Consider the following 144,179-nt stretch of genomic DNA (forward strand, 5'->3'; position numbering starts at 1 on the left):
GTCTTCTTCCAAAAGCGCTCAAAGTATTAAAATACAGAAGGGTATCAAAAATGCAATAAGGAGTTTTCACTCTACGATGCATGGACAGATTCAATAACATAGAAAATGTATTGTCATAAATGCCCTTCATGACAATGAAGTCTTTGTCGATGGTTGGTAAATAGACCTGGGGGGCGTTTCATCAATATTTTCGTCCGACAAGTCATCAGATCTGACAACTTTCCTGGATTCTGATTGGTTGAGAAGCACTGTTACTATAGTAATTGTCGGATAAAACAGGACTTTCATGAAACGCTCCCCAGTTCGTACTTACTTCATGGGCAATTTTGGTCAAATGACCTTTCATTTCTTTCATCATGATAGGCAGATTTCAAAGCAGGATATTACGTAAGCTTGCCTCACATAGCAGGATGAAATTGAATAGACCAGCTGACTAGAATAGCACACCAATGAACACGTAATGAAGGTATTTGTTGCATTCCTACTTTGAATGCATGTCCTAGCATGTTGCACAATGTACTTGACAAACTGTGAAATACCAGTCGTTCGTAGAAGCATTGTTGTTTTTTGTGGATGTGGATGTAAATGAAAACGACAATTCAAAAGAATATATGAATAATCAAAGTTGGTTCTTATCTCATTATTAGATTTTAAAGCACCATGTCACTTTAGTTCAAATGACCTTCTGATCATGCGTAGAATCTTTTGATCATGCGTAGAATCTTTTGATCATGCGTAGAATCTTTTGATCATGCGCAGAAAGGAACTACGAACTGGCTTATTGAAACAGCAGTTTTGCCATGTTTGTCAGCTCCGAAACTTGGTAGGAAACTGTCATTCCAGATCACCAACATTTCGACAAAGACCTCCCAGCTGTTCGTCATTTTCAATACATTTTCTGTGTTCTTGAATCTGTTGTGCATCATGGAGCAAAAACTCGCAATCATGTTATTCAGGGCCCACTGAAAGACCAGCTAGTAGCCAAAGCAGCTACTCTCAGTACCCTCGGTAAAATATCAGACTTATCTATTATTCATAACATTATTTGCAATAAATTCTAAATACAAAACACAAGCCAAACTTACATACATCCAATCACATATTGAATTATTTATACTAAAAACTTGAATAAAATATTCTAATGCTATGTGCAAATAAATTCTAACAATAAGTGAGCAGGGTTGTATGGTTTAAACAACTAATATTTCAGTACTTTAAACACCATATCAATCTGCACGTTGATATTAAGAATAAAACGTCCAATTAAAACAATCAAAATAAACTTTACTTACATTTTTTTAGAATTAGCATTATCAATAATTATATAACTGGAAATAACAATTTTCGTGACAAGGTGATGAATATACATCTTTAAGTTGGTGCATCAACATGAAGCCTTGAGACAAGGCTACAGGGTAAATGGGCTAGGTCCACACATATCAGCCAAATAACCGAGTATTATGGATTACCTTGAACATTTGTGTGAAGCCACAAAAGCGATTTCAAGTTCCGTGTTGACCAGTGTTATTATTGAATTGGGCTAGATCCGCACACAAGAACCAATTTGCTGAGTGTTATGGGTGTCTTGGTAAAACCGTGTACATTTGTGGCAAGTCACATTAGGTGTCTTGTTAACACCTTATACATTGTAAGTGACATTGGGTGATTTTAAATAAGGTGTTGTCCTTCAGGTGTTGGTGTAAGACTGCTTTTTACATCAGCACAGCACTTAAACCAAAGCTGGTATTGAGCAATCAATCTGATATGGTTCCTTTTCGTAAACTCATATTAGTTGTGATTTTGAATTTGGTGTTGACCTTTAGGTGTTGGTGTAAGGCTGCTTTTTATATCAACACAGCACTTACACCAAATCTGGTCTTGGGATGAATTTCACTAGGTAATGAGCAATCAATCAGATTTGGTTCCATTTCATAAAACTCGTATTAGGTGTATCAGCTGGTGGAGGGAATCTGGATTATGCTCCCAAGTCCCAACACCAAAACCAGCACTGAACTCAGATCAGGTGTCAGAGCTAGAGAAGGGAATCTGAATTGTGCTTCAACACCAAAACCAGCACTGAACTCAGATCAGGTGTCGGAGCGAGGGAGGGGAATCTGAATTGTGCTTCAACACCAAAACCAGCACAGAACTCTGATCAGGTGTTGGAGCCTAAAAATTGAATCTTAACTGTATTTCCTACACCAAAACAAGCACTGAACTCAAAACAGGTGCTGGAGCTAGGGAAAGAAAGCTGAATTGTACTTTTAACACGAGCACAAACACCAACACCAAACCTGAATCTAAAACTCACCCATAGTCTTGTCAGCAGCTTTCATGTCAATGCACTACTAAAGCTTTAAAACAACAAAGATGAAATCTAAAAACTCTGAATAACTTAATCATTACTTCCAATAGTTTACAGAATATTGCAAAGGTTAAGAATACAAGAGCATACCCTGTATATTTGCACTCAACACAACCAAGAATAGCACATAAAACATTTCAGAAGAGCATTAAAAAACAATTATAAACCTAAATATATTAAACATGACATATAAAGATAAAGTTTGTACAACTTAAATAGTATAATACATCTTATTTGAAATACTTTTCTGACTTTCACACCTACATTTTATACACTTACTTTGGAAAATTTATATATATTCAATAAACCATGTATCTTGCTTTGGTTCTAATCTGATAAAAGGAGAAGCCCCCCCTTCCTCCCCCGAAAAACAGATATAGATCTACTCAACATTTTTCTATTCGTAAAGACAGGATAATATCACATTGTACAAATGATAAAAGACTTACAGAGATATACTAATAATTGATATGTTGAGTATTACACAGGAATTATTTTGACAGTTGAAAATTGAAGACTATCCATATCTAACATGCAAACAATAATTAAAATTCAACTTTTAAATACTGAACACCTTAAAACTGAACAAATGCTTAGACATTTAAAGTTTGGCAGACCTACAGGTACCAAACACATAACTGATTTTCACAACTCTGATACTGTTTCATCCTATCTCATAAAAAGACAATTATTTACAGAATATGAATACACAAATATTTGAATAACATTAAAATTTGTATAAAAAAAACCCTGCAACAACTTTTGTTCTAATCTCAATCTTGCATAACTCCTGCAAAAATAATGTTTTGCGATCATGTTGGCTGCAATTAATTTGAAGATGCCCTTGTGGTACATATCTCTATGTATTTGGTATTAACTTTGGCACTTTGTTACACTTCAATATCATCTGAGAGATAGCAGTACAAAGTTTCATTTTCACAAGCAGTTCACTGCTTTTGACACATTTACTCTTAAATTATAATACACATATCACATGTAAGTAAACCCATGGTAGAAATTAGTTGACGGTTAATTCCCTATATTCAACCATGCATTGACTGGCATAGTTACAGCAAAAAACATTGGCATCAAACAATAAAAAAAAAAGTGGGCTGTAAACATCTTCCATCTTGAGATTTTTAAATATTTTGAGGACAACTCAGAAAAAATTCCTTTTATGGGGCATTGCAAGAAACTTGTGATCAATTGCAGGTCTATTTTCGTTCCCGAAATCAAGCATATGCCATGCAATTTGCAAATTTGTGATTAATTGCTAATCTGCTCCATGAAACAAGGAGTGTAATCTGATTTGCTAAAGTTCAAAAGTGATCAATTAACTGTAAAATTGCAACAGAATATTTGCAATCGATAGAAAATAAAATGAGTGGCAACAATCTTCTGCCGATAGATTTGAGGAAACTGTTCAGACACTATGAGGTTGCAATCATTGTCATAATATATCCCCCAATTATAAATAAATTGAAAACAATAGAAGAAACACAAAATGGCTTTGATGTTCAAGTGGCATTCCCTTTCCATTTTGGAATGAAAGTGAAATATAACAAAGTGTAGCTTCCAGGGACCATTTCATGAAAGTTGTAAGCACTAACAAGTTGTCATTATTTAATCATTACCATAGTAATGGTCAGATATCTGTGCTTCTCAGCCAAACAAACCCAAGTAAAATTGTCGGATGACAGGTGTTGATAAAATGCCTTTCCTGATTTGTCTCCTAATTTAATGAACTGCTGAATGATAAATAAAGAGTTAAATTGGTAATCTACTACTACATGCAGTAACTCTCTGATTAATAAATAAATAAATAACCGAGAATGAAAAGTTCAGCCTCTCTTATCAGCCCCTAAAGTTTATAATGAATAAATAAATAATTTTCTTTAATTTTATAACCAGGTGGGTGTTTCATAAAGCTGTCCTTAAAGCTACGCATGACTGGAACATGTTCTTAGTTCATAAATCAATGACATAGAAATATCATACAGCACAAGAAAGGTTCACCAGTCGTGCGTAAAGTCATTTGTATCTTACAAACAGCTTTATGAAACACCCACCAGGTCATGGCATAATGATTAAAAAACAATGAATCGTGATAGATCTCAATGCAAGCAAACACAAGATGCTGTAATAAGAGCATGTTAAGTCCGCTGCTCTATTCACTTTTCTTTCTTCTAAGATCGAAAAGATCACAACCTTTATACAAAAAATATTGTTAGACGGGTCAATATACGACCAAAAATACCCTTTATACCCGGAACAAACTGCAACAAATGATTTTCAGCGTTATTACTACATGTATTTGTCCTCAGGAATAACATACTAAAAATCTACCAAAATCTGCATCAGGGAAAGTGGTATTTTCAAGATGGCATCCAAGATGGCCGCCATTCACTTAAAATGGGTACAACTTATTATCCACCCTAGAATCAAATTTTGGTTCATATTCCATGGTCTAGGGGGTAAAAAATTGTTGATACAGGCTAGAGTGAATATGAACCAAAATAGGATTCTAGGGTGGGTAATGAGTGAGTTGTATCCATTTTCTGAGAATGGTGGCCATCTTGGATGCCATCTTGAAAATAACTACTTTCCGTACGCCGACTTTGGTGGACTATTAGTAGGTTATTCCCGAGGTCAAATACTACCAGAAACCCATCTATGTACTCGAGGGCCCTGCCCTAAAGAGAGTAGAAATTGATTTGAATCACAACTAATTCTAAGATTCCTATCTCTTAACTACACAATATTAGATCAGTCACGGTTTGAGTTTGATTTGAATATATTGCAACTCTTGGTAAGACATGCCCTATCTTACAAAGAGTTACGATTGATCCGATCAATCGTAACTCTATGTAAATCCATCAGTGTCATCATTTTTTCAACAGGAAATTTGCAAAATATCCTTTGTAAACAATGGAGATCACACCAAATTGTAAAGAAATCAATGAATTTATGGATACACATTCATATCTAGAATTTTTTTTTAACAAACATGCAATTTATATGTTGACTTTGCTAGCTTTTCATAGTTGCGTTTGATTGGATCAATCGCAACTCTTGGTAAGACAAAGCTCAGGTATTTAGCCATCTTTTTACCCTGTGCTAGATGAGCTGGGTCCCGTAACACAAGGGTTAGTAACTGATCATGAAAAGATATTCTGCGATGATTGCTTAGTTTTGTGTTACGGGTCCATGGGCTCCGTAACACAAAGATTAGCGATCAATCGCTATAAAATGAACTGACCAATCAATATCAATGTTACACACGCATTTGGTTTAAAATACTAACCAGGGACCAATCAGTGCGGTTCTTTCATATTTACGATTCATCGCAAACCTTTGTGTTACTGAGTCCAGGTGAAGTTTCAAAGTATATGACTCCTCTCAGGAACCGACAACTTTCTTTCCCCCTGGGCCATGTTTATACTGCTTCTTGAATAATGATTCTAGTTGAATGTAGGAAAACCGCTTTGAAAGCGGGAGCTGCGTATCAGCCCCCTTGACTCTGTGGGATGAGCTGGTAGACTCTGAAGGTCCTGTTCTGGAAGACCATCTTGAAGAACCTGACGACGTCCTGGGCCCCGCTCTGGACGGCGTCACAGAAGCGCCTGGTCTGGACCACCTTCAGGTCTGGTTCCAGGGCTGGGTTGGCCTCGCTGTAGAGCTGCACAAAGATGTGAGGGTGGATAAGGCTGGGACTATTGGGGTGTTGCAAGAATCTTGCGATCAATTGCAAGTCTATTTTTGGTCTCTAAATCAATCATATGTCTTGCAGTTAATTGCAAATTAGTGATTGATTGCTTATCTGCTCCTTGAAACAAGAACTTTAATCTGATTTGCTATAGCTAACGTTGATCTGTCAGTTGTAAAATTGCGACAGAATATTTGCAATTGATTGCAAATATTTTCTTGCAACACCCCCACGAGGACTAGTAGGCAGATTGTACTTGCATCAATACTTCAAATGCTTTTGCAGGCAAGGATAAAAATCTTGACTAAAAAACACTACTGATTATGAAACTTCATTTATTATCATTATTATTATCATTTATTTGGCCATAAAAAAAATGGAAAAATTGTACAATGCAATTACAAAAATAAAATTTGAAAGTGGGTAATTGAATATGGATAAAGTAGAAATGAAAGAAAAGAAGAGTATGGAAACTATGTTCTTTATAGCTGATTCTCTTCCTTCTTATTTCAATTTCTTTTTGCTTTATTTCATTCTTTCCCTTCCCCCTTTTTTGAAAATAATATACGCCTCTAAGAAACCTAAATTTGTAGATTATGTTTATGAATGTCCTTTCAACTAGTTCATAATATTTCCACACAAAACACGGGTAATGAGGTGAGAGTAACAGAAATTTGACTTCTTTTGATAATCTACATGTATCATATTGTGTCCTTTTTTTGTACTTGACTGAAGTAATTCAGGACATGGGAGTGGTTCATGAAACATTTTTTTTCAGTTGTTTTCACTGACAAATATTCCCTTAGCCAATCAAATGCAAAGATTTCAGTAGCTTATAACAATTCTTCAACTCACATGTCCATTCATGATATCCAGTATATCAGGAAGCCTGCATCCGACTTCTGAAGATCTTGCATAGCAGATACTGTCTTCAAGGATGATGTAATCTGTCCCCGTTGCTCTGTGGATGTTGTACACATCTTTGGCACTCCGTCTGGCGTAATACTGATACAGCTATCAAGGAAACGTACAAGTGATAACAATTATAAACTGAGTACAAATCAATCGCAATTCAGACAAGAGTGGCTCAAGAAAGTGTCTCTGTGGTTGTTATACACATCTTTGGCACTCCGTCTGGCGTAATACTGATACAGCTATCAAGGAAACGTACAAGTGATAACAATTATAAACTGAGTACAAATCAATCGCAATTCAGACAAGAGTGGCTCATGAAAGTGTCTCTGTGGATGTTGTACACGTCTCTGGCACTTCGTCTGGCATAATACTGAAACAGCTGTCAGCTTAAACTAAGAAATATAGTAAAAATCATCTTGTGAACCTGGCAGAATATGTATATGACATTTTTATAAATACTTATCCTCCATGAGTGTTCATGAACATGTACCCCCCAAAAAATCATATCTTATTTCATTGAAATGCATGAAAATTTATTTCAATTTTTCAATTTTGTAACATTTTAATAGGTTGATCGCCTCCTGCCCCATGTATCTTTTACCTAATGTACACCTATTCCTAAGATTATAGTGCTGGTCAATATTCTATTTCAGTGTTAGTTGATTATCGCCAGCACAATATCACTGATAACAGAATACATGAAATTCATTATACGTTCGTTATGAGCTGCAAGTCCGTGAGAGCAGAGAACAGAAAATGAAAGCGAGGCTTTCATTTGTGCTTGTCCGTGAAAAACGGGCATTTGGAAACCAACTTACAAAGTTCTGAGTTTGTTTACAGGATTACATAGCAACATTTTTGGTTGATAAATAGTGATTAACTTTTCATGATCGACAATATTTCGGTCATATTGTGTTACCGCGATATATCAACATAATCATAAAACTATTATTGAATTTTCAATATTCAATTCAATTTAATTATTTTATTGTCATGTTCAATGATTAAAACACAAAAGTTGTCCTCAGACTCTAATTAACAAAAGATATCCAATAATTTCTACAATATCAAAATACTGCCCAGTGCTAAGGAAACCTACCTCTAATGTTTTATCTCTAAGTTGTTTGTCCTCATAATGTGGGTGATTTGTCAGTCTTCTTCCTGTACACAATTTAACTCCTGCTAGAAGCTGCATGCTACCGCTGAATACAGCCGTCTTGGGTGTCTGCTGACTGTAAACAACAACAGAAGTTCTTTAAAATTATATAGTCACTTAAGGCGACCGCACACCTTACGATTGGTCTGCGACCCAATTTCAGAATAAAATGTGGTAGAATTTGATGGTAATATTGAGACTTGGAATATCTTACTGTGTAATGTTGTAAATAATTGTACGAATACCTGTCTTCAAATCTGTGACTATGCTATCATCCTTCTTAGAATAAAAGCGAATTTACTATCTAGTCGTAATGACGTCATAGCAGTCGTATGATTTGAAACTAATTTGGCCTTTACTCCAAAATAAAAACTTGCAATCTTTCAAAATGGTTACATTAGTATTCTTTCAATTACTTTTAACCTCAAATAAAATGATATGTTCCATTCACATTCCAAGAAAATGAGCAAAATGCGATTTGTTCCAAAATCGGATCGTGAACAGTCGTAAGGTGTGTGCTGGCCTTTATAATATATACAATGGAGCTAATAAGTTAGTGAACCCTACCAAAAAATGAACATATCTCAAGTGTTCAAGCTCTGCCATGTTTTTGATATTTAATTGTGAAGTCCAGTCATAAAGTATTACATTCAATACAGTTTGTTTTACTACTCTCGCTGAACATTGTAGAGTTGTTGTTTCAATTCAACACTGAGCATGAAGAAGTGCATTTTCTGATGGACTCACCAACGTTTTAGCACCGCTGTATGTTATTAATGATATTGTTTTGGCCCTGAGCATGAGCTACAACTTTAAAGGGTTTAAACCATTTAGGCACAAGAGATTTAATATCACCTAAGTTCGCGCGCGTTCGGAATGCTCTATTGTCTTGCTAATCCCCATAACGAACGCATTCGTAGTGCCCCCTACATACACCTGAACGCAAGGATTACTGTAAACAAAGAAGTCAATAGAAAGCGCTGAAGTACTCCGTTCACGATACCCACGAACGCAAGGATTACTAATAACAAAGGAGTCAATAGAAAGCGCTTAAGTACTCCGTTCAGAACGGAGAATGGTTCTGCTCAGCTAGAAACAGATACAGCCGGGTCCAGGGGGATTTTCCCAAGTGATTAATGTGACGAAAAAAAGCAGTTTGCCGGTGTATGGATTTGGGATTCATTGCAGATCGTTGGTGATCATTTTGAGAAATATCCTGAGTCAAAACTTCCCGCATTTTAATTCTGACGGACGTATTTCTTCATTTTTATTAAAAGGTGATCAATTACAGATGTTTTGAGTTCATGATAAGAAATTTCCCGTGTGTGAAGGGATGTCCAAACGTTGCGCTTTTTAATTTTTACGGACGATATATATATACATTTTTGTAATTTATATTGAAAGTCAATAAATTAGACATTCGTTACAAATCGTCTAACAATAATTTTAAAACATTTCTCGAGTCAGAAGGGATGTTCAAACATTGCGCTTTTTAATTTTGACGAACGTATTTCATTTAATTAAAAGTTAATCGTCAGAGAACTTAACGATGTCTGCGTTATCTCTTCGACATCGGATCAAGCGTGGAAGTCGTCCGCTAGTAATATCCTTTACATTTTTCTTCCTTAAGTCATCCTTTATTTCATACCACGACATCGTTTACATGATTGTTAAATATGTTCTGACGTCAGAAAACTAACGGTGTCGGCTAAATCTCTACGAAATCAGACAAGGCGAGGAGGTCGTCCGCTAGTTTATCCTTGACATTTTTCTTCCCGTGGGTATCATTTATTTCATACTCTGACATCGTTTTCGTGATCATAAAATAGGTTCTGACGTCAGACAAAACGATGTCGGCGCTATCTCTCCGACATTAGATGAGGCACGGAGGTCGTCCGCTCGTTTATCCTTGATATTTTTCTTCCCGTGGGTATCATTTATTTCATACTTTGACACGTTTACGTAATCATAAAATAGGTTCTAACGTCAGACAACTTAATGATGTAGGCGCTATCTCTACGACATCGGATCAGGCACGGAGGTAGTCCGCTAGTTTATCCTTGACATTTTTCTTCCCGTGGGTATCCTTTATTTCATACCCTGACATCGTTTACGTGATCATAAAATAGGTTTTGACGTCAGAGAATTTCACGATGTTGGCGCTATCTCTACGACATCGGATCAGGCGCGGAGGTCGTCCGCTATTTCATCCTTTTCATTTTTTTCTGTGGTCATCATTTATTTCATACTCTGACAATATTTACATGATCGTTATGACGTCAGATAACTTAACGATATTAGCGCTCTCTCTACGACATCGGATAAGACGCGGAGGTCGTCCGCTACTTTATCCATGATATTTTTCTTCCCGTGGTAATCATTTATTTCACACCCTAACATCGTTTACGTGATCATAAAATAGGTTTTGACGTCAGACAACTTAATGATGTAGGCGCTATCTCTACGACATCGGATCAGGCACGGAGGTCGTCCGCTAGTTTATCCTTGACATTTTTCTTCCCGTGGGTATCCTTTATTTCATACCCTGACATCGTTTACGTGATCATAAAATAGGTTTTGACGTCAGAGAATTTCACGATGTTGGCGCTATCTCTACGACATCGGATCAGGCGCGGAGGTCGTCCGCTATTTCATCCTTTTCATTTTTTTTCTGTGGTCATCATTTATTTCATACTGTGACAATATTTACATGATCGTTATGACGTCAGATAACTTAACAATATTAGCGCTCTCTCTACGACATCGGATCAGACGCGGAGGTCGTCCGCTAGTTTATCCTTGATATTTTTCTTCCCGTGGGTATCCTTTATTTCATACCCTGACATCGTTTACGTGATCATAAAATAGTTTTCACGTCAGAGAACTTCACGATGTTGGCGCTACGACATCGGATCAGGCGCGGAGGTCGTCCGCTATTTTATCCTTTTCATTTTTTTTTCTGTGGTCATCATTTATTTCATACTCTGACATTATTTACATGATCGTTATGACGTCAGAGAACTTAACGATATTAGCGCTGTCTCTACGACATCGGATCAGGCGCGTAAGTCGTCCGCTACTTTATCCTTGATATTTTTCTTCCCGTGGTAATCATTTATTTCACACCCTGACATCGTGTACGTGATCATAAAATAGGTTCTGACGTCAGAGAGCTTGACGATTTCGGGGAGGGGGGGGGGGGGGGGTTGAGGCCGATATTCTACACTTAAGTTTTAAAACTTTTAATCGAGAAGCATCAAGAAGAAGAGATATGTGTATATTGTGGGAGGATAGATAGTAAATCACACAATTATGTCAAAATTATAATTTCCTCATTTCATTATTCAGAATTACGCTCTGCACAGACAATCATCTTTGAATTTAATATCCTATACTGTTAAACCTTCATTTTTCATGCCGTGTCGGATCGAGAAAAAGCGAGACTCATATTTGGATGGAAGATGACTATGATTTCCCAATGCAAATTACATGTCGTTAAAATATCCTCCGATGTCGGAGTAAGAATTTATCAAAACAGCAATGTCGAATTTTAGGGTTTTGGGGGGAAATGGTTTCATTCAACAACGATCATGGTTATGAAAATCCCAAGAAAAAAACATTGGTCACAATGATATGCCTATGTATAAATGAGTGATCATTATCTCCTACTCCCTCGCTTTTCTCTGTATACTTGTTATTAGTGGGATTTATCCTGCTCAAATATATTCGACCCCCCCCCCCTTCTACCCACTGGATTAGAAGTTCTGTTAAAACCCAAACAATTATGACCCGAATCCGCGTCAAAGGAGATTCATATGTTCGCTCACAATAACATACACTTTGATTTCATTTATACCTTAAGAATCACTACAAATCCCCGGCCGCGGCACCTATGTTCGTGAGCAAGGCATTTAATCCGCAGTGTTCTTTTATCCTGCATTCAAATAAATGAAAAAGCTATACACATTGTTGGTAACTAGATTTGGGTACTTAATTGTTAAAGGGGGAGGTCGCCTTTAGCAGTATGATATTGTTCTCCTGATCTAATGTCGGAGAGATAGCGCCGACATCGTTTTGTCTGACGTCAGAACCTATTTTATAATCACGTAAACGATGTCAGAGTATGAAATAAATGATACCCACGGGAATAAAAATATCAACGAAAAACTAGCGGACGACCTCCGCGCCTGATCTAATGTCGGAGAGAGCGCCGACATCGTTAAGTTGTCTGACGTCAGAACCTATTTTATGATCACGTAAACGATGTCAGGGTATGAAATAAATGGTACCCACGGGAAGAAAAATATCAAGAATAAACTAGCGGACGACCTCCGAGCCTGATCTAATGTCGGAGAGATAGCGTTGACATCGTTAAGTTGTCTGACGTCAGAACCTATTTTATGATCACGTAAACGATGTCAGAGTATGAAATAAATGATACCCACGGGAATAAAAATATCAACGAAAAACTAGCGGACGACCTCCGCGCCTGATCTAATATCGGAGAGAGCGCCGACATCGTTTTGTCTGACGTCAGAACCTATTTTATGATCACGTAAACGATGTCAGGGTATGAAATAAATGGTACCCACGGGAAGAAAAATATCAAGAATAAACTAGCGGACGACCTCCGAGCCTGATCTAATGTCGGAGAGATAGCGCCGACATCGTTTTGTCTGACGTCAGAACCTATTTTATAATCACGTAAACGATGTCAGAGTATGAAATAAATGATACCCACGGGAAGAAAAATATCAAGGAAAAACTAGCGAACGACCTCCGCGCCTGATCTAATGGCGGAGAGATAGCGCCGACATCGTTAAGTTGTCTGACGCCAGAACCTATTTTATGATCATGTAAACGATGTCAGGGTATGAAATAAATGGTACCCACGGGAAGAAAAATATCAAGAATAAACTAGCGGACGACCTCCGAGCCTGATCTAATGTCGGAGAGATAGCGCCGACATCGTTTTGTCTGACGTCAGAACCTATTTTATAATCACGTAAACGATGTCAGAGTATGAAATAAATGATACCCACGGGAATAAAAATATCAACGAAAAACTAGCGGACGACCTCCGCGCCTGATCTAATGTCGGAGAGAGCGCCGACATCGTTAAGTTGTCTGACGTCAGAACCTATTTTATGATCACGTAAACGATGTAAGGGTATGAAATAAATGGTACCCCCGGGAAGAAAAATATCAAGAATAAACTAGCGGACGACCTCCGAGCCTGATCTAATGTCGGAGAGATAGCGTTGACATCGTTAAGTTGTCTGACGTCAGAACCTATTTTATGATCACGTAAACGATGTCAGAGTATGAAATAAATGATACCCACGGGAAGAAAAATATCAAGGAAAAACTAGCGAACGACCTCCGCGCCTGATCTAATGGCGGAGAGATAGCGCCGACATCGTTAAGTTGTCTGACGCCAGAACCTATTTTATGATCATGTAAACGATGTCAGGGTATGAAATAAATGATACCCACGGGAAGAAAAATATCAAGAATAAACTAGCGGACGACCTCCGAGCCTGATCTAATGGCGGAGAGATAGCGCCGACATCGTTAAGTTGTGTGACGTCCGAACCTATTTTATGATCACGTAAACGATGACAGGGTATGAAATAAATGATACCCATGGGAAGAAAAATGTCAAGGATGAACTAGCGGCCGACTTTCTCGTCGGACCTGGTGTCGCAGAGATAGCGCCGACATCGTTAAGTTGTCTGACTATCAACTTTTAATAAAATGAAATACGTTCGTCAAAATTAAAAAGCGCAAAGTTTGGACATCCCTTCTAACTCGAGAAATGTCTTAAAATCATTGTTAGACGATTTGTAAGGAATGTATGATTTATTGACTTTAAATATAAATGAAAAAAATACAGTCCGTCAAAATAAAAAAGCGCAAAGTTTGGACACTCCTTTATACACGGGAAATGTCTTAAAATTCTCGACAAACGATCTGTACTGAATGTCAAAATTGTTATAAATGAACAAATACGCCCGTCGAAATTAAAAAGGGGAAGGTTGATAATAAACTTTCAATATGAATGAATAAATACAAGGATGCGTGTTTATTCGTCCAACTTAAGAAGTGCTCAAAGTTTGATCATCCCTTTTTATTCGGGAAATGCTCAGCGTTGTAGTAAGAAATCTCTATCAAGGCTTGAATTAATCACCACGTTCGCATGTATTCATTCATTAATAATCCGACCGTTCGCTTTGCCGTTCAGTGACACCCCCTTTTGTGCGAGAAGACAATGAAAATCAATACTCTTCTCGGCTCACTCCTTCAGTAGAATTCTGAACGTGAGTGAACTTGAACGAACGGGGTCTATTGTCTACTTTTTTAATCCCCGTTCAGAGCGCATTCCGAACGCGCGCGAACTTAGGTGATATTAAATCTCTTGTGCCTTAAAGCTGTACGTAAGAGCGACTTTAAGAATGACTGGTGATCCTCTCTTTAAATGGTATACAACATTGGCGATGGTTTAGCACGTAAGAAAGGTTCACCAGTCTTTTTTAATTCGCTCTAAACTTACAAACAGCTTTATGAAACGGCCCCCTGGGTAGAGAATGGCAATGTAGATAAACGCCATGGCAAAGGAGCACCATTGAAAAAGTGGTACATGTAAACTCCAGCTAGAGCCGGGGTCATAATACTTGCACTTTGTATCTTCGAGCGAAAAGCGTGATATAAATCCAGCTTTTATCATTATAATTCTTGCTTCATTTCCAATATCTGTTTACATTTCATAATTCTCTTTAGTTTGACTTTAAATAATACAAACCTAATCCAGTTCATAAGCTCTACTGTATCTGGATCATAGAATTCCCTGAGATTGTTCAGTTCAGCAGACATCTCTGGATAACACTGAATATTAAAAAAAATAATGAGAGTTATAAAAATAAAGAAAAAAAATAAGGACAATAACAAATGCCTAAAACATCAGAATAAATCTTACAACTTTTTCAAATTTGTATAGCGCATGTATCCACCTTGCTACATGTAGGTGCTCAAGGCGCTCCTATATTACCCCGGCAAAGCTAATCTACCAATTCCGGTGCTCAAAGCTTTTTAAGAAATTACTCCCTGCTGGTACCCATTTTTTCCACATTGATTGAGTGCAGCACACTGTGGATAAATTTCTTTCTGAAGAAAAACACACCATGGCTAAGATTCGAACCCATGACCCTCTGATTGAAAAGCGAGAGTCAGAACCACTAGACCACTACGCACCCACAACCTTTCATCCAGGGACAAAAATAAGAAAAGTCAAGTTGCTATATTTAAAACCAAACTAATGTTGCATCAAAAATGATCTCATGACAAAGTCTTGAAAAACCAAGGCTGTCACTGTACCATTATATTGTACATGTAGATCTATTATTACTGGGAAAAAGACCCTACACCATGGCAGGAAAGCCATGCTTATTTTGCTTATTTCTCTGCATTTACACATTCTTTACCAAGAAACATTTAATGAAAGCCGCAGATAATAATACCGATGATATAGGCCTATATTCTGAGTCAGGTTTAATTCAAACTCAGGGGACCGTTTCATCAACATTTTTGTCCGACAAGTTGCCAGGTCTGACATCTTTCCTTGATGTGCATGATAAAAAACTTCCATTTGAGAACACTATACCCCAGTTCCCCTTCTCATCAATTCTCTTCTCCAGCCGTAACTGCCTCAAGAAAGCAATTTAAGTATCAAAACACCTGTTTCTTGACGTTGGTCCGAAGATAAAACAACAGCCCGGCATATACAGTCACAGCAGGGGGCCACACACGATGGGATGCATGCGCAGCGCTGAGTGCGGTCCCTGTAAGCATGCCGTCATTTTTATTCGCTTACTTTCCTTATTCCGAGGTCGATTTTCTTCGTTCGAAATTGAAAATGGACTAACATTGGGTTACTGAATACAATATGCCTTTGAAAACATGATTAAATATGGAATACAATAATTTCATTCCGAAGGTCCTACTACAGGCAGAGAAGTCTTACGTAATAGCGCAGCTGTTGTTTATCTTTTCGTCCTTTGCTCAACGCTCATATACTGGCCTGTGGGGGTGAAATTGAGACAGCGGGGATTACCCCTGGATTACTTGGCCAAGCGCGGTTGATAAGGGCTTGGAAATGATTTTTAGGAGATCCAAATGGAAAATGGGGTACAACACCGCAGTTCGCAATCCAAACTGCGGTATTGTTTCAAAGGGAAGTTTGACGTAATGGGATTGGTTGAGAAGCACTGTTCCTATGTTAACCGTCAGATAAAATGGGACTTGTCGGATAAAACGTGAACACTCCCCTGGTCTAAAGTTGTGGTTTAACTATGGATAGCCAATTGTGACAAATTTCTAACAGTACAGGTTCGTAGTATCAGCTTTATATTTGACTCTTAAATTATTCTTTAACTGTCTGGGAAGGATAGATACGGTATTTAATTGTTTATCATTAAAGAATTAGGAAAGAGCACAGTAAACATAAAAAATATCCTTACGTGAACAAATTTTGACGTGTTTGGCTTCCTATAATTTCACCAGAGTCAGACCAACCTCAGAATACGGGCAGTAAGGCCTGGTCTCACCGCCCGAGTGTTGTTGAAGTGGTCGTGGAGTGGAGAGAAAAAAAATCATCACCACTCGCTACCGTTCACCATTTTCGATTTCGATTGTTATTATTTTGTTTTCGATTTTTTCCCCAATTTTGTGAACGAAATTCGACCCTCTCTCCCTACCACTCCACGACCGCTCCAACAACGCTCGGGCGGTGTGACCAGGCCTTTAGTGTATTCTTGTGCACATACATGTATCAGCCCTGTTAGGTAATTCAGGCCCTTGTGTTACACTGGCTAAGCTTGGGGTAAATAACTGCTTATCAATTCTGTTTAAGAACCAGAAATTTGACATGTCCAAAGGACACAGATGCCCCCGCTTATCGCAATCAGAAATTCATTCAATATGATTGAACTTAATCGTGCAGAAACCAATACGCAAATATATCTATATAACATGAACAAATTTAGACCTTTGACCTAAAGACTCATCCTTTCTATAATCATCTCTGATAGAAGATATGAGTCACGCCATTTGATGTGACCTGACTGTACTTTGGTGTCATCTACCCAGACACCAAACAATTTGAATATCTGGTGAATATTTCCAAAGTTATCATGCAGAAACCAACTCGCATATATAATGAACTTTGACCATAGACCTTGATGAGGGGCAATGCTTAATGCCCCCTCCGGACTTTGTCTACAGGGGCATTAAATCTTAATATACTTGGAGCTTACCACATAGAAGGCCACTGCAATGATAGCTACTCCAACCCCATGACGTACACATTGAATCTGGAGGAGAAAAAAGAGGCATTGTTAGATAACGCTTTATACATTTTTGTATGCTTTCCAAATTCAGAAAGTGTAATGATTAATTTAAGTTAAATGGCTTTCATTCCAGAGAAGCTCAACCTATTGCATATAAATGTTATGATTTGTTTCAATTCCTGATCCTACTGTACATGTAAATTGCATTATCTCTCATTAAAAAAGAAAACAGTAAATGGAAATTCTGTATCCTATTGGGTAACTGATACCTGTTCAAATTAAAAGAGCAAAAAACATCTCACCGTTGTTTCTGACTTGCATCCCACCTTCCCTAGCAACCATCTCCATAGCGATGCATTGCCGATACCAAACGCCGCCAGGACGCACATCTGCGGGGTCCAGACGAACTTCATCCGGACCACCAACAAGGCCATGAGACCAAAGGGGATCGTCTGGAGGGTGTGGTAGGCTAGGTCCGGTCTGCATAGGATTGTACTATCGGATGGAGGATCGGGAGAAGGGGAGGAGGAGGTGGCAGGTTGGTGGATGTCATCATCTTTCTTGCCAGCAGATATCCTGGATTCAAGGCTTTAATAAAACAGAAAGTACTATTAAGAAAATTTTTCTGATAATAGTAATATATTATGAAGAACTGACAAGAAATGGAAGGAAAGAAGAATGGGGAAAAACTGTGGCTGGATGTAAATATTATTGAAATATAATAATAATAATAATAATAATAATAGCGGCATATTTACCCAGGGTAGCCACTTCAGTTCCGAAAACTGTTCTCCCAGCGGGCCCTGCTATTATTACCCCGGCTTTAGCACGGCTACCTTGATATTTGACCAATCTTCAATACCAGTTGAAAGTGATGGGATGATGACATAAAATAATCATTTTGAAACAAGAAATATGAATATGAAATTGCTATAGTAAGGGGGGGGGACTGGGAGGTGGCAGGATGAGAAATATTTCAAAATAAAGGAGGAAGTGTAGAAAATCAAATTAGAAAGTTCAAGAGAAATAACTGGAAGAGTAGAATTATGTGGATGAGATGAAGATGAAAAGAAAGAAGAGGAGAGAAAGAAAAAGAAGAGGGAGGGAAGGAAGAGGAAGAAGGGAGAAGACAGGGAGGAGAAGAAGAAGGAGGAGAAGAAGAAGAAGAAGGAAGAGGAGAAGAAGGAGAAGGAAGAGGAGGAAGAGAAGAAGAAGGAGGAGGAGGAAGAGAAGAAGAAGGAGGAGGAAGAGAAGAAGAAGGATGAGAAGAAGAGGAAGAACAATAAGAGAGGGAGAAGAAGAAGAAGAGGAAGGAGAAGGATGAAGAGGAGAAGAAGGAGAAGGAGGAGAAGAAGAAGGAGAAGAAGTAGAAAAACAAGGAGAATAAGAGAGAAGAGAGTTATATGAGGTAAAGATACTGGAGGGTGTGTAAATGAAGAGAGAAAATGATGGAGATGTGTTACATTTAAGCATTCCATGACAGCTCTACTTATTCATATAATCAGCTGGTGTCTCAATATATATGTAAATGATAGCAATAATCAGCTGATAGGAAGGTATATATTCTTGTAGCATCCATAGCAATAAGGATGACTACATCATTAGTCATCATGTTATCAGCTTAGAAATTCTCTCGATAGTTTCAAGTCATGCACTTGTGCGAATGCAGTCGGAAAAAGGGCAGATTTGTTCTTGAGATAAAGGGTTTTAACAACAATACTTGTGATACATTTGAAGTGTCCCCTATGAGATTGAATACTGGTTATAAAAAAGGAATATAGTACATAGCAAACAATCTTTAAATATACAGTCTGGAAAGTAATCATTAGACCATGTAGCACATGGGCGCTTAATAGGAAAGTGATCTAAAAATTGGTTCCCAAACTGTATTCAACCCTTGACTTTTTTTTTCAAATATGAATACTATATTCTGTACATAATTAAGTTGTATGCATTTCGTATTTGTGATACTCTGTGTAAAGAAAAAAAGAAAAAGAACAGCTATAACAAGAAGAAACATATCTGTTCGTCAGGATACTGTATGTCTGTATGCATCACCAAATCTATACGGAATGCACTGTATCACAATGCAGACTTATATTTTACATCACTTAAAATAGATACCATTCCCTCTTGATAAAGGACATGATAGATTATGACAAGCTTTCACAAGTTTCTACGGTTTAAGCATATTTTTAAGCAAATACACACAATACCTAACTACAACTGACCAGCATTAATTCATCTTTACTCTTAGAAACTTCAAGTATCTCCAACCTTCTACACCATAATTATATATAATTTTCAGATTAGCAGCACAAAAATACACAAAGAATATTGCTGCTGGAATTTTACTTCAAAGTTATCCCAAGGTCAGGTGAGACACTTTCAATAGCTTTCATTATATCCCTCAGGGTGATAGTCTTCCCTAAGTCCCTCCCTCAAGGCAATAGTTTTGACTATTTCCCTATGACAAGACATCATTACATAGTGATTGGTCTGTTTGACAAGTCTGGTCATCTAATATTGTGTGAATTAATCAATACTAAATGCAGGCCTTGATGACTAATCATTCACACAGGCTATTCAACTCTCTTCTCCCCTCTGTATCACCCTACCATCTTCTGTCAGTCTCAGAGTTAGGCCTGTTTTAGACATTATGTTTTTCTTTTTTTTTTCTTTTTATTCTGAAATCTCAAAATTTATTCTTATTATGTTTTTTTTTAAATTGTCATCCTGCCAATTGTTAATATTCTGATTCTTGATGATTTCTCATAAAACATAAAATATAATTATATCAAACTGTTTCCCTATAATCATTACAGATATACTGTTTTACCTACTTTTTCGGCAATACAGATAACAGAAAAAATCATGAAATTCATGAATACGGCATTCATAGAATTTCACTGAAAATAAAAATTTTCAGGCAAAAATTTGTATGAAAATAGCAAAAAAAAGTCTAATCAAAATCCAATGATGATAACTAGATGTACAGATTTGACAAGAGTGCATGATCTGTAATACAGTATATATGATACCAATTCCTTCTTTATTATTATCATTTACTAAAAATTAGCGTATTCTAGGTACTCAAGACCATCTTGATTGCTTTACTCGCTAGCTTGCATACTTTGTTAATTCATATTTCATCTACCCCCCCCCCCCCCCCCGATCTGATGAAAGGGGTATTAGTTACAGGTTCATTGACCATAGAACTGAAAAAATATAATGTATCTTGTGTACCGAAGCAAAGCAAATGTCTCTCGGTCATTGAGCGATACCCATTAACTTCATGCTGTCTCCTATCGTGGCAGCAATTTACTGCCCTTGATGATGCAGCATTAATGGGTGTGTTTACACTGTACATGTAGATCATGGCAAAACCCATTGTTTTGAAAGACGTTTCATGGAAGCACAGTTGCTTCGGTTCCATGACATTTACTCCGGGGACAATTGCTCTGCTCTAAATGAAAAAAAAACACCCTGGGTTTAACACTATAATAATAATAATAATAATAATAGCGGCATATTTACCCAGGGTAGCCACTTCAGTTCCGAAAACTGTTCTCCCAGCGGGCCCTGCTATTATTACCCCGGCTTTAGCACGGCTACCTTGATCGGGCGCTCGAGCATTCGAGGAATTTCTTCCTACCGGGTACCCATTCACCTCACCTCACCTGATATACCATATCATAAACCTGACCCTAAACCTACTTGTAACAAAAGACCTATTGCAACCCCAAACCTTACTCTACATCTCAAGACGATATCAAGCCCGGAGGAATTGTCGCAAGAGCAAATGTCTTGTCACCAGTTGCTTCTTGCAGATGCAAAAGAAATATGTACCTTGCTCAATCAAGATTATCATTAGAGAGCTACATTATGAATAATTACGATAGTCTTTTCCATCACTACATACAGTACTACATTTTTTCTATCTTTTCTACAACTTATTTTTGCAGTTTTATTTTTGTAAAAAAAATGTGTGTAGTCCCATACCTTCTTATGAGTATGGTTCAGATTCTTTTATGAAAACATCTTGGGCCAAAATTTTGTTTGGTATTTAGGAGACTCTATGAATTTTAACTAATACATAGACCTCAACTGTAGAGCATTTATAGATTAAATTTTGGGAGATGTCTGATAATTCATAAGATTGCACAAAAAGAAAATTTCTACAACGTAAAGAAGCTACAGAACACGTTTCAATGACAAACTTAAATAACCAGTGTAAATATAAGATCTCACTCCAATTGAACAAATTGGGAGCTGTAAAGTTGAAGCCAACAATTATTACACTCTGAGGTGAGTACCTATGCTGTCCAAAAAACAATTTACCATTTACCAAGAATTATAAAAAACACATAAAATGTTCTTCCACTTAAAAACGCCATAACCATACCTCACATCATTAATTCACGCTTTAAACCTTTGACTGAACACACCCTGTTTGAGTGGTTACCGATGCATTAAGGTGATGTACATGTAAGTCACCATCCATTGCAATAACATTAAAGATAAATTCCAGTTTTGGTAACGATCTCAAAATGACTTTTCACAGAATCTAATATAACAACCACCCAAGTGTCCGTTTATATGAATAAAAAATATTTGCCAAAGGATTCTGGGAGAAATTGTGTAATTGCTGAGAAATAAGCAAAATAAGCACGGATTCGGTCACTTCCGTCGGGTCTTTATTCCAGCAATAATAATACACTGTCCCACGTGTGTCTATCTGTGTTGGTGATCTTCATTGTGATCATTTTTCAGCGTAGATTTCAAGATTTCACAAAGTTCGGTTTATGTAATTGTACCAGATCTACATGTAGATCCTCGATGATACACTGTATATTGACAATTAAGCCTGGTTTTACAGGCTTTCTCGTGAAATCAGTGTTTACTGCAACTACTGGCATTTCTCTTTAAGAACGCATTCACAGAATAGGCATCCTGAATCAACCGAACTTTCAATTATAAAGGCGAGTGGAAGTTGACAAATACTAGTACTGTACATTTGGAATATGACTGTTCAAGTAATCTTACTTCATGCTTGTGAAAAGATTGTTTGCTTCCCCCAATAAAACAAACATAAGAAAATAAATCATAAAGTATGAATCAAAATGCATATTTCAGGTGGAATTATCTTTGAAAAAAAAGAAGTAATATTCTTGCCAAATATATTCCAATAGTTATTATTATTTTCAAACATCGCTTCATAGAAATAAATAATTTATGTCAAATCTATGATTTCATATTACATTTTCTATCATGATATGTCACCAGTGAACAAAAAAGTGTAATCGGAAATGTTTGTGTTGAGAAGTAACTAGAACAAATATGATTTTTTTCTTTCTCAAGTTTTTATTTTAAATTTGTCTGAAATAATGAAGATTTTCGGGGAAAATGACACCTCAATATTTTTCAGCTCCTGGTGACAAAGCAATGTAATGAAGGAGCATGACAAACTAATTTGTTTGATATCAAATTCGTCATAATAGCACAAATATTTTATAAGATACAGTAAATTCTATATTTGGCAAGTGTTAGCATTTCTTTGAATATCCTGGGTGTATGTAAACTTCTAGCCTCAAGTGTATATGACTTTGAACATTTCTAGAAAGTTCTAATATATCCTCTTTTTAGTTTAATGTTCTGACTCTGTTCCTGGTCATTCAAAATATACAATAACTGACATTTGGGGTGAATTTATTTTTAATGCATTAGACCAATTTCATGCATATTACATTAAGTTTGCCTTTGGAAGGTGATGCCAGAAAACTGAAAGAGCCTCCTAGTCTACATTAACACATTGAATTATTCATGCATTGATCTTCTCATTAACTTTGCATGGGGTGCTTGCTCCAAAGTGTGTGTACGCTGATAAGAAAGTGTATTGGAAAAACCAAAGATGTTTATACATTAAATGCTATTGTCCCCCTCCTCCTTTTCCTTATTCTTCATCTTCTCCTCCTTCTTCTCCTCCCTCTCCTCCTCCTCTTTCTTCTTCTTTTCATCCTCCTCCGCCCCCTCCTTCTTCTTCTCCTCCTTCTTCTTTTCTTCTTTTCTTTTTTCTTCTTCTCCTCCTCCTCCTCCTTCTTCTCCTCCTTCTCCTTCTTCTTCAACTTCTTCTTCTCTCCTCCTTTTTTCTTCTTCTTCTTTGCTCGAAGTGGGGTGGACTTGTGTTTTATAGACCTACATGTACACTCCTTCTATACTGCTTCATCATATATGTTGCTTTGGTTAAATGCGTTCTTTTCAGGTTTCTTTTGTTTTTGTAATGGAATTTATTTAAACGACCCCCCCCCAAAAAAACAATAAACACACATCAAGACTTACTTCCAGTTCTGTATAACCGCCAGGACGAGAACGGAGAGCAGGCCAAAGACTACAGCCATGTAGAGTGGAAAGAGGAGGGTTGACGTCATGTTTCTGATGACTTGGATCGGCAAGAAGGCAAAGGCACTATGACACTTGTAGAGCAAAACATCAAAATCTCTGTTGGGTGAAGAGGAAGAAGAAGAGAGTGCAGATTAGCAAGAGATGGGATATAAGTATCTATACTTATCCTACAATGTCTACTTAGCTTGGTGTATGCAAGGAAATGGAAGTCTGAAGGTGCACCATTTGTACCATCGCACAGGTACAGAGCTGCCAAACTCTTGGAATGAGAAACTGTTTTCTGTGATCCTTCACTGCAGTTTTCACCCTAAAACTCTATTTTTACATACTGACCCCCACATGATCTTTGAAATTTGCCTAGATACCTGAAATTATATTCATTAAAAAAGTTTTATGAAATTTAGAAATAAAAAGACATTATTTATCAATCAAGTATTATGATTATGAAGAAAGCCTGTAAAGCCATAATTTGGTTGTTAAAAGTAAAATTTACAGCAAAAATGGTTGGTAGGTTTGTACTTCACATCCACAGAGGTATGTACACTGCCACGCCTTGCATACTGCTAGACACTACAGATAATATTATACATGCTTGAATCATCACTAGCTAGTTATGCTGTTCAGGGATTTTACTTATTCCTTTCACTAGTTCCTTCTTTACTTTTATGGATTTATGTAGGACAAATTTTGATATTAATTCAAAATCACGAGTATGAACGAACCTTGCACTGGCAAGTCCAAATTTGGCAGTGATGAACTTAAAAATATGCTGATCTGCATCTAGTCCAATTAAGATCTGAAAAAGAAGAAATAATTTGTATTATTATTATCTCCCATGAATTAATTGTATTTGAGCAATTTTTACTACCGTTGTTTCACCTCCGACAACACCCCTCTTAATTTTCCTCCATATTTATTTCGCTTCATGAACTGGTCAAGCCATGGTAATTTGAGAACACTACAGATTTTCATATATGTGAACTAGGCAAAAGACAAACTGATTCGGGAAAGGAAGGCGAAAAGTATACATGCAAGTGGTCAATCATATATGTATTTCATAAAATTGCCAATTTGTAAAATTTCACTTAACTATAATGGATGACAAAGCTTACCAAATAAGCTTACATCGCAATAATTCTAAAAAGTTTTAATGACTATTTAACATCTAGAGCTGAGTTGTATATGAATTTGCATAATCATACAAATTTGCAAATAAAAAGTATGATGTTCCACTATGTTTCATGAAGAATGGAATAAATTGTCACAGATATATTTGTAGTTATCCTTCCCTGATGTTGAAGTCTTATTAATTTTGCATACTGGTTTATAATAGTAATTTGTGAATTTGTCTCAATTTGAGAAAAGTTCTTCTAAGTAATATCCCAGGCCCACGCTTTGAAAATTTTCTCAATTTTGATTCCCTTTAAACTTAGAATATTTCCCTCAATATGTTTTTTTTTTTAATATGGTGTTTATCTGGTGAACTTCTCCTTTAACCCTATCTAGGCCGGGGGGGGGGGGCCTCGGAGGCCCCCCCCTCAACAAATCGCGCGATATTTTCGCCGAGCAAAATTTTTGGACCGTGCCGCTCGCTGACTTTTTACTTTCAAGTCTTGCGAAACTTTTGAGACCAATTTTGCGTCAACCGGGTACGTGGTTCCGAAATTACGCAACATTATGTAAGTGCATGTCAGACCGAAAATTGCTCAAAAACGTGATTTTGTGTACAAAGTCAATGCAAATTGTGTTTCCAACCAAAATTCATAAATGTATGATTATTTTTAGTTTTGCTAGTCTATATGTATTAATTTTATGCTTTTTATGATCACAGAAGAGTCCCCAACAAATTTCATTGAAAAAACAATGAAAAACAAAAGGTCCAAAAAACAAAGAAATACATAAGAAATTGCAAAAAACAATATAACACATAAGAAAATGATTTGATATCACAATTTTTTTCATGTAAACTTGCTAAGGACACCACAAAGAGTTTCTATACCAAAAATTAGTACATTTGGAGCTTTATTTAGGGAGTTAGAGGAAAAAGTATGATTTTGCATACTAATTACGCATAAATTAGCATAATCACTTAATAGCGATTTGCATGAAATAAATTTCTATACAATCTTGTAGATTAGGCCCCAGGCAACCCGCGTGCCAATTTTCGGCGCGATCGTGCGCTCGACGGCCGAGATCTTAGGGGGGGGGCCTGGGAGGCCCCCCCCGGCCATAGGAACTCCCAAAATACCCCGGCCTAGATAGGGTTAATGCATAAGCCCTTTTTCCAATTGCATGAGCTAAGAGCAATTGACTGGTAGCAACCCAGATTAATTTCCCTTGACAGTATGAAAGGCCCATAGGGAACAGTCTGTGGGTAAATGAACTTAGTAACTGGTGCTGGGTACAAGACCTGCGTTCTTACTTGTACTTGTCAAATAAGAAATCTGAATGTGCTTGCAGGAATTGCACTGATCGATATGAAATTGACTGGTAGCAAACCCAGATTAATTTCCCTTGACAGTATGAAAGGCCCATAGGGAACAGTCTGTGGGTAAATGAACTTGGTAACTGGTGCTGGGTACAAGACCTGCGTTCTTACTTGTACTTGTCAAATAAGAAATCTGAATGTGCTTGCAGGAATTGCACTGATCGATGATGAAATTGACTGGTAGCAAACCCAGATTAATTTCCCTTGATAGTATGAAAGTCCCAGAGGGAACATTCTGTGGGTAAATCAAATCGGTATTACTGGTGCTACATGTAGGTTTCTCATACAGGTTGGACAAGACCAGTGTTAAGAGCCTCTTTATGATATAGTAAAGTCCAATGCCCATGGAGACATTGGGTGAACTAAAAGCAATAGACTAGTAGCACATCCAGATTAAAGGGGAAGTTCACCCTGAAGAAATCTTTGTTGTAAAAATAGCAGAAAAAATAGTAAAAAATATTGGTGAAGGTTTGAGGGAAATCCGTTAAAGAGTAAAAAAGTTATTAGAGTTCAAAATTTTGGATTTGTGACGTCATAAACGAGCAGCTGCCCCATGTGTTATGTAATATAAAATGCATGAATTTGAAATTTTGTATGGTCCCTGATGACTTAATTTTGTTTTCTATTCATGATCGGGTGTGAAATGATGTGTCTATTGATACACATAAGGTACAGTAAAAAACATTATCAATTTTCTGAGAAAATGACATTTCATTGATTTTTTACCATTCGCTATGTAGGAATGCTGCTCGCATATGACGTCACAAATCAAATGATTGAAATTCTAATAACTTTTTAATTATTTGATGAATTTTTCTCAAACCTTCGGCAATATTTTTTATTATTTTTTCTGCTATTTTTACAATAAACTTTTTGTCAGGGTGAACTTCCCCTTTAATTTCCCTTGATAGTATAAGAGTTCCATACGAACTTTCTGTAAAAATGAAATTAGTAACTGGCGCTACATGTAGGTTCCTCATACAGGCTGGACAAGACCTGTGTTCACACTTTAAAAGCCATTTTCTAGCACAGTCCATTGCCCTTGCAGTAATATTGTGTGAGCTAAACGCAATTGACTGGTAGTGCTACCAAATTAATTTCCCTTGATAGTATGAAAGTCCCACAGGAACCTTCAGTGGGTAAATCACATTGGGATCCGATGCAAGGTACCCCACACACATGTAGGACTGGATGGGTAAGGATGTGTTCTAACTTTAACAGAAGAAAATCTTTAAAGCAAAATGAAAAGCTCTAGCAGACTGGCTTTGCCCTCATATTCCTGTTTCAGCTTCATCTTTTGTAAAAGTAATTTTTATTCCATCTAATGCTCTATTTCCCCTGACAACCATTGCATATTCCCAAAACAAAAATTAGGTTTGAAAAAAAAAGGAAAATGAACAATCTGGTCAATCAACTATACCCATGCACACCAGAGTAATATATATCTATTGCTCGTAAGTATTTGTTTCCCCTTATGACCTCATACCACACAAGTTTAATGATTGCCATGGGCAACGTTACTTCAAACCATGATTGATGCTTCTACTTGGCATCTTTTGGGGTTAAAAAGCACTTGTGGTAATTTATTATACTTCATGGTCTACTTATTTCACAATCAACATCTTATTATAATCAGATCTAATATCTTTATTATTCCCTGATTGAGTACATGTGCATTGTACCTTAAATCAATCAATTGAAGAGAACAATGATTACTCTATAAAGAAAATATCTGAAGCTTAAAAGGGGGTATTAGGCCAAAACTATTGCATATGCTTTTATCAAATGAACTACATATCAACTACACTGTCTTTTTTTATCTTATTTTATAAGCCAACCCAGTCCATAGACAAGTTTGATAATCTATTTGCCAATTGAATTGATACTTGCAACCTTTAAAAAGTCTGATTTTTGGCAGTCTTAAAGATAATATATTTGATAATGAGCACAACCCCTTTATTTCCTCATGAAGTTGTTTACACAAGGTGTCCAAGAAAGAACAGAACATTGAATTTTGAATAGGTTTCCTTCAAAGAGCTTGATTAAAGAACACTTGACCAAATTCAATGATCTTAGCACCATTCTCTTTAGGTGGTTTCAAACAGCCTTGATCATAAGAATCCTGGTTAAATTACAGAACTTTTTTAGGCTGAAAAATACCCATTAATCATTCTTGCATTCACACCGCCCTGAAACACACCATTCGAGATACATGTTAGTTCCTGAAGTTACAAACATGCGCAATGTCGTCCGATATGCAAGCGAGGTGCGAGATTCAAAATCACTAGCTCAGCAGCCACCCAACACGCTGGGCAAAAAATTCCCGTAAATTGCTTTCACATTGCCAAAATACCTGAGACCTTGGAAAAATACCCGCGAGAGTTCTTGTAATTTCGCCAAGTACCTACTATTTAGCGGGTATTTTCTTTTGGGGAAATTACACGTAGTTTGTTTTCACATTACCAAAATACCTGGAACTGACGAACTTTGAGGCAATCTGAAACCACCTACTGTTACAAGATGCTGTCATCAACAGCAAAAATATTTGTTTTAGTGCCATACCCAACAAGCACTAAATGCCTTTCTTTTGGTCCTCATATTTCATATTGAGTTTGACTTCCGATCATCTAATGATATTATGTTTATGTACATTATATTCTACATGTTTTTCTTTTACTGTTTATATGATATGGCTAAATAAATAAATCTTGAAAACAACAATCAAAATACAAACCAACTAGAATTTTAATTCGTCATGAGGACAAATTTGGTGATCTGTCTCTGATTTCATGATCACAAAGACAATCAGCATGTTTATTGAGATCAATATGATCATCATGATAAAAACTGAACTTCTCTTACGAAAAGAATATGTTGAATACTCTTGAAAAAGAGGGAAATGAGAAAGTTCTGTGAAAAAGTGTACCTAAATGCAAAGTTGACTATGAACATTTTACACCTGTTGAACGTGATTTGACTTCAGTATGATACACATTTCCATAGACTCTAATGCATGATATCTCCACAACATAGGGCTTACAACAGTATAAAATATAAAGTGGGTAATAAAATATTAAAGTACCTTAATTGTAAAGTTGAGTATGAACATTCCTGCAAATGTGAAGCTGAGTCTTCCCAGTAGTTTGACAAGTTGTCCTGAGATGCTCGTTACCACTGGTCTCCCATCCTATATGTAAACACGGGGATATTAAAACATGTATTGGATTTGGAATCAAAAGAGATCCACCAAATACAACATACAATGAAAGGGTGAGAAACAGGGTTCCCAGCTTTTCAAGAAAATAACAAAATGCCCTGATTTTTCCCTGATGAAGTTTAAAAGTTCCCTGATAATGACTTAAACCTATTCCCAATTTTCTCATGTTTTCTTAGTTGTTGCAGTGAATTACATGTATTTTCAGTATAAAAACAATAATGATAAACTAATTAGTACCACCATAACCAGTCATTCAATGAATGTTGTTTTGATATGCAACAAAATATGACAGAGTCTGACTGACTACCATGCTTTCGACTTTTGGGGCGATCAAAATTCCCTGATTTTTTCCTGATTAGAGGCTTTTCCCTGATATAAGGTATTTTAAAATCAAATTTTTCCCTGGGGTCATATTCTGGTGACAACTTGTTAAGGGGCCAAAATGTGTAAATAAAGTCTGTGAAAAACTTGTTTAGGGGCATGACGAAAAACTTCCATTTGAGATCACTATACCCTGGTTTCCCTTCTCCTCAATTCTCTTCTCCATATACAACAAACCCTAACATGCCCCAAGCAAGCAATTTAAGTTTCAAAACACCTGTTTCTTGACGTCGGTCCGAAGATAACGCAAGAGCCCGGCATATACAGTCACAGTAGGGGGCCACACACGACGGGATGCATGCGCAGCGCTGAGCTCGGTTTCTGCAAAACATGCTGCATTTTTATTCGCTTACTTTCCTTATTTCGAGGTCGATTTTCTTCGTTCGAAATTGAAAATGGACTAGTATTGGATGTCTGAATGTAATATGCCTTTGAAAACGTGATTAATATCGAATACAATAATTTAATTCCGAAGATCCTTCTACAGGCAGACAAGTCTTACGTAATAGCACAGCTGTTGTTTATTATTTCGTCCTCGGCTCAACGCTTGTTTGGCTGGCCCGTGGTGGTGAAATTGAGACAAGGGGATTACCTGGCCAAGATGGGTTTATCGGGGTTGGAAATGTTGTTTAAGAGTTTCCAAACGAAAAACGGGGTATCCGACCGCAGTTTGCAGTCTGAAGTGAGGTCGAGAATCAAACGGGAAATTTTCGTAATGGGTTATTTTGCACACAGAGAAAAACTAGTTTAGGGGGTGTTTGGAAATAATTTGGCCACTCATGTGTACAGCAATACATTTGACTCCCCCCCCCCGGGTGTAAACTAGCCTGTACTGGAACAAAATTCATCCCAAGTGCTACAAGCCAAGTACAGAGAACCTTGTAAGGTCTTATTAAAGAACTGCAAGGAACATTCACCTGTAACCTGAAGTCTAGGAGCGCTACAATCACAAAACTGAGTGCAAGAGAACCTAGTAACATCTTATTGAAGAACCGCAAGGAACACTCACCTGTAACCTGAAGTCTAGGAGCGCTACAATCACAAAACTGAGTGCAAGAGAACCTAGTAACATCTTATTGAAGAACTGCAAGATGAACACAGCTAGGATGGATCCAACACAGATACTGAAGATGTATTTGACCTATTAAAAACAAAGAGAAATCCAAAATGCCAGGCATGCAAAAAAACTAAGGGGTGTTGTAAGAAAATATTTGCAATCAATTGCAAATATTCCGTTGCAATTTTACAACTGATAGATCAACGTTAGCTGTAGCAAATCAGATTAAGCTTCTGGTTCCAAGGAGCAGATTAACAATCAATCACTAATTTGCAATTAACTGCAAAACATATGATTGATTTAGGGAAAAAAAATCTTAAAATTGATCGCAAGTTTCTTGCAACATCCCATAAGGATATCAATAAATAGATTTCTTTATTGTGTATTTCATATTACAATATTCAAACTGGCTGTTAGAGAGTTTCGGAAATGGTTACCACGCTTTAGCTCTTGAAGCCAGTATCAGCACAAGAGGATTCTGAGGATGAAAAATAATGCGACAAAGAACCTGTTGCATAAAAGTTACCATTACAGTAACTTCATCCCCCCCGATGGTAACTTGCATGGAATCCTTGATTCTGATTGGCTGTTGATCGTTGTTACCATGATAGTTACCAAAGGATGGCAAAGTTACCATTGATAGTAACTTTTGTGCACTGGGCCCTGGTCAAAGTGCCTTTTTTTTTAAATGTAATTCATTTTAGTTTGTAACTGCAAGACATGATGATTTCAACATCAATTTATTTATCTATCTGTCCATCCACCTATCTATCCATCCATCCATCCACCCATCCATCCATCTACATCCATCTACATCCATCTATCTATCCATCCATCCATCCATCCATCCATCCATCCATCCATCCATCTATCCTCTATCTATCTATTCCTCTATCTATCTATCTATCTATCTGTCTATCCTGTATCTATCTATCCCGTATCTATCGATCCATCCATCCATCCATTCATCCATCCATCCACCCATCCATCTACATCCATCCATCTATCCATCAATCCATCCATCACAAATTTCATCATAGGTATCTCACCTTCTTGATGGGAATTACACCCGTGATAGTACCTAGGTAGAGAGCCATGGCTTGTAGAAGGAGGATGAACTGAGCAAACTGCCATGTCAACACAAACAGGAACGTGGTAGCAGCCATCAAGGCAAGGCATATCCTCTGGATGACAGAAAGAAAAATAAGAAGATATCAATACTACTACTAAAAACAAAAATATGCAACATTCATATAGCACTTAAGCACTGCATACTTTTACCCCCAGTTTAGCTGATCAGAAATTCAAGCATTCAAGGAATTTCTTCCTCCCAGGTACCCATTTACAATACTACATCTGGGTGGAGAGTGACATATAGATATTCGGCTTGCCAAAGGACACAAGTTCTGTGGTGGGGCTCGAACCCAAGACCTTGTGGTTCAAAGTCTAGAGACTTATCCACTGAGCCACAACAAAACATGAATAGACAGGAAAAATAAGAACATGTAGATTCTGTATTAAGTATTAATAGATAAGAAATAAAGAGATTTTAAGAATTTATGATTGAAAAAAAATATAAAGAAGAAATGAAGAATTAATAGAAAAATAAGAAGATATTAAGTATTGACAGAAAAAAGAGAAATTATAAAGAATGCACATTAATAATTGTTGCCATGTACATATATATATATATACACAGCCTTTAATAAATGACTGCAGATCTATGCAATTGGTACGGCCATGACACTTAATGAGGATTGCTCAAGGCTTATGTTCACATTTAATCTTCTGTGACAGAACCCCCCTAAATCTGATGATCGTTACTTTTCTTTTCCAAGGAGTGAGCTCATCTGTTTAATGTGCTTTTGCAGGTCATTAGACATCCATTGAGTCATAGTTCTAAATGGGACGTGCAATAGGCTTTCACAGTAATTAGCTGTTATTACGACTTCAGGCAAATTTACAGATCTACATGTTTCAGATGTCTATCTCAGTTCTATTGAAGTAATGCCAGTGTTTTGTGCACAATACGGTAAGTTGCACAATGCTCATGCGTCTATATTGTCAAATCTAATCAAACATTGTGTATTTCCTGTTAAAGCTGGGATTAGAAACATGAGATTAAGCATCATAAAAATGTTGCAGATTTATTATCATTAATAACTTAAAAATAACTTGGGAGTCATATTGCAATTTTATCCCATAAGATCAGAACTATTGAATTTAATACTTTTTTCAATGTTTACATTGAATAATAACTTAGAAAAGATATTCTCCATGTTAGTTAGGCTTTGTTGATGTTTAAAACTTTGTTTTAATTTTCATCATCTCTTTGTCTATACATGATTTTGTTATTGAGGCTATTAAAAAGAGCATCGAAGCTCAGCCGCGACCTTTTTAGCCTTTGATTTATCGGTTTGGTTTATACTATACTAAAATTCTGAAGTACGTGAAAATGCTGTTTGAAATTTCAAGTATGTTGTTTAAGCCCATCACTCTAACAAGTTGTTTAAACTTTCAAACAATTGTTTTAAAAATTAAACGATAGTTGTTAGACTCGACAGGATTAAACAACACGCTTAAAATTTTATACAGTATTTTTACAGCAATATGCATACCCTGTTGAGTAAAAAATCATATATGTACATTCCATATGAAATGTATGATACAGGCTGACAAAACTGGCATTATCAAATTTCCTAATTTTTTCCCCTTAACCTACTTTCAAATCCTGCCCGACCACAACATGAAAGTGCCCGGTTAAATGACATTTTGGAACTATCATATGTGTTTGAGACATGTAGATTTGGATGATCTCTGAAAGTAATGCACTCTCTCCACACTGCGGTTCAGATTGTATAAATCCTGTAAACTGTGGTGTATGAGTGTGAGAGAGAGTATGTTTAAAAGCTTAAAGATAAATTCCAGTTCTGGTAACGATCTCAAAATGAATTTTTACAGAATCTAATATAATGACCACCCAAGTGTCTGTATGAATAAAAAATATGTGCCAAAGAATTCTGGAAGAAATTGTGTAATTGCTGAGAAATAAGCAAAATAAGCGCGGCTTTGGTCACTTCCGTCGGGTCTTTATTCCAGCAATGATAATACACTGTCCCACGTGTGCCTATCTGTGTTGGCGATCTTCAGTGTGAACGTATTTCAGCATAGATATTATTATTTCACAAACTTCAGTTTATGTAACTGTACCAGATCTAGATCCACGATGATATAGTCATACCTAACCTTGGTTTTACAGACTTTCTCACGAAATTAGTGTTTTACTGCAACTACTATCATTTAGCTTTAATCAGTGAGCATGGAAAAATGATTGAAACGATCAAATCACAAACATGAAAACATGTTCATGGCTTTGCATTCATTTTTTTAGATTGCAAGGGACCATGGATCTTCTGGGACATAGATGTATAATACATACATCATGTATTTCACAAACTGTGACATTATTCAGGTAAGAATTCATACACAAAGCAAATATTCACTGACTCCTGTTTTAAGCCCCTGCAATTCCTTGCATATGATTGGTCGATAGCCTATTAGTCGGTGTAACAAACTGTGACACTTCAGGGAGGAGTTTAACAAAGAAAATATTCAGTGATTTTTCACTGGCTATTGTTATAAGCTACTGAAATCCTTGCATCTGATTGGTCGAGAGCCAATTAGTCAGTGTAACAAATTGTGACAATATTCAGGTAAAAATTAATACACAAAAAAAATATTCAGTGAGTTTCACTGGCTATTGTTACCAGCTACTGAAAATCCTTGCATGTGATTGGTCGAGAGCCAATTAGTCAGTGAAAATCGACAAAACTCTCCATGAAATATTTCCCTGGCATGATTTATTACATCTGGAGAACGAAGCCGTTAATTAATGAAGCTTTTTGAAAAACACAATTCCTGCAGCACAGTCCCATTTCCTGAAGACGTCTAAAATAATAAGAGTAAAATTATGATTGTCCAATTTTTCATTGTCACATGCTTTGAAAATATTTTGTGATAAAGCGCATTGTTAATTTTATGTATAATCACTGTAGCTTTGACAGAACAAATTTAGGGAACCAAGTCTCTTGAAAAAGACCTAACCAATAATATATACATACATGTATGACTCATAATGTGATAGACCATTTGCAATAATATTATTGCCAATTTGATGTCATAATGATTGTGATTCATGCCTTCCTCATGATAATTCATATTCCTATCATCCTTCCCCCAACCAAAGACCAAGCTCCCGTTTCATAAAGACTTGCTGTAGTGACAAATGCAGAATTTCTATAACAAATTTACACTCAGCCAATCAGACAGGAGGAATTCGGTAGCTTTTAACTCTTATTGCAAGTTTGCTACTAGTTTTATGAAGTTTTATGAAACAGGTTCCTGCTTTGTATGATCTGTATGCTCTGTATGATGCTCTGTATAATACCAGTAAATTGCAAGAACTTGTTCAGGCCTCTTAATAACTAAGACTATTTTCTGCATTCATATCCACCTTGATGCTGAGAGTACACTCATGACATTGCAGAAGTACCAACTAAAATAGTGGGTATTTTCTCTTCGGAATATTACAAGTAATTGCGTTCACATGGACAAAAAGACCTGGGGGATGGTCACAAAAACTTAAAATGTGACTTGGCAACCCACACTCATACCCCTTTCATAATCCCAATTATGCGGCTAATAGCAGCATAATTTGGTCGTAAAACTGGAGGAGGACAAGAGTAATCCGCATTATTTTGATGCTGCTATTATCCGCATAATAGCAGCATTGGGACAAAATTTTGAGTTTATGAACGCATTTTCAAATAATGCAGATAATTGCCATGGTGCGGTCACAAGGTCACCCTTTCCCAACACAACCGCATCGGAGGGGGCGTGTCCAGTTGTCATGACGATTATCTGCCTTTTTCAGGACGAGCGCTCGTAAAAATAATGCGGCTTATTTTCGGAGTTTGTGAACGCAATTTTTATTGAATTATCCGCATTACTCTTAAGCGGCTAATTGGAGGATAGGTTTATGAAAAGGGTATCAGTATCTAACACGTAACAGGGAATAATTTTCCTGCTTTAGCATCGCAATTTGCTCCACATTTTTGGAAGACTGCTATGCATAAGGTCTTTTGTATAGCATATATTTACATAGGACTGTACATTACTTTACAGTTGAGAGCTTTTCTCTTTAATATGACCAATAATGCTATTCAAATTTGTAAAGCAAAATTATTCCCTGCGTAACCTCATTGATGGCTACAAAGAAGTGCACATCGTTTGAGCTTGGACTGACCAATGCGGTGATGTGAATTACCCCCCTGGGGCCCGTTGCATAAAACTTTTTACCTGAGAAAACTCTGGTAAAAACTGAAAATTAAGGTTAGTCTTATTTCCGCCATTGACTTTAACACAGGGCAAAAACTCCGGTAAAAACAACCCGAGCTTTCTCAGGTAAAAAGTTTTATGCAACGGGCCCCAGGTATCCTCTGATTGGGGTAACTGGGGTAAATTTCCTGATCAGTGAGTACAAGGGCCTAGGTCTTATAGAAAGTTTTGACAGATTCAACCAAGGTGGGGGGGGGGGCATGTATTGCTGTACACACACGTGGCCAAATTATTTCCCAATCACCCCCTAAACAAGTTTTTCTCTGTGTGCAAAATAATCCCCAAAACAAGTTTTTCGCGGGCTTTATTCACACATTTTCGCCCCTTAAACAAGTAGTCGCCAGAATATGACCCAAGGGAAAAAGCTTGGGGGAAAAACATACCCTAAACATGTTTGGCTAGTCTTAAAAAAAAGCTTTGGAAAAAAATACCCTAAACACTTTTGACCCTACAACTGACCATTGACCAGTCTTTTAAAACTACCCCTTTTCTTGAAAATCAGTGTTTTTGATACCCATAATGAGTGTACGTGCGGCCTGCATCCAAAACTGAAAAAACATCCCTTTAAACACATTTTTTTGGGTCATGCGTGTGTACAGCAATATATCTGACTGGCCTCCCTGAAATATCCAAATTTGCAGAGTTAAGAGAGGAATTTCAGATCACACTTTGATTTGAATATTGTAAATTTGTGTCAGAAGGGCCCAGGAATTCTCACTTTTTGAGTTTGTCTATAAGTGCACCTTATGTGTGTGATAGTGTGTGTTGAGGGGGTGGGGTGTTTCACAGAGACTTGCACCCCCAAGGTCTAAAGCTCTACCTCCCATGACTAAAATTGATTGATGAAGATGTTTTGATTGAGTCATCTGCCTGTCAAAACCACCTCAGTGTTTGAGCTCAATGGGCCATGTAACAGCCCGTTGATACACAGAACTGGAATTGAACTTTAAATCATTCATATGCATCTTATGGCCCAATTCACACTAGAAGAAAATATTGCGTGAAACTTATCGCATTGAAATGTTGTCGAATTTTCTCCAACCTACAAAAATATGTAATTATCCTGTTTGTATTGATTCATAGAAAAGAATCATACGTGTAGATCAATCATAAAAAAAACAACTACAAAACTATGATGAAAAGCAAACTATTATCATCAGCTTTCTGTAAAACTCCCTTGATAAAAAGAGCTGGATTTGAACTTTAAGAAATCATTCACGCAGCTCCTGACCCCATTCACATAAGAATATAATTTGTGTGAAACTTGTTGCAAAGAAATGTAATAGAATTTTCTGCATGCAACAAACGTATGATGTATAGGGACATAATATGGGCCTTCTGTATTCACTCCTTTGATAAACAGATCAAGGGCCCCGTTGCAGAAAGCAACTAAAAAAATGTTGCCCAACTTGATTTTCAGCCAGTGAGGTACCCGCATTCGGGACTTGCGCTTGATATTTTGACTTGCTTTTAAACGCAACTATTTCTCCAACAGGCCCCTGGCCCATTGCAGAAAGGTCACCATTATGGTAACTTCGACATTCAATGGCAACTACCATGGTAACATTGATCGACAGCTAATTAAAATCAAGGATTCCATGGAAGTATATTGCTGTAGTGGTAATTTTTCTAATTTTCCACGCGACCAAACAATCGCAAGAAAGCAGGTTGCCCTGCTTGCTAAATCTTCATGAGAAGTTTATAAGAAGGCCCTGAAATAGCTATCATGGGTTTTATTTTCTCTGAAGTATTAAGTAGCTCAAATAACCTTGGAAGTGTGTCCTTTCTAAGGTCAAGATAATGGTATCATATTCAGATTTGTTATTGATCTTGTTGAAACCAGAGTGAAGGTCTCTGGTTGAGTAGGTGGATCTATTTCACTTTCTACCTGAGAATAAAAACTTTCTGAAGAACAGGTCTAGGTAGCCTAAGGAAAGCTATGGGATTTAACTTCATGGGAACTATTAAATATATTTCAATAGTTTGAATATCCTTGAAAGAAATAATCCCTTTTAATGTCAAGACAATTGTGGATTATATCAATCTGTATAAGACTAGCTGTTGATGTTGTAAAATTGGGGTAAAGGTCTTTGGTTGAGCAAGTAGATCTATTTCACTTTACAGGCGAGTATCAAAACCTTTTCCATGAACAATAAGGTGTACTTTGCAAGCACAGACAATCCAGATCTTGATCTAAATCAAAAAATCATCTACGATGATATTGTGGCAAGTAACCTTTCTCATGAAATCATTGTTTGCTGCAATCGAAGAGACTACATGGACATCAAGCTTCAATGTCAGCATTTATAGCGAGGTCAGCACCGTGTAAAAATGACTACATTTGACCAAGAAATATCAGACATTAGTACTCCCTAATGCATGACACAGCCTTGAGCTGTAATTTGAAATGAAATTAGAGTACCTTGAGTCAAGTGTGAAATTGAAACATTCCTGATTTAATTTGAACAATGTGACTCTATTATACCCTTATCAATAAAAGTATACTGTAATAGAATATCGCATAAATCACTGATGAAATACACAGCTCTAGAAGGACTGTAACTCGAAAAAAATCTTCTCAAGAGTATCAAGAGGGTATAATAGCATACAAGAAGTATAAAAAGTAAGGGTACAATTTTGCAAATGGTTGCTAACAGGGAGAAAAAAGGCAGTCCTTTTTATAATAAAGTGACCCAATGAATTCTACAAAATGTACTGAAATTCATACTGTCGTGGTGTAGCGGTTCTGACTCTCGCCTTTCAATTAGAGGGTCGTGTGTTCGAATCTCATCCGGCACTAGCGTCCTTTGCCAAGCGTTGATCAGCATTTGTCACTCTCCACCCAGGTGTTAACTGGGTATCCGGTAGGATGTCAAAGTTATTGTATGTTTGAATCTGCCAGCGCCATTATGAGGCTGCAATGAATGCAAGGAATACTCCCTAGGGAGTGGAAATTGTTCACTTTCGTGCGGGATTGAAATGAATCCAATGACCCGGGTAATAATATGCTGGAAAGTGCTTTGAGCAATAAATGGGAAAAGCGCTGTACAAAACTAGCTATTATTAATATTATTATTAGGTTAAGATTAAATTTTACTCTTCATTCTATCATTTAATTACTTTCATATCCATGTTGGAGTCCAGTGGATAAGTCTCCAGATTTTGTGCTAAAAGGGACCAAGTTCAAATCCCTGCTACAGCACCAACATCCTTTGGCAAGCCATTTATCTACATTTGCCACACTTGACCCAGGTGATGTAAATAAGAACCTGGTATGAATTATTTCCTTGAAAGGCTACAATGGTCAAGCCAAAGTAACAATATAAAAAATTCTATACAAGAACTTGAACTTTGCTTTCAGAGACAACTAACCTGTCTGTGAATGACCGTCGGTCTCAGGTAGTAGGTAATAATTGTCATCTGCATGTACAGGAATGGCAAAGCAAAGCTTTCTCTTAGAGGTATGGTGTAGTCAATTCTGGTTGCATTTGCCCTAAAAAAAAAAAAGCAAAAATAGCACGAAAATGAGGAACAAAAAATATTGAGGTAGAGGATGAATATTTGTTGAGAGTACCGCTACCCATGAAAAAAGTACAGGGAACAAACAAAGTAGGAGAAGAAGGAAAAGGAAAACAAGGAGAAGAGAAAGATAGGGGAGAGAACCAATATTAGGCCGAGAGGCCACCAAACAACGACCCACTTTGGGAACAAAAGGCATTTTAAACATATTTTAATAGACAGACAAAATGACCTTTCAAGGTTTAGAAATCTGGAATACTTCTATCTACATTAAAAAACCTGCAACTCCTTACTTTGCAGCAATGGCTAAATTGGATAACAATTGTAGCCCAAATAGTACGATTGTTTGAGCATCATTATTACACTTAAATGAATCGCTTGAATATGAAGAGGAATGAAATAGCCATTTTCATTCATGTATTCATTTGAAGATTTAGAACTTTGGCCTCTAGTTTGTTCCAAGATTTGATCTTGCCATCAATTATTATAACATTTTATTGAAAATTTGGGTCATCGGCCAATGGCACGGTGTGCATTGGCCACAAAAAGTTTGAGACACCTTGATTTTACCACCTGTTGGAAACATATTTGTAATGACACTAGGTTAATTTGTGTTTTTATTTTGTTTTTTTATTTAAAAAATCCATTGTTTTGTTTTATTAGGTAGATTCACCTGTACAAGTAACACTCCATTTTACTTACAGACAATTTATACTTATTATCGTGAAAGTTATAGACCGATCTGAGGGTCTTACTTGTTAGCAATGAAGAACGTACACGCAAGCAGCCCGGAGAGCCACGAGTTACTAAGAAGCCATGACATGGCAAAGATGGTGGTAAAATAAACTCCATGGAGAGCAAATACAGACAATTTATACTTATTATCGTGAAAGTTATAGACCCATCTGAGGGTCTTACTCACTTGTTAGCAATGAAGAAAGTACACGCAAGCAGCCCAGAGAGCCATGAATTACTAAGAAGCCATGCCATGGCAAAGATGGTGGTAAAATAAACTCCATGGAGAGCAAATACAGACTTGATGTAAAAAAAGATGGGCAGATAATTACTCTGAAAGAGAGAGAGAGATAAGAAACAAATGAAAACAAAATATTTAATAATCTATCATTTGATTTCTTTGCTGATGCAATTTTCAAGGAAAATAGACTCAAGAAGTTGATACAAAAAACTGTGTTATTAATTTCAAATTTCTATCTAAAATTGGAGGATTAATCAATATTAGCCAGAGGATAACAACTCATACTTTCTGTAGCAAGAAGCAGATGAGCCATCAATCGCAAGACTTATGATAAAATTAGCAATTGAACTGAGCATTATCAGGGGCCCGTAACACAAAGGTTAGCAATGATCGTTGAAAATTTTTCTACGATTGATTGCATAGACTACAATGTACAATCAATCGTGAAAATCAAGCGTACGATCAATCGCCAACTTTTGTGTTAAAGGACCCTGAAGACATTTTTTCTTTCCCCTCCAATATCCCATAGTACAGGACTTACTAATTTTGTACAGGAACATAAGAATAATATTTATACTGAATTCAGTGAATACAAGCAGTTGAATATACATGTATACAATTGTTAAAGGACAAGTCCACCCCAACAAAAACTTACTTTGAAGAAAAAGAGAAAAATTCAACAAGCATAATATTGAAAATTTCATAAAAAACGGATGTAAAATAAGAAAGTTATGACATTTCAAAGTTTCACTTATTATTAACAAAATAGCTATATGAACGAGCCAGTTACATCCAAATTAGAGAGTCGATGATGTCACTCACTCACTATTTCTTTTGTTTTTTATTGTTTGAAATATGAAATATTTTTATTTTCTCGTCATTGTCATGTGAAATGAAGTTTCATTCCTCCCTGAACATGTGGGATTCCATTATTTTAACATTTTGTGCTTCAGGTAAGGAGGTCCTAATTGTCAAATTCGTAAAAATTGAAATATTGTATAATTCAAACAATAAAAAACAAAAGAAATAGTGAGTGAGTGACATCATCGACTCTCTCATTTGGATGTAACTGGCTCGTTCATATAACTATTTTGTTAAAAATAAGCGAAACTTTGAAATGTCATAACTTTCTTATTTTACATCTGATTTTGATGAAATTTTCAGCATTGTGCTTGTCTGATTTTTCTCTATTGATTCAAATCAACATTTTTCTGAGGTGGACTTGACCTTTAAAGGCTTCTAAAAGTACCAGTAAAGCATTAACGTAAAGAGAGATTCTACTGGGAAGATCTGTACCGTAATCACTGTTTATAATTTTCATAATTATCCCCTTCATTCTTTGATTTTTGTATTAACATTTAAAGAAGTGATAAAAATAGCCCCGTCACATCAGATTTTCTACATTCTATTAATAATTAAGAGAAAACTTTTGCATTGTGATTTTACTTCCTTGTTTAATATCAACAACAGTTTTAAATTTGAAAAGGTTGACATTTAATGGAATTTGAAAAAGTTTACCTACATGTAAATACTAGTTATTAAAACGCATTATTGTGGAGCGTTGTGGCCCAGTCGATTAGTCTTCTGTCTTTGAAACAGAGGGTCGTGGGTTCAAATCCCAGCCATGGCGTAATTTCCCTCAGCAAGAAATTTATCCACATTGTGCTGCACTCGACCCAGGTGAGGTGAATGGATACCCGGCAGGATTAATTCCTTGAATGCATGAGCGCTGAAAGGTAGCTCAAGCTAAAGCCGGGGTAATAGTAATAACAACGCGCTTCGGAATAGAATATTTCTAGATAGATAGCGCTATATAAATGCCTATTATTATTATTTATTCACTGGACTCACCTGAATAAATGGCAGTATTCTGTATACGAATGCAAGGAAAATCTCTTGATAAATATTAAATCTCTGTATTACATTGATGGTCCTCCAATTCTCTGTTGTATTATCATTTGTGAGTTCATAAAAACCTGAAAAGAGACAAGAAATGACCAAAATTTTCAAAATTACATCATCATATCATATATATATTAATGTAGAGATAAAAACATAAGCCACACTCAAACAAACACTAGGTGGTTTCAGACCGCCTCGAAGTTTGTCAGTTCCAGGTATTCTCTGATCGGGAAATTTACCCCGATCAGAAAATACCAGGTATTTTGGTAATGTGAAAGCAAACTACGCGTAATCTCCCCGAAAGCAAATACCCGCTAAATAGTAGGTACTTGGCGAAATTACGAGAACTTTCGCGGGGATTTTTCCAAGGTCGCAGGTATTTTGGCGATGTGAAAGCAAATTACGGGAACTTTTAGCCCAGCGTGTCGTTGGGCGTCGTTGGGCGCGGGAGCTGTGGGTGGCTGCTGGGCTAGTGATTTTGAATCTCGCGCCTTGCCTGCTCATCAGACCATACTATGCGCATGCTCGTAACTTCAGGAACTTATCCCAAAGGGTATGTTTCGGGGCGGTGTGAATGCAGGAATAATTAATGGGTATTTTTTAGCCGAAAACAGTTCCCGTAATTTAACAGGGATTCTTGTGATCGAGGCGGTTTGAAACCACCTACTCTAGGTAGTTGTAACCATCCCCCTCCCCAAAAAATGGCCACAAAAAGACAAATATTTAGAGGGATTAAAAAAGCACTTCAAATTGAATTGCCGGAGGATGGGGGGGGGGGTAATGACAGCTCATATTGATAGCTCCACTTTGGCTGATGAAAATTGGGAGTTCAATATTCAAAACCTTTCTCTCAAGAATGTCTGTTGAGCTAAAATCTTCAGGTTGAGCATACCTGGGCTGATGGAGAATCCACCATATATCCCATCTCAGGGTCATCTTACACAAAGCTTAATAATCAATTGCAAGCTTGATTTTTACAAACGATTATACATTGTAGTCAATGCATCAACCGTAAAAACTTGTCTTATGATCAATGCTAAAGAGCTTTGTGTTCCAGGGCCCAGCTCTGCAGCCATGACCTTTGGAAGAGACCCATATTTGATTCCTCGCCCGTCAAGTACAAATCAGATCTTCATATTTCTTTTTATTGATGATGACAACCGATTTCACACATGTGGAAAGAGTTCTCCGGTTTCATCAAAATTGTTCCTATAAAGGACACAAGATTCTGACCTTGTGAATAATCTTAGAAACTTTTTTTTCATGATTTTTCATGCTGGCTGAGAATCCACTCCCGAGATGTTAAAGCTGCTCTCCATTATATCGTTGTTCTGTATTGTCAAATATACTTTGTTTTTTGCAAATAATTTTAAAATAAAGATTTCCATTAATAACCACATTTACTTGTAGTACATCACCTCTTGGCGACACATTATTCATAACTCATTCTAGTTTTTAAGCTTTTGGGGCAGTAAGAGGAATTAAAACATATAATATCCAATTCAAAACTGAATGAAATCAGATCAATTTAAATAAGTTCACTGTGCTTTAAAAACAAAGTTAAGTTGAATCTATTGAAAATTAATGTGCTTTCCTAATTTATTGCATCACAAACATTCTGAACATTCATTCAAATTATTTATGATAAAAATTTGTTCATGAAAACAAGACAGTTTTTTTTTCATCACGTTCCACTTACTCAGAAATCATACAGCATATCTATCAGAGGAGAAATGCAAATAAGAGGAAATGTGGAGATAAAAAATTTATTCTACATCTATTAAAAATATTAATTTTTAATTGCCGGATGGGTGCGACAGGTCCGTCAGCATTCACTGTAGATAAAAGCACACAAAACAATAATGAAAAATTCTTTTTGTGTCAGACTGTTCTGACTGACCCCCCCCCCCCCCCCCCCCCGAAAAAAAACACACCAAAAAACGAACACCCCAATCCAACTGTCTGAGCTTGTAAAATCAAATTGCAGGCCTATATGATGGTACAATCATGCACAAACTTGGAAATGACAAAACTCTTACTGATTAACTATGGATCTAATGTGATTAATGTGCTTTTCATCATTGACCAATGTCACTTTTTATAAGTGCTAAAATGAAAATTTCAGAGTAAAAGAGAGAGAGAACATAAAACCAGCTACATATTAAAAATGCTGTTTAGTATTTAAGCTTGTTACTCTAACAACTAATATGTTTTTAACAATTTGTTTAAACAATTCTTTAAAAGTATAGACAACTTGTTAGAGTGATGGGCTTAAAACAATATGCTATTTTTGTTATTGCGTAATCAGGCAATAAAAAAAGAAAATCCAAACCCACAAGAATAATGACTTTTCAATTTTTGTCTACTACTAGTATAATGCCATTATTTCACTGTGCAGAGTTTCGTCACTGCTCCAACCGAAACAAAAAGATCATTGTTTTATAGTTCCGCCTCTTCGGCTTTAAAATCAATAGACACATTCCAATCACGTGGGTGAAAGACGTTGCTGAGTGAACGATCCACTCTAGAGGATTCACTAGATATCTTGTTTTATACTCTACAAGGAATACACATCACTCTCCAGCAAGAATTCACCAAGATGAAAGAGTTTCCAGCATTCCTTGCATGTAAAACCCTTCTACGATATTAAATTGACAAGAAGGTACCGGTATACCACGACACCATTCTCATCATGTACTTTCTAAAACTAGTTTACTGGAAGCCGATTCAGGAAACCAGTTTGGAAGATTGCTTTGCTAGCATTCTCATTAGATCACCAGAAATTGCTTTTCAAAGTCCACTTCACATAAAGCAGTCTTGTTGCTATGGCAACACTCTCAGTACGGTAGCATATTTCGCATGAAATTTAAAACAGCACCATAGACATCCTACACACAGTGCATGGAGTAGCGCGCTCAAAATGTGCGAAGATCACTTCCTGAAGAACGGTTGTGTCCTCACTTACGCTAAAACCAGTTTAACAAGGCAAATCGATCTTGAAAACTACATCGCGATGTGGTTTTCCAAACCGGTTTGGACGATCGCTTCCAAGACAGCTTCGACCTATCTCATTGCTAGTTTCCACTAATCTAGTTTTATGATGTAATGAGAATGGGATCTACATATTTCTCATCATTGTCTTTTTATATTGATGATACACTGTACATGCAAGTTTGTTTTCATAAAAGCAATAAAATTAGAGATAAATATAATACCCTTTTCATAAACCTATCCTCCAATTAGCCGCCTAAGAGTAATGCGGATAATTCAATACAAATTGCGTTCATAAACTCTGAAAATAAGCCGCATTATTTTTACGAGCGCCCGTCCTGAAAAAGACGGATAATCACCATGACAACTGGACACGCCCCCTCCGATGCGGTTGTGTTGGAAAAGGGTGACCTTGTGACCGCACCATGGCAATTATCTGCATTATTTGGAAATGCGTTCATAAACTCAAAATCTTATCCCGATGCCGCTATTATGCGGATAATAGCAGCATCAGAGTAATGCGGATAACTCTTGTCCTCCTCCAATTTTAGGACCAAATTATGCTGCTATTAGCCGCCTAATTCATTTTAATTGGGTTTATGAAAGGGGTATAAGTGAAGGTTTGATGAGAATCCATGAACGAATATTAGTTTTACAGGGATGTTTGCGTGTATAAAAACTGATATGTGTGATGTCACAGAGCAGCACCAACAGGTGTTGCATGATATATAATCCTCAAAATGGCATTTTCTAAACTAATTGAAAGTAATTTCAATTGTGTGGTGGATATATCATCTAAACATTGTTTCATGCTCCCTTCCATAAGTGAAATATTTTCATTGTGACTACTAGAGATAAACTACATGTAAAAAAAAAACAGATTGGAGCTCTTCAAATGTGTTATGTTCTATGGAAGCAGGAGACCGTCAAAAACACGGATATACGTCGTGTCGTAATTCAATTTACTACACGACGTAAATAATTACGTAGTGTAGTAATTCGAATTACTACACGACGTAAATAATTACGTAGTGTAGTAATTCGAATTACTACACGACGCAATTCCGAATTACTGCCCAACGATTTAATGTCATGACGTTAAATGAATTAGTGTCGCTACATCAAATAATTAAGGTCGTGTAGTAATTCGAATTACTACACGACGTAAATAATTACGTAGTGTAGTAATTCCAATTACTACACTACCTAAAGAATTACGTCGTGTAGCAAATAATTACTACACGACGTAATTCCGAATTACTGCTCAACGATTTAACGTCATGACGTTAAATCAACCAATGAGACCGTTCGTTATATGAGCGCAATGCGAAGAGCTGAGACTACAGAGTATTGTACAGGAACGTACCGGCAGGAAGTTAGTTGGATGTCCTGACTAATCTCTTGGTGCCGCCAGTGGATAGAGTAAAAAAAAACAAGGAGAGAGAGATTACATAATAGGAGAGAGAGAAGCGAAAGGGGGAGATTGGAAAGAAAAGAAGGGGGAACGGGAGAGAAAGAGAAGGGAAGTTAGTTGGATGTTCGATATTCAAACTGTGAAGTTGGTTTGATATTCAGGTTCGATATGCAAACGCCTGTGAAGCTGGACCATTTTTTTTTGGTGTGAAATCGCCATTTTGTTTCCGCTCAAGCGCGATCGCATCAATTGTATAGGTGTATACCCATCGTGTTCATGATTACAAAAAGTGCTTAGAACGTCCAGATATCATCCCCGGATATCAAAGCTCTTCGGCTCGTGAGATATCATTTTCATGGACCAATTAATTATGCAAACTGCTAGTCCTTAACAGGTCCCTTTTCAAGTCACTGATTAGAGACTACATTTAAAATAAAATTTAGCTTGCGCCCCACGCTCTGTTTTTTAAAAAAATGTGTGTCACCCTCCCCCTGGCCCCAAAATGTTACTTTGTCTCCTCCTAGGTTAAAAACCTTGGTGCCGTCACATGCCTCGGACCCGATCCGCATAGCACTGCCCCCCAAAAAAAGTTCTACAACCGAGAATAGGAAATGATAATAGGAAAGAAAGGAAAGAAAGATGAAAGATACGTCATTTTATGCATACCATGTCAAAATCAATCTCAAAGTTAAAGTTTTTTTCTCTCGCTGGCTCGAGACTTATTATTAAGCAAATTTTTGCTGCATGCGCCATTGTGTGCCCCCTCTTTTTGTTCTTATAACGCACTGAGCTTGGGGCTTCGCCCTATTGCTCGGGGCACAATCATAAAACATCCTGTTCATACAATGATATGACCCCTCCGTTCTCCCTTCTCTTTCTCTCCCGTTCCCCCTCCTTTTCTTTCCAATCTCCCCCTTTCGCTTCTCTCTCTCCTATTATATATTCTCTCTTTCCTTGTTTTTTTTTACTCTATCCACTGGCGGCACCAAGAGATTAGTCAGGACATCCAACTAACTTCCTGCCGGTACGTTCCTGTACAATACTCTGTAGTCTCAGCTCTTCGCATTGCGCTCATATAACAAACGGTCTCATTGGTTGATTTAACGTCATGACGTTAAATCGTTGAGCAGTAATTCGGAATTACGTCGTGTAGTAATTATTTGCTACACGACGTAATTCTTTAGGTAGTGTAGTAATTGGAATTACTACACTACGTAATTATTTACGTCGTGTAGTAATTCGAATTACTACACGACCTTAATTATTTGATGTAGCGACACTAATTCATTTAACGTCATGACATTAAATCGTTGGGCAGTAATTCGGAATTGCGTCGTGTAGTAATTCGAATTACTACACTACGTAATTATTTACGTCGTGTAGTAATTCGAATTACTACACTACGTAATTATTTACGTCGTGTAGTAAATTGAATTACGACACGACGTATATACGTGTTTTTGACGGTCTCCTGCTTCCATAATGTTCTGTATCCAATGACTGCCTTTCCTTCCCTTAAGGTATGTCTTCCTAACACATGATGATGGTTCATGAATGTTGAAATGAATTGATATTGGACCACTTCACACTTCATGCTGATTGCACCTGTTCATGATCACACTAACTGTGTGGGACGCACTCGTGGGTGGGCTACACAATGCACCAGGGTAAACAAATCGTTATTTTCAGTCTATATGCGGAAAAACATTCTACTGGATCGAATTCAAGTACGAACTGCTCAAAAATCACTTTCAACATTACTTTTAACATTTCTCACAAGTAAAAAAACAAAACTTTCAAAACGGATAAATTTCTAAAACAGTAAATCTTTTACACAGAAATCTGCATGAAAATTGTATTGCATCTGACCATTGACTTGCCCCACATTATGTGTCATGCAAAAATATGCCACCTGTTACCCCCCTCCCCCACCAACAAAAAAAGGTTCCAGAAGATACGATAAAAAAATTGCACATTGTCGTCTTAATGGAGAACAGAAATAGAAAAGGATTTTGTGGAAGAAAAGATTTTTTTTCTTTTCTAAAAAAATAGACCAAAGAAGTGATTCTGTCATCCTTGTGTGCATAACCATGAAGGACTGATGAAAAGATAGCATAGGCTACATTCTTTATCCGTTCAGGATAACTGCTCTTTACTGTCCTAATTAACCACCTGACCTCCCATGACCTTATCGTCTTAAGGTTATCCTTTCAAAATGATTCAAAGGAATTAAGAAAAAATCATGATATATGTACACTACATAGAATTATTATGAATAGAGAATCAAACAAGTTATATATTTGGATTTTATTCAGACAAACCTGTAAAAAATAAGAATCAAATACAGGCTGTCCAAACACTGATAAATGTCTGTGTACACAATAATTCTGATCATTTTTATCCTAAAGAAAACCACACAATCAAACCTTTAATAAACTAATCAAATAAAAGTAATAAAATACCTGTAATTACATGAATATACATACAGAACAAAGTTATGATAAGAGTGGAAGGTCTAACATGAAAATGTGTTCAACTTGTGCAGATTTATGATCTTTAAAAATCTTTTTGTCCCTTGAACACTTTATAGAGTAGATTTGGTGCTTATCATTCACATTTTTATTATTTTATCCCATTTCATTTATTGGTTTCAGCTTTATTGAACAGAGCAACCCCATCAGTAATTTGTGTTACATGTATATGAGGGGACCTTATGTTTTATTTTTGTTGGAAACATGAATGTATGTCTAATGCCCTTTTTTAAGTTACAACTGATAATCTACTCTGTAAAAATGCTGTTAAATATTTTAAGCATGTTGTTTAAGCCCATCACTCTACTGTTTAAACTTTTTAAACAAATGTTTAGACTTTTTAAACAACTGTTTAAACTTTTAAAACAAGTTGTTGTAAAGTTTAAACAATTACAAAACAGTTTAAACAACCTGTTGTTAGAGTGACAGGCTTAACAACGTGCTATTTTTTTTACTGTGATAGTTTTTTATCTATATTAAGATATATTTGAAAGTTGAGGGGGGACACCCACAAGTAAGTGCATATGAATGCAATGAGTAAAGTGGTATGACTCTGAACATAGAGCTATGTGCTCTGAACGTATTACCATCAGACAGACTCATGAGGGATTTCATTTCTTTCACTGATATGCTTTCATCTTCTGATTCCCACCAGTTGTGAAAATGTATACTCATAATTTCTGCTTCGATTTCAATCAAAACAATCTGGGGTATTCAGGACAGCTCTATCAGAATTCATGCTAGGTGGGTGTTTCATAAAGCTGTTCGTAAGTTACGAATGATTTTATGAACGACTTATTTTATGAACGACTTGTGGTTAATGATGTACCCACATATTCACTGGGTGTTGTTAAATTGGTTACACTTCGTAATTCCGAAGATTGGTAATTCCGAAGGTTCGTAATCCCGAAACACATAAATTGCCTATACCTCGATGTTCGTTAATCCGAAACGCAAAAGGGTTTGTGGATCTGAACATACATGGCGTTATTCCGAAGGTTCGATAATCCGAAAAAGAAATACGGTTCGATGTTCCGAAGGTTCGTTCGAAAGAAGGTTCATTGTTCCGAAGATTTGTTAGTCCAAAAACGAAATAAGGTTTGTTAATCATTTCGTTTTCGGATTAACGAACCGTCGGAATTACGAACCATCGGAAATACGAACCTTCGGAATAACAAAGCTTCGGAATTACGAATGTATGCGGTTAAATCAACTCCCTAAAAGTAGTCACCAGTCATTCCTAAAGTTTTTTGCAACTTTAACAAACAGCTTTGTGAAACACCCATCAGGTATAGGTTAATAGATGCGTTCAGACCTACTAAAAAATGAAATACCTGGTATGTTTTTCCAAGTGTGAAAGCAAACAAGTGTAATGTTCCAGAAAGAAAAGGTACTTGAAAAAAAGAAAAAAACTTCAGCAGGGATTATTTCCCAAGGTATCAGGTATTCTCGCAGTGAGAAGCAAATTATGAGATGAGCACTTTGGGTGTAAGTGCCATATGTGGCAGGGGTTACCAGCTTGGAGATATAGCAATTTTGAAGGTTCACATCTAATCTGCTACTATTAAAGACCATACTGTGTATGCTCAGAACTTCGAGAACTCACACTGAAAGATGTTCGTTGAAATGGTCGGGTGTGAATCATATGCATAAAGTAATGGTAACATACAGGCCGGGGCAAACATCCAGGCATTATTAATCTTGGGCCCTAACAACTGACTAGCCGATGAAAGCAATGCACTAGCAAACCGTACAGCAGCGCAGCGTTTTGACATGCCAATAATACATAATACACAAACATACATGTAGCATTCATACATTCAGTCTTCATGCTGAACGTCATGATAATCGAGTTTACTGATTTCATTATCTGGAAGTTTACAAATCTTTCTGAAATTTGCAGTGCTGTTTCTGACAATATTTCATTTCTTACAATTTGTTTTCATCACACTATTTAGGTCAGTGCTGTCTTTGTTAAGTGGAAGTGAAATCACTCGGCCCCCGCCTATAACTTTTATGGGTATTTTTGCAATGAGTCAGTCTGAAAGTACATACATGTAACCTGGTTGCACTAATTTTTTTTTTTTTGGGGGGGAGGGCTGGCTTATATAATTCCTTCAAAAATTAATAACCAATCTGGTAGTATTTAGAGCAGCACTCTGCTCAAAGATCACATTTCATTGGAGAACCCTATTTCACAAAATTTAAACCAGGCTCGTAAGAGTCGTATCTTATAACTATGATAAAAAAATGTTTGGATTATCCTGGAATGACATTGGCACATGTAACCAGGGCTAAAGCATATAATGATGATGATCACGTAGGCCTTCTGACTAGCCATCTCTTGAGACAGAGTATACAATGTTACTTGCCGAGATGATTTACTAGAGATATCACAAGTGCATGTATATCACATGATCGGATAAAAGCAATTGCTTGAATGATGAAATGAAGGATGTGATATATTCTGATAAATTGTCTTTAAAAGCATATGATGACGTTGCACCCACAGTTTTGTTGTTTACTTGGGTTTGGAAGTTCCAGGGTCCGTTTCATACAGACTTGATGATTAACAATTTATAATACTTTCACCGAATGTTCCATCTTATTTGGTAGTTTAGCTATGTAACTGTAACACTAAGTTAATCTGCCCTGCTTGTGTCAGTGATGTGACCATGTCCTGGGCTCTCTTTTGTTCTGTAAATGTATATGTATTGTCATTCTTACACTGTTCCTTTACTGCTTTTCGCACAATAAAGTGATGCAAAACCAAAAAGTACACAATTTCTGTAACAAATTTACCATCAGCCAATCAGAATGAAGGATTTCAGAAGCTTTTAACTATTACTATAAATTTATAACAAGTTTTATGAAATGGACCCAAAGCCTTTGCATTTTGGTAACACTTTGGACATAGACAATATAAACTGCCCTCTCCAAGTGAATTGGATGCTGTATTGTATCTTTCAAGGATAATACATGTATGTGATGTACATGTACATTCTGCCATTTCAATGCCTGACCAAGGAGTACCTACTCCTTGGCCTGACCAAGGTTTGAAAGATGCATGGCTGAGAAAAAAAACATCTGTTCTTGGAGAAATTGATTATAACACATCAATGGAGGTCTAATTTTCATTACTGCACATGATGTTACATGATACCATCATCACCAATTTCTTAAACCCAATAGATCAAAGAAAGATAGTCATACTCATTATGATTATTCGAAGAAAAAATGGCGACCTCTTTCTCTTCTGTGTTTCCCATCAGCTTGTAGTTATCCATTCAATTTCCTTTACTTCTTACTTTTTTAGAGTGATACTACTTTGAAAATCAGTTTGTTTTCAATGGACATAGTAGGGCATAACAACGTGGAATATGCATGTACGGTGTATATAGACACTCTGTACAGATCATTATTACCCTGGTAGCTACAATGTATGCATACTTTCCACTCCCTGGGGAGTATTCTATCCAGTTGCTGCGTATTGCAAGGCAAATACATGGGCTTGCATATGATCATTCATTCCCTGGGGAGTATTCCAGCCATTATGATTTGCTGTGTGGTACTGACAGTGCAGGGCAAAACATGACTTTCACATCCTCTACTCCCTGGGGAGTATTTAAGCCAGTCGTGTGCAATACTGACAATGTAAGCCAAACTACAATGATTTTTTTATATCCTACACTCCCTGGGGAGTATTCCAGCCATTTGCTGTGTGGAACTGGCAATGCATGGCAAAACACGACTTTCACATTCTCTACTCCCTGGGGAGTATTCATGCCAGTTGTGTGCAATACTGACAATGTAAGCCAAAATACAATGATTTTTTACATCCTACACTCCCTGGGGAGTATTCCAGCCATTTGCTGTTTGGAACTGGCAATGCAGGGCAAAACACGACTTTCACATCCTGTACTCCCTGGGGAGTATTCAAGCCAGTTGTGTGCAATACTGACAATGTAAGCCAAAATACAATGATTTTTTTACATCCTACACTCCCTGGGGAGTATTCCAGCCATTTGCTGTTTGGAACTGGCAATGCAGGGCAAAACACGACTTTCACATCCTGTACTCCCTGGGGAGTATTCAAGCCAGTTGTGTGCAATACTGACAATGTAAGCCAAAATACAATGATTTTTTACATCCTACACTCCCTGGGGAGTATTCCAGCCATTTGCTGTTTGGAACTGGCAATGCAGGGCAAAACACGACTTTCACATCCTCTACTCCCTGGGGAGTATTCAAGCCAGTTGTGTGCAATACTGACAATGTAAGCCAAAGTACAATGATTTTTTTTACATCCTACACTCCCTGGGGAGTATTCCAGCCAGTTACAATGACTTTCTTTTTACATCCTCAACTCCCTGGGGACTATTCCATACAGTTGATGTGTGAAGGGCACAATGCAGATCAAATACACGTACAATGACTTTCACATCGACCAAATAACCCTTCAACAACTAGGTGTTAATATCAAGGAATTCAAAGTAATGATTGGAGAGATATATTTACACCCTGATAATGACAGTCTGTATCTGCATTAGTCTCCAGATGCTTTCACATTGACTGTACACTGATAAAAATTAATACTTTCTGATTGGGTATTGTATTGGTAGACTTGCTTCGTCCATAGAAGCTCCATGGTTTGTTGTATCCTAGTTTGTATTCAAACAGCTTGTATGATTTTGATCTAATTTTGTCTTTTACAGAGTTAGACTGCAATGTAGAAATTGCTTTTAGACCAATTAGCCCATATTCTGAACTCAGGCTCCATTTGAACTCTACACATGTAGAGTCTGGACTAAAGTTGACCCAGATTTTTTTCAAATGAAAGAAGTTGACAAAAACTGGAGATGACGCGGCAAAACATTGCCCATATCATGCACGAGTACAAAACACCAATGTCTGACCGATCCTAAAGCTCCATTTTACGTTTATCTGTGCAAGTCTTTATGATATGACAAGCAAGTCCCCTATTGCACCAACAAGTTGAAATATATCTTAAGTTAAGATTAGGACTTGGGACCTTTCATATCTATCCATACCCCCCCACCATTTACGTTTATCTGTGCAAGGCTTCATGATATGACATGCAAGTCCCCTATTGCACAAACAAGTTGAAATATATCTCAAGTTAAGATTAGGACTTGGGACCTTTCATATCTATCCATCCCCCCCCGTAAAGAAAATAGTTGACCAACCTTCCTTCATTTTTTTCCCTCTATGCTCTATTACAGAAAACAAATGGACATTGGCTATCTCTTCTGCCTTTATTGTTTATAATGTCTTTGCTATTATACCCCTATTCATTTCATATTTTGCTACTTTGTCAAAATTTTACAATTGTCATTGTTGTTTTATTTTATTATGGAATCATGATTGATTTGATCTCGATTTATCTATATCATTTGTTTCTTTGAGATGTGGAAATAAATGAATTGAAATTTGAATATTTAAAGGCATAACGACACAACGTCCTTGCGATAAAAGGATATTTGATAACTGGCCGGTGTGAATCGAACTAATCTCGAATTTCAAGATGACCCGATGTTTATACTTAGACAATGACCCAGACAGAGTTAATTATCTGAACAGGTGTATTAATGACAGTACCCTTTGGATGAACTCAAATGATCTATCTCAGGCTGTTGTTTTGTTAGGATAGACCGCTGTCTTTTCTTAGTGTTATAGACGACCATACCTCCATGGACTATTAAGTCCATAACAGAGGTATATTCGTTTTTACCTGGGCCCTAAAGGCCACCGCACACCTTACGACTGCTCGTGATCCAATTTTGGAACAAATTGCATTTTGCTCATTTTCTGAAAAAGTGAATGGAACATATCATTTTGTTTGAGGTTCAAATAAATTGAAAGAATAGTAATAATCATTTTGAAAGATTACAAGCCTTTATTATAGAGAAAAGCCCAAATTAGTTTCAAAACGTAGCCAATCGTATGACTGCTATGACGTCATTACGACTGGATATTGAATTCGCTTTTATTCTAAGAAGGATGATAGCATCGTCACAGATTTGAACATAGGTATTTGTACAATGATTTAGAACATAACACAGTAAGATATTCCAAGTCTCAATATTACCATCACATTCTTCTACATTTTATTCTGAAATCGGGTCGCAGACCAATCGAAAGGTGTGCGGTCGCCTTAAGATTCAAAGAGTTGCAACATAATATTAATCACAGAATGTGATCAGTCAAATTTGTTAAGAATAGGAATTTAAGATCGATCGCAGTCTGAGTTTGACCTGAATCAATAGCAAGTATTTGAATGACGATAGCTTCTCACAACACTGGACACTTAATGTTAGACTTGTAGTGCATGAATGTCTTCAGAATGTAAAATGCATAACTCTATAAGATTATTTTTTCTATGTGAAAGGGGACCTGAACATCTAGAGAATGCTCATGTGTTGATAAGGTCAATTACATCTGATTTATCAGCCATGTACCATTTGTGATAACATCATACACTGACAAACAGCTAGTCATAATTCACATGGGTAAAGAGCAAAGGGGGGGTGGGGCACTCAAATTACATTTTGATGGGGGTGTGCCTCACGAAACCTTGAAATGGGGGTGTAAGGAACTGACTTTAAGGGTAAAACACGGCATGTTGGGAACTAAATATATACTGGGCGGTGTGTGAAAGACAGGGTCTACGGAATGGGATTGCAGTGCTGTAAAGTACGGCGCATGCTAGCGCTGTGCATGACTGCATGTACCATGTACGGCATGTGGGCGCACCAGCCGCGCAAAGAGCTGCTAGTGGACACTGTACTTATTGAAGCTGTGCGTGAAGTTCTGGCAAGCGGAGCTCGCTCTGGACAATTTTGGCAGGGCTGGGGAACTGAGATGTTTTTGTAACGGGGTCTTCTGAGCAGAGCAGGTGACTTCTGAACAGAACTTTTGTCATTCTGAGTATCTAGAGTACTGAAAATTAGGTCTGAAAAAGGGGGTCATCAAAGCGGCACATGCATCCCCGTACTGCCAATATATGGGAGTGCCTCCCCCCCCCTCCGGCAAAGACATACTAGTACATGTAATCATACATGGAGCAGCTCATATTCCCAGTCAAATAAACATATTCTAGTATTATCTGCTTCATAATAATCAACAGTCATATGTTATATAATCACTTCCATATGAAAGGGAAGGAAAACAATACTAAGAATGCTTTTGATAAAAGGTCATATTCTTTCTAATGGGCCATAAACTGCCATGTTATCAAAATGGCACTGTCAATTTTTTTTGTCATAAATAAATATGAATACTGTTTTATTAAACAAAAATATAAATATTGGTTATATTATATTTTTTCATGAATGTTCATGAAGTGTATGAAGGTGCACCCATGATCTTTTTCTTGTTTATTTTATTGACAAGAAGAATGATGTCAAGTGCTTCCAAAACAAATGTAGTATCACTTTTGCATGGACAAACTTAAAATAAAATATTAACATACCCTATAACAGGCCTACCTTGTGACATTGGTCTATTTAAAACTTAAAATCAAGTACAAACACGCCCCACAAAAAACCTACATTCTGGTAATATTAGTATACTGACAAACTTAAAATCAAGTATAAACACACCCTATAGACCTACATTGTGATAACATCAAATGTGCATTTAAAAAATTATTAAAATCAAGTATTATAAACACATCCTATTAACAGGCTCACCTTGTGACATCATTGGTGTGTTTACAAACTTAAAATAAAGTATAAACACATCCTATAACCTTTATTGTAAATTTACAAACTTAAAATCCAAGTATAAACACACCCAATAACAACCTCACCTTGGGATATCGTTGGTGCATTGATAAACTGCTTGTAATAGGAATAGTACAACCCGGACTCTGTTCGGAAGGAGATCTCTCGCTCAACCTCCTGTAGAAATGATTGAAAGAGACACAAGAATGTGAGATGATGGAGATACATGACATCATAGATTAACACATTACTTGGCAAGAGTACATATGTGTAATATTTATGTACAGTAAGTATGTGGAGATACATCCACACCTCCATGATATAACAGGCATTTTTTTTTTACTTTCAAGAGCTGCTTTTAAAGGAGGAGTGAACTGTGATTGGTCTCTCATGGACTGTGTTTATAAAGCATAAGTCTTTATGTTTTCAGATATTTACTAATATACTGCAGAGAATAAATTGACCTATCATGGTATTTGAATAGAGAAACTAAAATTTTTTGAGAGGAGAGGTAATCGTTTTTGCTACTTGGTAACATAATTATTGTGGTATAAATGTGTTGAGTAATTAATTAGCATGTTATCATTCAAGTTGGTCTATATTGCTAGACTACACTAGCATTATGGGTAGGCCCGTTTCGTGTACACGTGTACACGCACGGTCAAGTCAGTGCACGTGTACTAAATTCCATCACCGTGTACACGGTAGCATCTGCATAAACAAGCTCACAGCCTCACATTAAATCTTAGTTCTCAGACACTGCACATGTTTTAATTACTAATATGTCAACATATTTCAATTAATCCAGAGTGAGTTCACTTCCAAAATCGCCAATTTAATCCACATTCTTTCTGGAGACTCACGTTTTTGTACCACGAAATCGGCACGAAATGGGTCTGCTCCGGTCTCAAAAGCTCGAAAGCGTTGCTCAATCACACTCAGAGTCAATTTGAGAATCACCAATTGCGATAGCGATTATCGCTACAACTTACGTGTTATACGCTCGCACACAAGCCTACAAACAAACGCTCTTCAAATTGGCAACATAATAATGAAAATTAATCGATAACTTCAGTTACACTTATTCTGCAGCGATCTGTGCATGCATGTACGGTACAGTATACAAAATGCGCATCCACCGAGCGTCGGCGATAGCTAGGGCCCTGCACTGATTTTCTTTTGCATTCTTTATTAATTTAATGCGCTGCTAAGCCGAGTAAACTTTTAATTTGCACCAATTTTTGTGGATTGATACTTCAAACTTCTCAGGTATGCTTTAAAACCGTGACTTAGGCTATATAGACCCCTTTTTATGACATATTGAATTGATGAGGGTCCGTGTCGACATGAAAACAGAACTCGCTCTCACAGTATTTACAACGTGTACACGACCGAAAAACACGCCGTGTACACGTGCATCAAAAATGGACTTTCAAAACGGGCCTAATTATGGGTCTGGAAACTGGTCAGGTATGAGTAGTTCTGTGGAACCAGTGGACTCGAGATGGCACTACTGGTTCGTATCTGATTTAAACAATTCATTGGGCTAGCCAATTTTTTCTTCAACTAGCCTGTCAGGAAAGTTGAAAAAAGAAGTGAAATTTAATACAGTCCAGGCTCTGTTCGGGTTAGTCTACAACCACAGACTCATATTTGACACTTCAACCAATAAGCAGTTCCTGCAGACTGTTCGATTAAGGGTGTGTTTATGCTTCCATTGCGAGGACAGAATCAGCGATTTCAAACGTCGATTCAAAACGCCGATCGTAAACGTGGTTCTGGGAGTGCTGTTTATGTTTAACTTTTCAGAGCAAATCATGATATCCAGCTGGCTTCGCATCGTTAAGCGAGGTCAAATTTGGCGCGCCTTTTATCAAAATTTTTTTTTTCCGAATGTTGTTATTACGTGGAGATAACATGAGCAATACGACTCTATTTGCCCGCGGATTTTCATCTCACCGGAAGCATGTACCAAATGACGTCATTTAAACACGTTTACGATCGTGGTTCTGTTTATACTTCCCCAGAAAGCCTGATTCTGGTCAAATGACATTTACAAACGCACCTTTTTGTGAGTTTACGATCGGCGTTTTGAAACAGCGTTTAAATGAAAGTAAGCATGGACGCAACCGTGTTTTGGACTAATCACGTTTGGAAACGCTGATTCTGGCCTGAAAAGTGGAAGCATAAACACGGCCTATGTGCGGGGTCTACAATCAAAGGTTTGTGGCAAATATGGGTGTAAACACTCGGACGCAAACATTCCAGAAGTTAATTGCAAATATGGACTCAAACACTCCATTCTACATAGTGCAGTGACCATGAATTCATACATGTAGTGTCCTGCTGTGTCAATCTGGAAAAAGGATAATGGATACAAAAGTTGTTTACACTGTTTTTCTTATCACAACAGAGGATCAACAACTCCATCCATACATGTGGGTAAAGTCATAAAAATAGTTTGCAGATCTACATATCTCCATCAGGGGACACATTTTTACAAAACTTGTCGTAATCAAGATACAAGATTCAATTCAAGACTTTATTTTCATTTTATCCAAGTTGATGATTTCATTTTAAAGTAAACCCCTTGCCCTATTATGGGTAGGATTCAAGCCCCAGTCTACAGGTACACGTCCATGCTAACACCGATGAGCTTTCAATACAGCTCCTTGCTATTAAAAGACAAATCTACCCCCAACAAAAAGTTGATTTGAATAAAAAGAGAAAATCCAACAAGCAAAACACTGAAAATTTCATCACAATCAGATGTAAAATAAGAAAGTTATGATATTGTAAAGTTTCACAAAATAGTTATGAACATCCTGGTCGGTATGCAAATGAGGAGACTGATGTCGTCACCCACTATTTCTTATGTATTTTATAAAATGAAGTATTCTAATTTTCTCCTCATTGTCAAGTGAAACAACAATTAATTCCTCCCTGAACATGTGGAATTAGCATTGTTTGATACTATATTGTTCAGTCAAATTGGTCCTTATTGTAAAATTTGTAAATAATGAAATACTGTATAATTCAAACAATAAAAACAAAAGAAATAGAGAGTGACATCATTGAATCTCTCATTTGCATGTCACTGAGTTGTGCATACAACTGTTTGGGGAAAATAAACAAAACTTTTAAATGTCATAACTTTCTTATATATTTTACATCCAATTTTCACGAAATTTTCAGCATTATGCTTCTTTGATTTTTCTATATTCATTCAAATCAACATTTTTCTGGGGTGGACATGACCTTTAATAGTTTCACCTTGAAATCAATCTCATGTACCGGGTATCAAACACAGGTCCTTGCTAAAAAAAAGACAAAAAGCTACCTGTTCACCTATTAGTGTAGGCTATATAGGCCTAATAAAAACTCTATCGTTGGAAGTTTTCATCCCTTGCCCTATAGTCTCCGGGTACAGTATAACCATGAACAGGTGTCAACCCAAAGGTACATGCTCTGACACCTTACATCCTATCTGGGAAGTGACTCTCCAACAGTATTCTCTGGAGATATGTCCTTAATTAAGGTCACAGCAGTCGCTCCATTTTTTGCATGGCTACAGAAAGACATCCTTGAACATGAGCTGCACAGGTTTCACCCTAGCCCATGGCCTACTAATAAAAAAATTATCATTGATAGTTTTCACCTTGAAAGAAATCCCCTGCCCTAGTCTCCAGATACAGTAGAAAGCAATAACAGGTGCCACCCTGAAGGTTCAGGTAACACATCTCACATCCAATCTAGGAAGGGACTAATCTGTGTTGACACATTCATATGAGGATCACTTGCTGAAAGTGTATTCCCTGAAAATATGTCCTTACAGGAGGTCACAGCTTTTTCCATTCACCAGACCATGGACCTACAGGTCCATGACCAGACCAATGACTACATAGGAATACCCTAGCTTGAACATAAACTGTCTGTGGTGTAGGTTTTCCCCTAGCCAATGGCCTACTGATAAAGACTACATCATTGATAGTTCTCACCTTGAAAGAATCCTTCACCCTGGTCTCCAGATACAATACAAAGCAAAAACAGGTGTCACCCTGAAGGTTCAGGTAACACATCTCACATCCAATCTAGGAAGGGACTAATCTGTGTTGACACATTCCTATGAGGATCACTGTCAGACAGTATTCTCTGGAGATATGTCCTTAAATGAGGTCACAACAGTCACTGGGGTTTTCATGTAAAGGTATTACAGTTTAGATCTTCACTCTGTGTATTAAAGTGGTGGTCCAGGCTGAAAATATGTATATCTTAATACATAGAGTAGAATTCACTTAGCAATATGCCGAAAATTTCATCAAAATCGAATTACAAATAATAAAGTTATTGAAGTTTAAAGTTTAATATATTTTGTAAAAGCAGTCGTCATGAATATTCATTAGGTGGGCTGATGATGTCACATCTCCACTTTCTGTTTTCTTATGTCATTACATAAAATCATAATTTTTTCATTATTTCATACTTGTGTGAATAATATGTCTCCCTTATAATGAAATAAGTTGCAGCAATAAATATCTAATGCACTATTCAGTTGTCAATCCATTTTTTCTAGTTCTTGGAGGAAAAAATATGAATAAACCTCATTTCATATAATAAAGTACAAACAAAAAAGTGGAGATGTGACATCATCAGTCCACCTAATGAATATTCATGACAACTGATTTCACAAAATACTGCTAAACTTTAAAATTCAATAACTTTGTTATTTGTTATCCGATTTTGATGAAATTTTTGGCAGTTTGCTCAGTGAATTCTACTCTATTTATTAAGCTATACATACTTTCAGCCTGGACCACCTCTTTAAAGAGCAAACATAATTACAGGACAACATGTATTCCGCCGCCTATACATTACAGGGTGTCGTTTAACACCAATTTGAATTTTTAAAAATCTGAGCTGGAAGGTTTCACTTGGTACCTGGTCTGTGATATATTGTGAAAATGAACCCCTCAAAAAGAAACACGATCCTAATGTAAGAGTCCCAAGCAGAGAAATTAAGAGATGATTTTACATTCAGATATATCTTGAAAGAGTCTACACAATTTGATTATTTTTTCTTCTTCTTCTCAGGGTCCTTTTTTCTTGGACAAAATAAACAATTTCAGACACAACACACATCAAAATTCACAATTTTTAAAGCAATGTTGTTGAGTTCACCAATATTTCTCCAATTCTTTTTTAACCAAATTTTATAGTGGTTTGGTGTTCTTCCCAAATTCTGTGAAATTTGTTTGAATTGGTACCTTGGAGACTAGGGACCTTTATGTACATGTAGGGCATGATATTAAAGTTTGAAGGGACCTCACTGCCTGCTATGGTCTTCAGACATGTACATGTAGCTTACAAAAGGTCAACATACTTTGACACTGTTGATGCTCTAAGATCAGGGACACATATATGGAAAGAAAACCTTCTAATGTCAAACATGCCATGCTTGAAAATTGTTCAATCTTCAAGTACTTCGAGAAACATACATGTATGTACATCATAAACTGATTAATGAAAGAATTTGTATAAGGCCCCTTTAATAACAAAATGTACAGTGATTTGGTATTAAACATCACACATGATCACTAAAATGTTCAATTATAGTGTTTTTCAAGTGTACGCTTCAAACAATACTCACCTCAATATGTGTAAACCAGAGAGTGTTTTCATGAAGCATGTAAATGAACCAAGCGTAGGCGACGCCCACACCCAACCCAACGCATATCCCGCAGACCAATATCAGCCAATCATCCCATCCCCACGGTCTCTTCATCCTCCTCGTCCTTCCATTGCACGTTCTCCCGTTCCTCATCATTCTTCCATTCCTCTGGCCCATTGGATGACCATTGGCTTTTGCCGAATGTCCATTCTTCGCAATGGTCGACTGACCAGCACAGTTTGTTTGACCGATTCTATTTGAATGGGCAGAACTGTTCGGTTTCTGGAGTTTTCCATTGGTGTGTCCGTTGGCAAGAACATCACTTTCGGAGCAGTTTATATGGTACCTCCCGTTTGCAGTGGGCACTGAAGCTTTAACTGCACTTTCCATTTTTGTATTAGAAGTTGCAAAAGTTGCTCTAAGAATCCAAATTTGGTCTTCCACATTGATTAAATGATAAAATAGCATCCATAATCTTCAGTATTCCAATTATAAAAAAAGGTCTCTGGTGATCAATCTGCCATTTGATATGCATACAAAAAAGAAAAAAATATGAATAATCATACTTCAAGAAACACTTGCATACACTGCAAAAACGGTCGAGTTAAAAACAAAACCACCAGTGTTCACAAATGACCACAACAAGCACTTAACACCAGTGCTGAATTCATGGTGTTACATGTAGTTCACTACAAATAGTAGCCTATGACACATTTGATGTTGTTTTAACGCTATTCAGTGTTTAACATTATTTGGTGTTACATATTCAAACTATATAGTGTATTTTAACACCTGAGTATGTGGTCCTCCCAGAACACTGAATGGTGTTGTTTTTAACACTCTACAGTGTAATGCAGCTGATGAAACCAAGAAGATGCTACACCACAGTTGACAGTAATTACTAATAGTTAGTATCCTACTAAATGAATGCAGGAATATTAGCTGGGGCTTGTTGAAGTGAGGTACGATGAAATACACACAATATATATCCGTTCCGAACGCAAAGAGCATGCATTCCATCAGAATCGATGATAGGCTATTAGATCATCCATGTGGAAAAGAAGAGCAATAAAACATTCTATATGAAGACGTCAAACGCTGGTAGGAAACCTTGACACTACAAAAAGAAAAGACTCCATCAGAAATAAAAGCCGCTCTGATCTCGAGCGAGCGAGCGATTGTGTGTGGTGCATCACTCCGATTTCTGCATTGACCTACTAATAACAGGCATCTCGAAAGCAACCAGATCTTAATACCAAATCATCACAACCTTGAAGGTCTCAGTTACTTTTAAGCAGGGAGCTATTAGAGTCTTTTCATGATTTAAGTGAGAGAGAGAGAGTCAGCTCCACAAGAACCTATTCACAAGATGAATACGAAATCTTTACAAAATCACGGTGTTCAGAGGATATCTCATCATTGAATGCAGGAAAATAAATGACAATTTACAATCGTTGCAAGAAATTTTATAAAGAAAATTTTCTGAAGAAAACTCATTTCTGCAACAGTATGCACTGGCACAGCAACAAACAGGTCTGACTCACTTTTATGACCAATCAAAACTCTAAGGTGCTTTTATCTATTCTTCCTTGGAAGCCCTTGGTTCTGGCTGCCAAAATTTAGTGCTATGAACTCTGTATGTTGAAATTGCTTGTAGTCTGAAAGAAGGGCTAGTTATGATCAATGTTATGGACAGCCTACATCGTACATCTTCAGCCAAACATGGACGGGCCAAAGGTGGCAAGCACTCCATGACATTTGACAAATGATTAACTCTTGGGAGAGTAAAGTGATCCTGCTACATAGGTTCCAGGTGGGAGGTTTATAACTTGAAAGGAAATTCATAGGAATGAAACTAAAGACGTAAAGGATGGGGCAGGTATTCCCTCAAGGTGGATGTCTGAAAGTGTCGCCTCCTACGCTAAGAAGTTGAATACAAACTTTGTGTAATGAAGATATTAAAGCATGAGTACAGGCACCATCTGTACAGTCCTGATTTTAAAGCCCTTATTCAAAATTGGTCAAGTTAGAGAATACAGAAAGTACCCATAATCAGTTTCAATTCATAAATAGAAAAATGTCAAACTAAAGTTTTGGGGTCAACCAACTCAAACCGTGGCCCCTAAGCCAGAAATGATTTCTTCGCAAAACATTCACTTCTGGTGAAAATCAACAAATAATTCATGATTTGCTTGTTTTTTTAAAAAGAAATTCTTGATCACATAAAATTCAACTATTGGCAACCCTTTGCAGATGCTGGGCTTTCATAATAGTGGTATCTCGCTGAAAGTTGCAATCAAACACCACTCTATTTTTCGTTGCCCTTTAAAGTTTGTCCCTTGATATTTTTCCAGCATAGAAAAGTGCCATCAGACATGCAATAATGATGCATTTGGGCAATTCCACAAAATGATCAACCTTTTTGTAAGTCCGACCCCCATTTTTCTCAAGTCTTCCTTGACTTCATAATCAAGTCATGGTCATTTGAGAACATTACAGACTATCAAAAGAACGAGAAATCAGAGACAGCAAATTTCATGAAGGTCCCACATTTAGGGGGTCGGACACATATTTTATGGAATTGCCCATTTGTTTCTTTAATGTTCATTATAAAATTCCACACATTCAAACATACATATAAGAGTAACACGTTTTTTTTTGTCCAGTGTAAATGACTCAATCACACTTCAAGACCATACCGTGGCCTTGATCAGATAGTATAAGATACCTTAGGAGAGGGCGACGCCCACCTGATGCAGAAAGACTCAATGAAAGATAAGTTCAACCATCATCAATCCACAGTAATACTAGTATTCCATGCCATAACCCAAAGGACAAGTTCAAGGAGTCTCCCACAGAGCAGAAAAAGTTTTGAATTCCACCAAAGGAAAAGTAAAAATCAAAGCTATTGAAACATCTCATGAAGTCAAAATGATTATTATTAAAGAAAACTATAGATTTCTTCAGTTTTTTAATGTTCAATGTTTGCAGGGTAAGTGTAATTTGTAAAAACCAATGCATTGAATTCCCTTTCATAAAGACTTGTAATAATTACAAATTCAATATTTCTATTACCAAGTTGTGTCAGTCAGATTAAAAGATTTATTTTTAGTAGCCTTTAACTGTTTAATATTGAAATTTTGTTATGATATTAACAAGTTTTATGAAGGGGGGGGGGGCATTACTCTCAGTTGGGCTAAAAACATGAGAGGCAAACATATTCTGCCAAGCAAAAATAGAAAGGTCGTCAAAATTATGTCAAGGGGAAGGCACTCTGCCTCCCCCCCCCTTGGATGCGAATCCCAGTAATGGAAGGAAAAATCAGTGAGAACCTGCCAAAACTATTTCTTTATGAATCAGCATGTTCACTGTACGAGAATGTAAATTTAGTTGAGAAGTGTCACATGTATTGAGTACATGTATTCACCCAAATGACACATTTCATTTCTTGCTTTTGAGACTTTCTGATGGCAAGGAACAATAATGAACAATAAGTAAAACACATTGCTTGGAACTTTTCCTCATTTGCATTCTCACGACACAATTGATTTGAAAATAATGGTTTTACTCATTTCAATATATGCCCTCCATGTCACCCCCAATGAAGATACGATTTTCGACAAAAGGTTTCTATCAATTTGCCACAAGCATATTACCACACAGTTGGCAAAATGGTTTCAGTAACTACTATATTCTCATGCTTTCAGTAATTTGCCTGGAGCCCAATAATATTCGAGAATCAGTCACGCTAGCTGTGCAATTGTAGGTTTCACCTCAGGTTTTAAAGTTGCAATTGTAGTACGGATCTGTTGGATTTGTGGCCACATACCACACATAATCCACAGCTTTGTAATGAAATATAAAAGAAAACAATGAATTAGAATAAACCTTTTGGTCTGATTTTACAAGTCCCTGCATTTTAAATATAGGTATTGAGAAAATAAACTTTTTCATCTTTTTTTTTACAGGAGGGGGGAGTGAGGTGGTAGAAATGTTCAAATTTATCTATTTTCTTTACCAAGATTGAAGATAGATAAGATAATATACAGTATGTTATAGTAGATTTTCCATCATAATTCATTGGCTATAAGATAATCTTGCAATGTATGCTAAAGCTCCGCGGCATGTATACTACATGTACATGTACATAATAATAGGGAAGCACATGCAGCTATTCATCACACAGACTGCCAAATTTATACAGTTTTGAACAGAGGGTGATGTCACCTCCTTGAATATAACACTATTATATTGAATATTATACTGTACGACACCATTTTCATTACTGTCCTAAAACTAGTTTTTTAATAACGTGTAATGCAGGGAAAAAATTAATAATTTATTTTCCGGGGCTATTTTTGAGCTCACTAGCCCAAATATCCTAATTTGTGTTAAAGTTTACATTGGACCCTATATGAATTTCAGGGGCTCCATTTTAGTTTTCCAGGGCTCTTTAGGGCATTTCGGGGGCAAAATCGCCCCGAGCCCCCGTGTATTTTTTTCCCTGGTGTAATGAGAATGGTCGGAGTCGTCTTGGAAGCAATCTTCTAAACTGATTCAGAAAACTACATGTACCTTGCAAAGTAGTTTTGAAGATCGCTTTGCCTTGTTAAACTGGTTTTAGTCTTTAGTGAGGACACAACCATTTTTCTGGAAGCGATTTTTACACATTTCGAGTGCGCTACTCTACACACTGTGTGTGGAATGCCTATGCTGCAGTTTCAAATTTGGCGCAAAACATGTCATCCCACTGAGAGTGTCCACATAGGCACAAGACCGCTTTACGTGAAGTGATTTTGAAAACCATTTTTGGGTGATCAAATGGGAACGCTAGCAAAGCTATCTTCCAAACTGGTTTCCTGAACCAGTTTCCAGTACTAAACTAGTTTAAGAAAGTGTAATGAGAACAGGGTCTAAATGCATTTATTACAGCTCTAGTCACATGACATTTTAATCTATCACTGATTCGAGTCATTTATAACATATAAAAGGCATAATCGGTTTTTCAAAGCTGGATCCTCTCTTTAAAACAGACAAACTTTTAACAGGTTCATCAACAAGCTTTCATATTGCTATGATATACCCTTTTATACCACAAAGGCAATCATCAACAAAGTGCTCATTAGCTTGCTAAATGTTGTTCATCTGATTCAGATTAGAATTACAGATAAGGATTGTGACCAATAGCACCACATGGACCATGAAAATTAATTATGAATTATGAAAAATGGCTGATTGTAATTTGCTGAACATCAATCAAGTCACCTAAAATGTATTGTTATTCTGATCACGACAAGAATTCTGTCAGTATATTTCAATATAAAGTACACTATTGTATTTCTCTAAATTGCGAATGCTGTCTTGAAAATGAAATTATACTGAAGCTCATTGCATAGCACTGGGAATCAACTTTGAGGGGAGAGGATAGTTCAACTATCAGGGGAGTTATTTTGCTACACATGTACATAATAATTTACGAATCTGATTTTAATCCTCAAATTACTTATCGCTAGAAAAGTGGCATTGAACTACAGAGGGACCTAATTGTTGCATTCCATGATACCTGCTTTATTGCCCCTCAGCGTTTCTCTCAGAGCCCTTTCCCCTGCGTCTTTTATTTCTAATAACAAGAATGATAGATTGTGTTGTAACAATAAACCTCAAATTGTAAACTGTAACTGATTTTACTGGGGCAATAGTTTGACAGATAAATGATGATGGAGGCATTGAGCCATTTGTAAGCATAGGACAGATGGATGACACAAAAAGAAATACTTCCAACTATTACTGGATTGAGCAAATTCTTTTTAAGACTGCCTTTTCTATTAAATTCTGCTCACCAACAATAGGGAGTGCCTGAGTCAAATTTGTTTTCATACAATCTGTTTTAATATTAAAAAGTCATTTATGATTAAAGTATTATCAATGTATTGATTTGGAATTGAGGGGCCAGGTATTCAGGGCACAGGATAATAACCTATCATAATCAAACTATACAAGGCAGGATTCTGTTTCCACTTCAATACCAATGCAGCCCCCACACTTTTTTTAATAACCATGTACACAAAAAAATGAAAAATCACCTCTAAATTCTGATTTTAGGCATGTTTCAGCCAACATATTTTGAATTGTTTGGTTGCCTAGGCTGTCAAGAAGATAACATATTCTGACCCCACCCCCCAAAAAAACAAATGCTGGCCATTAGGTGCAATTCCAATTTCTTTGATAGGTCTTTATCTAGACAAGAATAAGTATTCTGAGCCTAAATGATACTTGTTTAAGCTGGACTATATACCTGTACTGTATTTGATAATACTGTTGCCAATGCCATGTAGGCTATGTACATACTGGTATGTCAACTAACTGTCAAACTGTAGTGCCTGAATAATATACAGTTCAGGTTAAATTTGGCTAGGGAGTCAATAATTCCTTATGACATCCTGTTTGATATTGAAGTATAAAATATGATTCATATGGGACATCCCTTCTAGCTTCTACAGGGGATGCACTATTAATGGATGAGGTGATGCCGTCAGGGAAGGGGAGGGGTGGTTCTGAAATCTACATGTAAGAAGGTCAAATAAATTTGAAGTTTACACTGCCTCAGTTTTGTCACAAGCTCTGCAAAATGCCACTCTGTTTGTACAAAGCACACAGTGTTTCTATGATTTGAAATATGAACATGTACAATATTTTGAAGTTTTGAAGAAGCAGCTATACATGTATATTCCAGGGCCCGTCTGACAAAGAGTTGCGATTGGCGCAATCAATCGCAACTAACTATGGACAACCAGCAAAGTCAACATATAAAATGCATGTTTGTTCAAAAATATTTCTAGATATGAATGTATATCCATAAATTCATTGATTTCTTGACAATATGGTGTGTTCTCCTTTGTTTACAAAGGACATTTTACAAAATCCTGCAAAAATTTTTTATGACACTGATGGATTTCCATAGAGTTACGATCGATCGGATCAATCATATAACTCTTTGTATTAGATGGGACCCTGAAACCTTACATCATCAGTGTAGGGTTCAAAGAAGCAGCACCTTTGCATGAATAAAAAGAGATATAAGAATGCCTACAATGAACAGCAAATTGATGTAGATCTACATACATGTAGGTCTATAAAATGATTGCAAAGCAACCATTCCTGCATTTAACTCTGCTTTTAGTATTTCCTTTAAATCTCAACCACCATTGTCTATAAATTATGCTTGGCTTTGATGAACTACATGTACATATGTAATTTTCAATAAGAAATATTTATTAGTCAAAGGAACAAACTGCATAAATTTTTGTATTCAATGCGACATACATGTAACACTGTACATATAGGCCCAGGTGTACATGTATGTGTACATGTATTTGACTATCTTCTCCAGTCTTTGAGGGGGTAATAATGGAAGATCAATTATAATAAACATAATAAAAGGGACAAGTTTCCATCACATCGACACCAACTGTCATCAACGAAGAGGCTGTGTTTACACTAAAGAGCTTTCCTCTCACACGAGATGTTTACACGATTCGTTCAATATTGACCCATGATGGGATCACGATGACACATTCGTGCTCAATGGTAGACTAAATTGTATCTTTTAAAAAGTGCAAGTGCAGGTATCCACACTCAGCACGATAAATATGTAGGCCTAGGCCTATGCTTAGCGTTAATGACAGCAAACGTTTTTCACACTGAAATATGGTATTAAAGGAATAATGTCTCAAATAAACATAGTATAGCCTACGGAGAGTCCCTCGGACTCAAGTGCAGGCCTGAATGATAGTAAATGAGGCTTTAATAGGAGGAAATTATAATTTGTAAACAAATTTTTTGTTAACCAGAATAGCCTGGTGCCCGGAAAGCAGTAGGTGGCAGGTTCGAACCCCACTGGTTCCAATTTTTTCTGACTTATGATTTTCATTAAAGATCGAGCATGCGATCTTAATACATAGGAGTAATGCAGAAAAATTTGTTTACAAAGGCCTGAATGAATTATTCACTTGCAACATTTGTAAATTACATCACTTTGGATCTTCCCTTTAATCCTGTGTAAATATTTTGCCACAACATTTAGACAAACAACACAATAAGGTCGATCCCCTATTCTTCTCTAGATCTCTGTTATTTATGATACTTGTCTCTGCAATTACAATGGAAGCATCCGAATATGACATTTGGGTGGGGTAAAAAACAATGAAAAGAATGTTGCAGTACCTAGAGGGTGTTTCCCAAACGGCTCCTTATATTAGGAGTGGGCTATAAATGGGTGATTTTGGGTTTTACTGTGGGAACAGTTTTTTTGTGTTCCTTTTACCTTATCTCAACATGAAATGACAATATTTTTTGTCTCGGGTCCGAGAAAAAAGTGTGCCGGGCCAAAATCCAAAATGGCCGCCAAAACCCCCCAAAATCACAGTTTTGGCCACAACTTCTTTATTTGGTGGTCTTTTTCTCTGGTTTTGGTGTCTATTCATATGTTTTAGGGGGCAGGCAATTTGTTTTTCCTATAATAAGCACTTTTAAACCATTATTTGTAGAGTTAAAAGGTAATTATACCTAAATTTTCCAATTTTTATAGCCTTTTTTCAGCCAAATATAGGTTTTATCGTCCTGGAGTTCTTGGATATTAGATGGTACGAGGTCAACAATAGCAAGCAGCTTCATAGAGCTATACTGCTTTTATTCCTCTACTATGGGTTTTACGGATATTTGTGAAATATACCTTATTAAATAAAAAAATGTTAATTATCCATAGGGGCAATACAGTATACAATGTACTGTTACTGACTTACTGTACACACTACACTGCATATTTCCATGCATTGACCACCATGACATATGACAAGGCCTGTATATAAACTATAGTGTCATAGAAATAAGCTCTTTAAGGTTTAAAATTAGATTGTGAATTGTGAATTTGATTGCTTGTCAGCTGATGTACATGATGAAACCAGCAACGTAAATTGCACATAAAATATCACATACATGTACATACATCACATATCTACATGTAGCCATATCTTCTTCATTTGGAGGCTTTTTTACCTGGTTGTGGTGTCTAACTGGCCTATGTTTATGGGGTCAGGTAACTATATAATCATGGTAACGTTGATCAACAGCCAATCAGAACCAAGGATTCCATGTAAGTTACCATTAAGTTAACATAATGGTAAATTTTTATGCAACGGGGCCCAGAATATCTACAGTGTAAATGCCATGATGTGGGGTTAATTAATACCTTTCTGTGCCCCCTGAATTAGCATATTTGACAAAACATGTCCTCAGTTTCTGAGACAAAACATATCTCCAATTTCTGAGGCATCTAATTCTAAATCTAAGAGCTCATTTCTACATGTATATCACTTTAGTTCATACATGCCTTGTCATGGTGGTCAATGCATTTATGCAGTGCAGTACATGTATGTACTGTATACTGTATAGCCCCTATGGATAATTAACATTTTTTTCAATTTAAGATATATTTCACAAATATCCATAAAACCCATAGTAGAGGAATAAAAGCGATATAGCTCTATGAAGCTGCTTGCTATTGTTGACCTCGTACCATCTAATATCCAAGAACCCCAGGACGATAAAACCTACTTTTTGGCTGAAAAAAGGCTATAAAAATTGAAAAATTTAGGTATAATTACCTTTTAACTCTACAAATAATGGTTTAAAAGTACTAATTATAGGAAAAACAAATTGCCTGCCCCCAAATACATATAAATAGACACCAAAACCAAAGAAAAAGACCACCAAATAAAGAAGTTGTGGCCAAAACTGTGATTTTGGGGGGTTTTGGCAGCCATTTTGGATTTTGGCCCGGCACACTTTTTTCTCGGACCCAAGACAAAAAATATTGTCATTTCATGTTGAGATACATTACAAGGAATAAAAAAAAACTGTTCCCATATTGAAATTACAAAAAAAGTATTTTTGACCCATGTATAGCCCACTCCTACTTATATGTAAGCCCAAAAGGGCATGATTTAGTGCAATTCACATTGTCCACTACATACAAGCTTTAAATACAATGTACCGGTACTCATGAAAGAGCTGGTGAGAAAGAAATGACAGACTTTTGAAAAAAAATACATGTATATGTATTTGCTCTAGGACTCCATTAGACACCCCCCCCCCCATTTACATTGGCAAATTATTCATAATGGCAGCATTTATATTTAAAAAATTCCAATATTGTCTTGTGTCTAGCCAGGGTGATACTGCGTTTGCTCCGGGCTTTATTTCGTCTAAGATATAAGGTTAGGGTTGCAATAGGGTTGTTGTATGTTGTTGTAGGTTTGGGGTTAGGTCTAGGATAGGGTATAAATCCAGGTTGAAGTTGGTCATTCCATTAATGTGTGGAATTGTTGTCGGAGCAAATGTCATGGAACCCTATACAGTGCGTCCCAGAAAAAACGAAACCGAGATTTAGCGATCATTTATCATTACTTAATCATAAATAAAATAGACAAATGACCTACCAATTTAAAGCTTAGAATCTCCTCTTTCATCTGATGTTACTTAGATTATTTCTCATTCACGCATGAGTGAGCAAAAACAATTTGAAAAAAGGATACCAAAAACTCATTTGGCGGGGGGTATCTGGGTTTAAAAAAGAAAACCACATTTCTGAAAAGTTCAATATCTCCTCTTTAATTTGATACCTAAATTACAGAAAATGGTCAAGAAATAAAAAAGTTCTGGTTATTTGAAATAAGGCTTGAATTTCAATAATTTCATAAAATGAAGAGGTTCTCCAGGCTGGCTTTCAAACTCTCTCGACACTCTGTTTTGTTGACGATCAGCCATGCATTAATTCTTTTGTTCACCATACGAAAGCTTCTGTGAGAAACCGGTGGAAACACGTTTATCTCATGAAATTATGGAAATACAAGCCTTATTTCAAATGACCAGAACTTTTTTATTTCTTGACCATTTTCTGTAATTTAGGCACCAAATTAAAGAGCAGATATTGAACTTTTCAGAAATGTGGTTTTCTTTCTGAAACCCAGATACCCCCCGCCAAATGAGTTTTTGGTATCCTTTTTTCAAATTGTTTTTGCTCACTCATGCGTGAATGAGAAATAATCTAAGTAACATCAGATGAAAGAGGAGATTGTAAGCTTTAAATTGGTAGGTCATTTGTCTATTCTATTTATGATTAAGTTATGAAAAATGATCGCTAAATCTCGGTTTCGTTTATTCTGGGACGCACTGTATAGCCAGTGTCACATACAGTATGTATCTTTCTTCTTCTTTTTTTTCTTTAGGGGGGGGGGGCAGGGGGTGGTGTTTTTTTTTTTAAGTCTGCAATCATGACAATGTGATGATTTTGGCAACATTTGGAAATGGGAATAAATCTTCTCTTACGTTTCTATGGCAAGCAATCATAAATGCCTCTGGCCTTTGAAAGTAAGAGCAGGCCTATAGCCCTATACTTTAATAATATGAGCATGGAGATATGAGTTTTGTTTTGTTACATACATGTGCATTTTTATTATATTGACCAAGTACCTCAATTTCACACATTTCAAAGCCAGAAAAGAAAACAATTCTAGGATGAATTGATTGCAAAGCCATCTAACTAGACCAAATTATGAATGAACACTGCAGAGAAGGCTTCAAGTATTATGTTTAATAGGGCTCATTACAAATGCATTGATACAACACATGTAGCATGAAGTGAACAAGAGACTGATCATCACAAGCCCAATTTCACACATTTCAAAGCCAGAAAAGAAAGCAATTCTAGGACGAATTGATTGCAAAGCCATCTAACTGGACAAAACCAAACTATGAGTGCAGAGAAGTACATGTATGGCTTCAAGTATTATGTTAGCACTCATTACAAATGCATTGATACAACACATGTAGCATGAATTGACCAAGAGGCTGATCATCACCAGCCCAATTTCACACATTTCAAAGCCAGAAAAGAAAACAATTCTAGGATGAATTGATTACAAATCCATCTAACTGGACAAAACCAATTTTTGAATGAACACTGCAGAGAAGTATGGCTTCAAGTATAATGTTAGTATTATTCTGTAATTGTATTTTGTACACATGTTTTTATTCAGCCTTTGGCTGTGAGGATGTCTGATCAACAATTATTGAATTGAATTGAAATACACTGATACAATACATGTAGCATGAGTTGACCAAGATGCTGATCATCACCGGCCCAAGTTTTCAATATTTTTTTAATCCCACTATATCTGATCTTGGAGTATCCCAATCTCAAGATTATTTTGCAGTCATTTAATTATTTCAATAAGATTTCCAATCTGGAGTTTATTTTGGATACGGTATTTTATTATTTTGTACTACTTTGAAAATCATGAGAGAAAACATTGGGCTTTGCCTCGGGATAAATTGTACCTGGTCGTATCGCATGAAGCAACATGTGTACAAAGTCCACACCATTTAAACAAAATTCTCCCACTTAAAAGGATAGTTTTTTGCTCTCTAAAATGCGAATTCTGTGATGTACTGTATTCTAAACACCACATTCTGGGGGGGGGGGGTGTGGAAAGAAGACAATATAAAATTGTAAATAGTGAAATCATAGTGAAAACACTTGGTAAACACTGCTAACAGGTTTGATGAGCACATTTTTTCACTCATGCACAATTTTGTTTTATTAGATTTTGCTTTGACTTCTTTTAAAACTGTGTTTTGTAATTCAATTTTCACCTGAAATAGTGTTTTTTCCTTGAAGTTCTGTGAATTGCATCCTCCCCCCCTTCCATTTTCTGTATCAAGGAAAACTGAGGAATCTCGATTTATCCAAATAGAGTGCATATCTGCCAGAATCTTGAGATTAAGCAAACCAGACTGGTGGAGAAAAGCCTAAAGAGACACCATTAACCCAAACTAATGAGGTGGAATCAATAAGGAGATTATTGACAAACAGATAATATCCTCTGGCCTCAAAAGGGTTATTATTACAATGCTTCAGGATTACTCTACTGTAATTGATACTCCTTTGAAAGCAACACCCTTCAGCACCTTCTCTTTGTAAAAAGGTGTTATGTGGTCAAGTGGATTAGTCACAGTGACAACTTTCAGCACCTTCTCTTTGTAATAAGGTGTTTGGGGGCCAAGTGAATTAGACACAGTGACAACTTTCAGCACATTCTCTTTGTAATAAAGGTGTTTTGTGGCCAAGTGGATTAGACAGAGTGACACCTTTCAGCACCTTCTCTTTATATTAAAGGTTTTTATGGCTAAGTGGATTAGTCACAGTAACACCTTTTCAACACCCATTTGTAGTAAAGGTGTATTGTAGTTAAATGGATTAGTCAGAGCAGCAAATTTCTTTGTAAAGAGGTGTTTAAATGTCCTTAAAAGGTGACTGAAGGTTATAAATATATACAGATGTAGGAAATAAAAGACATTGAAATTCAGCAATATCAGTCAAGCAAATTCACATGGGGAGCATTTCACTGACTAGTTTCTCTAAACCAATCATGAGATGCAATGACTTGATGTAGCTTGAAATAGCAATTTGTGAAATGCTCCCCCAGTATTGAAAGAGGGTATAAACTTTGAGACCAAAATAATTTTCTTTCAGCTACTGTAACAGCATCATATAAGCCTTTAAAAGTTATGGTCGGCCTACAGTTACACCAACAATACTGTATTGAAACCAACTGATGTTACATAGAAACATGTATGATTTTGGAAATGTTACAGATTTGGTCAAGGTTTGGTCTAAAATGAATTTTGCCAGTGTAACAGTGGCAGGAGTCTGCTCCTCTGATAATTGATATTTTCTGCTCTTTTCATAGCACATTGTTGTCTACTATGGCTGGATTTCCTTTTAAAGTTTATACCCCCTTTGTATGAATAAATCCTGCAATTACACACATACAGCCACAGACCTCTTCCTGGGCTTCACGACTGTATGCCATACATGTGCTAAAGAGGCTTACATTAAGTGGTAAACCACAGATACAATTGTGTAATTTCTATTGTGACGGCCAAAGAAGAGTGATGATTTGAGGAGTGACAGGGACGGTATACAAATAATAAACTGAAGGTCGCATCTTTTTATCAATCAAATCAACAGACAGAACTACATGTACTGATGTCACAAGCAGTGCTGCATCACGTCTATTTTAACCCATCGGTGACTGGTTTACAATGAGCCCATAGCATGGCTGTCTGTAGACCATAGACCACATATGTGGGTTTAGTCTTCATTGGGTTAAAGAGAAAATCACTCGCTTCTGAACTTTTATCCAATGAATGAATCAACTTGACCAAAGAATGGCAAATCAAATAGGCCAATAGATAAAGACTTTATTTTTGTGAATAAAGACTAAATTTATTGAAAATCACAACTTTTAATCCCTACACACTGAAAATTTCACCTTGAAATGTTTATCTATCCACTAGTACAGAACTAGCCGAGTATTGTGAGGTAAATTTTATGTGTTGCAAGATCAAAATGTGAGATTTTCAAATTCTCCTACCAACATACATGAAGGTGATTTTTTTGCGAACAAAAACTTCATTTGCCAATATTGTATAAAGACAAATGTCAGGGCTCAACATTAGCAGTGGCCCGGTGGCCCGGGGCAACCAAAAATGAGAGTCGGGCCACCAAAATTTGTAAAAGCCAACACTTGGTGGCCCGGTTGGGCTACCAAAGTTTTGATAAATTGTAATGTTTTCTATTGTTTTAGGGCCACCAAAAATATGAAATTGATGATTTTGGTAGATTGTTTGGGCCACCAAGAAAAAAAGTTAGTGTGGAGCCTTGCAAATGTATTCTCTGAATATTTTTTAGAAAAAGCAACAATATTCATGAGATATATGTAGGCTCATCATATGTCTGCATTGACAAATTTATCCAGAAAACAACACGCATGAAATAAAAATCCTTCAAATATCACCCCCCCCCAAAAAAAATGGAAAAGAAAAAATGACTCAGTGTGATAAATGAGCAAATCCTGCTGCAAACTCAAAGGAGAAAATATCCACTTCAAGGTAAACCAAATAATTCCAGCCAAGAAAGAGATTTTTAAAAATAGGTTGAAGCAAGATATATTCCAAGTTAATTCACAATCCAAAAAAGTGGTATGGTCGTCCAACACTCGCAGGTCATGACAGACGAAACAAAACACACTTGCCAAAGATGTTGATTAAATGTATGGTGCTAGCTATCATCGCTACAATACTTGTCATGAAGTATGAATAATAATCACTTCCTCTGTCAGTGTTGAGCAAAGTGACAAGCCCTGGACGTCACAGTAGTGTCGCTTTGACATGCCTGTTCAGTGTACTGTGCAATATACATGCAAGACACATTACTATCTCTGTGTGGGTTGCATGTGTCCCATATCAGCACACTTTTAGGCCACGCCCCCTTGTTTACACTTCAACACTCAATGTGTGTGGATTAGTCCACAGGGGACATCCCACTTTTCTGCAAAGGAATACAAAGGAGCCACGCCCCCTCTGCATTGTGATTGGCTGATTGGTTCTGAGTTGACAGTGACTCAGGCTCATCTTCCTGCCACTCAAGCTCCTGCTCTGATTTCAACGGCAGAATATTCACATATTGTACAGAACAATTTGGCTTTTTTTATTTGGAGTGGTCAGTTAGAATTGACCACAGGGCCTGAAAATCACCTGGGAATGATTACCCTGTAAACTTTACAATGCTTGAACTATGAACTCAGTTTCATAAATTTCTCAGGTAGAAATCAGATCAAGTTTAAATCTTGATACCTGCTGAAAACTTTCAGAATTCGGTTCTATTATCAAGCAATGTATCTTCAATGATGTAAAAACATGAACTTTTGACATTTAAAGGGGAAGTTTAGTTCACTACATGTAGTTGGAAGGAAAGCAGAATAGGGTACATGTAGGTCTACTACATGTATGGTTTGGCATTAAAGTTGATGAAAGATTTTTTTTTGCAGGAGTTTCGGCATTTTATTCACAAGTCAATAATAACATGATCTTACAATAACAAAGAGATAAAAGAACACAGTTTAAATGTGACAACTGAAGAGATGTTGACAAAGACTGATAATTATTTTGAAGCATGTGCAAATTCAGTAAAATACAGGGGCCAGCTATCTCCTATAATATAAAGTTTTTTATTTTGTAATATCACTTGCAAACAGCTCCCCCATTTTGATTAAAAGGCTATTTTTCTCAACAATAAAGAAAAAACACACCTGAAAATGATTTTACAACCTTTCTGTTTCTGTTTGTTTCTTTCCATATCATCAGATGCATTGGGTCAAAAATACACTGTTCTACATGTACCTGTAGGCCTATATGAAAAGTTATAATAGGAATTCATATCATACAGTATGAAAAAGGGGCAGCTGCTCGCCTAAATCGTCACAAAAATAAAAACTTTGAGAACCCATAACTCCAATAATTCTCCAAAGTTCATTGACCTTAAATGACCTTTGACCTTGGTCATGTGACTTAAAGCTAGCAAAGGATGATTTATCTTATGTCCAAGTATATGAATCAGATCCATACACTTTCAAAGTTATGATGGTAATTCAACAAAACTCAGGCAGAATATTTAGTAATACTTGATTACCTTTATGGCCAAGTTTCATGACTAGGTTCATACACTTTCAAAGTTATGACGAAATTTCAATAACTTAAATTTAAGTTAAAATTTTGATGTTGATTCCCCCAACATGGTCTAAGTTCATTGGCCCTAAATGACCTTTGACCATGGTCATGTGACCTGAAACTCAGGCAGGATATTCAGTAATACTTGATTAACCTTATGTACAAGTTTCATGAACTCGGTCCATATACTTTCTACGTTATGCTGTCATTTCAAAAACTTAACCTTCAGTTAAGATTTGATGTTGACCTCGCCGCCATAGGAAAAACGGCGCCTATAGTCTCACTCTGCTATGCTGGTGAGACAAAAACCAATGCACAATATCTCATCTATAATATCAATATTATCAACCAATTAAATTGAATGATTTCAGGATTATTAAAATATAGCGGGATGGAAAATAGAGATTTGTTTGTTTGGGTAAAGAAGTTCGTTAGCCTTCTTCCATTGTTTACATTCCTTAAAGGTGTTGATTTCGTTTGCTAGTTTTTCTGGGCCAGGCTAGCGATTGGAATGTGGAAGTGAAAGAGGGCAAATTGACTGGGTTGCTAGGCGTTCAGGGCTAATAGAAGTCCATTTGAACTTCAGTTATTTTACTACTTTGCTTATTCATGTTCTTCGGCTCGCTTGCATTCTTCAGTGATTAGAGAGAGAGAGAGAGCGAGAATGTGAACAGGTGTGGAAGCAAGGAGTGAATTCCTTGGTGGAAGTGAGCTGTGAGTGGGAGTGGCTGAAGTGACAAGAGTCGCAAAAGAGGATTAATTGACCGAGAGAGCAGTTGGGGGAGTGGTCAAGAGAGTTACGTAAGTAGGAAGAATAATGGAAAGCCGAAGAACTTGAATTTGGAATCGAAGTACACAATAATTAAGTTCCGTTTTATATACTTACATTATAGGCGGATTAATTTCGCGCATTATACCAAAAGTGATAGGGTCGATTTGGGGAAAGGTTGTTCTCGCCACGCGGTGTTTGACCCAGAAAGGGATAAAAAGGGAGTGATTAGTTGCCAAGGGGCAGTTTTTCGTTCCCGATTTGTTTTGCCGCCGTAGGCCATGTCGGTTTGATTTTTGTCTGTCGTCGGTCGTCCAGCCCAGAGATGCGACATTTATTATTATCCAGCATGTAATTTGACTTTGATTTAGAATAAAACCTGATACACAACTTAACTTCATCGAACTTGTCATTCTTTGACTCCCGTCTTTTTTTTGTACGTGGGCAGCGCAAGACGGTGGGCGGCCACCGGCCGTCTTGCAAAGCTGTGCCGCTACAAAATTGGTAGTACGGATGGGGTGGACCGTCATTTTCAGCATGTTCGGGGAACGTTTTAGTCCTTCAGTCTGGTTTTACGCATAAACACAATGTTTATCGGACATTGATATAAATTCAACAAGGAGAGCTTCACTTCATGTCACCGGTTCCGGCTTATTTTTTGTTCGAGGATGTGAATTGATATTATTTTAACTTTAACGTTGGAGAGAGAAATTCAGCTGCAGGGGTTGGATTAAGCCCCCACATCGCCCGGGTTTTCGACGTTGGGACCTTACATGTGCCGTTGAGCTCAGGAGAAAGAACCCTTCGTCCTGGGACTCACGCGTGGCTGCATTGTAGCGAGGAGTCGAGGGACCTGTGAAAACCACTGCAAATAGACCTGACGGGGTAGCATAGCTGGTTTCCACTAAAACCCTCCGGATTAGTTGGTACCGACGAAGTCTGGTGATTTCACATTACACTGCGGTGAGAGGAGTCGTTTAACTGCGCGAGAATCGTCTTGGAAGGGGCTGTAAAGGAACTCAGCAGGGCGATTGCTTTTCCTTTGGTCGTCTCATGAGGATGGATTGAGGTTAGGTACTGAAGGCCGCAGGCGCTAGTCCGGCTCGGGGAGTTGGACGCTATCGAGGAGCTCCGAGACATCGTTCTTCCAACCAACGCTTCGACACGGCCCTTCATCTTCGTCATCGACGTGGTGTGGTAGACCCTGTCTTCGATATCTTCGACGGTGGAAGCTGGCACTGTCGTTTGGAAGCCGATAGCCTTGGCGAGTGAAGCAGCAGGAGTCGCTGGTATGTAATGAAGCCCTTGTTAAGATTTTTCCAGAACAGTCATTCACATTTAATGTAGACTCTCATATTACAAACTATAAGATATGCTTGAAATGTATCTGAAAAGATATGAACTCGTTATCTTCTCAACATGACGATGTGTTAAGATATGTGTGTAGCTATGCAGTTTGTTATTATGTCTGTTTTGCATTAGTGTGCATTGGGATCTGAAGGAGATAGCACAAATAAATTCTGCAAATACACCACTAGATAGAATAATAATAGTAAAAATCTAAATTCTGTTAGTGTTCTTTGGCAACACATGAAAATACATCTTCAGAAAATCTATATAAAATTTGCAGTCTTTTGTGCTTACCTTTATGTCAGACCCCTAATGTTTATTGTGGTCTGGACTTACACATTTCACAATTTTAACTAAATGTCCGTTTTTCCTAGGTTCTGCGTCTGGTTCGATTGGTTACCTTTCTCTCCCAGAGTTATAGATAGTAAGACTATTTTATAAGTGTGTTATAACTGAAGGTTTATCGTAGTTGAGGTTGCATCTCCTTTCAGTAGTATTCACATATACATAGTAAAATTATGGCTGAAAAGTTAGTTGAAGATTTAGTAACCGGTTTAACCGGAGCATTACAAGGGTGTAGGTTTACCCCTAGTGGTTGAAGTACCAAACTTGAGAGATTTTCTGGACAAGGTGGCATTTCCCTTACCGAATGGTTAGAAGAGATAGATCTTTGTGAACAATATCAAATCTCTGAAACTCAAAAAGTGCGGCATAATCAGAGCAAATTTGGAAGGTGCAGCACGTAAAAAAGTTCTTGTACGGGGAAATAAGATACTAAAAGTATTATTGAACTATTTCAAAAACATTTTGGAAAGAAACAAACTGTGCAATCTTTGCAGCAAGCCTTTTATGAAATCCAATCGAAGTCTGGTGTTTCTGACCAGGAAAATTTGTTAGGGACCACTTTTTTAAATTTGTTTCCTTCCTTTTCGCCTGAACGACTCATTCAAATGCAGAAAATTGACCCAGAACTGAGATTTGTGTGGGAACGGTGGAGTGCGCACTGGAAACCGGGGGATGAATTTCCCGCACGTTTTTCAGAACCGGATAGTTTGAAACAATGGTTATATCAATGGTCTAATTTTACTGTTAAAGATGGAATATTAGGAAGGAAGGTTCTTGATCCTTTATTTGGTAATATATTTCAAATTTTACTCCCACAGTGTTTGCGTAAAGAGTATTTTAGTTGGATGTCATGATGAATGGGGACATCAAGGTAGAAATAAAACTCAACAATTAGCTAGGTCAAGAGTTTATTGGCCTGGCATGGCTCGTGATATAAAATTTTATGTTAAAAGATGTATTAAATGTGCTAAGGCAAAGGAGATGCAGCCTCGGGTAAGAACCCCAATGAGACATCTAATGGCATTTAGTCCATTGGAAATTATTGCTATTGATTTTGTTAAGTTAGATCCTGGTAAGGGAGGATTTGAGGATGTACTTGTTATTACAGATGTATATACGAAATTAGCTCAGGCAATCCCTTGTAGAAATCAACACGCCTCAACAGTAGCTAAAGCTCTACAAGAGCACTGGTTCACAAAGTATGGAATTCCAAATAGAATTCATAGTGATCAGGGACGTAATTTTGTGGGTCAGGTGATAAAAGAATTATGTAGGCTTTATGGTATACGTAAGACTCGTACAACACCATATCATCCTGAGGGTAATGCTCAGGCTGAAAGATTATTTGGCCTAATCAAATCGCTGGATCAGCGTGATAGACGTAGATGGCCTGAATTATTGCCTCATCTTGTCTACATGTACAATACCACCCCCACGAAACTACGAGGGTCAGCCCTTTTGCTCTTATGTTTGGTAGGAAAGAGCGTATTCCTTTATCATTTGTTGGGTGTGTCTGATGTAGAATGGGAACAAGACTTTGTTAAAGAACAAGCCGAGTTGGTTGAGAGGGCTCAAAAAGTTGCCAAAGAAAGAACTGACAAGGTAGCAGCCCGGAATAAGGCCCGAGCTGATGCAAATATCTCTGCAAGTCCCCTCCCCTGGGCATAGGATCTCTTGTTTACTTAAAGAAGTGTGCTTTTAGTAAAAGACACAAGTTGGAGAATGTTTATTTTGATGAATTATATGTTGTTGATTGGATAAATCTTACTGAGGATATTTATCGTATCCGACCTTAATGGAGGTAATCCAAAGATAGTGAATCGTAGGCTAGTAAGGAAAGTACCTTCTGAATCAGATGTGGTTGACCAAAATATGGAAGATTTTGGGTTATGAGAGAAGGAAAATCATTGCTAGCTACAAGGATTCTAGAAAAGATTTTGAGGATGAATATGTTTAAGTACCAGAAAGAGTAACTACAGAAACAGTAGGGGAGAGTACTGGTCTAACCAGAGTACGGATGGGGGCGTACAAGTGGGCGTACCAGAGGCGGAACAAGTGTCGTCCAGATGAGATCTTAAAGACAAAATAAAGGCATTCATTCTAATCCATACAACTTACCTAAGTCTGTATTGGAAAAATAAAGTAATAAGTAAACAATTAAAAATTTACCTTGGGTCTCTGGGCTGGACTCCGCCTTCAATTATTTATGACTGACAGTTTTATTATTTGGACATAGCTTTGTGAAACGATTAGTAGGGAGTGGGGTAAGGAGCATGTATTTGGAAATTGGTGGTAAATAACTAATATTGAGAAGTTTTGGAGAAGGGGACTCAACTTTGAAAGAATGCTACATAATACAAATACATAGGGATATGTTCTGGGTTTGGGAGCACCGTTCCCTGCCGGATGCACCCCATGACAGAGAGGGGGAAGGAGCTATACCTACGTAGAATAGTAAGTTTTTGTCAGACACATTTTTGGATTTAATTAGTTTTTATATGTATGAGTTATATGTATGATTGCTTGGTTCTATTGATTGACTGGCCCAGTTTGGTTTGCCGACATGGATCATTTAATATATTTTGTGATATTAATTAATCTGTAAATATGTAATTATATTTGTCCTTATAGGAAAACTACATATCAGACGGCAGGATGGTGTCAAACGGAACTGGAGGAGGCATGGGATATCCACCTCTGATGGTAGTTTTGATATCATCCCAAAGTCTTGGTAAATGGTAGAAAACAGTAATGTTTGGGTTATTTTTTTGTCCATGTAATAGGACTTGTAAAATTTGAACAAATGAAAAAAGGGATTTTTTAAACAATTGTTTATCTTTTTAATATGGAGGTTTACCCTAGAGGTGCACTATGTCATCTGTTTGGAAGCAAATGATGAATTGTACATAAAAAAAACACTGTAAAGTAATGATTCCGATAGTAACTTCCAGAATAAGCGTCATTATTTGTAACCATAGCAGAGCGAGGTCTAACATGTGGATGCATGCTGTCCAATATCAAAATATTTACTGTTTATGATACATGTTCATGGTTGATATATAATGCCTGAAGTTGATTGTTCATGGTTTACAATTACAACCCATCCATTGATTAATGTTCAATTGATTAATAAACACTTTTACTAGGGCATTATACAAGTATGCTGATGCAAAATATTTTTTAGTATCATTTTGGACATGAAACATGCACTTGTTAACTAAGGCTATTATTACTACTGTACATGTATGTTTATGTACCTGTAGTATTTTTGACATAACTAGTTGTGCATAAGAGGTATAATGAAGGTTTAATAGATGTTTAGAGGTTGAATTTGTAACTTAACCTTTTAATCCATTTTTTCAGGGGTCTGGAGTGTTTATCTTTGAAGGGGTGATGTCATCGATGAAGCAGCAGGAAGCTTGGGTCATCCACTTCCCAATGCCTATACGTTGACATTCCCCTGATGGAAGCTCTCCAAATCCTATTTTTAATTGAAGAAGGTACAGGTACAATGTATATACATGCAATCTATTTACCAAAAAAGGGGAAGATTTTGAAATAACAATATTTGGCATGAATATAGAACGATGTTGAAATGTTTATATTGTTTATGACAAATTGTAAGTGTCATGGATGGACGACCGTCAGTATCAACAAATCTTTTTTTCCTTATTTTTTGCGATCTTATGGAACAGATCGATTCAGTAGGGGAGAGTTATAGCGGGATGGAAATTAAAGATTTGTTTGTTTAGGTAAAGAAGTTCGTTAGCCTTCTTCCATTGTTTACATTCCTTAAAGGTGTCGATTTCGTTTGCTAGTTTTTCTGGGCCAGGCTAGCGATTGGAATGTGGAAGTGAAAGAGGGCAAACTGACTGGGTTGCTAGGCGTTCAGGGCTAATAGAAGTCCATTGGAACTTCAGTTATTTTACTACTTTGCTTATTCATGTTCTTCGGCTCGCTTGCATTCTTCAGTGATTAGAGAGAGAGAGAGAGCGAGAATGTGAACAGGTGTGGAAGCAAGGAGTGAATTCCTTGGTGGAAGTGAGCTGTGAGTGGGAGTGGCTGAAGTGACAAGAGTCGCAAAAGAGGATTAATTGACCGAGAGAGCAGTTGGGGGAGTGGTCAAGAGAGTTACGTAAGTAGGAAGAATAATGGAAAGCCGAAGAACTTGAATTTGGAATCGAAGTACACAATAATTAAGTTCCGTTTTATATACTTACATTATAGGCGGATTAATTTCGCGCATTATACCAAAAGTGATAGGGTCGATTTGGGGAAAGGTTGTTCTCGCCACGCGGTGTTTGACCCAGAAAGGGATAAAAAGGGAGTGATTAGTTGCCAAGGGGCAGTTTTTCGTTCCCGATTTGTTTTGCCGCCGTAGGCCATGTCGGTTTGATTTTTGTCTGTCGTCGGTCGTCCAGCCCAGAGATGCGACATTTATTATTATCCAGCATGTAATTTGACTTTGATTTAGAATAAAACCTGATACACAACTTAACTTCATCGAACTTGTCATTCTTTGACTCCCGTCTTTTTTTTGTACGTGGGCAGCGCAAGACGGTGGGCGGCCACCGGCCGTCTTGCAAAGCTGTGCCGCTACAAAAATGCAAAGTTGTTATTGCCTTAATTGCAACAACTTTTCTGAAACAGGGCCCATTTGTTGCATTCTCATGATGTATGAATCTTTCTCTGTACTCATTTCACTGACTGAATCTTCAAATGCCCTTTTTACACAGGATTTTCTTAACCCCGGACTATCGCTAACCCCGTACTATCCTTAACCCAGCACTATTTTTTTTCCTTTTCACACATGCCAAATTGTTATTGCTAACCCCGGATAAGGAATGCTTGCTTTTCACACACGAAACTCGCTAACCCCGGACTAGTGGTTTATGTCGATCATTCGTAGTACAAGTACTTCACTCGTACACTTTTTACACACGCTACAATTTCCTTAACCCCGTACTATAGGTGGGGCCAAATTGCCATTTAGCCCCACCTATAGTACGGGGTTAAGCTTAGCCAACTTTCGTTTTAGACATGCGATCTTAACCCCGTACTATTGCTCTTAGCACCGCAATTGGTGGGATAACCCTGCTTTTTTGCAGGGCCAAATAATCCCGTACTATAGGTGGGGTTAGCCCACTTTGCAAAAATGCTGTGTAAAAAGAAAGTGGGCTAAGCTTAACCCCGTACTATAGGTGGGGCTAAATTGCCATTTAGCCCCACCTATAGTACGGGGTTAAGGAAATTTTAGCCTGTGTAAAAAGGGTAAAAGTATTGTACACACATGAGGGAACTACATGATTCACTCTTTCTCTATATCAATATCATTCCTATTTTATCTTCTCTATTTTATTTCATTATTTCTACATGTACCTCTATCTTCATTCCCTCTTACATTGCATGTACACCAGTAAATCAGAATGTATAAAGTTGTACAAAAGCTGGATTTCAGGTGATGGGTACTATACAAAAACAGTTCTGTAATTTTTGTTGACAGTGTTTTTTTTTTAATTAACTCGACGGTATACAGTCAACCCGAGATATAAAGCAATGAATCCATTTTGATCAGATTAATTTTGTTCTACAGAGATGAAATGGATACCGGTACTTCCAATCAATTCATGATGTTGGCCCTGATGTTAGGATATTTGGCCAATCTTCCTGCTGTGAGCATCTGGGCAATGAAACTCTCATGAATTGGACTCCGACTGAGACTGATAATGCATCTCTGCCTTAAAGGGGAAGTTCATCCTGATGAAAACTTTGTTGTCAAAATAGCAGAAAAAAATGCTAAACATATTTGTGCTGGTTTGAAGAAAATCCATCAATGATCAAGAAAGTTCAATATTTTTTAAATTTCATTTGTAAGGGCTCCACACTAACCCCTTTTTTCTACTGGTCCACCTGTTAATGTCGGACCAGTAGATACCCAGTTTTCCATCTTTTACTGGTCCAAACCTAAAATTTACTGGTCCCCCAAAATAAAGAAAAAAAAAAGACTTATTCATTTTGCCGTCTTTTATTGCCCCCCCCAAAAAAATGTACTAACAAACACACATACACACACACAAAAGTTACTGGTCCGACAGCAATTTTTACTGGCCTGGGACCGTCGGACGGGACCAGTTCCAGTGTAGCACGCTGTATTTGTGACCATGTGACATCATATACAGTATGAGCAGCTGCCTCATGTAATAAGGCATCAATTTTGAATTCCCAATCATGGTTCTCATTGTTTTATTTTTCCATAAGTGGATGTGAAATAATAAAAATCATTTTCAATTTTCTGAGGATATTACATTTATTTTTTACCATGAGTACATCCAAATGTAGGCTGCACATTCAGACTCAAGTGAAGGGTTTGCACAGCAAACTAACCTCAATCATTATTTGCTGGAAACAAGGCAATATCAAAACTGATAAATGATGAAAGTTTTAACTGTTTGCTTGTTTGATTTCACTTATACCATTCTCGCTTTCATTTTGTTTTCATTCTGTGTTTCTTCTGAGGGAGGAGATAAAAACAGTTTCTCCATCTTTGATAGCAAATTTAATAATCTACATGTACCATAAATTTGTGTATTAAAAAGATAAGAGTTTTTTCTATGGTTTATAAAATGTTTAGTGGGGGGGGGCAAATGCTCTTCATTGTAAGAATATTGGACAAGAAGTGAGAGAGTATAGTGGTTGAAGCAGTTGAATTACTTGAATATGATGGCGCTCTTCAATTTCTCAAAATCGCAAGAACTAGATACTTTGGTAAATGTTAAAGTACTGTAAAAGCTGTTATTTTCGCGTACAGAATTTTTCGCGAATCGCGGGGGTCCCGACATTTTCGCGGGTTGTTAAATTCGCGATCGGAAGATGTACGATAGTTTCCACAGCATTTCAAAGAAGCAAAACTAGTGCAATTCATGTGCAAATCTACACTCCTCAATGTCCCCATGGTGATATGTCTTTTGTACATAAATATGTCCCTGTAAAAACAGTTACAAATTGTGGAAAAAGTGGCTTAAATTTCACTTTTTAACCTTTAGATCTAAAAATTCATCATGCCACAGGATCTATAGGGTTAAGCAATCTTTGGAATTTGTGTTTGGTTCGATTCATTTTTCAAAAAGTTGGTAAAAAGTGCAAAATTGTGGAATTTTGTGAACAGAATGTTAATGAGTATGCAAATAGCTACCAATACGTGTGTATAGAGTCAATCAGATGACAATAAAATCAAATTGTTTCATGGAAAATACATTTTAATATATACAGTGAGTGTATAAATATTGATAAAATGTTAGAAAATAGTTTAGGCCCTGATTTTGTTTGAGAAATTAAAAAAAGTGAAATTCTAGCTAACTTTTTGAATCACTAACTGTACTTTCTAAGCCTATTTTTTGTACATATAGAGGTGCATATCTCAATTTTCTCAATATGCAGGATGTTTTCAATAGCAAAGCTTTGCTGTTGGGGGCATTGGCACTGTCTAAGAAATGTGTCAATATTTTCGCGTGTTGTTAAATTCGCGGCCGATCGGCAATTCGCGAAATCCGCGAAAATAAAACCCCCGCGAAAATAACAGCTCCTACAGTATTATGTTGGCTATTAAAGTAAAGTCCATGCAACTGAGCCAACCATTTGGTAATGACAGAGAGAGAGAGATGCATATATTCAGACACATAGAGGGAGGCATACAGACATGGATTACTATATGTGAAGTTGCCGTGGCCGAGTGGTCTAAGGCGCCTGGCTACACATAGAAAGTCCAGGGTTCGATTCCCACCTACGACACCTGTGCTCTTTTATCCTGCATTCAAATAAATGGAAATGCTTCACACATTATTTGTAACTACATGTAGGTGTGTACTTGTTATTTTTGTGTTTTTTTTTAAATGTACATGTATGAGAAATAGGGATGCACTGAGAATGGGAAAAATACAATGTTTTTCCCCCTTTTGTTCAAAGTGTAGAATAAAGGCAGTATAAACAAGTTCTTAAATGGCCATTTCTGCATGAAAGATTTTCATACATTTACTTACCTCTGGTCTGTTTACCTGAGAAAGTTTTTAAAATGCAATTTAATTTTAATTCTAATAAGGTAATAATCAGTGGGAAAAATTAATTATTATACATGTATGTAATGTATTTTTAGTGCCTTTGGTGGAATAAAAAAAAGCATCAATCATGAAAAATGAATAATTTTAAAACAACCCTCTATAGATAATCTTGCAATTGATAGTTGATAATAGGCCTTTCTTTAAAAAAAAATGTTTAAAGGTCAAGTCAACCCCAGAAAAATGTTGATCTGAATAAAAAGATAAAAATCAAATTAGCATAAATAAGAAAGTTACAACATTTTTAAATTTCGCTTAAAAAAACCCAGTTCAGTGACATGCAAATGAAACAGATAATGATGTCCCTCACTCAATATTTCTTTTGTTTTTTATTGTTTGAATTATACAATATTTCAATTTTTAAAACAGATTTGACAATAAGGACCAACTTGACTGAACCATGATGTACAGTAGTATCAAACAATGCTAATTTCACATGTTCAGGGTGGAATTAATCCATGTTTCACTTGACATTGAGGAGAAAATATATAAAAATACAAAATAGTGAGTGGATGATGTCATCAGTCTCCTCATTTGCATACCGACCAGGATTTGCAATTAAACTGTTTTGCGAAATTAAGCAAAACTTTCATAATTTTCTTATATTACATCCGATTTTGATGAAATTTACAGTGTTATGCGTGTTGATTTTTTCTCTTTTTTTTCAAATCAAATTTTTGTTGGGGTGGACTGTAAATGTACCCAACTATTGTATAGCACTTGCTGTTGTTGTTTTGAAGTCTTTTTTTCAACAACTTATATTTACATACATGAAGTTTGTTGACATAAAGTTCATTTCTAGAATAATTTTGAGGTACCAGTACTTGCTGTTGTTTTGAAGTCTGCATGCATTTCCTGCAGCCTATTAATATCGACAAATCAATAATGCCACAATGCAATATGATATGAGTATAGCAGTACACCAATTGGTTTGCAGAATGCTCATAATGTATGGATGGTGCTGATTAGCATCTGCAGATTTTACGCTTTTCTCCCTCCGCGATTCCAGGGTAGTCCCTTTCATATGGTAAAGCAATAAATCAATTATTATTGATTTTTTTAGCTGTTAAGATGCTTATAATACACATCCCTCTATTAGAAACATGCTTTGTGTGGAAAAGTGAATACTGTAGACATCGCAGAAGGATGCAAGCCAAAAGGCTCTGTACACTTTGTATACAGAAATATACTTTGTGTATTTTGGTGTTTATTGTAATAATGTAGGCCTACAGACAACAGTAAAGGGTTTGAATTTATCTTTCTATCATTAAAAAGCTAATGGATGTTGGGTGCTATGTTCAATCTTAATTAGTTTTTATTACTTATTTATACATGAAAAAATGTATTTGTTATTTTTTATTGGAGATTGTTGTTTTGTGTTTTTAAACAATTTTTTTGTTTACATTGAATGTTTAAGACAGGAACTGCAAGTTATAAAGTGGTTACCATACTTTTATGAATTCCAAATTACCTTTCCTGTTTCCAACAGGCAATCTTGTTCTGTAATTTGATATTATCATCTTCTTTTATCATCATCAGTATCTCCATAATCAGTATCTTCACCATGAACATCATCATCATCATCATTCTTATCCTCATCATCATTATCACCAACATCATCATCATCATCACCAACATCATCATCATCGTCATCACCACCAACACCATCACCATCAACACCATCAACCACCAGTCCACCAACGTCATCATCAAAGCCAATTTTAACAGATTTTCTGATCATTTATTTTTCTTTCATTAAAACCAACTTATTATCAGGTGAAATTCCACTTGAATGGGGGAGGGGGGTTCTACATTTGTATGCTGACTTCCAGTTGTAATTTTTTTTCAGAGAGAGAGAGAGGTATTCCCAACTCTACAATATGAATAAATTACATGTATGTATGTAGTATAAATTTTGTGTTTGACTACACGACTTCCACATATATTCTAAGCAATCGCAAATGATTTTCACTTTGTATGCAACCCTAATCAGGCTGAGCTTTTTGAACTAGTGTAGTGTAGTGACAATCTGTAAATGCTAAACAGCTGTGTTATATTTTTATAATAAGAATAAAAAGGGAAGCAGACTTACCATGATGCTGCTAAACCAGAGGTGATTTTCATGTATTGTGTAGATGCAGGTATAGTAGGCATATCCCAACAGCAATGCAAGAGTAACTCCTACAACATAGCTAATTGTCGTCAAGAAAAATCCCAAAGATTCATCATCGACCTGGGCATCATCAGCATCGTCATCATCATCATCATCATCGTTCTCATCACTATTCACGTCTTCCTCCTCCTCCTCTTCATCCGTATCATCACGCACAGTCTTTTTTCTCCTGGTCCTGGGGGATTTATCTCTTTGGTAGCCATTCCTTGTCTTCAGCGGAGCGGCTTTCTTGCGCTGACTTGTTGATTTCTTGACAATGCCCTCCTCATCTTCTCTGTCGGCTTCAGCCGAGTCCGGGTCGGCGGGGATGACGATCTGTTTAGCCTTGCGTCGGCTTCGGGACTTAGGCTGTCTGTTTGCTTGATTCATAGACTGTGTCCCTGACATGCTGGCAGGTTCTGTATAAAAAGACAATATCTATTATTTTTTAAGAATTAAATTTACAAAAGAGCTAAAACCTCAAAGGCCAGTATTCTGAAGTCAGGTTTTAATCAGACCATGGTCTAACTCTGTGCTAATATTATGGGGAGCCAAAACGTAAAAAAAAAATGTTTTAGTTGTACATGTTTATTTCATATTTACTATTTTGTTTCCATTTGCTTGCATAATGAAAAATAGTTCAGTTATCATTCCCAGCAGTTATGATTTGAGTGTCATGTGGGTTTAATAATAGTAAATTGAAAGAGTACTACTACTAATAGAGATTTGCGCCCCAATTGGCTATCCATAGTTAAACTAACTTTAAACCAGGATTTAATTTAAACTTGAATTCAGAATACAGGCCTTTGTCTCAATTTCAATCAAACTCAGGAAAAACATCAAATTTGTGATTGGTCCTAATATTACACTTTTGAGCATCTTTCTGGTCATCCAATGTAATTTCCATTTTTGGGCCAATTATCATTTCAAAGACAAAATAAGAGCAAAATATTCAGTCTCATTTGCAACATGATTCAATATAACTGGAAACGTATGTATAGTTTCCAAAAGTGGGAAAAAAATTATGATAATAAGTTCTTAAGGTTTGTTGAAATCAATAAACATTTGACACTGACTTTAATAGAACAAGTAATATAATGAATGAAATACAAATTCTTATCAAAATTGATCTGAAACAACCGCTGACCTTGACTCAATAAACTGAAAATGTACTAATTTTATACATGTATGAATATATATGTTTACCATTATAATTACATTTGAAATTATGACAAGAGAATGTAGATAACTTTTTATTCAACATTGTTTTGAAAATGCAAGACATTAACCTTTGATTTAAAACATAAATTGATGTCAGTTGCTCCAAATGAATTTTTGAAGTATTGACCTAAGGAAAGCGACCTGAAATCCCATTAAAGCAAGTTTTATGGAATATGGACAAATTTATTATCTCAAAAATTCAAAAGAATGTTGATTCTTTGATTGATTTGTATGTTGATTCCACGACAAGGTCAGAATTAATTGACCCTAGGCTAAATGGAGGCTTTGACCTTGATCATGTGACCTGAAATGTTTTCGATTGTAAGTAATTCTTGATTACCTCAAGTACAAGTTTGATGAAACAGGTCATATTCCTTTAATTTCAAAAACTTATCCTTGGCTATTAAAGATTTGGTGGAATTCTGGAGGGGGGAGGGGGTAAGTAACTGATGCCGGTGTCTTGCATCTGTCATGCAGGTAGGACGAAAATTTTGAGGAGCGTGATCGCGCTGGTGCTCCAACTGCGCTCCCAAAATAAATAAGGAGACCAAAAATCACGCTCCTAAAAAAAAAAAAAAAAAAATTGCTAAAATTTCACATTTTACATCTTTAAATCCATATAATGGCCATCTATTTTCCATAATTCCTTGAAATTATTTTTATTTAGTTGAAAACTGTCAGAAAAAAGAAGAATATTCACCTCTTTCCCGACTCTGATTTGAATTTGAACTCAGTAAATATTGTAGTCCCATATGTAGATTTTCATTGCAACACCATTGAAGTCTACATGTGGACTACAATATTTACCGAGAGTATTAAAGATGTAAAATGTGAAATTTTAGCAAATTTTATTATTATTATCATTATTTTTTTCTTTTTAGCAGGAGCGTGATATTTTGTATGATGCGGTGACCATAATTTGCGCACATTTTAAAAATTATCATGAAGTTGATTTTCAATCAAAAATTTCTCAAAGTTCACACAAAATTAATCAATATCATAAATACCAGGCTGAAGGAAAGATCTCAAACTCAAATGTGCTTGACAGAATTATAAAGTAGGTCAAGGGTTATGCTCGTATCACGATCTCAAAATTCCATGGTGAACAAACTCGTGCATGCTCAGCTGAAAAAGTGTCACAAAAAAGCGAGACTTTAATTGTGCACGATCGCTTTGCAAAGCTTTAGGAAAGAAATCAAGCAGACAAAGGTAAGATAATTATATCAGGAGGTTAAAATGCCATAAATTTGGTTGGTATCACATTTTACTTTCTTATTTGGAGACCTCTGCTTGCAAACTGGCGATTTCTTGATGCTTGTCAAGAAGATCGGATTTTCTCAGAGCGGACGCAAAAGGTAACAAAATTTGTCAATGTTTTGCCAATATTTTCATTAATAGAGACTTTACCTCTAAGAAAATTACTATGTTGGGTAATTTGAAGTCGCTCTTTCTGTTGGTGATATCAGTTTTTCAAGATATTAGATATTGAGATATCGACCATGCGCAAACTTAGGTAACGCGCGAAATAGGTTACACTACCATAAACGTATTGACCCAGGTCTAGTTTCACCACAGACTAATTAATAGCTATACAGCTACATGTATTGCATATACAAAAAATCTGCAATTTATCATAGGCCTACATGTATTGTATTGAATTGATTTGCCCTCCTCATTCATTTACTTGCTTTTCAAGAAAAAAAATGAGTTCCTGATACAAACATTAGTTCTACTTGTCAAGTGTTTCATTGTCATCTCAATATGAACATACTCAGTATATACATGTAATGCATAGTGGGTATGTGCCGCAGAGGGGACCCTTATTTTTACACTCAAATTTCCGTTCAAAGGCATAGCATTTTTGTCTTATTGAGAAAAAGAACAAAGAAATCCGCTCCAAAGCTTTGTATATTTTCTGTTACGCCGTTCCAGCCACATTGATCTGCTAAAATGAGCTGCAATTTTGGTGAAAAGCGGCCCCTTAGCGCTGTCTGACTATCGTCTCTGCGCTAGCACTCCCGGCGCCCGTGCCGCCGGGCTAGCTGCATGCACGTACGTATGCCCGTTCTACAGGGATGCATACGCACTCACACGCAGGCGACCCGTTTTGAGGACCCCCGTTTTCACAAACATTTGTAGTTCCGAAGACCCTCCTTTTTACAATAAGCCCGCTCCAAGGCCACCGTTTTTTGTCTTGCCTGCGGTGCATATCTATGAATTTTTTGGTCGAGTATCCCCCCCCAGGCTAGCCTGGCATGTAGGATCAGAGCAGATTATCAATGGTGCAAACAATTTTTTCCACCAAAATAATCCCAAAATATATTATGGATTCTCAGATAACTGATTTGGTGATGTAATCAGAGGAACAATAACTAGTTGTTTCAGCTTTTCTTTGAGTCTTGTTGTGATCGGTGCGAACTTGTAATGGGATGGGAGAGATGCCTGTGTATGATGCCGCAATGTTTCATCTCATTCTTAAGTTTGACAAAGTTTCACTGTTTTAATTTTACTCATTTCTAAAAAAATCAAGTTCTTTTTCAATAAATATATTAAAAAACACCAAATAACATTATGATTTTTGTTACATGATTGGATTTTTTGTTTGCATGGAGTTTGAACTTTTTTCTTTCTTTTCTATCCTTCATTCTTTATACGTCTATCCTTCCTGTTTGCCCCTTTTTTGTTCCATCTATCTTTGTTTCCCATCTTACTTTCCTGATCCTTTCTCTCTCTGTTCATTTTTCTTTATTTCCTTCTTTGTCTTAATTTCCTTCTGTTTTTAATTTTTTATTTCCTCCATTTTCTTCTTTCCTTAAACTTTTTTCCTCTCCTTTTTTCTTTTTGTTCTTTCTCTCCTTCCATTATTTTTCCTTCTTTATTCTCTCATCCCTCCATTCTTTTTTCCCTCTCTTCCATCCTTTCTTTCATTCTTTATTTCATTTTTTTCCTTTATATATTTTTCCCTTATTTTTCTTTCCCTCCCCCTTCCTGTTTCTTTTTTTCAAAGAATGAAGGAAACATTTTTTCCTTCATCCTTTCTTTCCTCCTTCTTTTCTCTTCATTTTTTCCCTTTCTCTCCCTTATTTTTCTTTCACACATCCTCTGTCTTTCTTTCTGTATTCATTTCAAAGAATGGCAGAATCCATTTTCTCTTTTATCCTTCTTTTATTCTAATATTCTTTTATTTTTTCCCTTTATTTTCCCCTTCATTTATTTTCTTCTCATCTCTTTTCTTTTGTCTTTTATTCTCTTTTTCATACTTTCTTTCACCCTCTCTTCCAATTGGTTTCAACTGGAACCAATTGAAACCAGTTGCCTTCAATTGGTTTCAATAGGGAAATTGGAACAACTGGAACCAATTGAAACCAATTGCCAACTGGTTCCAGTTGCCCAATTGGTTTTAACTGGAACCAATTGGCAACTGGTTTTCAATTGGAACCAGTTGTTCCAATTTCCCTATTAAAACCAGTTAGCCAACTGGTTTCAATTGGTTTTGCTCTAATTGTTTTTTAACTGGATTTTGGTCCTGGGTTGTTCTTTCTCTCCTTCCATTAATTTTCCTTTTTTATTCTCTCATCCCTCCATTCTTTTTTCCCTCTCTTCCATCCTTTCTTTCATTCTTTCTTTCATTTTTTTCCTTCTTATATATTTTTCCCTTATTTTTCTTTCCCTCCCCCCTCCCTGTTTTTCTTTTTTTTCAAAGAATGAAGGAAACATTATTTTTTTCCTTCATCCTTTCTTTCCTCCTTCTTTTCTCTTCATTTTTTCCTTTCTCTGCCTTATTTTTCTTTCACACATCCTCCCTGTCTTTCTTTCTGTATTCATTTCAAAGAATGGCAGAATCCATTTTCTCTTTTATTCTAACATTCTTTTATTTTTTCCCTTTATCATGTTTATATTCCCCTTCATTTATTTTCTTCTCATCTCTTTTCTTGTGTCTTTTCATTCTCTCTTTCATACTTTCTTCCACCCTCTCTTCCAATTCTTTTTTCACAAGTCTAACACTAGGGCCTAAGTATGTAGCCTTCATTTTTTTCTTTATTAAATAATTATGACACACATACACAGGGTCACAGTGATCACAAATGAAAAAAATGCACAGCCCATCTTAACTGAAGTTTAACCGTTACATTAAGCCTTTAAGGCCATATTCATATATGCTCCGTAGTCCAAATTAAAATTGCATAACTCATGCAGAATCGTGATAATACTTATAGGGATAACGTTCATGTGAAATATGGATATCACGGAAATGTGACATCACCTACTTATTTGTTGTGTGCATAAATCTCACACGCAGTTCATGCTGCCAAAACGGTATTCACGATTCGCATGCCGCAATAAATAAAGACGACAGCAACGTTTGCGGCCGCCGGTCTGAATAAGCGCGGTCGATGGGACTTGTCTTTGATCCACAAAATTCACAGCTTACGTCCAATATTACACATTCGATATACTTCATGAGAAATTCTATACTTACTTAAATCTCGTGCTAATATTTTTCTACGTTTTCCACACGATGTAGGAGCTGAATCTCATTTGAATAAAAATCAACAGAGCAGACGACGAGAATGTCAATCAAAAGTCAAACGTGAAAAACACAACAGTTTTATAGTCTACTTTCAGGCCATAATAGTTTTGTATTTTGGCATGCCATCTTACAAGTGACCCCACCCAGAGATGCCAAGTTCAAAAAAATGTTATGCGTGAGATTTTCATGACTCGACGTCTCTGTGCGCGCGCGGCCAGTACTTACACTCGTACGTTGCGAAAAGGCGCGCGCAACGCGCGCGGGCATGAGATATGGGCTTCAAAACCATGCGATGCACGCACGCGATTCATCGCTGACTGCACTCTCGATTCGTCTCGCGTGCCGGGCTAGACGCGAAGGCGGTCGGCCAGTCGTATAATCTGGCGAATAATGCTACTTTTTCTCTCTTTTTTTCTGTCGGGTCCCGATGCGTGAGAAAAATGGGTGCCGTGCGTGAGATCGTGAGACGGACCCTGAATGCGTGAGTCTCACGCACAATGCGTGAGACTTGGTAGCTCTGACAAGTGATATTCTTAAAATCATGAATTAACATATTATATGAATGCGGAATGTTGATTTGCATTCGCTTAAATCAAATAATTTTCTAAGGTATATTCTACAGATAAAATGAAGTTTTATGTCATGTAATATCCACGACGAGTATTATCAAGGTTATTTCTGTCTACATATTATGCCCAGTATACAAGTAGGAATCACAAAAAATCGCCCCAGAACGCTGATTAGGAGCGTAACCACGATTTTTTTACTGTGAATCTGTGATGCAAAATGAGAGCTAAAATAATAACAGATTTCTGGTCTATGCGATATTTACATTATAAGTCAAACTTACTATTTTGTGAATTAGTAGTGGACTTTGTGGATTTTAGGCCATAGACCGGCCCTACGGTGTCTGCACCCTATTATGATCGTAACTACCGGTACATCACTGCAAAAAACGAGTCGGTGTTGATTTATCACCAGCCCGGAATCAGTGGCGTAGCCATATAGGATCATTTTTCCCGGGGGGGGGGGGGGGCCGGGGGGTCCTTGCTTTTTCAGGGGGGGGGGGGCACCGGCCATTTTTCCGGTGTGTGTGTATGTGTCCACAAGGGCGGATCCGACTTTCGCCAATATAGGGGACGGGGCCCGAAATTATCTTCACCTATATCAGTCACTTGTTAATTATTCGTATAAAACATAAACATAAAATAATCTCATAAGCTTTATAAAAAGTGCGAGCGAGAAGCGCGAGCGATTTTTTTTTTTAATTCATTGTATTTTTTCCTGAAATTTAATTTTCTGGGCAATGTTATGTGTGATCCTGAACACGATTCGTATGGACCCCAAGCGCGAACAGAATTTATTATTTTTTTTATTGTTCTAGTATTATCGAAAAGGGACCTGTTAAGGACTGCTTACAGTTACCCACGAAGACGGTACATATTTCAATAATGCGAGCGCGAAGCGCGAGCAAATGTTTTGACATTCCTAAAAAAAAATGGTCATTCTAAGCACAGTTTGTATTAATTAATAGGTATGTAACTGAACAATTGAAAATTGAGATTTTAGACCTAAAAGCGGGACACTCTCTATTCATATTTTGTAAGTCATAAATAGGATATAGTCCATAATGCGATCGTGAAGCGTGAGCAGACAATTATTGATATTCTGATGTAAAACTGGATAATTTAAGTACATTTGAAATAAAGAACATGCACGCTATCGCGCATGTTTTATATTTAGACCTAAAATCTGGGCATTCTGAATACATTTGTTTAATGGAACTAGGAATACACGTAGACAATTATGAACTTGGCAAATAAAACAATGTGACCACGCAGCGTGAGCTTAAAATGATATGTAGGGGAAGGCGGGGTAAGTTGTGACAGTTTTTGCTTTTTGCAAGTTAGAATTGATATGATTAATAATCTTGTCGAAATAAGTACCTTCCTTTAAATTTCATTCTTCTGAAATATTTTCCACCTATATATAAATTTCTACCCCAACACTGAAAGTCATCGTGACCTTTGAAAAAACCGATGTCAAATGGCACAACTTGCCCCATATATGGGGTAAGTTTGAGCCACCTTCTGGGGTAAGTTGAGCCACAAAAACTATGTACAAAATGTATGGGGGAGAACCAGCATGTCAATTTTTTGTTTAAAGTCTTTCACTTGCTAATTCTCTATAAATACTAACATTCTGTAAAAGGAAAAGAGCAGTCATGTAAATTTGCTCCTTTCAGCCTGCATTTCAATCGATTTTTATGGTTTGTTTGTTTTTTAAGATTCATTACCATAGGAATTACTATGGCTCAACTTGCCCCATGCTGTTTGGCTCAACTTACCCCAGTCCGAACTTAGTGCGATAATTTTGTATCCACACATTTATTATGCATCCATCATATAAAAGACTATGACAAGAATGAAGATCCATACCTGGACTAATAATGTTGTTATCATGTCTTTATTATATTTAAAGACGTGTGTGATTATAAAGCACTTATCTATATTTCACACTCTTTTACTTTTTTGGCTGAAATTCACATTTTCCCCTCTAAAAAACTACTTATTGTTTCGTGGTGGGGTTAGGGGTTATATGCTATGGGTCATCAATATATGACACCATCACAATGTCTGACTCATTCATTATTGGCCTGCGGCTGGTGGCTCAACTTGCCCCTATGCTCAACTTACCCCGCCTTCCCCTATACTCATATTAAAACGGACATTGAGAGCACTTAAATTTGTAAATGTTTGAATGAAAGCTCGATGTCCGAGCTAAAATATGTTTGCATATTGACTTAAAAACTTGCTCCACATCAGCCTATTGAGCAAGATATGAATCCCATCGAACACTCAGGCAAGTATGGCGCGAAGCGCGTGCAAAAATTTTATATAGTAACATGAAAAGATTTTTTTTTTAATTGCAAGTCTTCCCCTCACATTATTTCATTCACTCGTCTTCCTCCTCTTATTTTCCTCTTTTTCTTCTGTCTTTCTTTTTCTTTTTCTTTCATCTTCCCCCCTTTTTTTGCTCTGCCAATTTTTTCTGGGGGGGGGCACCTGGGGGGGGGGGGGAACCTAATCTCAGGGGGGCACGTGGCCCCCTGTAGCTACGCCACTGTATATTGAAAGTTAGGATCGACCTCCCCCAAAGATAACAAAATGCCGATAAATGTATTTTTTCCAGCCCCCTCCGCCCACCATAGGGCCTACTGGCAACTGGATCCACACAGAAGGAGAACCGGGGGGGGGGGGGGCACACAGTATGAATGCATTGTGGGTATGTGCCGCGGAGCTAGGGACCCCCATTTTTACACTCAAATTTCCGTTCCAAGGCATAGCATTTTTGTCTTTTTGAGAAAAAGAACAAAGAAAGCCGCTCCAAAGCATAGCATTTTCTTCTTGTCGAGAAAAAAAGAAGAAAGAAATCCGCTCCACAGCTAGCTTCGCGTATTTTTCGTAACGCGGTTCCGGTCGCATACGATGAGCTGCAATTTACGGGTGAGAAGAAAAAGAAGAAAAAAAAAATATGGCAGAAATAACTGACTTTTATGGCAATTTATTCATGTATTTCTGAGATATAAGTTTTCAAACTACTAAAAATAATACATTCGTAAGAGCTAGATAGCTGCGTATTAATTTTTTAAAATTATTTTTTTCAGATATTTTGTTCATGCACGGTACGAGACAGTTCGGTACCGTACCGAACTCATCTTCTTCTTCTTCTTCTGTTGATTTCCTCCAGTCCTGGAGAACTGCGAGATCCAGTGGATACGCAGAAAAAAAGTGGTTTGATAAATATGTTTAGAGACAAAAGAGACTGGCTCAGAACGAAGTTGGAGTAAAGTGTATCACAAGGCTGTCTAGTTGTTGTTCACTAGTAACAGAGAACGCTTGACATGAAGCTCATGCAAGAAATGAAGGGAGTAGTAATGAAGTTGGGGAACTGAAGCAGCAGGTATACTAGTTGCTTTAGTGTCCAATCCAAGAAGTACAACATTAGTAATATCAGCTGCAACTTGTGATGCAGGGGTCATGGCAAGATCATGTTGGAGATACGGAGGAAGGTTGGCAAGGAACCTTTTCCTTTCATCCGCGTAGAGGGTACATTCTCCTATAAGGTGGATTACAGTCTCATCCTTGACATTGCAGTAGCAGGTGCTATCGTGACGCCTTCCAATTTTGGTGAGACGTGAGTTGGTAGCATAAACACCACAAAGAAGTTGACTCTTCAGGGATAAGGCTTGGCGATGACTATGAGAGTTTAGTCTTGATGGGAGTAGAGTTGTTCTCTGGGTGCGGTCTTGGTGACTTAGCAGCTGAAGTGAGGATTTGGCTGCTAGAGCGGCTTGGGTTTCTTCCTCCCTGTAGTCAAGAACGGCTGTATAGACGTGTCTCTTCCATTGTTTGTACTGTATAGGGGAGTTGAGAAGTTCATTGAAAGAAGGTAGGTCGTACTTGTTGAGGAGGGACTGGAACATTTGGATAGTCTTGGAGCTGGGGTGCTGGCACATAACGTGTAGAAGAAGACGATACTCTAGCCTGCAAGGGTCGAGGTTCACCAGCTTCCCCAGAAGTCTGAGGCGTTGGATGGCTACGATATCAGATACAGCAGGGAGGCCAGTGAGGATGTGAACTGATTCGTTGGCAGTAGAACGAGGAAGACCTAGTAGGGTTTTAAATAGGGTTATTTGGGCCCTATCTAGGCGATCTAGGGCTGCCTTTGTCAGGTGGATGACCTCTGAACCATACAGCATCCTAGGTATGCAATATCTCTCCCAGAGTGATGCCATGACTGCGGGGGTGAGTCCCATACGGAATGCTCCCACGCCTGTAAGAGCATAGAGAGTCTTGTTGCCGGTAGATATCATCTTGGAAGTAGCATCAAGTTTGTGTGAGGACCGGGTAATACCCAGATGAGGGTGCTTGTCTACAAGAGGTATGGTACTAGAACCAAACTGCCATACTTCTGAGGTCTTGGGACCAGATCCAGTGATGATGACAGCACTCTTAGACGGATGGATAGTATAGCGCCACCTGCAGGAGTAGTCAAAGACAAGTTGAAGCATACTGTTCAATTCTTTTGCCGAGGTAGCCACTAGTGCAACGTCATCGGCGAGTACAAGAATGCCTGTGTATATGGATTGAGTGAAAGCTCCAAGGCCTGACGACTGGAGGCTGTTGATCAAACCATCGATGAAGGCCAAATAGAGTAGGGGGGGAAAGGATTCCTCCTTGTCTTACACCTTGCCTCACAGGAAAGCTTTCACTTATTCTGCCTTTCCACCACACAACAGAGCTTAGATCTTCATATAATCTCTTTATAATAAGCCAGAGATTACCCCGAACACCAGCCTTGTATAGCTTGAAGAGAAGACCATTGTGCCAAACTGTATCGAAAGCTTTGGCGGCGTCCAAATAAGCAATGAATGTTTGCTTCTTACAGCTTTCGATGATGAGATTCAATGTTGCCGCTACCAATAGGCATGAGTGTCCTTCCTGAAATCCACTTTGAAGCTCATGAGGTATGTTTGACTTATGAAGAGTCTCTTCTAATTCTGGTTTAATGAGAATTTCTAAGATCTTGCAGAACACAGTAGTGAGAGATATACCCCTGTAGTTCGAAGGATCAGTGGGAGATTTCCCCTTTCCTTTGTGAATTGGAAGGATTAAGCTAGTCTTGAAGTTGGACGGTATGTGACAGTGGAATAGGATTGAGTTATAAATCTGCACCAGTAGAAGACGAGTGATTGGTCCGGAATACTTTACATGCTCAGGGGAGACCTGGTCTATTCCTCCTGCTTTGCCGGACTTTAGCTGGGCAATTGCGATGTTCAGCTGCGAGGATGTGACTTGCAGTTGGGTTCCTTCGAGAAAAGCTTCTGCCCGAGCTACTTCCTCATCCACCTGGCAGGGAGGGCAGGGGTCAGGATTGGAAAGAGCACGGAAGTATTGCTCCCATCCTTCAAGGAGTTGGTGTCCTGTATGCTTCTTATCAGAGACAATAAGAGAATCTGTTTCAGTCCTGATGTTACTGGGGGATCTGTGCTGCTTGACAAGCTTGCTGAAGAGAAGAGGGTTGTCTTCTTTGGAAGATTCCACTTCTTTTATGATTTCATTACGACATCGTTGCCTGCTTTGCCGGAGAGAGCGTCTGAACATGTTCTTGGATTTTTTGTAGGAAATCCAAGCCGTATTTTCCTTACACCGAGGGCGACCCTGATCTTTCCAGCTCTTCCAATTGACCTTCATTTTTACATACGACTTGTCGACATCTTTGTTCCATTCTGGTTTCCTGTTCCTTGGAGTACTAGAGAAGGAGTGAGGTAGGTTTGAAGTAGACGTCTGAACCATGACACTACAAATTGCATCAAGGAGCCGTTCTGCAGTATCTGGTTGTAGAATTCTAGCTTTGTCTTTGTGCTGAGCCCAGAATTTCCTACACTGAGCCTCCAGAGGTTGTGTGTAAAGTCGTTCGGTACTTGTAGGATCTAATTTATCCCAATGAACTCTGAGTCTCGACAGTTTCTTGCCATAGGGCATTTCACTGGGATCATGTTGAGGGGTTACTGAGCTGGGGTCACTGCAGGTGTGAGAGTAGGTCACTCTAACAGGGAGGTGGTCAGATGTGTTTTTTGGTTCCTCGGTGCAGATGTGAAACTCTTTGAAACAGTGTTCACTGGGAGTTTTGACCAGGACAAGATCGAGGTTAGACTTCGTGCATCCATCATCGCTGGAATAAGTGTAGACTCCTGGAATATGGAGCAGGGTGTTCAGACAACTGAAGTTGTGCTCTTCCATGAACTCTTTCAGGGCCTTAGCTGGTAGTCTGTGATGCTTTGCAGGGCAGAGGAGATCTACATTGAAATCTCCAAGTATGATGACCTCTGTTTTCGGATTCAAAGACTGTAAGATGTGAGTCAGTTCATCCAATACAGATATGTATTCTGTGGTCATGTCTGAGGAGTTGCCAGTAGGCATGTAAACGCTCATGATGGCTAGATCCTTGGGGCTACCAGGAGACTTCAACTTCATTCCAATAAGTCTTTCAGAGGTAGTTGGAATAGAGGAGGTGTATGGCTCTAAATCCTTGTTATAGAAAATAGCAAGACCACCATGGCCACGACGAGAGACTACAGTCTCTGCAGGACGACAAGAGGACTTACTTAATACCAAATGATTCTGACTAATTTCTGTCAGCCTACCAAGAGAGAGTTCATGCAGCCAGTGTTCTTGGATGCAGATGATGTCACAAGTACAAAGAAGATCATGTAAGTAAAACTGGGACGAGGCTATTCCACGCACATTGAAGGAGCATAGCTTGAGTGAGGATTGGTGGCTGGGAGCAGGTGCTGTTTGTGAAGGTTCAGCATGTGTCATAACGAATTGGTGAGCTGAGCATGCAGCAACTGCCGATATTCTGTTAGGACGATGTGTTTGGCAATTTTTAGGGATCATAAGCTGAATAGAAAAGCGGAATCGAAAGAATGCAGGACAGTGGCATTAAAATTGATTAAATCATTTAAATGCTAAATAATAAATGTGAGTTACTATTTTAAACCATCAATCACGTCGCTATTTACGAAATAATTCACATGAAATTAAATCTATCAGTAACTTTTCTCTGAAATTCCGTGCAGCAGCTGCAGCTCAGCCGCAGGTTAATTTAGCGAATTTATTTTGTCAGCTGCCTTGACTGAGTGGTACTGGTGGTAGCCTACCGCATCTCTGTCGGAGCTTGGCCAGCAGCTCCCCGATCATTTTCACTCGGTCATCGTTATGTTTTGGACTTTCTGTGGACACGACAATCGCAAATCGTCGGCGTTCATCCGAAGTTTCCGAACCAATGTCAGATTTCTAAAAAAATAAAATAGGCCTACCCTACCAAAATTATCTATATAAAGTCTCTGTCTCTGATGATACTTGACATAATCTCTTGCTCCTGTCAGTCCTGAAATGTGAATCATGTTGATTGTTGTTGATGATGTGGATTGAATTAAAACAGTAGGCCTACCGCCGGTACCGTAGTAATGTCAATGATGTAGTACCTAGGTCCTAGCCAGGAGGAGGCTTCTACTAGAGAGTAAAAATCATTTACTAGTTAAACGTTACTCTCAACGAAACCAGGTATCCTTATCCATACACGTGCGTGTAGGCATCCAAAGCCCAAAACCTGAAACTTTCGCCCCCGAGATTTCTACTTTCCTTCTAAAAGATCTAGCCCTAAATCATGTATGATGGTGGGCCCCAAGTCTGCGCACCTAACAATTTGAGTTAAGATTTAACATGAATTCTTATTTTACGAAATCTTTCAGTTAATAATGTTCCTTATATTATTATGAGTAAGTGTACCAAATTTCTCATTAAAAAATGAAAGAAAATGTAGGGTTTTCTTGAAAAAACCTCGGGCTGTCATTTTCAGATTGAAAAAAAAATGGTACCCCATGTCTGCGCACTCATTCACTTTGCACACGATTCAGGGATTTTGTTGAGAAAGGCAGCATTTTGAGGCCGTCACACGAAATACCCTAAATTCATTATTTTTCCATCATTTTGAGTCGGATTTTTTAATGAATACCTGTCTTTGTATTGCATGTGTAAAGTTCGTGCTCGTTGCGTATCTTCTTTTACTAGAATCGCGCAGATACGCGGGTGCGCAGACTTGGGAGATCGCGCAGACATGGGGGACCTGACCATACATCACATGGGATGCAACTTCATTTCCGAAATTTCTGCGCCATTGATTTTATATTTGAAGAAGAATTCATCAAAAAATGAGAAAAATATGACCAGACGGAAGAGACTTGCCCGATGTTTACACCGCCATCTTGTTTCCTATTGTTCTACGCCAACGTTACCCAGGGGGGGGGGCATAGAGGTAAACTAGACCAAAATACTCGTAAAAATGTGCTGGAAATGCTGTATGTGTACTGGTCACAATACTGTTTAGGCTAGTGGCTAAAACTAGTGGCTAAAAAGGCACTAGCCCGAGGCTTGTTTATCCTGACCTAGGACTGTGTTCTCTGAGAGGAGCCATGAAACATGTCACATTGGTAGATAATCAACACGGCTTCCAGGAAATGTGAAGATGTCACTAAATGGAACTAAATGGAACTAAATGAACGGTTCACTCAAAATATAGACAAACAGTTAATTGGGGAAACTCGCATATTGACTTTTTGTGCACATTCAGGACAGCATCATCTAGTGCCAGTGGGAGTACTTATTAGTCTCTGATTTTATATTTCAGTTTAAAAGTTGAAATCTAGAGGATCCAGGGCACTACATAAGCACTTGCCCGATTGCCCGGGGCAAGTAAAAGTTAGAGTCGGGCAAGTGTTTTGAAGTAAAGACCAACTATTTCCCAGAATTGGGCAAGCAAAATTCTCAGAGTAAAATGACCAAAATTAGGGTCAATATATAATGACCCCACTTTTGGTCATGGCAGGCAAGATAAACTTTGGAAAAAGAAAATTCAATTGCAAAGTAGATCAGTTCATGTCTAAAGAGAAAAAAGGGTCAATGGTTTATAAAGTAAAGCCGTAAAACTTTCTTTTGAAGAGATAAAACTTTTTTTAAAATTATTTTTTCGGGCAAGTGAAATATATTTTTGGGCAAGTATATTCCAAGTATTTAAAAATGTACCTGCCAGGCTGAGCAAGTGCTTCTAAACAATTATGTAGCACCCTGGGATCTATTTTTGTCTTGCCTGCGTAGCGGAGCGAGACATAGGTATCACTATTTCCGGCGTCGTCAACAATTGTGTTGTACACCCAATAACTTTCTATAGTGTCAAGGTGGGATCACATTATTCATACCAGAGGTCCATCTCCTGAAGGCACAGGTCAAGTTCGAATATGAGTCGAATTGGAATAAGGTCAAAGGTCAATGAACTTTCCATGACTGGCACAATTGTGTTGTACACCCAATAACTTTCTATAGTGTCGAGGTGGGATCACCAAATTCATACCAGAGGTCCATCTCCTGAAGGCACAGGTCAAGTTCGAATATGAGTCGAATTGGAATAAGGTCAAAGGTCAATGAACTTTCCATGACTGGCACAATTGTGTTGTACACCCAATAACTTTCTATAGCTTCGAGGTGAGATCGCCAAATTCATAACAGAGATCCATCTCTTGAAGGTGTAGGTCAAGTTCAAATGTGAGCCGAATTTGAATAAGGTGAAAGGTCAAGGAACTTTCCATGACTGGCACTGAGCTGTGCTGTACACACAATAACTTTTTATATCTTCGAGGTAGGATTACCAAATTCATACAAGAGGTCCATCTCTTGAAGGTGCATGTCAAGTTCGAATGTGAGTTGAATTTGATTAAGGTCAAAGGTCAATGAACTTTCCATGACTGGCACTGTGCTGTGTTGTACACACAATAACTTTCTATAGCTTTGAAACAGGTATTAAAGATATATCTGTCTGTTACTGTATGTTCGGATGATTTTTGCATCTGTTTGTTCCACTAATGAAATGACCTATAGTTTTGACATGCATGCTCTTCATGACTGCAATATGCAGGCAAGACAACGCTTAGCATTTGCCTTGTTTAAAAACCATTTTCAATAGATCTAATTCAGATTTTTATACTTGTAATATAGACTCTACAATGATTTATTTTGAGAAGTCTATATATATTGAGCAATATGAATTCCATTAGTACTGCACTTGTCGTAATCACAGTGGCATGCAAACTTAACATGAATGCCAAATAGGTCTCCAACCAGTCAGTTTCTGCTGGCTATTCTCATTGAGCTGTATTTAGAAACTTGCCTGGTCTAAAGCCATACTCCGATACTCGCCATTCTGATTAAAAAATGTCAACTTTTGGGGTTATGTACGATAGTAATTGGAAACAGAAGTCACTATTTTGCTTATTATTTCAATTCTCTTGCAGTTTTGTAAGAAATCAAGCAGGCAGGATGGCAGATGATCGTGAAATATTGAGAGAGATTTGGGAAGGCCGTATTCCGGTTACCTTTGTTTTAGCCGAGGATGAATCATCAACAGAAAATCCGGAACCTTGTGTGGTAAGGATGAATTAAAGGCGTGAATTCAACTGTTTAAAGCAGAAAATTTGTTTTCTGACGGAATAAAAGGGTATTACTTGTGTATAATCATAAAAACATGAAGTTAGAAATGAAATTGAACTTGGGTAATTTACTTGAATATTGAGAGACAGAGCAATATGCTGTGCTCTTCATTGATTTTCTAATCTTGTGTAAGATTATAAAGGATGGTTGTGTCAGAAATTTTTATGTCCTGATTGATTCTAACCGATTCAGGCTAGTTGCAATTACAATTGACTCAGGCAGGAAATCCCAATTAATATCACTCCTCAATTAATACAAAAAGTCATTAACTATCTTAGCAATAAATGATCACAGTTTGACTTACACCGAGAGCACTGTGGCATTTTTTCTTGTAATAGAATAAGCCCTGGCCTACAAGTAAATATTTAGTCACATTTTTTTTGTGATCATATCTATGTATTTTTGTTAGAAAGCATTTGACTCTAAAGCAGAACTGAGACAATTTCAGATGATCATATTGGATATTCCACAATCTTGCAGAATATAATATTAGTTATTAATTTTTTTTGGTTTTGGTGAGAATTATAAAGTACAAACTTACAATTCTCATTGGTCGCAACGTTTAACCAACCACTGTTGGCTTTATCAAGTGAATAAATGCCAGACACGTCTTTCTAAGCGACTTTGAACCAAAACCTATGGACCAAAGCATCACTTGGTTCCCCGATGATATTCAAAGACTTTCAGAATGTTTCTTTGCATTATAACCAGCATCTTCCAATCACAATTCAAATCTCATGATGAGATTTAAACTTAATATTTCAATCAAGCCTGAGTTACAAAATTTTATTTTGAGAAATGCTTATTAAACTGCCTTTTGTAACCAGCATGGGGAAAAAACCCTACCAAAATACACACAAAAACAAACAAACCTTTGAAAATAATATGGACAATAGATGGCCATTTTTGGTGGAAAAGATTTTAAATGTAAATTGTCTGCAACCTTTCGGTCTTTTTGTTTTCTGTCCATGATTACAAAACAGCAAAATGTTCATGTTTTTGTAGCGGGTGTTATACAGCAGTTAAACTTTTTGCCTCAGCCCTAAAGTTCACAGATTGTAATTTTCTATTTATTTATTTAATTTCAGCTCATGGTGTCGAGACTGACATATATCACACTCATAGCTGAGAAAATTGAGAAGCATTTCAAGAAGTTTACGGCAATTGATGAACAGGACGAAGTCTGGTTTGAGTCAAACGGACAGGCACTCAAATGGTAAGAAAATAGTGGAGGAATGCTTTCAATTATTTGCTGGTAAAGTTAAAACTAAAGACCCTGTCACATCGTTCCATGCAAGCTTTGTGAGCGACTTGTGGGTAACTATATTTATGTTACCTGCAGGTCGCCTACATTGATACAGTGTACATGTAGTATCTGGCATGCAGTTTCTGTTTCTGTTTGTGGTAACTCCCGTAGGAACTCGGCAGGACAGCATTTTTTTTGCTGGTAAACGCCAAGCTGGTATATAACCAGTTACCTTGGAAACATTTTACGTCTAGGTTAATCAGTCATAGTGGCTGACGTAATAGACGACAGATATCACTCTTGGGCCTTTTATCAAAGTGGAGACAATGGCCGAGTTGGGATTCAAACTCACAACCTTGCGATTATGAGTCCAATGTTCTAACCACTGGACCACACGACCAGTTGGCCGCAGGAGTGCATGCAAATCTGATTTGCAAGCAGAAAAGTTTTGAACGTACTAAAAACAGGGGCCTCGTTACATGAAGAGATAGGCCCTACTATCAATATTTATAATTACTTAACTTCACAGTTGATTGTATGTTAAAAAGGCCCTGGTTGAACACAAAATGGCAATAACGAATGAAGAATGAGACCACATGAGCATTGTTATCAATCTCTTTCTCTTTCAAAAAGAAAAAGAAAATCAATCTGAAAGAAAGGGCAATCACTACTATCCCTCGGAATCACTTTTACTAGAAAAAAAATTATATTGAAAATTTTAGTTTAGATTTGATGTTTGATTATTAGTTTATTTTATTTCTTGCTAAAGGAATACAAATACAAAGGGAATTGAAAATATATTGCATTTTTACAATGGTCTACCACTTTGCCTTATGACAGCAAAATTAAAAAAAAAAGAAGAAAATATCACATTTTGTATCAACTTGTAAAATCCTTTTAAATGAATAACCTTTGTATTTGTATCTATAAATTTGCAGGCATTATCCAGTTGGAGTACTGTTTGATCTGCACATGCACGACAAGCCTTTGCCATGGAGAATTACAGTCCATTTTAAGGTATTTGTAAAGTTGAGAATATTTGAAATATAAGATAAAAGACTGCAAGTTAATTTTGAACTGTTTTTGCTTGCTATCAATGAAAGTAATAATTCTGAATGATGTGATATTTGATAGCTGAGGATGAGATACCAGAAATATTCCACAAGTTCTGGAAAATTGCATGAATAGAAGATGAGTGCTAACACAGTTCTTACAAATTGAATGTGTTCTGTATCCCATGAAGAGAAGCCATCTAACGCAATCTTAACTAACTTTTATGTTAATTATTTATTAGACCGTACAATACGACATGATATTTCACAGCAATTCATACATAAGCCTATTCTTATTGGAATTTGTCAGATATCAGCCCATTTTGCAATATGCACCGGGGCCCGTTGCAGAAAGAGTTGCAATCAATCGCAACTTGATTTTCAACCAATCAACAGCACGCATTTTTGACTTGCATTTAAACGCAACTCTTTCTGCAACGGACCCCAGATATTGCCAAGGGAAATCATTCAGACCAAAATGTGTATAACGTATGTAGTGATAACCGTTATTCAACCAGTGCCCATCTTACTTTCCTTTTTTTTCTGAAACTCTTGCTGATTTGTACATTTGGAACCAACATAGAAGGTTGATAAAGGCATTGATCATTCCTTGCAGAACAAAGATGGAGGCTTGTTATTTGTATAATATCTTTTTATGTGTATACTGTATATAGTTACATTTTTATGCTTTTAATAAAAAATATTGAATGAATGAATTTAAATGATTTATACATTTTTTAAAATTTTCATATAAGATTTCCTTACATCTCTGCTTATGATTCAACAGAATTTCCCGGAAGATGAAATACTCCATTGTAAGAGCAAAGAGGTGATAGAAGCCCTGTATATGTCTAGTGTCAAGGAAGCAGATGTCCTAAAACACAGAGGTATGTCCCATTAAAAAAAAGATTATTTTCTTGTAGCATTGAGTATGTTAATTCCATTGATATAAAAAAAAATGGGATAGAGCACCAAGGCACTCTTTTGAATCCACTGGAAACAATTAAAAGGACTCCCAATAGTCAAGCACACACAAATTTCCACACTTCTTTCTGTATTGAGTGTGCGTTTTGTTTCTTCTGTGTTTGTATGGCCCCATGTACTGTTTATTGTGTGTGTTAGCACAAATGAATATCCCTTTAAAAATGGGGTTCCTTTCTTGTAGCATTGAATATGGTACTTCCATTGATATAAAAAAAAGACTGGATAGAGCATGAAGGTGCTCTTGGTTTTACTGGACACAATCAAAAGAACTAAAAAAACACAAGCACGCACAAATTTCCACATATTTTTCTGTCTTCTGTGCATGTTGTTTCTTATGTATTGGTATGGTTCCATATAATGTTTATTGTGTCATGGAGTACTTATCCTGTAGCTTCAAGATCGTGTGTGCGGCAGCATACAGCAAGCTCTGTCCAGCGTTTCTTTATATCTATGGCTATTTTCTCTCCCTACCATACTTTATGAAATGCCAGTTGCAATAATTCTTTTTTTCTTTAAAAAAAAGGTGTACATAATTAAAGTGACAAGAGGGGAATGATAAACTGTAGCATGAGTAGAAGAAAAGAAGAAAAAAAACTTTAATGTTAGAGATTAATTTTGATAAATGTGGTACGGTATATTTGCCATTAATACGGAATCAGGAAGATTAAACCTATCATTGCATAGACATGTAGATTAACTTTTTGCTTATTTTGTACTTAAATTAAAAAATAAATGAATGAATTGAATTCAATTCAATTGGAATGCGTATGTCAAAGAAAATGGCAAGCAAGCTAAATTAGATCAATTAACGAAGTCATGAATTCAATATTTCTATATTATTTGATTCATGCGATGACTTAGAATAGTAATTCAGACTGTATATAGTTAAAATTCAATTTTCTTTTTCTTTTTTTTTGGTGGATCTAGGGCAAGTAATGAACAATCTGCAGCAAAAAGATCACAAACAACTTTGGACCGGGCTACAGAGTGGTAAGTGTAATCATTACTTGCTGAACAAACATGAATCTTGTATAATATCTGTCCTTCCTTACTTTAATTTCCTTCCTTCTTTTCTTCCTTAGTCCTTACTATCTTTTTCCCCTTCTTTCTTTCCCTTTTTGCTTGTGTTTTTCTCTTTCATTTCATCTGCACTATTTTTCCCTCTTATTGCTTGTTTTCTTTTTTTATTATTTGGATGTCTATATATTTTTTGGTTGTTACAAACGGGCATGTGAAGAGTATTTTTTCATGAAGATTTTAAGTTTGATGCATGCAAATGAGAGTGATTTTATAAATTAAGTACATATTACACTATAGAAAAATATATTTTCTCATCTCATGGAGACTTTCAAGATGATTCAATGAGAGTACCATATTTTAATGAGTATGGTATTCCAAGGGAGCTAAGTATTAAAAGCAATTATCTCTGAAACTTATTCTGGATTGTGAGTGGAGTTTTCGTGCCAGTTCGTAAAATAGCTCCAGTACAATTCAAGATTCGTAAAGCACCAATATACAAATATAAAGAGGCCTAATCAAATTTGCACCATTCAGACAAGCATATTGGTTATAGTTGTGTTCTGTCATATTAGTTTGACAATTTGTTCTTCTATTCATTCTGTTTTCCTTCTTTCAGACAAATTTGATCAGTTTTGGACGACGAACAGACGATTGATGGAGAGACTGAACAACGATCCATTCAAATACATTCCGTTTAGAATATATCAGGTAAGAAGCTGTGACGGTGTGTGTGTATCAAAACAGCAGCAATATCTATATTTTCTTAATGAAAGCAATATACTCAAATACCAGACAGTTTCTAGGGATTCATACAAACCTCACCCCCCAAAAAAGTAAATACCCCAAAGTAGTAAAACATTGACTTTTTTTCCAACTTAACCCATAAGATAAGATAATTTCAAATTGATGAAATAACATTTTCTGCATACATTCACATGTCAAATATTATTAGACAAATTGAAAAAAAGTCTAAAAAGTATTGAAGTTAAAATAGTGATTTAAGATTTCTTTGTTGACTTTATTTATATCTATATTTTTTTGTAGTTGTTTATATATGTATAAAACATTTATTTCCAAGGGAACTGATGCTGCGCTAGCGCCATGAGCTTCCCTGGACAGAATGTGCGTTCAATAAGATATCACTATTATTGTTATTATTTATTTATATGTCAACTAATTCCACCTGCATGGTCGACCATTTTTGTTTGAAAACTTTTTGGATAAAGGTGAACCCTGCCCCTCCAAAATAAGGTTAGACAACATGGATGTGTTGATATAAATCTTGAACCTCAAACTTGAATCATGATAGAAAACAAGCTGTGTCTCAAGTCTGGATATCATTCATGCACTTTTCTGTCAGCAGCAAGTGTTTTTTCATGTGCAATTTAGGGCCTAGTCTATATAGTTCTGCCCATAGCATTTAAGTTTCCTACTTGTATATTTTTCTAGATAAAATAATTTTGTTTTCTAACTAATACTCATTTCTTTCTATCTCAAACTTATTTTTTCTATATAAAATTTTTTTCTCTATGGCAGAGTGACAAGCTGCATGTTCAGAGATTATTCAAACCGGTCAATGACGAAGGGGAACCCAGGACGTTGCGTGCTCTACTCAAAGAAACCATGCCAAACATCTTTGCAGATCCAGGTGGGTATTATCACTGAGCCTATCGTCAGGCTTATGGTGTGTTGCAAGAAACTTGCGATTGATTGCAAGTCAAATTTGTGTCAAAATCAATCATAAATCTGGCAATTAATTGCAAATATGCACTTGATTGGTGGTCTGCTTCTTTCAACAAACATTGAAAAATAAATTTACCTTAGTTGCGATTGATATGTCAGTTGCAAAGTGCATCAGCAATTTGCAATTTATTGCAAATAATTTCTTTTAAACCAAACTCCTGATAGGTGCCTATCTTCATGCATGGGTAATGTTCAGTTCGTAGTGTAAAATTGAAGAGCTGTATTATGTGAAGCGCATAGAGCAGTTTTAATGGATTTATGCGCGTATTGATAAGATTAAGCTTGGTGCAATCCACCTTTATTACAGAAATGTAATGCAATACACGTTTATTCAAGGAAGCAGATATTGCAACAACTTAATAGTAGTATATATAGTTACAGCAGTAGTGAATGTGTAGTCTTCATTGGGCATGCAAATGATTTGCAAAGGATGCGTATGTAAAAATTGGCAAATAGCAATTGCAAAAACGGTCTCATTTTATTTCCAACATGTGCTAAACTTAAGCGAAAATGTTTTATAGAATACCTAAAAAAATTTAAGATATTTTGTGAGTAAATGACATAGAAGGCCTCTAAACCTCTGAGCAGGTAAATGACAGAGAAGGTTTCTAAACCTCTGAGCAGGTTTAATAATTTTCTAAGCCAACAATCATTCAAATAGTTGCATCCTTTGTAAGCCATTTGTGTGACCGTGAAAATCGCATTGATAATTGCATTAAGTTTAAATACCTCACTTTACAAATTGGTTTATTGAAATAAACAGAGAGAAAACTACTGAATTTTGGTCTATTTCCTATTTCACAGATAGCAAAGACCACAAGGTATTGATCCATGGTATCGAGACTCCACGGGATACCCCTGTTCAATGGCTTAGTGAACACCTCAGCTACCCAGATAACTTCCTTCACATGTGCATCTTACCTGCGCAACCAAGCAATGAACTTTGATGCTGCGTTCATACCGGCAAGCTGAGTGGTTTGGAGACTCACAGAGATTTCTGCTGACATTGAACGCTGCTGGTTTACACTGGCAATCTGAGTAGAAGGGAGAGTAACAGAGATAAGCTGAGAGGTCTGGAAACTCAGAGATTACTTTGGACATTGTTGCGTTCACACTTTCAGGCTGTATTGGAGATAGAGACTCAAAGAGACAGCCATAGACACATTCTTTTTGTGTCATTCTCACATGTGTATGTGCACTCCTCTCACAACTCAACACAGACTCATGATGCTTCTTTTACATTCACACACTTAACACATAAAATATGGAATGCACCAGTATAGGAGCTCATGGAACAGATACTTATGATGCTATGGCCTATATCTAGTTTAACTTGATTGACAAAGACTTAATGATTCTAAGTTCATATTTCACAGGCCATACAGGTCAAGTCTTGACCGCACCTAGTTTAGCTTGTTCAACAGACTCCTGATGCTCAGGACTTCACCCACTTTAACTTGTTTAGCAAAGACTCAGATGCTACCTTCACTTTCACAGACTTATCTACTTTGTTAATGTTGACAAGGTTTGTTTGTTAAACTTGACACAGATGTCAGATTGTATGATAGGAAGGCAGTGGTATACTGAAGGGGGAGCATGTTCTGCCAAAAGTTTCAAAACCAAGAGAAAATAAAGAAGAAAAGGAAATTGTGAAATGTGACAGAATATTCAAAATATGACAAAATCAATTACAAAATTATATATTCTGTATGAAAAAAGTTCAATATCTTGCTTGCGAGCAACTTTTAAAGGAAGTTTTTGCCTGCATTACATGACCGATGTCTTTCCCTTAAAATGTTTGGCTTATTGCGGCATTGTAGAGGGGATATCACATTTGGGCTCCCTTTGAATTTTCACAACTAAAAGCTCTGTTCTATACCCATGAACCAAGTGATATGCAAGTCTAAATTTGCCACAATCCACCCGGGTGAGTCTAATGGGTTCCTGGCAGGATTTTGGTGTTTGGTAACTAATACCCTTTTCATAAACCTATCCTCCAATTAGCCGCCTAAGAGTAATGCGGATAATTCAATAAAAATTGCGTTCATAAACTCCGAAAATAAGCCGCATTATTTTTACGAGCGCCCGTCCTGAAAAAGGCGGATAATCGCCATGACAACTGGACATGCCCCCTCCGATGCGGTTGTGTTGGAAAAGGGTGACCTTGTGACCGCACCATGGCAATTATCCGCATTATTTGGAAATGCGTTCATAAACTCAAAATCTTATCCCGATGCTGCTATTATGCGGATAATAGCAGCATCAGAGTAATGCTGATAACTCTTGTCCTCCAATTTTACGACCAAATTATGCTGCTATTAGCCGCCTAATTCATTTTAATTGGGTTTATGAAAGGGGTATAAGTCTAAGAGTGTCATATTGGCAGTTATTCTAAAACAAGGGTAATGATAGTTTAGTGCCAAGAGTGTGCTATACAAGAACACAATCTTCTAGTTTAACTATCACTACTTTTACTAATAAGTAAATGTACTCCTGCCACTTCTACTTTTCTTCTTCATATAAACACATAGAGAACTTAAATTTGATGAACACCAAATAAATCATTCCAAAGAACCCTCCTTTTTTTAGAAAATTGAAAGACGATGCAATTTTTGGTGTTTGCTAGTTGCCTTGGTGTCAGATTTGGGAAAGGCGCAGCTTTACTACTTGTCCCAGATACTCTTTTTCTTCGATATATAATGGTGTGTACTATGCCTTTTTGCTTTGCTGTAAAACTGCAAAATAGTAGAAGCAAGAAATGTTTCTTGTAGATAAATAAATGAGACAACTCTTTTTATAGTGGTAACAAGCTTAACATGCAATTTTTGTGATGTTTGAGAATTGAGACCTAGATCAGGAAGCGTCGTGGTGTAGCGGTTCTCTAAGCCTTGTAATCAGAGGGTCGTGTGTTCGAATCCCACCATGGCCTAGCGTCCTTTGGCAAGGCGTTAATCCACACTTTGCCACTCTCCACCCAGGTGTTAAATGGGTACCCGGTAGGATGTGAAAGTCTATATGTAGTATGCCTAGCAATTGAGTCTTGGAATTCTTGTTGGAATGCTCCCCAGGGAGTGGAGAAGGTGCATACATTGTATGCGGGCATGCAAGGATCCGATGACCGGGGTAATAATATGTCTGTAAAGCGCTTAGAGACGTCGTTCCGATGTATTAAGCGCTATATAAATGCGGAATATTATTATTATTATTATTATAACAAGGAGGTGTTATATATATATATACCTGCTTATAATGTATTCTAGTCACTACAATGTATATTGCATACAACATTTGTTGCTAGATCAGGCATGTATCATTGCATACCTGCTTGACCCCTACAACATAAAATGGTTTCATGATATTTGCTCTGGCGACAATTGCTCCATTGGAAAATCTGCATGTTAAGCCAAACATAAAATCACACCTCCAGAACTAAATAGACCCCAATCCTTATCTCTACATTATCCTGAATTAAAAAAAACAACTCTATTACAATTCTAACTCTAACCCTATCCCTTCTGAGATATTAAGAACAGAGCAAATGTTGTACATGTAGGAGCAAAGGTCGTGTCGACTATGAAACAATTCTGGAATATTCCTACTTAATGTCCATTGCACAATGTACAAAACAAGTGAGGAAACATGCAAACGGTAGTTGCCGATTTGATTTCTTTGCAGGTATAATTCCTTGCATGATTTGCTTTTGCTCAAATTCTCTCCAAGCCACTTTTCTTATTCATGCAACTAACTTGGATTAGCTTGAAAGGGTGTTCAGGAAACTGGTTCACTGATATATCACTTTTATATCTTGCACTTGAGGATGGTGCTGATTTACTTGCTGATCTGAAAGTATGATCATGGAGATACAACTTTGCATGATACGATCACATTATAGATATAATGTGAAAAGAATTTCAAATGTCACTTTCTTTGCGAAGAATGACTTTGTTGGAAAAAATCATGTACATGTATATATATTTTGTATGAAACTGTAGATAATGTGTATTAAACAATTTTATATTATGAAAGTTATTATATGATGCTGGTGCAAAGTGGAAAATTATATTACCTGGTTGCAATTATGATGGTTTGTGCATCTCATATTTTCAGCATTCTGTTTTTGAGGGAAGAATGCAATGTTACGAGAACAGGAGGGGATGTAAATGGAATTTGTAAAGGAAAGGGGGTACGCGCAGGGAGACAAGGGGGACAAGGAAGGGAGGGAAGGGGGTATAAGTTGGAAGGAGTGTGATAGGATAAGAGCTTGTGAAGCGGGAAGGGGCGTGACAGAGGTGGAAAGGGATGTGACACAGATAAGTGGGTATGTGTGTGTGAATGAGGGTGGGAGGCATATTAAAAAAAAAAGTTCGAAGGGGTGTGTGAGAGACATGGGAAGGGGTGTGACAGAGAGATAAGGGGGGGGGGGGTGACAGAGAGATAAGTGGGAAGGGGTGTGACAGTGAGATAAGTAGGAAGGGGGTGTGACAGAGAGATAAGTGGGAATGGGAGTGACAAGTGGGAAGGGGTGTGACAGAGATTATAAGAGGGAAGGGGAGGGACAGATATATCAATGAGAAGGGGTGCAAAAGAATGATAAGTGGGAAGGGGTGTGACAAAGAGAAGTGGGAAGGGGTGTGGCAGAGAGATAAGTGGGAAGGGGTGTGACAGAGAGATAAGTGGGAAGGGGTGTGACAGAGAGTTAAGTGGGAATGGGTGTGACAGAAAGATAAGTGGGTATGTGTGTGACAGCGAGATAAGTGGGAAGGGGTGTGACAAAGAGAGAGGGAAGGGGTTTGACAGAGAGATAAGTGGGAAGAGGAGTGACAGAGAGACAAGTGGGAAAGGGTGACGGAGAGATAAGTGAGAAAACGTGTGACAGAGAGATAAGTGGGAGAGGGTGTGACAGAGAGATAAGTGGGAAAGGGTGTGACAGAGAGATAAGTGGGTAGGGGTGTGACAATGAGATAAACGAGAATGGGTGTGATAGATATGTGGGCATGGGTGTAACAGAACGATAAGTGGGAAGGGGTGTGACAGAGAGATAAGTGGGAAGGGGTGTGACAGAGAAATAAGTCGGTATGGGTGTGACAGAGAGATAAGTGGGAAAGGGTGTTACAGAGAGAGAAATGGGAAAGGGTGTGACAGAGAGATAAGTGGGAAAGGGTGTGCCAGAAAGATAAATGGGAAGGGGTGTGACAGAGAGACAAGTGGGAAGGGGTGTTACAGAGAGAGAAATGGGAAAGTGTGTGACAGAGGGATAAGGCCCGGGATAAGGAAGGGGTGTGCCAGAGAGATAAGTGGGAAGGGGTGCGAAAGACAGATAAGTGGGAAGGGGTGTGAAAGAGCAATAAGTGGGAAGGGGGTGACAGAGAGAACTGGGAATGGGTGTGGCAGATAAGTGGGAAGGGGTGTGACAGAGAGAGAAATGAGAAGGGTGTGACAGAGAGAGAAATGGGAAAGTGTGTGACATAGGGATAAGGAAAGGGTATGCCAGAGAGATAAGTGGGAAGGGGAGCAAAAGAGAGAGAAGTGGGAAGGGGTGTGACAGAGAGATAAGTGGGAAGGGGTGTGACAGAGAGATAAGTGGGAAGGGGTGTTACAGAGAGAGAAATGGGAAAGTGTGTGACAGAGGGATAAGGAAGGGGTGTGACAGTGAAATAAGCGGGAAAGGGTGTGACAGAGATAAAGTGGGAAGGGGTGTGACAGAGAAATAAGTTGGTATGGGTGTGACAGAGAGATAAGTGGGAAGGGGTGACAGAGAGAAATGGGAAGGGGTGTGACAGTGAGATAAGTAGGAAGGGGTGTGACAGAGAGAGAAATGAGAAGGGTGTGACAGAGAGAGAAATGGGAAAGTGTGTGACATAGGGACAAGGAAGGGTGTGATAGAGAGATAAGTCGGAAAGGGTGTGAGAGAGAGAGAGGTCGGAAGATGGGTAAATGTAGCATGATTAAGTTGAGAATAAGCCAGTTCGTAGTTCCTTTCTGCGCATGATCAAAAGATTCTACGCATGATCAGAAGGTCATTTGTACTAAAGTGACATGGTGCTTTAAAATCTAATGAGATAAGCACCAACTTTGATGTCTTGATTATTCATATATTCTTTTGAATTGTCGTTTTCATTTACATCCACAAAAAAACAACAATGCTTCCACGAACGACTGGTATTTCACAGTTTGTCAAGTACATTGTGCAACATGCTAAGATATGCATTCAAAGTAGGAATGCAACAAATACCTTCATCAAGTGTTCATTGGTGTGCTATTCTAGTCAGCTGGTCTATTCAATTTCTTCATCCTGCTATGTAAGGCAAGCTTACGTAATATCTTGCTTTGAAATCTGCCTATCATGATGAAAGAAATGAAAGGTCATTTGACCAAAATTGCCCATGAAGTAACTACGAACTGGTCTATAGGAAAATAAGTCGTCTTGCTCCTACCCTGGCGCTTCCCCAAGTCTTAATATATAAAGGCCTATATGTACCAAATATGTAAGGTTCAATTATACATTAATCTTTTGAACTTAAACTCGACATGATTATAGACTGAGTAAATTTACAAGACCTTTTCTTTGTTCTTAATCTTCAAAAACGTATAACTCAACAAAAAGACAAAAAAAGAGAAATATAAATAATAATTGTGGTTCACCCAACATTTAATAATTTCAAATTAAAGAATGATTATCATTATAACCCATAATATGTCTGAAAATATGACAATGAAAGACGAACCCTAGCGTATCTAAGGGGTGGGCAGGGGGCAGACTGCTCCCTCCCTGACGAGCCACAAGTGGCCCCCTACTTTGAACTTGAAGACTCTTTTTTGTCTTTTTTTGTGGTGCGAAATGTCCTGTACTTGAGGTTGAAAACCGTTTTTTGCTTGTCAAATTTTTGGGCGGACGAATTGCCCCCCTCCCCCTTTGGAAAATCCTAGGTACGCCACGGATGACGAATATGTCAAAAAGAGATTACAAAACCAGAGTGAAAATACAATTACAATTAGCTATGATCTTTCAGTTCCTTTATATTCACATTTCAGGTTCAATATTTTTATGTCTCAACAACGACGTCACAGAACAGAGGTGGAAAAGTAACCCATTATCTCTTTTTTAAACTTCATATAAATTTATCGAACCAATTGATAATTGGTCAGGGTCAAATAATACAAACTCGATTCTCAGGTCACCAGTACGTATTTTCTTTTTCCTCCTGAAAACAATTATTATTGATTTAAGATATTGTGAATGTGTACCGAAGTTTTCATTTGTAAGGGTCGACCAGGACACCTCAGACAATTGCTATATTCACGTTGGCACAATCTATTCACCACGGCTGGTGATATTGTTTTCCTTTGTAGAAAGGGTCATTATATGCAAAGTTTTGATAGTCACTCACAAGGGCGCGGCGAGAGAGAATGGACCCCAGTCTTACAACGACTTACGAGTCTTACAACGACTTACGAGTCTTACAAAGACTTACGATTGATCCGATCAATCTCAACAATATTACGGAAATTCATCAATGTCATATTTTTTTCTACAGGAAATTTGCACAATGTCCTCTGTAAGCAGAAAGGAAAACAACGAATTTTCAAGAAAACAATGAATAAATGAATATAATCATCTAGAAAATATTTTGAACATAATTATATGCATTTTAGACATTGACGTTTCTGGCTTTCCATAGTTGTAGTTGATTGGATCAATCGTAACTCTTTGTAAGACGGGACCCAGACCATAGAGCTATTTCTTTGCTCTATGACCGACCAATGGCCCGTTTCATAAAGAATTGTAACTATTGTAACCCTAACCTTGCCATTATGGCAGCTACCATGGTAACAGGGGTCAGCAGCCAATCACAATCAAGGTTTCCCCGGGAGCTGCAATAATGACCAATTTCGAATAGTTGTATTTCTTCATGAAACAGGTCCCAGATCTATTATGGTGAACGTCCGGTTTGGAGTCGGTTTCGTTGGTGTTACTGTGGGCCACCGTTTCAGAAGCAATCACTGACCGATTACATCACGGAAATCTGTCATTGGTATTTGATCTGTTGGTTTCGACCGTATCTACCTTGACCAGAAGATAATTGGTCCAGTTGAAGTATAGAATAGACTAGGCATACCCCCATAAACTTATAACCTATTGATGACACCAAGTCGAACTCAGCAAACATCGACAATCTTAGGGTAAGACTCCTCAATTCTATTGGCATGTAGCTTACTTCAAAAGAGTGGTCATTCTGGCGAAAATGGACTAAAATTCAATTTCACTGAAAGTTTCAAAAATATTTTTTTGCACTGATCTTTGCACCATTTTTATTTATACACTTGACCTATGTACTTGTAATTACACTCCCTTATAATGTTTTGTAGCCATACAGGCCTATGTGTGCACTTCGGATATAGTCATTGAAAACTGACCATTTCGTGTTGTTGATGTAAAGACCAGGATCAATCCAAGACATCTAAGAGAGTTAGACCTTATAACTACCTGAAAGGCAGGTAGAGGTTAGTTTTGTTGCATCATTATTTTGTGTAGATTGTCTAATCATTAAGTGGAAAATAGATGATTCTTTTTGGTACTTCATGTAATTAATATCATTGTTCACATGTGTGACAACATGTTTAGTACATTATTGCTGCAGGGGAAATGTGGAATTTCAAACTATAATGTCATAGTTATTTGATTTACATTGAATAAGGAGAACTGTTGATTAATTCAGTCTTTTAACTCTGTACTGATGTCGATTGATATAAAGGTTTAATTGGAGAGCTAATAACGTCATTAAGCGTGAGGTTTCTCAACCCAATCTAACATTTAGATTTAATTTGTTTGATATTTTCGTTCGACATTTATTGGGCCAAAGATTAAGGTCATTTTAGATACTTTATAGATATTGACATCAGTGGCGTAACTACAGGCGGGGGGGGGCAAGGGGGCATGTGCCCCCCTCCCCCCATCGGCTGGCAAAAAAAACGGGGAAAGGAGAAAAGGAGGAGAAAGAAAGAGAAACGTAGTGGGGAATAAGTCATTATTATATATTACATTATATATTATAATATGCAAGAAATAGTTTGTTTTCATAACTTTATGAAAAATTGTTTGTTTAGGGCCCATGACTTGGGTTCACCGCTCCTGGTGCTCGCATTGTCTGTTTAATGATATAAATAATTACAATCTTGTTTATTGGGATTAATAAAAATTTTCAAATCAATATACACCACATTCATTTCCTTGCACTTCGAGCTTTTATTATTTCATGTAGTGACATATACTTCATTTTCATGACTACTTAAAGTGATTGCCCCTTTAAGTTCTGACTATAAAACATTTCCAGTTCATGCCTATATACGTTCGAATTAGTGGATTGGTGACATATTCCTGCTCTTCATGATTTCCGAAAAGTCCTTAAAACGCCCCCTTTCTGATCAGAATATCACAAATTTTCAACTTGCGCTTCACGCTCGCTTCATTTGGTTAGTGAAATACGTATGGTCTTAATGAAATCCTACGAACAAGCCATAAAATTCTCCTCTTCAGGTTTGACTCCAGATCCAAAATTTTCAGCTCGTACTTTGCGCTCACGTTATTTTGATCAGTGAGATATATATCCTTTTAATGGCACAGTCCTTAAAATGTCTATATTAGGTCAGTATACCTGACTACAATGTTCGTGACTCAATTTTTTCTGGTCCCCCAATGCCGTGACACACGGTACGCCACTTATTGACATATACTTTAAACCATTTGAATTGATATAAAGCCAGTTTCAACACTTCAGTTATAGTTGGTGAATGTAAGCATGTTACAGAGATATTGCTTGAGCTCATGTTGCCTTATTGCACATTGTCACGGTTTGTTTGCTTGTATTTATGATCCCTTATGTGTGCGTGTTATTGTTTAACAGTATTCATGGAATTTGGAATTGGAATACGTGTATGGAAATTCGGAATTGATTCACGATTGGATATTGATATGTGGTTCACACCATATGAAGAAACAATATGAAATTTTGAGGATGAATTAGGCGAACAAAATCCCGTGGAACCTGTCACGTGTTAATTATTTATCGTCGACATCACAGCAACTTCAGTCACGGCCTTTGATAGTTTAGATGTCTTGATAATTTGAGCGTCATTGCATGGTTACCTAGATAAGAGCTATCTTTAAAAAACATCCTCCCAACGACAGGATTGAGTTTTTACATCAAAAGAATGGCGGGAATACCAGATAATGGAAATTCTGCAGCAGCTGGTCATCGTCTGATCATCTGGTGTGTTCCGCGCTCGGGATCCACTGCTCTGCTGAAGTGTCTTAGCTTCCTGCCGGAACATCCGACGACCAAAGACAGCAATGATCTCGCTACCTGCAGCTATGAAAAGGACGATGATTTGAGAACAGTTACGACAACGGAGAATGGTGCAGAGGTTTGGTTTGAGCCCTATAACATGTCCCGTTATGTCAGGATGGCAAGCAGGAAAGTCCACAACGAGGAATTGCCGACAGAACTCGACGGCAACGAAGACAAGTACTATCGCGCCCTCAAAGCGGTGGAGCTCATGTTGCCGTTGGTACCAGGAGGATTGAAAAATCCGAATCCCTATTTGATATCGTAAGTCAAAAGCATGCATACATATCCAATCATCATATTAACACTAACCCCAAAAGACCAGTTCGTAGCTACCTAATGGGCAACTTTGATCAAATGAACTTTCATTTCTTTCGTTATGACAGGCAGATTTCATAGCGAGATATTACGTAAGCATGCCTTACATAGCAGGATGATCGAAGAACTTGAATGGACCAGGGCGATGTTTTCATAAAGCTGTTCGTAAGTTAAGAGCGACTGTAAGAACGACTGGTGAACCTTTCTTATATACGTACCAAATAATCACCCGTGATCATTATGAAGAATATAAAAAAAGATCACCAGTCGTTCTTAAAGTCGCTCTCAACTTATGAACAGCTTTATGAAACGGCCACCGGGTAATTTAAATAGCTAATACTACAGAAATTTGGAAGAAAAAAATTAACGACCTTGTGACATTGAGGAACTGAAGGCCATCGCCCATTAATAGTATTAGTAGATCTAGTAATTTGACTCGAAATAAGACCACGTGATATATGAAAAAGCCAATGACCTACGTTGAATTTCCATTTTAAAGCAGGAAGATAGAATGAAAAGAAGTGCGTACATAGGTCTACCATTAATCAGTCTTGTTATATTTTATCAAATGGCAGTAATTCATTATTGGACCAAATGACTAATAGACCAAGGGATAATTGAACCATTTGATTAATATATTGTAATTAGGGTATTTGATATGCCTACATAGATGCAATGACTGATGGACCAAAATGGTCTTGGAACGAATTGCTTTTAAGCTAGTAGACCGACCGAGGGACAACTGGACCAATTGGTGTTTGTCTAAGTGGGCAGTGTGATCAGTAGGTCATGTGAATATTGGACAAACTGGTTTGTCCAATCCGATACATTTAGACCACTAAAAAATGATATTTGACATTGATAACATGCTTTATTGAGCGGGATTTACCAAAGTCAAATAAATGGATAGATGAATCTATGAATTTGTACAGACATATACCTGCATGGGAAATATTGTTAACCAACAAGGTGTCACAGAAAGAAGTGCCGAGTTTCATTCTCTCTCTCTCAATATTTCGGTTCTCCCTACAGACTCAAAGGAATCCAACAAACACTGGAGAATTCTCAGAGCAAGATCGTAGTCGTAAAAGACATGGCATCTGGTATCCATGGTCATTTCAACTTCATCCCTGCCGGATTCCGTCACGTATTCCTCATCAGGGATCCGAGACAGGTGTTCCCTTCTCTCCGGAAACTGTTCGTTGGTTTCCTCAAACTTGACGAAGAGGCCATGTCTAAAGCGGACATTCAGAAGTTCCACCCTTTCTACGCTGCGCATCACTGGTTTGGAGAGCTATACGACTTGTGGAAGCACGTGAGGTCGACATTCGACCCAAACCCCTTGATCCTGGACACTGCGGATCTCCTGCGCCATCCAGAATCATGCTTGAGGAAGATCTGTGAGGCAATTGGTGTTGGATATCAGGAGGGTCTTCTCGAGTGGAGTGCATCAGTAGATGTGGTTGGGAGGTGGAAGAACGGGGTTTCAGAGTCACTCAGTGCCGATAATGTGCTAGAAACGATGGGTATGAAGCGGGCGTTTGAGAGCAGTCGTTTTGTTCCTCCAGCCGCAACACAGCCTCCTAGTGCGCCCTCTACGCTGACCCAAGACTGCATCCGTATTACGAAGGAATGCGATGGATGGTACAACGAGATGTACGAACATCGATTTGTACCTAAATGATGACTAGTTTGACGCGATGAAAAATATAAGTAGACCTAGACGTAAATAAATTGGGACAATTGACTCTCTGTATTTCTGAGAAGTCCATAAGTTTGATGGATAAGAAGCAGATACAACAACAGAGAAAGAAAACAAAAGTACCAAAAATAAGTACAAATATGCTCTAGTACTCATAGATTACAAAAACACCAAAGTCGTACAGAGTGAAACAGTGTAGATCTCTTATACACGCATTGGTCTGACGTCATACAGAGTTAGATCGGGAAGGTTTTCCCAGATCTGCCTATTAAAATTAAATATTGGCCGATTATAGATAAATTATGTTGGTCTGCATAAGCTCTAAATCTATACCTCTTCAGAATTTACAATGCTGTCTCGAAAAAAATATATGCAGGCTATAAAAATTGAAAATAAAATGAAACTTCCATACCAAGAGACGTTAGGGAGTATAGGGACAGACACGGGAAGGGGTATTGTAATTTGTATTTCATTGTTTCCCATTGTTTAGGTTTTTTTTTTTTTTTTGGGGGGGGTCGTTGGTTGTTTTTTCTTGGTTACGCTGTTTTGGTTTTGTAGTTTATTTTTCAAATATAAACGTAAATGACTGAGATATCATGACATGATTAAAACCCATGTAGTCCTCCCATGCTTTGTAGTAGTAACTATCTTTTCAATCAATAGTGACGGTCGGGGACTATGCTACGGGCAGGGGGCGCGACAGGGCCCTGAATGGGAACGATTTAATAAGAGGGGGCGCTGGTTCAAAGTAATTTGACAATAAAAGCTTCTCTACAAAATGAAGGAGATTTTTGTTAATTTCTGTTATCAGGCCTAAGCATACCTAACAGATTTCCAGGGGGTGGTGACTATGGTGAATAACGCACGCAGCACCCCAACTGGTGTTTTAAGTCGTGTGGAAAATGAGGAAGAAATGAAGAAGAAACAAAGGGGGTTTGTATATCGCATGAATAAACACTCTAAACTGCAGGGATTTAAAGTAAATCCATTTGGACTGCAGTTAGGGACCAATCGAATTCTGGATTTATATTTTAATAATACGTGTAGATTAATCGTTCTTTGAAAAAAGGGAAGAGAGAAGAGAGATAGAGAAATAAATAAAGAAAGAAAGAAAGAGAGAGAAAGAAAGAAATAAAGAAGGAAGTAAGGAAGGTAGAAAGGAGGGAAAGAAAGAAAGAAACAAAGAAAGAAAAAAAAGAAAGAAAGAAAGAAAGAAGGGGGTGGGGGTTAGCGGACCATTATTTATAAGGACTGCTGACATTTGAATATCTTTGGTGGCGTGTAGATGTTAGCCTATATAATTATGTACATTGATGCTTATTAGACCATGACATGTGTTTGTCCCATTTTTTTCTACATTCATAATAATAAAATAAGTATAGAATGCGAAACTATTCGCCTAAGCGTAATTCTACCATGGAGCTATTATAGCTCTATGATTCCACTGTTATTAATCAAATTACATCTCTTGAGTTTTTATTTAAAGTTGTTTGCGGATAGTCCCTTACTGACTTCCAGGAACTCAATATAGCAGCAGCAGCGCTGAATTTGAAAACACCTATATGCAAGATGAATAATTGTTCTTTATAGCCACGCTCTACAACATGCAGGCAAGACAAAAATGGTCACCAAAAAAGGAGTATCATCATAATGTATGTAATGCGGTGACTTTATATTAAAAACTAATTTAGGATATATTGGAAAAAAACCTAAACTAAATTTAAAAACGTAAAAAAAGAATAAAATCTATGACTTTTTATGTATGTATGTCAAATGTATCAATTAAGGCTTATCCAACATCGTACGACTTTAAATTGAAGGAGGTCTGTGCAATAATGTGCCCGAAAACAAGACGATAGTCACAAACTATACTTATTGAATAACTAACGTCAACACTAGCTTATGGTGTAGAATGGAACTATAATCATAATTTGATTGATTTGTAATGGGCCAAGTTCTTTTGGGTAAAATTTCTATAAAAAACGAGGAAACTTTTGACCCTTTAAAATAAGAATCTAAGTATGTCGATTGATATAAGAAGCCCTCCAGCCTTGACTCTTCAAATCAAAATTAAAAATATATCTCTTTAGTTGCTGTGTAGACATAAGTAAAAGGAGCTCTGAACAAGCGCAGCTGAATATATCCATATAAGATATGCGCTATATTATTGTGATAGAATTTGACAAATATTCAGAAAATAATGTCATCTTTCACCAATTTTATGTTTATTTCCCTCTTCTTTTTTCCCCCGTCGCTCATGAACTTCTGGAAACTAGAGCCATCAAGGCCCCATCAATAATCAATTTCAATTGGCGTATTCACTCGTATAGGTATTCCTAGAATATGATCTTTCAGTTTAGGTTCGATTATTTTCAACCATTATGCCACAGAATAGGGGAACAGATTTCAAAAAAAGTATTAACCTCGTAAATAACTTTACCGAAACTTTTGATAATAGATCAGAGCCGAATAGTTTATTATTCTTAGATCACCATCTCAGATGTGAGTGATTGATTCCCCTATATACCCAATTTGAAAAAGATGAAAATAAAAACACGATAGTTATTATCGATTTTAGTTAATGTGAATGCGTACCAAATATTCCATTGTAATGTGTCACCAGGGCACCTCGGGCAGTTGCTATATTCATAGGGACCGTTTCATCGAGACTTGCTATAATAACAAATGCACAATATCAATTACAAATCCGCTTTCAGCCAATCTGCATGTAGGATTTCAGTAGCTCTTAAACGTTATTATAAATTTGTTGTTAAAACCAAGTTTTATGAAACGAGCCCCATGATGGTACCTGAAACCTATTCACCATATGGCTGGTGGTATTTTCGTTCTTTTAGGAAAGGGTTATGCCTCAGTCACAATGGCGAAGCCGACCCCAGACTGACGAAAGCTATTGACGTCATTATCAATGACGTATCATCGTTCGGTTTGGAATCGGTTTCGTTGGTGTGACTGTATCGACCAGAAGCAACCAACCAATAACAAGTTGCATCTACAAAGCACGGTTTGTCACAACGTACGGGTATAAACAGAAACTAATTTCTCGGTTTTGTTTAAAAAACTGTTGGGAGTTGAAGCATAACTGAGCAAACATCGTGGACACTAAGTCTCTTCCTAGACTGTAGCTTACCTAGGTTGGTCATTAAAGGCCTGTAAAAGTTTACATATTTTGATAATTCAAGCGTTTCTGCATGCTGATGCTGATCGGAATTAACTTTACAAAACAGTTTTCTGAAGGAGATACATAATTTTGACTTGTAAGAATGGCGGGGATACCAGATAGTGCGAATTCTGAAGCTGGTCATCGTCTGATGATCTGGTGCGTTCCGCGCTCGGGATCCACTGCTCTGCTGAAGTGCATAAGCTTCCTACAAGTACCGACGGCGACTAAAGACAGCAGTGATGGAGTCGCTACCTCCAGCCATGAAAAGGAAGCTGATGCGGATTCAAAGAGTGGTACAGAGGCTTGGTTTGAGCCATATAACATGTCCCGCTATGTCAGGATGGCCAACAGGAAGGTACACAAGGAGGAATTGCCGCCAGAACTCGACGGCAACGAAGAGAAATACCATGGCGCCCTCAAGGCAATGAACTCCATGTTTCAGATGGTGCCAGGAGGAGTGAAAAATCCCAATCTCTATTTGATCTCGTAAGTTGTACTGTGTCGATATTACAAGTAAATGACGGTTGGACGTTCTCTAAAAAAAGTCACAATTCAATTTCCCAACCTTTAATGATTGCGGATAGTAACATGGATGGATATATCACCAGATAATTGGTGACCACTGATGCTTTAGCTTCAACATAGAAGTGAATAACGCTTAACAGTAACATCCGTAACAAATTATTCAATTTGCATTCCTATCCCAATAAATCTTGCATCCGATTCTTTTTAATTTGTTTGAAAGAAGAACATGGACTATTTTGCCCACTGCACCACATAGGAGATTGGTCACCATTGATGCTTTAGCTATAAAATACCAGCGAGTTCCAAACACCCATAATATCAGCCATAGCTTGTTATTCTCTCAATTTTGTTTCAGTGAAAAGAAAGTATATGTTTTTTTTTCTTTACTAAGGGAACATTTCTTTTTACTTCATTTCTTATTATTCTTCTCCAGAAGCTTCAAAACAAAATTGAATAAATCCTCTCTTCTCTACTGAAATCGCAACATTTTGATTCGTCAATGCAATTCTGAATGTGCTTTTGAAAACAAGGTTTACTGCACGGGATTCATCAAAGCCAAAGGAATTAATGGGTACAGTCATGAATTAGTTCAGAGAGTGGCTGGGGATTATTGTAAACAGTTCAGAAAGTTTCTGACAATAATGTCAATTACACTCTCTATTATAAAATGTTCTTTTTACAGACTCAAAGGAATCCAACAAACACTGGAGAATTCTCAGAGCAAGATCGTAGTCGTAAAAGACATGGCATCTGGTATCCATGGTCATTTCAACTTTATCCCTACCGGATTCCGTCACGTATTCCTCATCAGGGATCCGAGACAGGTGTTCCCTTCTCTCCGGAAACTGTTCGTTGGTTTCCTCAAACTTGACGAAGAGGCCATGGCTAAAGCGGACATTCAGAAGTTCCACCCTTTCTACACTGCGCATCACTGGTTTGGAGAGCTTTACGACTTGTGGAAGCACGTGCGGTCGACCTTCGACCCAAACCCCTTGATCCTGGACACCGCAGATCTCTTGCGCCATCCAGAACCATGCTTGAGGAAGATCTGTGTGGCGATTAATTGGCGTTGAATACCAGGATGGTCTTCTCGAGTGGAGTGCATCACCGGATGTAGTTGGGAGGTGGAAGAACGGGGTTTCAGAGTCACTCAGTGCCGATAATGTGCGACAAACGATTGGTTTGAAGCGGGCGTTTGAGTGCAGTCATTTCGCCCCTCCAGCTACCACAAAGCCTCCTAGTGCGCCCTCTACGTTTACCCCAGACTGCATCCGGATAATCAAGGAATGCGAGGGATGGTACAGGGAGATGTATCAACATCGGTTCGTACCAACTTCTGACTGAGCAACCAGTTAAAATGTATGCCTATGTACAAAAACTCTCCTCCAGCTACCACAGAGCCTCCTAGTGCGCCCTCTACGTTTACCCCAGACTGCTTCCGGATAATCAAGGAATGCGAGGGATGGTACAGGGAGATGTATCAACATAGGTTCGTACCAACTTCTGATTGAGCAACCAGTTAAAATGTATGCCTATGTACAAAAACTCTCCTCCAGCTACCACAGAGCCTCCTAGTGCGCCCTCTACGTTTACCCCAGACTGCTTCCGGATAATCAAGGAATGCGAGGGATGGTACAAGGAGATGTATCAACATAGGTTCGTACCAACTTCTGAATGAGCCACCAGTTAAAATGTATGCCTACGTACAAAATATCTTTGCGGGGGTATATTGTTACTAATATTTGTTTTCAAGATAATAAGTTTGATTTATTTAGTAGGGTTTTTGTAAAATGATTTGGACAACGCCCGGATTCCCGAAAGTCTACTCGGTATGGAGTGACAACATATAGAAATTACCAGTTACCTAATATTATTGTATCAAGAATGTACTAATGTACCAATGAATGAATGCGCTCTTTTTACTTGACATAAACATAAAAAAGGATAGTCATACAAAATGATACAGTGGAGATCTTAGTCGATTCTGGTCGAAACACAAATACAGAGATAGATCGCGGAGTTTCTCCCGGAATGGATATTAAACACCGGTCGATTATATTCAATGCTATGTTGATCCGTATAGTCCTGAAATATATGACCCTCTTCGGAATTATAATCCTGTGTCAAATTCCATAATTTCTGTAGGTCTTACGTGGAAAACAAAAGGGTGACACGACATAAATGCTCCTGCGACATATGCTCTGGTCGTTCAGAATAATGTAAAGATTATAGGGTAAGCGTTTTGTATAGGTAAGGTTTCACGTCTGGGTTAATGAGCAGATTTTCCATCGGAGCAATAGTCGCCGGAGCAAATGTCATGGAAACGATGAAACACCAGAGGGATAAATGATAAAGGTTTGGCTGTTACCAGTTGTAGAACTAGCCGGTATCAAAATTCAGCCATTTCCAAGTTTAAGGGCGATCAATAACCCCCCTCTTTCTCTTCTCTCCCTCTCTCTCTTTCTCTCCCTCTCTCTCCCTCACACCTTCCTCTCCAAGATCTAATCATTTGTCTCTCGTCTTCCCTTCTCTTTCTTTTCTCGTTATACAGTGCGTCCCAGAATAAACGAAACCGAGATTTAGCGATCATTTATCATAACTTAATCATAAATAGAATAGACAAATGACCTACCAATTTAAAGCTTAGAATCTCCTCTTTCATCTGATATTACTTAGGTTATTTCTTATTCACGCATGAGTGAGCAAAAACAATTTGAAGAAAGGATACCAAAAACTCATTTGGCGGGGGGTATCTGGGTTTCAAAGAGAAAACCACATTTCTGAAAAGTTCAATATCTGCTCTTTAATTTGGTGTCTCAATTACAGAAAATGGTCAAGAAATAAAAAAGTTCTGGTCATTTGAAATAAGGCTTGTATTTCCATAATTTCATGAGATAAACGAGTTTTCACCGGTTTCCTACAGAACAAAAGATTTAATGCATGGCCGATCGTCAACAAAACGGAGTGTCGAGTGAGTTTGAAAGCCAGCCTGGAGAACCTCTTCAGTTTATGAAATTATTGAAATTCAAGCCTTATTTCAAATGACCAGAACTTTGTTATTTCTTGACCATTTTCTGTAATTTAGGTATCAAATTAAAGAGGAGATATTGAAATTTTCAAAAATGTGGTTTTCTTTTTGAAACCCAGATACCCCCCGCCAAATGAGTTTTTGATATCCTTCCTTCAAATTGTATTTGCTCACTCATGCGTGAATGAAAATGATCTAAGTAATATCAGATGAAAGAGGAGATTCTAAGCTTTAAATTGGTAGGTCATTTGTCTACTTTATTTATGATTAAGTAATGATAAATGATCGCTAAATCTCGGTTTGTTTTTTCTGGGACGCACTGTATAGGGGGAGAGAGCAGTGGCCCACCTAGGATTTTCCAAAGAGGGGGGGGGGGGGCAAATTCATTCGCCAAAAAATTTGACAAGCCAAAAAAAATAAAGGTCTTCAACCACAAATAAAGGATTTCGTACCAGAAAACAATTTGACAAGCAAAAAAAAAGTCTTCAAGTTCAAAGGAGCGGGCCACTTGTGGCTCGTCAGGGATCAGTTGTAACTCGTCAGGGTGGTAGTCTGCCCCTCTAGTATCACAGGCCTAATTCATTCCCCATAGACTCGTGTGTTAAATTGGCACTTTAAGAAATTCATAAAAATAAGGATAAAATTCGGGGGTCGAATTTTTACTACCAGTGGATAGGATATATATCTGGCAATCCATATCTGACCAGAAAAGTGTCCCTCGACCGGCTCATTTTAAAAATAAATTGGCGTGTTTGAAGACATCATCGGGGGAGCAGATTCATCACCTCACACAGCAAAATAGCCCTTAACCTTCCGCCAGTCAAATAGTCCAAAATTTGTGATATTTCTTCCCAATTTGGGAAAAGTTCAGTAATTACCAAAAATAGAATCAGTGTGAGATGGACAATCATATGCATACACTTAGTCAATCAGCCATATCAAAATTAAAAAAAAATAGCAATGGGTTGGCTCGAATGAATATCTCTTGCTTTCCCAATGTTAATAGGCCCGTGCAGCCCTCTGCCCTCCCGTAGGTACGCTAATGGGAGAGAGGGTCTGGAACATATCGTCTGCTCTTTTGCTTTACGTACTTTTTACCTTCCAGCGCTTCCAATTTTATGTGTATGTTATATTTATGCTGAAGTTATTTAGCCCTGTTATTCTTGTAAATAATGTTTTAATACCCTATACGCATACTTTATGATGATGTTAAATATTAGGTTTTCTATGTTTAATGTATTCCACCACTTTAACAATCTTCGAATTTCATTATTGATTGGCTTTGTTAAATGTGGTAGTTTTTATTAATTCACAATTAGATTTTGGACGTATTTTCTTGCTTTTGTCCCTTTGTATCTGCCCACTTTACTCACTCTAATGCGAGGTCAGTCTGTAGACCTCACTATTGATTAAATGCTACTCACTAATTTGTTTTGTTGTTTTATGAATGAATTTCCTTTAATGTACGACTGTGATGAAATTATTTTTTAAACATATTAAGTTGATGTCCTTGGGCCTTCGAACCATATTTATAGGTGTCTTTTTTAATAAATGGATATACAGATTAGAGGTGTTGTGGCTCATTTGATAAGTCTCTGGACTGTGAACCACAAGGTCCGAGGTTCAAATCCCACCGCAGCACTAGCGTCCTTTGGCAAGGCGTTTATCTACATTTGCCACTCTCGACCCAGGTATAGTAAATGGGTACCCGGTAGGAAGAAATTCCTTGAATGCTCGATGCGCCCGATCATGGTAGCCGTGCTAAAGCCGGGGTAATAGTATGCAGCGCTAAGAAACATTTGTATCAAGCTCTATATAAATGTTGCATATTATTGTTGTTATTATTAAAAATAATAATAATAGTAGTAATAATAATAATAATAATAGAAATTAAACGTCTCCTCGCTTGAAAGTATTCGCTTTGGGCCTTATATCATGACGTAGACGCATTTATCTAAATAAGACTTCGACCAGTACTGACCAATTTCCAAATAATTTATTATGAAGATATCAATATGTTTAACGACCTATTACATAATGACCTACATATGGGTAAAGATAACTAATTTTTAATTTACCTCCCAGGAAATGACCGGAAGACAAAGGCTTCCACCGGATGATGTCTGGAAAGTAGCGTTATGAACTGAAACTTTTTTTAGGGAAGGGGGGGGGGAGTGGAAAAGGGTTATTGAACTTTCTCCAGAGATGTAGAGTGGTCACTTTAGGGGGTAGCACGAAAAAAACCCCGGGCGGGAGTGGAAAGGGAAGTGAAAGTAAGTGAAAGCGAGAGATAATTAAAAGGAAGGGAAAAGAGGGAAAGACAGAGAGAGAAAAGGAAAAGAAGGGAAAGGAAAGTCTATACTGGTTCACATTCTTTACAAACATTGCAATCATGTCAATTTAATACCATCATCCTCACTCTGTACTCTTATGTTCGATTGTTATGTAAATTGTATGTCAGTTGTTGATAAAGGGGTGAAAAAACCCTCATATCTAGCAAAATGAAAACAATTGTGATATTGACTACGATATTGATAAACAGTTCCAGTTTTATATGAACTTTCAGATTGCAAAGCAAAATTGTTGCTACTGTACTACAGCACTAATAGGTTCGGGAAGTTTACCCATGATACTCACTAAATTAATGGCATAACCCTTTTCAATATTAAATCTGAGGAATCTGATTTTTTTTTATTTCTTTGGAATGTTATGCAGGAGCTCTTAAGACTTCAACTTCCAAGCATTTTTACTATTGAACAATTTCCACCATTCAAAGTTGTTGCTTCCTCAACGTGTACATTCCTCTATATCAATGTCGGCTTTGAAAGAAAATTCACAGCGCCATCTTCTTTCGGAAATGGGATAGTGTATACTTGTCTGAAAAAGTTTTTCATGACAATCGTGTCAACAGTCAAATGTTCTTTGCCTGGATTATATCTTTATTTTTTCATCTTTGTTTGAAAGAAAGTAATTGAAAATGAACTACTGATAGCGGTTAATGATAGCATGTAAGAATTAAAATCACCAATCAAATCAAATTCACTCGATTGAAAAGAGTCGAGGAAGCACAGTTTAAAAACACAAATAAAAATCAAATACGTGCAGTGGAATGTTTTTTTGAGAGGTTGAACCTTCAGGTAAGGGTTATCATGTACACATGTATAATAATTTGTTAGGCAAATATGTAAATGATCATCCAACTAGATAGAAATCTAAGTAATGAGGAGAGTTCGATGAAATGTCTCTCGTCTTCCTCTGTTTACAAAATAATTATAAGCCATTTTACCAAGCACCCAAGACGCTGGATGAGCAACAAGTCATGTGGGATGTGATGACAGGCAGTCAGACTTGACGGTTGAATATTTTAATGATTGCATGATTAGGCCAGCTCACTGCTGTCGTCAACACTTAATCACCGAGTGCTGAAGATAAGACACCGTTTCAAATAGTTACCCGCGTCTCGTCCAAAGTGATAATTTCTAGCGGACTAAAGGCGAGCGCGCGCATTTTCATCTTAATTCAGTTTTGATCGTCTGCGTTGCTCGTCGTGGCCGCAATGGAAATCAGTTTGAGCCATCATCTAAATACATCATTCTCGGGAAGTTTAGTCATAGCAAGTGACAGCCATCAAACAGTCCACAAGACATCCACTATCGAATGAACATGTCTTTGCCTTGATGACAATTGCCTCGAAGTTTTTATTTCGTCAGGATTTTGAGAGCGCTGAAATTTATTGGTTCATTACAGTTTGACTATAGGAGATCACTGTTGGAGTTAATCAGAGTTGATATCTCATTGGATTCTCTAGAAGAACTTTGCGCGGCTAATTGAAACATTTTCAGGATAAGACTTATTTTCTTGAGAACTTGGATAGTACAAATATTTTTTGATTATCACAGTTCGACTGCAAGATATTGGTTTAATCAAATCTTTCCACACTTTCATTGAGTTCTACAAAGAATATTCGATCAGCAGTTGTTATTTCTCAACGGAAAGCATCAACATATTTTCGATATAAATCAAGCGTTTTCTCAAACTTCCGTGGGCCTCTCGGAGGCAAAAGAAGGACTGTACGCACAATGATCTACGAATGATTTTTATATTTTGTGAGAGGTGCTGATAACTTCTTAAAGAATCTTGGAACTATTTAAACCGAAAGTGGCATCGTGGGAAAATAAGTTTCCTTTTCCCCAGAACCTTCTGCTACAAGTTTTATGTGAAGTGGTGATAACCTGGATAAGAGCATCTGCGGATATAGAAGTGCAAAAATGGCAATATTAAAAGGAATAACGATCCATTCAAACATGATTTTATCCTGGATGTGGCTCGTGGTTGCCGTTACCAGTGTAGGAGCAATATCGTTTCGGGAACAACCAGAAAGTATAACAGCCATCGGTGGGGAGACCATCGTACTTCACTGCGCTGTCAACAACCAAGCCGATATTCCTCTCTACTGGCAGAACCTTGATACCGCTTCCTACATTAGCTTAAACCGAAGGATGAACCCCTACGGCCAGATTGGGGAAGAGCAATTGAGCAGATTTGAAGTGACAGGCAATGTTGAAAGAGGCGAGTACCATCTACAGATCACCAACGTATCGAAGGCCGACGAAGGCAGGTATGCTTGTGTGTTCTTTCTGAACTTTAATTACTACAGTCAAGTTGCCAAGGTTAGGGTAGTTCGACCACCGGATCGTGGCTACCCAAAGTGCGCCATTGATCCCATCCAGAGAGCCAATGTCGGTGATAACATCACATTGTCTTGTGAGTCCCGTGGGGGCGATCCACCGGCGACTTTGTCCTGGGTTCGAGGAACGACGCGGTTGATCACGAAGAGAGGGCGCCAACACAAAGGTGACCCGGTTGTCCATTATTCCACGACGTTGACAGAAGAAGATTCGGACGTCCGTTTCACGTGCGTGGCTACCAACTCTGCCTTGGAGCAACCGATCACATGTTCCCTGACCCCACTTCGTAGCAGCCTGGGTGTCTTACTTCGACCTGTAGTCGCCAGCGTGGAGGTTGGCCAAGCTTTCACATTTGCCTGTATCACAGAGAGAATGCCTAATCTTGCGTACCAGTGGTACATCAACAACGAACTCATCGACGGGCGAGAACCGCGATTCACCTACCTCCGTGGAGGTCAGAGACTTCTGATCGAGGCCGTCACCATGGAAGACGACTATGCTCTGGTTAAATGTGAGGTCACCCAGAAGGATTACAGTTATTCCGGATCGGCAGTGGGTCTCCTTTGGGTGCAGTCCAACAGGATCAGCACGTCCGATGTCCAGGAAACTGCAACCGAAGCACCTTCACCACGCGGTGACCACGCGGCAACTACCACATCAGCAAAGGCAACAACAGCGCCTACTACTCTCGCAACGACAACGCTTTCAACCACAGCATCACCTCCAACCACCACAATACCTACAACAAAAGCAACGACAATGAAACCGACAACAAAAGCAATAACGGAACGACCTACAATTCCCCAAGTGCCTCTTGTGGTCAATGATGGAAATATTGTGATTTACGAGTCTTCGTCGTCGTCGTCGGTTTCATCAGATATCTTTTCCAGTTTAAGTTCGGTATCATCGCTATCGTCTGACAACGAGGTACTGGCTCCTGAAAGCGAGACCACGGGCTTGGTAGACATTTCAGTTCCAACTGAAACCAGCGCTCCTGCCGAAGCAGAAGCATCTACGACAGAGGTAACCAAGACACAGCCTCCAGAAATGTCCGGTAACGACCTGACTCCTACTGAAACTCAGGAAGAAACAAATGCAAATATTATCCTAAATGCAACCAGTCCCGTTGAAAACTCAACGAATAACCTTGTAAATGTCTCTGTAACCTCATCTACAAGTGCAACTGATGTCATGGAGGTGGGTAGTGGTGATAGTATTGGCATTCCGATTGATGAGACAAACATTTTTACAGATCAAGAACTGCCACCGCCGAACAAAACCGACCGATTACGCGGGACTCCGAACTGGGGGTTGATCGCGGGATTGTTCGTCGTCTTCCTCCTCGTCGTTGTCGCGCTCAGTGCCTTAGCGGTATTTCTATATAAAAAGCACGGCAAAGAAGCGACCTCGACGCCATCCACGTGATCGTAAAGAGGTATTCAGTTGAACATCGAAAACAATTCCTCTCTGTCAGGGCCTCTTGGTAGCCTGAAACGTGAAACAAATACGTGATGTTTTTGCAGATTATTGGAGTTGGATTTTACACACTGTGCTGCAGTATTGAATTCTAGTCGGCTGCTGCAGAAAAAAAAGAAGTTCTTTACCTGTTCAACCAGTTTGCAATATCATCGAGATGCCTGACATTAGTTTTAAAAATCTGGAACAAGGTGCTTAATTCATTAGGTTTCATCCATAAAAAAGGGTAATAGTGGACGTGTCGTGGAGTATAGAGGTTCTTACTCTTGCCTTGCAATTAGATGGTCGTGTGTTCGAAACCCATCGCGGCACTAGCGTCATTTGACAAGAAGTCAATCTACACTTTGTCATGTTTTGAACGGGTAAATGAATCAAATCCAATAAAGTGCGAGTACCAACTGATCTTAGAAGCGCTGGAATGCTCCCAGAAAGTACAATTTGCGGGCAGAGCGTTCAATCATCTGTTCAAAACGTATTAAGCGCGATATAGATTTTGTCATAGTGACAAGACATTTTTGAATTGTTACTTCTATTTCTGGTGTGTCAAACGTGTAAACTTTGTATATATCGGTGTAAATAATATTGTACAGGTTCAATAGTGAGGTTATTATAAGTTTTTTTTCTACACTGAAGTTCGTGAGTGGGTGCTCTTCATGAATCTAAAAATAATCTCTTGTATTTTCATTTTCACTATTCGTCAAAGCCCGACATAAATTATGATAGTTTTCCAGAAAATATTGCAGGATAATATAAAAAAGGGTTATGAATTAGCTTGAATTTATGATAGATTCAAGGAGGAAAATCACCACTGTGGTTTTGATAGTTTTATGAGATTAGATAACATATCGAATATTCTTCAAAGTAACTGCCGATAGATGTTTGGACATGCAAACAACCTATGATTCAAAAATTTAGTTACGAAGGAAATTTACTTGAGAATGTTTCTTCAACCCTTTTAAGGCCATGCAGCATTTGAAGATATTTGATCTCAATTAATGCTTATCCTCAATCTATTGTTGAACTAAATAATAGTATAAAACTATCACCAGTGTCAACGATTCCTTCCATTATTTTGCTCAATGTTTTACATTTTAACTTTTACCATAATAAACATTAATATCATTAATTATACTACGTTTTCCCAAATACTACGTTTTCCCAAAAGCGCAGACAACCAGGAAAATAACTTTTACATTTAAAATTTAATTTTCGTCATGTGTTACTTAATTGTTCACGCTATGAGGCACACAATAATATATGACTAATGACCTACAACTGTTGACCCTAATGACACAGGTGTATGAACGTGGATGCAATTCATTTTCGTAGTACACTTGTCATTTTTTTTCTGATGAATTTGAAAGTGTGACGACAGACCTTAGTTTTGACCATGGTCATATCTAACACCTGACCCATCATTAATCCACGAAGAGACATTTCCCCTCAAAAGGTGCTAAATGACTTTTTTTTTTAAATCAGGAGGTAATGCATTATTTTCTTTATTAATATTACAATTTACGGAAAAAGAAAATAGATAGAAATTTCGGGGGTGGGGGGTTATTAATGCTTGATAATTTTAGAGCATACTGTTCTTCAAATATAGGGGCAATCCCGTAAAATATGTACGTCCGACCCCCTGTATTTGGGACCTTCTTGAAATTTTCTGTCTCTGATTTCTTGTCCGTTTGACAGTCTGTAATGCTGCCAAAGGACCATGACTTGGTCAGTTTATAAAGTGAAGTAAGAATTTAGAAAAACGAGGGTCAGACGTACAAAAGGGTAGATTATTTAATGAAATTGCCCATAGATATCACAGAGGAAATTTAATTGGTTGAAAATGTAAAGAATTTGTAAAGACAACATTTTAGCTTGTTTTATGATTTTATTTGTGTGACTCAAACATGGAGGTTGTTCTCTCGTCTTAGTTTTCCACCGTTTCGAGTAATTTGACAAATTCCCTCTATTTAAATTATCAAGACCTGAAAAGCATCATGAGACATATTATATATTTCTTCTATCAAGTGGAATGGTAAAATTGTGCATCACTTGCTGCTATTTATCATAAAAAAGAAATGTGTCGATACATTTATATTTTGAAGGCTAAACATGCAAATTGTGACACAAATTTTCCTTTTCTGTAATTAACATCCGTTGCATAGCTCAGATGAACGATTGCACTGAGTATCCCCGGTCAAAATCATAATGAACATAATGATAATCTTAATTCATCATTTTTAATGTCTAGAAAAATACAGAAATATATTTTTCATGGAATATTAAAGATGGCCCGAAATTTGACAGAGGGAACATGAATGTCAAATATCTCTACACTTCTGGTATTAACAAGATTGATTAATGTTCTTTGATGGTGCATGAAGAGCCACATTTCCGAAAAAATATCGTGCATGAATAACACATTCTTCTTTTTATCAAATGAGGACTTATATCCCTTTGAAAATTACTTTGTTATATCAAAAGGACAAGCTACCTTAACAGGTGTCGTATCTGTCTCGGACATAGGAAAGGGGTTTCAAACGGTGTTTGTGTATTTTTTTTACAGTTTGATCTGATTACGATTTCTATCATAATTATCGAGCTGAATTAGAAAAAAGGCTTTCTTTAAAATGTTTTTTTTTTTATAATTCTCCTGAACTTCATTTTTAAATAAGAACTATCCTATGACCAAACATTAATTAAATCATTTTAATGAGGACATGGAGGGCAATACATGTGCGGATGAAGTAGCGACCGACGAAATAATATATTTTTATTTTTAATCATAGTATCTCATATCAATGGTAATATTACATTTGATTATGTACATGCTACATACTATACTGTATCAATCTGTTCAGCATTAGTAATGAAAAATTCATTTTTTTAAACCATGCGAAGTAATTGTCACTTAGAGTTACAGGGTAAATAGCTTTTGTATTTTCCATAATAATCAAAACAGAATCAGTTTCAGAATGTCAAATTGTTTTATGTTTTATTGTCGAATTGTTTTGTGTTTTGATTATCTTTCATGTGGCATTAATTCACTGTCTTTCCGACAAACATTGCTTGTCTACAATGGTAAAAGAATGATAGTTATTTTGTAATAGACTTTGTACCTGTTTATTACCAAAACAAGGAATATCAAAATAATGGATTATAAGAAAGTATCATATTAAAAACCCGTGAAAGAAATAATTGAGATGACTTCTGAGCCATTATCGTGAATCTCTCATAATTGTTTATAAAAACTCCTGATTTATCATGAATTAAAAGAAACAAACGTAAACTAGCACAGTATACCCACCAAACTGTTACCTTTGAAATGAATTAAGTTCAATTGTAAACTACATGTAACAAAGGCGATGACCAGTTGTAATTGGACATACATGTGTCCTTCTTTTCAGACAAATATATCACATATAGTTTATTGTTGTATCGTGATAACTGGGAAATAAAGATGGTAAATATTCCAAGTTCTTCAGGGAA

At 37.4% G+C, this 144,179-nt stretch overlaps 6 protein-coding genes across 6 annotated transcripts; 4 read left to right on the forward strand and 2 right to left on the reverse strand.

Moving 5' to 3' along the window:
- Positions 1 to 5,660: 5,660 nt before the first annotated feature.
- Positions 5,661 to 63,692, reverse strand: LOC121413115 (probable C-mannosyltransferase DPY19L3). The gene is made up of 16 exons (XM_041605878.1): positions 63,154 to 63,692; positions 57,593 to 57,683; positions 42,775 to 42,899; positions 40,870 to 41,015; positions 39,801 to 39,921; positions 32,081 to 32,215; positions 30,984 to 31,115; positions 29,459 to 29,563; positions 24,611 to 24,684; positions 23,826 to 23,984; positions 17,789 to 18,074; positions 17,454 to 17,510; positions 14,945 to 15,027; positions 8,086 to 8,218; positions 6,927 to 7,085; positions 5,661 to 6,044 (listed from the first exon to the last, which is right to left on the reverse strand). The coding sequence occupies exons 1-16, from the start codon at positions 63,640 to 63,642 to the stop codon at positions 5,871 to 5,873; spliced, it is 2,469 nt and encodes an 822-aa protein (XP_041461812.1). The 5' UTR covers positions 63,643 to 63,692; the 3' UTR covers positions 5,661 to 5,870.
- A 28,321-nt stretch (positions 63,693 to 92,013) lies between these two features.
- LOC121412770 (nucleolin-like) lies at positions 92,014 to 98,392 on the reverse strand. The gene is made up of 2 exons (XM_041605540.1): positions 98,232 to 98,392; positions 92,014 to 92,949 (listed from the first exon to the last, which is right to left on the reverse strand). Exon 2 carries the CDS (start codon positions 92,936 to 92,938, stop codon positions 92,438 to 92,440), a length of 501 nt encoding a protein of 166 aa, XP_041461474.1. The 5' UTR covers positions 92,939 to 92,949; positions 98,232 to 98,392; the 3' UTR covers positions 92,014 to 92,437.
- A 7,350-nt stretch (positions 98,393 to 105,742) lies between these two features.
- LOC121414408 (autophagy protein 5-like) lies at positions 105,743 to 117,092 on the forward strand. Its single transcript, XM_041607573.1, has 9 exons — positions 105,743 to 105,829; positions 109,195 to 109,327; positions 110,479 to 110,606; positions 111,575 to 111,653; positions 112,476 to 112,575; positions 113,600 to 113,662; positions 114,309 to 114,400; positions 115,229 to 115,340; positions 116,240 to 117,092. Exons 2-9 carry the CDS (start codon positions 109,220 to 109,222, stop codon positions 116,380 to 116,382), a joined length of 825 nt encoding a protein of 274 aa, XP_041463507.1. The 5' UTR covers positions 105,743 to 105,829; positions 109,195 to 109,219; the 3' UTR covers positions 116,383 to 117,092.
- Positions 117,093 to 125,175: 8,083 nt separating this feature from the next.
- LOC121414410 lies at positions 125,176 to 128,148 on the forward strand. The gene is made up of 2 exons (XM_041607575.1): positions 125,176 to 126,042; positions 127,129 to 128,148. The coding sequence occupies exons 1-2, from the start codon at positions 125,645 to 125,647 to the stop codon at positions 127,778 to 127,780; spliced, it is 1,050 nt and encodes a 349-aa protein (XP_041463509.1). The 5' UTR covers positions 125,176 to 125,644; the 3' UTR covers positions 127,781 to 128,148.
- Positions 128,149 to 131,079: 2,931 nt separating this feature from the next.
- LOC121413116 lies at positions 131,080 to 132,577 on the forward strand. The gene is made up of 2 exons (XM_041605879.1): positions 131,080 to 131,465; positions 132,187 to 132,577. The coding sequence occupies exons 1-2, from the start codon at positions 131,080 to 131,082 to the stop codon at positions 132,575 to 132,577; spliced, it is 777 nt and encodes a 258-aa protein (XP_041461813.1).
- A 5,287-nt stretch (positions 132,578 to 137,864) lies between these two features.
- LOC121414409 (synaptogenesis protein syg-1-like) lies at positions 137,865 to 142,183 on the forward strand. Its single transcript, XM_041607574.1, has one exon. It carries the CDS (start codon positions 138,801 to 138,803, stop codon positions 140,643 to 140,645), a length of 1,845 nt encoding a protein of 614 aa, XP_041463508.1. The 5' UTR covers positions 137,865 to 138,800; the 3' UTR covers positions 140,646 to 142,183.
- Positions 142,184 to 144,179: the final 1,996 nt, after the last annotated feature.

The sequence above is a fragment of the Lytechinus variegatus genome, chromosome 4 (assembly GCF_018143015.1).
Source record: "Lytechinus variegatus isolate NC3 chromosome 4, Lvar_3.0, whole genome shotgun sequence".
Taxonomy (NCBI): Eukaryota; Metazoa; Echinodermata; class Echinoidea; order Temnopleuroida; family Toxopneustidae; genus Lytechinus; species Lytechinus variegatus.

Excerpts from the sequence above, each read along its gene's own strand:
- LOC121414410 (XM_041607575.1), top strand. The coding sequence starts at position 125,645 with ATGGCGGGAATACCAGATAATGGAAATTCTGCAGCAGCTGGTCATCGT. Across the intron at positions 126,043-127,128 it reads CCGAATCCCTATTTGATATC|ACTCAAAGGAATCCAACAAA; the intron begins GTAAGTCAAAAG and ends TTCTCCCTACAG.
- LOC121414408 (XM_041607573.1), top strand. The coding sequence starts at position 109,220 with ATGGCAGATGATCGTGAAATATTGAGAGAGATTTGGGAAGGCCGTATT. Across the intron at positions 111,654-112,475 it reads GAATTACAGTCCATTTTAAG|AATTTCCCGGAAGATGAAAT; the intron begins GTATTTGTAAAG and ends ATGATTCAACAG. Across the intron at positions 114,401-115,228 it reads TTCCGTTTAGAATATATCAG|AGTGACAAGCTGCATGTTCA; the intron begins GTAAGAAGCTGT and ends TCTCTATGGCAG.
- LOC121414409 (XM_041607574.1), top strand. The coding sequence starts at position 138,801 with ATGGCAATATTAAAAGGAATAACGATCCATTCAAACATGATTTTATCC.
- LOC121413116 (XM_041605879.1), top strand. The coding sequence starts at position 131,080 with ATGGCGGGGATACCAGATAGTGCGAATTCTGAAGCTGGTCATCGTCTG. Across the intron at positions 131,466-132,186 it reads CCCAATCTCTATTTGATCTC|ACTCAAAGGAATCCAACAAA; the intron begins GTAAGTTGTACT and ends TTCTTTTTACAG.
- LOC121412770 (XM_041605540.1), bottom strand. The coding sequence starts at position 92,938 with ATGTCAGGGACACAGTCTATGAATCAAGCAAACAGACAGCCTAAGTCC.
- LOC121413115 (XM_041605878.1), bottom strand. The coding sequence starts at position 63,642 with ATGCTATTTTATCATTTAATCAATGTGGAAGACCAAATTTGGATTCTT. Across the intron at positions 39,922-40,869 it reads ACTTTCTTCATTGCTAACAA|GGCAAATGCAACCAGAATTG; the intron begins GTGAGTAAGACC and ends TTTTTTTTTTAG. Across the intron at positions 6,045-6,926 it reads TGGATATCATGAATGGACAT|CTCTACAGCGAGGCCAACCC; the intron begins GTGAGTTGAAGA and ends ATCTTTGTGCAG.